The sequence below is a fragment of the Schistocerca americana genome, chromosome 1 (assembly GCF_021461395.2).
Source record: "Schistocerca americana isolate TAMUIC-IGC-003095 chromosome 1, iqSchAmer2.1, whole genome shotgun sequence".
In the NCBI taxonomy this organism is placed as follows: domain Eukaryota; kingdom Metazoa; phylum Arthropoda; class Insecta; order Orthoptera; family Acrididae; genus Schistocerca; species Schistocerca americana.
In genome coordinates, this window is record NC_060119.1 from 908379829 (window position 1) to 908524007 (window position 144179).

The following is a 144179-nucleotide window of genomic DNA, read 5'->3' on the forward strand; positions in this document are numbered from 1 at the left end:
GCACTATAAAGTGTTTAATACATGGCTTTGCAATTCAGTGAAATGTAGAGTGATGAACCAAAATACGAGGGCTATCCAGAAAATAAGTTCCGATCGGCCGTGAAATGGGCACTATTGTAAAAATCACAAAATTTTTTATTTTCAACAGCCATCCACAACTCCCAGATAATTATCTAAATAATCGCCGCTCCGACTGAGGCATTTGTCGTGGTGTTGTGCCAGTTTTCAATACCCTTGTCATAGAAGCCAGCCGACAGTGCTTTCCGCTAATTCTCTACTCAGGTCCACAGCTCGTTGTCTGTGCCAAAATGTTGTCTTCATAGTCAGCGGTTCGTGTCAGCAGAGATGAAACTCAGGGTGTCAATTGCGGTCTGTATTGTGGGTGATCAAACACTACTCACTGAAAACGCTGTAGGAGTATCTTCATTGCCCCTGCAGAGTGCAGCTGAGAATTGTCACGGAAAAGGAACGGAGTGACAGTTGTGTTACGTGGGCTGCCTAGCTTCAGGTGAAACTTCTCGCCAGGCCCTCGTACTTGGCGGCAGGCATCATTTCCTAGGTACATTTACGTGCTCACCGGGCTCTCAGAGCTGAAAAGAGCGATGTGACGCGATCGACGGGCGTTCTACAGACACTGCCCAACACATCTGTGCAGAGCTTCATCGGATTTTTACAATGGTTTCCATTTCGCGACCGATTGGAACTTACTTTCTGGATAGCCCTCGTATGATGACCACTGTCGCCGCGAGATTGAATACCTCATTGTGGTGTCGCGAGGCCGTGACGCAGTAAGGAAAGAATGTAAGCGGAAGAGGGACGAATGGGGAGTCATTACAACGAAGATACGGGCCGCAAATGCGGGAATCCACTGATATAACGGTTCTGGGAAAGGGTGCATTGTCGTGGCGCTGCGGTTGGAAACGAGAATATCTGAAACGGTCAGGCTGGTCGCCTGCTGGCATGCTACTGTCGTGAGCACCTATGGAAAGTGATTGAAGGACGCTGAAACAACAAGTAGACCGTATGGTATTTGACGACCACGTCTCGTCACAAAACGTAGAGGTCGGAGGATCCCTCACCGTGTAATCCAGGATAGGCAGCCATCTGTGACAGGTCTGACGACAGAGTACAACGCTGTTGCAGGCACAAGTGTTTCGGAGCACACCGTTCAAAGGCCACTTAGTAATCATATACAACCGCTCACTTGACGAAAGGTCTGTTCCTAAAGACTGGAAAGTAGACAGGTCACACCAATATTCAAGAAACGAAATAGGAGTAACCCACTGAATTACAGACCCATATCACTGACCTCAATTTACAGTAGGATTTTTGAGCGTATACTGTACTCGAACATTATGAATCACCTTGAAGAAAATGACTTACTGATACATAACCAGCGAGGATTCAGAAAATATCGTTCTTGTGCAACACAGCTAGCTCTTTGTACCTATGAAGTAAAGAGTGCTGTCGACAAGGGATCTCAGATAGATCCCATGTTCCTAGATTTCCAGAAGGCTTTTGATACCGTTCCTCACAAGCGATTATTAATCAAATTGTTTGCATAAGGAGTATCGTCTCAGTTGTGTGACTGGATTCGTGATTTCCTCTCAGAGAGGTCACAGTTCGTAGTGATAGGCGGTAAATCATCGAGTAGAACAGAAGTGATATCTGGCGTTCCGCAAGGTAGTGTCACAGGTCCTCTGCTGTTCCTGATTTACATAAATGATCTAAGTGATAATCTGAGCAGCCCCCTTAGAGTATTTGCAGATGACGCTGTAATTTACCGTCTAGTAAAATCATCGGACAATCAATTCCAATTACAAAATGATCGAGAGAGAATTTCTGTATGGTGCGAAAAACACTAAACAAAGAAAAGTGCAAGGTCATCCACATGGGTACTAAAAGAAATCCGATAAATTTTGGGTATACGATAAATCGCATACATCTAATGCCTGTCAGTTCGACTAAATACCTAGGAATTACAATTACGAGCAACTTAAATTGGAAAGATCTCATAGATAATACTGTGGGGGAGGCGAAACAAAGACTGCGCTTTGTTGGCAGAACACTTAGAAGACGCGGAAAACCCAATAAAGAGACAGCCTACATTCTACTTGTCCGTCCTCTGCTGGAATACTGTTGCGCGGTGTAGGATGCTCACCAGGTAGGACTGAAAGAGGACATCAAAAAAGTGCAAAGAAGGGCAGCCCGTTTCGTGTTATAGCGCAGTAGGGGTGAGAGTGTCACTGATATGATACGCGTGTTGGGGTGGCAGTCAGTGAAACAAAGGTGGTTTTCTCTGCGGCGGGATCTATTTACGAAATTTCAATCACCAACTTTCTCTTCCGAATGCGAAAATATTTTGTTGACACCCACCTACGTAGGGAGAAATGATCTTCATAATAAAATAAGAGAAGTCAGAGCTCGAACGGAAAGATTTAGGTGTTCCTTTTTCCCACGCAGCATTCGAGAGTGGAATGATAGATAAGTAGTATGAAAATGGTTCGATGAACCCTCTGCCAGGCGCTTAAGTGTGAATTGCAGAGTAACCATGTAGATGTAGATGCTGAGGATGGAGCACCACATCCTACGTGTTCCTCTGTTGACGCAACGACATCGCCAGATGTGATTGCAGTGGGCACAGCGTCACTGTGTTTTCACCGTTGCTCAATAGAATTGTGTCGCCTGTCGATTGAATCGCATTTCTCGTTATATCAGGTCGATGCTTGGGGCCTTTCGCGCCGTCGTCCAGGCGAAACATGCACTGCAACATAGATGCAGGGCGGTGAGGGCAGAATTATGATATGGGGTACAGTGAGATGGGGTTCCACGAGATCTGTGGTGGTAACCGAAGGCGTCACGACTGCAGTGAGCTACGTGAACATTATTGCGGACCACCTGCATCGCTTCATGCTTGAAGTCTCCCCCTACGACGATAACATCTTCCAGCAGCATAACTGCCAGTGTTGCAAGGTCAGAATCGTGCGACAGTGGTGTGAGTGGCATTGTACTGAACTCACATTGATGTCTTGGCCAACAAATGTGCCTGATCTGTACCCGTTGGAACACATATCGGTCACCAGATGCGTGCTCGTGAACCACCATCCAGTAATTTGGGAGAACTGCTTAAACAGTGCGTAGACATCTGGTGCATCATACTTCCGGAATCCTGTCAAGAACTTGTAGAATCCATACCAAGCAGAATCTCCGTTGTGCTGTGCTTGAAAAGTGGAATAACACGCTATTAAAAACGTGACCATAATGTTTTCACACATCGGTGAAAGCATGCGTGCGAAAATTTGAGAAGCATGTGTCATATAATTAATTTAAGAACTATGGTAGTAATAAACTCACAAATTTGGGAACGTCATACTTCACACAGTATAAAGAGGAAGTGTGCACTGACTATTAGCAGATTATGGCTATGCGTGGCAGGAATACCACGATGGAAACTTCACGAAGTAAGTTTCACATTAGTATGGTAGGCCAAGTAACTTTTAGAGACTGTTACATTACACAGATGCGTGACACTGTTCTCTAACAGAGTCAGAAAGTCTCCATAAACAATGGTTGAAATTCCTCGCCGTAGAAACTGGCTCCTTGGTCACGGAATCATTCTGAAACCGCTGTGCCAACATCGTCATCTTTCAGTTTACTCAAAAGATGGAAATCGCATGGTGCGTGATCTGGACTTCCTGATACCATCACCCACGTCTGTGTGGTCTTGGTCAAAACATTGGTAACATTTCACTACGGATGGATGCTGCACTCCATTTGTTCCATATCCCGCCAGAATTTCTCTGTCAATCTGTGTACGGTTTAGACGTTTTCCTCACTAGAATCATACGGTCCTGCGTACTTCAACTTTGGAGTACTTTCCCAATTGCCGCACCATTTCAGTCGCACACTACACAACCGTCTCTGCAGGAGACCTGGATCACGTGTTCTCCAACCTTTGTTATTCAATAGTCTTAGAGTGGAACGTGATGTGTTACTTACTTTCTAAAATCCCCACGTATTTCTCTCTTTAATATCTGCCTGAGTTCGAGAAGCCAGTCTTGCTATTTTTATAGTAGTGAAGGGTCTTTATAATTTTGTTTTCCCTTACTCACTTTTCTGTGTTTTGGCTGTTCTACCTGTGGACTCACGAATCGTGTCGGATATATTATTGATGGTCTATTTGGCTATCCTACGAATGTGTGCATTTACGTGGTTGGAATTTTACTAGCCCATCCACGTGGGCGTGCCTATACGCAAACAACTGAAAAATGATAATTGTGATATTTGGTCTGCGGGGCGTTCACCTGCTGGTTATCAGCGCCGCACAAATTCCCTATTTTTCACTGTCCAGTCTCGCCACTTCACCGAATGATGATGAAATGAGGAGGATGACACAAATACCCGATCCCGGGAGGAGAAAATCCCCGACACGGCCGGGAATCGAAACCAGGACCCTGTGATCCAGAGGTAGCTGCACTATCCACTAGACCACGACTCAAAAAACTGAGAGCCTCCGCACTAAATGTAGATTGAAAGTTCCTTGCCATCCTCGAGACTCTTAGCTTTCGTGCTACTTTACTTTCTGATATGAGGGCATGCCGAAATGCAATGCCTGCGAATTTTTTATGTGAAAACTCTTAAAACTTCTTAAATAAAACAAACGTTACTAACATTCTATATCTTTACTGTTCATATCTACATATTTGCAGCCATCCGCTGCTAGAGGACTCCGCATTGTAGGGTGTAATACGACGGTGTATAATGTAACTATGTCAGTATGTGGGAAACAGTGTGCTGTAATCGAGTTTATAACTCTATGAGTTCATCCATACATGGAGCACCCTCTCCTTCAGTATGAAAATGCCAGACGACACAACCACTGCAACATACGTAGCAATCCGACACTTTGGACTCACTGTCATCTATCATTCTCCATAGAGTCGCTGCTTGACACCATCTGATTTTCATCTGTTTCCAGAACTTAAAGAACATCTTCGAGGACTTCACTCTGATAGTGATGATGCTGAGGTGAGGTTGTCAACGAAGTCAAACGCTTTACAGCGACAGTACCAACAAACTGATCTTACGTTTGGAGAAATGTGTTTGTCGCCAGGGTAATTACGTTGAAGTATGTAGACTTGAAGAATAAAGGTTAATAAAGTTTTTTTATTTAAAACGCTTGAATCATTTTCACCTTAAAAATTCGGAAGCATTGCTTTTCAGCATGTCCTCGTAATAGTTTGTGAAATTAACAAACTGATTCATGTAAGTATGTGAACATTTCTACTAAAATTACTTTTTAGGTGGGTTGTGACTCACAAGATTCCTCATTCCGTTGTGTCCTCACCTAAGTTTTGGAGAAATAGGGGCACGGGCCAAGAACGAGAATTTTCCATTGTTTTCCTGGGTCGGGTATTCCTGGAAAAGGAGCGACAGCAGTTTTCCTTTTTCTGGTCTGACTGAGTATTTTGAGACCTGAGATTGGCAGTTACGGAAAGACATGATTAATTCCGGAGGTACGCATAAAATATCATCCGAAATAGTGCTAAACGCAATGTCTAAAAATTATTTCGAGCAGTTAGTTCATGAGCCCACGCGAATAGTAAACGGTTGTGAAAACACACGTGACCTCTTAGCAACAAATAATCAAGAGTTAATAACGAGTATCAAAACCTATTCAGGGTTAAGTGAACACAGGGTTGTCCTAACGAGATTGAATATTGTAATCCCCAAATCCTCGAAAAACAAGCAGATAAAAATTCACTTGATGCCTTCCTAAAAGACAATCTCCACTCATTCCAAATTAATAATATAAGAGTAGACCAGATGTGGCTTCAATTCAAAGAAATAGTATCGGCAGCAATTGAGAGATTTATACCAAATAAATTAACAAACGACGGAGCTGATCCATCTTGGTACACAAAACAGGTTAGAACACTGTTGCAGAAACAACGAAACAAACATGTCAAATTTAAACAGACGCAAAACCCCAAGATTGACGATCTTTTACATAAGCTCGAAATTTAGCGCGGACTTCAATGCGAGATGCCTATAACAGTTTCCACAACGAAACTTTGTCTCGAAACCTGGCAGAAAATCCAAAGAGATTCTGGACTATGTGAAGTATGTTAGCGGCAAGAAACAATCAATGCCTTCTCTGCGCGATAACAATGGAGATACTATAGAAGACAGCGCTGCCAAAGCAGAGTTACGAAACGCAGCCTTCCGAAACGCCTTCACAACAGAAAACGAAGAAAATATTCCAGAATTCGAATCGAGAACAGCTGCCAACATGAGTAACGTAGAAGTAAATATCCTCGGAGTAGTGAAGCAACTTAAATCACTTAATAAAAGCAAGTCTTCTGGTCCAGACTGTATACCAGTTAAGTTCCTTTCGTAGTATTCTGATGTATTAGCTCTATGCTTAACAAAAATATACGACCGTTCCCTCGACGAAAGAACCGTACCCAAAGACTGGAAAATTCCACAGGTCACACCAATATTCAAGAAAGGTAGTAGAAGTAATCCACTACATTACAGGCCCATATCGTTAACGTCGATATGCAGCAGGATTTGGGAACATATATTGTGCTCGAACATTATGAATGGCTTCGAAGAAAACGGTCTATTGACACACAGCCAACATGGATTTAGAAAACATTGTTCCTGTGAAACACAACTAGCTCATTATTCACATGAAGTGTTGAGTGCTATTGACAAGGGATATCAGATCGATTCCGTATTTCTGGATTTCCGGAAGGCTTTTGACACTGTACCACACAAGCGGCTCGTAGTGAAATTGCGTGCTTATGGAATATCGTCTCAGTTGGGTTTGTGATTTCCTGTCAGAGAGGTCACAGTTCATAGTAATTGACGGAAAGTCATGCAGTAAAACAGAGGTGATTTCTAGCGTTCCCCAAGGTAGTGTTATAGGTCCTTTGCTGTTCCTTATCCGTATAAACGATTTTGGAGACAATCTGAACAGTCGTCTTAGGTTGTTTACAGATGACGCTGTCGTTTACCGACTAATAAATTCATCAGAAGATCAAAACAAATTGCAAAACGATTTAGAAAAGATACCTGAATTGTGCGAAAATTGGTAGTTGACCCTAAATATCGAAAAGTGTGAGGTCATTCTCATGAGTGTTAAAATGAATTCGTTAAACTTCAATTACACGATAAATCAGTGTAATCTAAAATCCGTAAATCCAATTAAATACCTAGGTATTACCATTACGAACAACTTAAACTGGAAGGAACACAAAGAAAATATTGTGGGGAAGGCTAACCAAAGACTGCGTTTTATTGGCAGGACATTTAGAAAATGTAACAGACCTACTAAGGAGACTGCCTACACTACGCTTGTCCGTCCTCTTTTAGAATACTGCTGCGCAGTGTGGGATCCTTACCAGATAGGACTGACGGAGTACATCGAAAAAGTTCAAAGAAAGGCAGCACGTTTTGTATCATCGCGAAATATGGGAGAGAGTCTCACAGAAATGATACAGGATTTGGGCTGAAAATCATTAAAAGAAAGGAGTTTTTCGTTGCCACGGAATCTTCTGATAAAATTCCAATCACCAAATTTCTCCTCCGAATGCGAAAATATTTTGTTGACACCGACCTACATAGGGAGGAACGATCACTACGATAAAAGAAGGGAAATCAGAGCTCGTACGGAAAGATATAGGTGTTCATTCTTTCCTAGCGCTATACGAGACTGGAATATTAAGAATTATGAAGGTGGTTTGTTGAACCCTCTGCCAGGCTCTTGAATGTGATTTGCTGAGTAGCCATGTAGATGTAGATGTAGATGTAACATTCGAGAATAAATTTAATAGTATTGTCAGCAATATAATGGAGCAGTTGGCTAGCTGGCTTTAGATGTCAGTAAGGAAAATCACATTCGTGAGACATCAACATAAACAAATTAATTAAAAAAACATTGAAAATTAAGAGATGATCATTTTTTATCATCAGCTTTTCTGCAAGTATCTTACAGATGTAGCTAGTTACGTATACAAATTTGTAGTTAACAACTCAGACACTGATAACGTACCATAGGTCCTAATCCGACTGACATGCTACACTGCATTAATTTTTAATATCTTTTTTATTTCATACAAGTGGCCAAAAGCTTGTCTTGAGCTGAGATATTCCGTTTTTCTGTCCGACGAACTTGAGTAATTGTGAAGACCAAAGTGTAGGTACGAGTAAACATGAAGAACATTATACGTTTCTTCATTCAAGGATGTCAATAAAAACAAATGTTCCCTCGGATCATTTAACGGAACTGATATTTAAACCTATATCTAGGTGTTTTTATAAAAGAAAGGCATGCACTCTATCTTAAGAAACTGGTAACTGCGAGTTTTTAGTAACGTAACGCGAAATCAAATTGTGGCTGGTCGTTGCTGTGTACCACTAATATTCTGCATCACATAACTGCCACGATTCTCTAGTAACGTAGTTATTTGACAATACAACGCTGATCTCTTTCCAAATGGATCAAGATGCCTGACCGAAAGCAGGACGTAAAATTAAGTCAGATCAGGGGACCGGTATACAAACATCTCCAGGATCGGCCGAACTGTGGGCAGACTTCAAAGTGTCACTCGGTTTTCGCTGTCTTAGACAGCGTTAGGTATGTGATGCAGAATCTGCACATGTGCTGCATAGACCGAAGCCTATGCAAGGTAATTTGATGCAGACTAGTTAAATGTTTCAGGAAAAAATTAATGGTTCATATTTTTTTTATTATAAATAAGTTCTTAAAAATTGCGTATAGAGTGAGGAGCAGATATACTTTGGCGACACGCGGAGTGCGGTGGGGATTCGGTCACAAACTATGGAGGAGTGCAGTTGAATCTCGCTCTGTCAACGGAGGAAGAGATTTGGTTTTGGACCTGATCCCTGGGCGCGAATATGGGTCCGAAGGAGACGAAGAGACTGAGGTCCACCGCCCGACCTCACGCCGAGGTGCACTGGGCACTACATCTAGAATTTTCTACATGTGTATAATGAGAATTTTGCAGCGCCGGCTCTAGAAATACTTAGAGTGAATTCCTCTTATTGTATTGTGTGCACACAGTAGCAGCAGTTGCCGGAATTAAGAGAACTGTGACAGTTTGTGTCAGGGTTCTGTTTGCAATCACTGTCATTCGTATTAATCACAGTCAAATTCACAATTAAAACCAAGTCACCATCCATGGTTCAGCTTGATAAACTGCCTATCAGAACATTTCACTTTACGAATAGGAGGCAAATATAATCATTGGGTTACGTTGACCTATGTTCCATTTAACTCATGTTTTTATGAATAAATCTCTTGCGATATTGAATTCAATCTATTATTCAAGGTAGATAAGGTTCCTCTTGCTTACTTATGCAGGATATACTAGGAGTAACCCTGGAGAAAAAGAATACAATGTGCCGTCTTCAGTTTCACAACACAGAGCCACATTTTATAGTCATCACGTTTGTATTCATTGTGTATAATTTTCAAAGTAGTATCACTGAAGCGGTGGTTCTGTGTGTTAGAGATTTGGGAGCCAGAAGGCAGACTTTCATTAGAGGTACCCACATGCCTGCCCGCCAGAGAGACTCGTTGTGAGTTCTACGTCTTATCGAAATGAACTCAACACTAAACCAGCAGAATGCATGTGCCTCAAATCTATCCATGCTGCCCTCAGTGTTGTGTATACACAGAACTTCACTCGGTAGTAACTGGTGTAAGAACTAGTTAACGTTCTAGCAACAAACGTTAAAATTTGCTGATGGCCTTGACAAAATGCTTTGTGTTGAGGTGCTTGCTGCTGTAGCGTTCCACGTATTGTGTAATTTAAATCCTTCGCATGTATTTACAAGGTAATTATTAATCGGGAAATTGATTCCAGGTTTTTCAAAAAATGGTTCAAATGGCTCTGAGCACTATGGGACTTAACATCTATGGTCATCAGTCCCCTAGAACTTAGAACTACTCAAACCTAACTATCACACAACATCCAGTCATCACGAGGCAGAGAAAATCCCTGACCCCGCCGGGAATCGAACCCGGGAACCCGGGCGCGGGAAGCGAGAACGCTGCCGCACGACCACGAGCTGCGGACCAGTTTTTTCTTAAGAGCATTGTTGCAATAATGGGACGCGGCTGCAACTGTTTGTGCCTCTCATACTAGATACCGCAACTAATGGTCAAGCTTTTCTCTTACTGTTGCTGCCTAGCATGGCTGCGATGTCCCACATACCTACCTGCATAGTAAGAACCAGTTTTCCCATACTGACACACTGCTTTGTATAAAGCTAGATTCCGCCGTTCCAGATCTTCTTTAAGAGATATACAGACACTATAAGCTTAGTCGGTGGAAAAACACACAGTCGATGCTACAATTCCTTAAAATTCTTCCAGTAATACACGATACTACTTCTAATACATTACTGATAAATGACACATCATTATTAAGAAGTATCATCTAATGGCGAAGAGTCATGTCTTTGAAATATTAAATGCGTGTCAAGAAGACCTAGTTATGCACCTGAAGCGAAAACGTAAGGAGTTGAACCGCAGTACAGTAAGTTCTTGTCATCCGTCGCCTCTTGGTTGGAGATACATACGACCCACTTGATTCAGAAACTCTGAATGATTGCAACTTTTAACTAGAAAACTTATTTCGGTAGCTGGTGGGTGAAAGGACAGAGTGTACCACTTCAGAAGACACTGACCGTTAGAAATTCCTGATGCCATAAGAATCTTAACGTTGCTGTTTTCGTTGGGTGTTCGCGTTGAACGTGATCGCAGTGTGGGCTGATAGTTTTCGTCGGTGATTAAACCGCTTGCTGTGACGGGCACGACACGGCAGTACGGACCACCACCCACACCGTATAAACGTGTACGACGACACGAGCCGTGTGATGGTCCAGCGAACGTAAATGTTCGCTGCTGTGGCCGCCGAAATTGAACGTAAACACTGGCTTGGCAGCCGCCTGTCCTCGGCCTTGCTTCACCCCTTCCAACCCCCCACCCCGCCGTCCACCTCCTCACCCCTCCTACGGAATTCGACTTTATGAGAGAGAGAGAGAGAGAGAGAGAGAGAGAGAGAGAGAGAGATGACGGCCGAGTGTGTGTGTATGTGTGTGTGTGTTTGTGTGTGTCAGCGCACGAACATTTGAAATCTCTCAAGTGACTGGTCAGCGTATGTCAACCACACTCAATGAAACGTTTACTTATTGAACTGATGTACGACGCTGAAAACAACACTGATGTTCAATGTTTCATCTGTGTGTGGCCATAGTTTCCAGAGTTGCACAATTATTGAAGGTACGCTGGACTGAAACTTACGTAATTCTTATTTCAGTTTCGATGTTCACCATTGCTGGTCCCTGCATCTTTTCCTGAAACTTGGAGAAAGTCGGTACACGGTAGCTATATAAATAGCGGTATCCCTTGTGCGTTTCTGTCTTTTGCAAGGTCATCTACTGCTTCGGTGTGTCGAATATCTCAACACTCTTTGAACACATTACTTTAACGGTATAGTATCTTCCTTGCCTAGCATTATTAATCATTTTAGTGTATATTTATGGATACAGCTGCACCGGTTTTTCACTTTCGACCATCTAAATGCTCCAAAGCGATTCTAAGAGGCCGCGAGAATTAATATTTCGCACAGTTTTTGGTTATGAAACTTAAGGGGAGTTGGAATGCCGGAAAATGGAAAAAATTCACATTTTCAGTTTTTAACCTTATAACTTAATTTGAAATTTTCTGCTTAAAATGGTGCAAAATTTGTTAAGAAATTCCAATTGGAAGTATTTTTATTTAATTTTTCAAAATTACATGTGCGCCCAGCAAAGTTACCCATCTTGTGATTTGTACACATTTAAATCTTCGCATTTCCGAAAACATTACATATAGAAGGCTGTGGATTTCACTCTTCAGTTGTAGAATCTTTGATCCTTCCATAGGTACCATTGTTTTTACGACTAGCTGTGTTTATTGTTCAGTTTTTGATCTGTGAGTGTTTGTTTTGAGCCTCGAGTTTAGTTTGTCGCTCATTTGGAGTTTGTTATCTGTCTTGTTTTGACTTTCAGTGGTGAGTGCGTAGTTTCTACGATGCCTAGGAGTGCATCATTATTTAAAAAGCGAAAGTTTCGCGGTAATAGATTTACAAATAACGTTTGTTCAAGTGATTCTGCTTCAGCACCTGTTGATGCTGGTGAAAGTTCTGACGTTTGTACAGCTGAGATGTGTGAAGGAGACACGCCCACCAGTGCATCAAAAAAGAAGTTATCAAACTGTGCAAGTGAAATTACAGATGAAGCTTCTAATGAACAATATGTTTTAGTCGACTTTCCTGTTTTTACTGAGTTTATGAAGAAATGTTTGTGTTGTAATCTTTGTGGAGGTTCTTTTGATATGAACATAACAAAATCTATAGGACTTTCCTGCAAAATTGCTATAGTTTGTGCCAGTTGTGAAAATGAGACCTGTTTTTGGAGCTCTAAAACATGCAGTAGCAATTTGTTTGAGAGTAATATCAGGCTAATGTATGCAATGAGAGCAATTGGTAAAGGACATACTGCTGCTCAAACATTTTGTGCCGTAATGAATCTTCCACCTCCACCTGCTAAAATTGACAATTACACTGAAGTGATAGGAGATGCTGTTCAGTCTGTAGCAGATTTATCAATGAAAGCTGCTGCCAGTGAAGCAAAATATATAAATGAAGGAAACCCAGATATCCCTGTTGCTTTTGATGGAACCTGGCAGAAAAGGGGTCACACATCCAAAAATGCTGTTGCTACTGTTACTAGTGTGGACAGCGGTAAAGTTTTGGACTATGAAGTGCTCACTAAACATTGTTACCATTGTGCATCTGGTAAGATAGAAGCAGCTCACATATGTAGCAAGAATTATGAAGGTACGAGTGGAGGCATGGAGGCTGCCGCTGCTGTGAAAATGTTTAGCAGATCAGAAAAAGAACGGGGAGTATTTTACACAAAATTCCTTGGAGATGGGGACTCCAAGGCATACAAAAGTGTTACAGAATCCATGCCATATGTCAATAAGACAATAACTAAACTAGAATGTGTCGGTCATGTTCAGAAACGAATGGGCACTCGTCTAAGGAAACTGAAACAGAATCTGAAGGACAAAATTTTGTCAGATGGTAAAACCATTAGAGGTCGCCTGTCAGATAAAATTATAAATGAATTACAACAATACTATGGTATGGCAATAAGAAATAATGCAAATAATTTGCAGGAAATGAGACAAGCTGTATGGGCCACATATTTACATCGATCATCAACTGATGATAATCCTCAACATTTTGCTTGTCCAGATGGTCCTCAGTCATGGTGCAATTATAGAAAATCTCAAGCTACTGGGGATCCTTATCACCATAAAAATTATATTCCATTGGCTGTTATGGAAGTAATTAAACCAATATATAGAGACTTGGGGCATCCTGATCTTCTGCGAAAATGTCTTCATGGTTGTACCCAGAATCAAAACGAGTCGTTCAACAACCTCATTTGGACTCGTGTACCTAAGAATGTATTTGTTGGGATAAAAACATTGAAATGGGGAGTCAGTGATGCTGTTATTTCATTCAATGATGGTCATATGGGTAGGCTAAAGGTCATGGCAAGGCTCGGCATTGCTCCTGGTATCAACACCATCAGAGGTCTTCAGCTTCTGGACAGCGTGCGAGTAAGGAAGGCTCAGTATGCAGCTGAATTTAATACAAAAAAAGCAAGGGCAGCAAGGAGAAGAAAGCTTCTAGGTGAAGAAGAAGAACTAGAAGATGACCCTGATTACTCTGCTGGACACTTTTGATAATAGAATAAAAGGTATTTGTGAATTTTCATAATAAATTACTTTAATCGCATTTTCTGGCATTTGACATTTTTAGTGTTACATGTACCTTTATCTCATAAACCACTCAACCAACAACATTCAAATTTTCAGAAATGCTGCAAAACAGTTCAAAGAGGCCACTGAACTAGAATCATGACAAGAACTGGCTTATTCTCTGAACTAGGGAAGTTTATGTTATACTTTTTCCAATAAAAAATGGCTTAATGGTAAAAAATTCATAAATACTATACCAACAAAAAGAAAACATTGGTTCTAGTTCAGTGGGCTCACAATATATGCTGAAAACCTCTGCCAGAATTTCAAAGTTCTGAAGATAATAGTTCCAAAGAAAAAGGTACACAAAGTTAGCAAATTTAACATTGGCGAGATAGGGCATTCCAACTCCCCTTAATCGCTTTCTTAACTGCAGTTACTGTGTAGTATAAACAATACTTGATTGTAGAAACACAAATTTTTTTCTCTGTGTGCAACGTAGTGTAATAGTATGTGCGTGCAACTCTCTAATGTGTTATGAAACTGTTGGTATGTATATGTATACGCAACCAATACAGAGCGACCGAACTACTCATTCAGATATCGATGTTACTTTCTTGTAGCAGTACAGCTGTGAATGTGTATCTGTAAACGTGTTAGTGTGTTTTCTAAATGAACGTGTCAGGTGACGGCAATAAACACGAAGTTCCTTACAAGCAACTTCAATTAAATCGCGTGCCTATGGAGTATGGTGTTAGTTGTGCGACTGAGTTCGTGATTTCTTGTCAAAAAGATCACAGTATTTAGTAACCGACAGGAAGTCATCGAGTAAAACAGAAATGATATCTGGCGTTTGAAACGAAGTGTTGTAGGCCTTCGGCTGTTCCTAATCTAACAAACGATTTAGGAGACAATCTAAGCAACCCTCTTAGACTATTTGCAGATGATGCTGTGACTTACCGTCTTATAAAGTCATCAGATGATTAAAACAAATTACAAAACGATTTAGACGAGATATCTGTCTGGTGAGAAAAAATGTTAATTGATTCTAAATAACGGAAAGTTGCTGTCATCCGTATGAGTACCAAAAGGCATCCGCTAAATTTCTGTTTACAGGATGAAGCACACAAATCTAAAGGCTGTAAATTAAACTAAACACGTAGGCATTACAATTACGAATAACTAGAATTGCAACGGCCACTGGGTAACATTATGTGGAAACCAAACCAAAGACTGCGATTTATTGGTAGAAACTCAAAAAATGCGACAGGTCTACTACAGAGACTACTTACACCACGCTTTCTGCCCTCTTCTGGAGTATTGCCGTCCAGTGTGGGATCCACAGCAGATAGGACTGATCGAGAAAGTTCAAAGAAGGGCAGTTCGCCTTGTATTATCGTGAAATGGTGTGAGACTACCACGTATATGATACGTGAATTGGGGTGGCTATCATAAAACCAAAGGCATTTTTCGTTGTGACGGGATCTTCTCATGAAATTTCAGTCGCCAGCTTTCTTCTCCTAGTGTGAGAATAATTTGTTGGCGCCCACCTACATAGGGAGGAACGATTATCATTATAAAATAAGAGAAATTAGAGCTGGCCCGGAAAGATTAAAGTGTTCATGTTTCCTGCACACTGTTCAAGAGTGAAACGGCAGAGAAATAGCTTGGAGCTGTCTCGATGGACCCTCTGCCAGGCAGTTAATTGTGAATTGCAGAGCAATCATGAAGACGTAGCTGAAGATGTAGATGCTTCACAAGCGATACTTCTATTTTTGATATTCTGAAGACCCAAGAACGAACTACAAAGCAGGTGTTGGCAAGAGAACTGTTCAGAGAATAGTAAACAAAAGTGTCGTAGCTGTAGAAGCCTCAGGGAAATTTGTTTTCGTGTCACCTGGAAAGCATCGGAATCGAAAGATACATGTAACACAAATAGATGGTTTTTCACAATGATATTTTAAAGCGCTCTGTGTTTGAAATGTATACAAGAAGGGAATACCCACCATCACAGACGATTGTTGCAATTACGCCTGAGCAAATCAGCTTCAAAGGTAGCCCTTCTCAAATGCAAAGAATTTTAAAACACATTGGTTTCAAAAATGTTAAGAAGAGAGTTTTCAATTGAAAGAAGTGACATAGAAGCAGCACAAACCACGTCCTTTATAAAGGTGGAAAATACAAGACGAGGAGGTTGTTGTACAGTGTATTACCTTGATGAAACACGGATGTATCTGAATCATTCCATAAATACCTGGCGGTTTTAAAGTTAGGGAAAGGTTCTCGGATATTTATTCTGCATGCTGGCTCCTCTTCTTATTTAGTTCGTGAGAGTAAACTTCTGTTTAGGTGTAAGAAAAACAGTAGTGACTACCATTCGGAAATGGAATGTCTCTTTCAAGAAGTGTATCACTGAACAACTGTTGCCATACGTTGCTTCGAAGTCGGTCATTGTTAGTACCGTGCCAGGTGTCATTCATCTATTACAGAGAAAAAAATCAAGTGCGAGCACCAGAAAAGGGGATAATGTGCTCTGGCTGAAAAATAAAAATATTCCGGAAATATAAGCCAGTCCCGTGCTGAACTCCTGCAGCTCGCTAATTTACAAAAGTCACGCGACAGAATGTACAAATTTAACTTTCTTTCACTTGCATTTACCCACGTATCACTGTCAGTATAATCCGCTAGAATTAATTTCCGCACAGGTTACAAGCTATGTGAAAAAAAAAACCAATGAAGATAATAGACACTGAAACGCTTGTGCATGAGGCAATAGACAGCCCCCCCCCCCCCCCCCCCCGCCGCCACTCACCCCTTCAGCGTGGCCACACAGTGTGCGGCACGCTGAAAAGTGAAAAGTTTCAGAAAGAAGACTTTGACACGGAGGTGAAGAAGGATAAAGGTTTGAACCTATCATCCTAAATTTACATTCAGATGGTTCGGACACAGACTCGGATTTTTTTTAATTTTATTACAAGGCTAGTTCCGTGGACCGAATTCAGGAGCAAGTCTCCAAGATCATGGAACATGTCAGTACGTCAAATTACAATATAAAAGCAAAGCAGATAAAATAAAGTGTTAACCCAAAAAAAAAGAGAAGCTGTAAGTTTATCTAAACGCAATCAACAATATAACATAGGAATGAGCTAATTTTTTTAGGAATTACTCGAGAGAGTAGAAGAAGTGACCCATGAGGAAACTCTTCAGTGCGCGTGGATTACTGCTAAGATCTTTGAATTCTTGTAGTAGCTGTTTGAAAATGAATGCAGCAGTGTACTGCACACCTCTTTGCACAGGAGTCAATGAGGTACGATCCAAATGCAGATTGGATTTCTGCCTAGTATTGACTGAATGAAAGCTGCTAATTCTTGGTAATAAGCTGATACTGCTAACAAGAAACGACAGTAAAGAATATATATATTGAGTCGGCAATGTCAGAACATCCAGACTAATGAACTGGTCGAGAAGAGGTTCGCGAACTTACATCACTTATTGCCCGAACTGCCCTTTTCTGAGCCAAAACGATCCTTTGAGAATGGGAAGAGTTTGTTGTTGTGGTCTTCAGTCCTGAGACTGGTTTGATGCAGCTCTCGATGCTACTCTATCCCGTGCAAGCTTCTTCATCTCCCAGTACCTACTGCAACCTACATCCTTCTGAATCTGCTTAGTGTATTCATCTCTTGGTCTCCCTCTACGATTTTTACCCTCCACGCTGCCCTCCAATGCTAAATTTGTGATCCCTTGATGCCTCAAAACATGTCCTACCAACCGATCCCTTCTTCTATCAAGTTGTGCCACAAACTTCTCTTCTCCCCAATCCTATTCAATACCTCCTCATTAGTTACGTGATCTGCCCACCTTATCTTCAGCATTCTTCTGTAGCACCACATTTCGAAAGCTTCTATTCTCTTCTTGTCCAAACTAGTTATCGTCCATGTTTCACTTCCATACATGGCTACACTCCATACAAATACTTCGAGAAACGACTTCCTGACACTTAAATCTATACTCGACGTTAACAAATTTCTCTTCTTCAGAAACGATTTCCTTGCCATTGCCAGTCTACATTTTATATCCTCTCTACTTCGACCATCATCAGTTATTTTACTCCCTAAATAGCAAAACTCCTTTACTACTTTAAGTGTCTCATTTCCTAATCTAATTCCCTCAGCATCACCCGATTTAATTTGACTACATTCCATTATCCTCGTTTTGCTTTTGTTGATGTTCCTCTTATATCCTCCTTTCAAGACACTGTCCATTCCGTTCAACTGCTCTTCCAAGTCCTGTGCTGTCTCTGACAGAATTACAATGTCATCGGCGAACCTCAAAGTTTTTACTTCTTCTCCATGAATTTTAATACCTACTCCGAATTTTTCTTTTGTTTCCTTTACTGCTTGCTCAATATACAGATTGAATAACATCGGGGAGAGGCTACAACCCTGTCTCACTCCTTTCCCAACCAGTTTCCCTTTCATGCCCCTCGACTCTTATAACTGCCATCTGGTTTCTGTACAAATTGTAAATAGCCTTTCGCTCCCTGTATTTTACCCCTGCCACCTTCAGAATTTGAAAGAGTGTATTCCAGTTAACATTGTCAAAAGCTTTCTCTAAGTCTACACATGCTAGAAACGTAGGTTTGCCTTTTCTTAATCTTTCTTCTAGGATAAGTCGTAAGGTTAGTATTGCCTCACGTGTTCCAACCTTTCTACGGAATCCAAACTGATCTTCCCCGAGGTCCGCTTCTACCAGTTTTTCCATTCGTCTGTGAAGAATTCGCGTTAGTATTTTGCAGCTGTGACTTATTAAACTGATAGTTCGGTAATTTTCACATCTGTCAACACCTGCTTTCTTTGGGATTGGAATTGTTATATTCTTCTTGAAGTCTGAGGGTATTACGCCTGTCTCATACATCTTGCTCACCAGATGGTAGAGTTTTGTCATGACTGGCTCTCCCAAGGCCATCAGTAGATCTAATGGAATGTTGTCTACTCCAGGGGCCTTGTTTCGACTCAGGTCTTTCAGTGCTCTGTCAAACTCTTCACGCAGTATCTTATCTCCCATTTCGTCTTGATCTACATCCTCTTCCATTTCCATAATATTCTCCTCAAGCACATCGCCCTTGTATAAACCCTCTATATACTCCTTCCACCTTTCTGCCTTCCCTTCTTTGCTTAGAACTGGGTTGCCATCTGAGTTCTTGATATTCATACAAGTGGTTCTCTTCTCTCCAAAGGTCTCTTTAATTTTCCTGTAGGCAGTATCTATCTTACCCCTAGTGAGACAAGCCTCTACATCCTTACGTTTGTCCTCTAGCCACCCCTGCTTAGCCATTTTGCACTTCCTGTCTATCTCATTTTTGAGACGTTTGTATTCCTTTTTGCCTGCTTCATTTACTGCATTTTTGTATTTTTTCCTTTCATCAATTAAATTCAATATTTCTTCTGTTACCCAAGGATTTCTATTAGCCCCCGTCTTTTTACCTACTTGATCGTCTGCTGCCTTCACTACTTCATCCCTCAGAGCTACCCATTCTTCTTCTACTGTATTTCTTTCGCCCATTCCTGTCAATTGTTCCCTTATGCTCTCCCTGAAACTCTGTACAATCTTTGGTTCTTTCAATTTATCCAGGTCCCATCTCCTTAAATTCCCACCTTTTTGCAGTTTCTTCAGTTTCAATCTGCAGTTCATAACCAATAGATTGATGTCAGAATCCACATGTGCCCCTGGAAATGTCTTACAATTTAAAACCTGGTTCCTAAATCTCTGTCTTACCATTATATAATCTATCTGATACCTCTTAGTATCTCCAGGATTCTTCCAGGTATACAACCTTCTTTTATGATTCTTGAACCAAGTGTTAGCTATGATTAAGTCGTACTCTGTGCAAAATTCTACAAGGCGGTCTTTCATTTCTTCCCCCCAATCCATATTCACCTACTACGTTTCCTTCTCTCCCTTTTCCTACTGACGATTTCCAGTCACCCATGACTGTTAAATTTTCGTCTCCCTTCACTACCTGAATAATTTCTTTTATCTCGTCATACATTTCATCTATTTCTTCATCATCTGCAGAGCTAGTTGGCATATAAACTTGTACTACTGTAGTAGGCATGGGCTTTGTGTCTATCTTGGCCACAATAATGCGTTCACAATGCTGTTTGTAGTAGCTAACGCGCACTCCTATTTTCTTATTCATTATTAAACCTACTCCTGCATTACCCCTATTTGATTTTGTGTTTATAACCCTGTAATCCCCTGACCAAAAGTCTTGTTCCTCCTGCCACCGAACTTCACTAATTCCCACTATATATAACTTTAACCTATCCATTTCCCTTTTTAAATTTTCTAACCTACCTGCCCGATTAAGGGATCTGACATTCCACGTTCCGATCCGTAGAACACCAGTTTTCTTTCTCCTGATAACGACGTCGTCTTGAGTAGTCCCCGCCCGGAGATCCGAATGGGGGACTATTTTACCTCCGGAATATTTTACCCAAGAGGACGCCATTATCATTTAATCATACAGTAAAGCTGCGTTTCCTCGGGAAAAATTACGGCTGTAGTTTCCCCTTGCTTTCAGCCTTTCGCAGTACCAGCACAGCAAGGCCGTTTTGGTTAATGTTATAAGGCCAGATCAGTCAAACATCCAGACTGTTGCCCCTGCAACTACTGAAAAGGCTGCTGCCCCTCTTCAGGAACCACATGTTTGTCTGGCCTCTCAACAGATACCCCTCCGTTGTGGTTGCACCTACGGTACGGCCATCTGTATCGCTGAGGCACGCAAGCCTCCCACCAACGGCAAGGTCCATGGTTCTAGGGGGGGGGGGGGGGGGGGAAGAGTTACGCCAAAATATAATACCATACGACATAAGGGAATGAAAATGAGCAAAGTAGACTAATTTTCGTGTCGAACTGTCACATACTTCAGATACCGTTCGAATAGTAAAAATGGCAGCATTAAGTCTTTGAACAAGATCCTGAACGTGAGCTTCCCACGACAGTTTACTATCTATCTGAACACCTAGAAATTTGAACTGTTTAGTTTCTCACTGATCATATGGCCATTATGTGAAATTAAAACGTCGGATTTTGTTGATTTGTGTGTTAGAAACTGTAAAAACTGAGTGTTAACTGTGATTTAGCATTAGTTTATTTTCGACAAGCCATGAACTTATGTCCTGAACTGCACTATTTGAAAAAGAGCCAGTGTGGCAGACAACATCCTTTACTACCAACCTAGTGCCTTCAACAAATAGAAATATTTTAGAATTACCTGGAATACTACAGGGCATATCATTTATTTAAACAACGAACAAGAGTGGCAACATCCCTGGGGCATCTCCCATTTGACCATGCCCCAGTCAACCCTACATCACAATCATTCTCAACACTGTGAATAATTACCTTTCGCTGTCTGTTGTTACAGTAAGAGGTGAACCAATTGTGAACTACTCCCAGTATTCCATAATGATCCAATTTCTGGACCAATAATTTGTGATCAACACAATGAAACGCCTTACTTAAATGAAAAAAAGGTGCCTGGCATTCGAAACCTTTTTTTAAATTCATCCAGTACCTCACAGAGAAATGAGAATATAGCATTTTCAGTTGTTAAACCACTTCTAAAGCCGAACTGTACATTTGATAGCAAATTATATGAAATAAAATGATCAATTATCATAACATACATAGCCTTTACAATAACTTTAGCAAACACAGCTTTCACAATAACTTTAGCAAAAACCGTTGGTATAGAAATAGGTCTAAAATTGCTTCCATTATCCCTTCCTCCCTTTTTATAAAGAGGCGTTGCTACTGAGTACTTTAATCGTTCAGGAAACCTATAATTCTTAAAGGAAACATTACAAGTACAGGACTAACCTGTGCACCACATTACTTTAACATTCTGCTAGGCACACCGTCACATCCATGAGAGTCCTAAGTCTTAACTAATTTAATTACTGACTCAATCTCCGCCTTGTCAATATCACAGAGGAGTATTTCAGACATAAATCTCGGAAAGGGATTTTCCAAGAGAATTATATGATTCCCTGTAGAAACCTTGTTTTCATTTAATTCATCAGCAATGCTCAGACGATGATTGTTAAATAGTGTACATTCAGTGTACACCTGCCCAATATCGTGTAGGGCCCCCTCGAGCATGCAGAAGTGTCGCAACACGACGTCCCATGGATTCGACTAATGTCTAAAGTAACGTTGGAGGGAACTGACACCATGAATCCTGAAGGGCTGTACATAAATCCATAGGAGTACGAGGGGCTAGAGATCTCTTCTGAATAGCCCGTTGCATGGCTTCCCAGATATGCCCAATAATGTTCATGTCTGGGAATTTGGTGGCCAGCAGAAGCGTTTAAACTCAAAAGAGTGTTCCTGGAACCACTCTGCAGCAATTCTGGACGTGTTGGGTCTCGCATTGTCCTACTGCAATTGGCCAAGTCCGTCGGAATGCTCAATGGACATGAATGGATGCAGATGATCAGACAAGACGCTTACGTTGAAAGCATGAAAGCAATGAAAATGGAAGTCTTTCATACTGTAAAAGTTAACAATCTGGCTGCAAGAATTTTGAACAGTATAAACTGCCTGAATAATTAACTTGAACATGAAACCTAGAGTAATTGGCTTTGCAAAATTTGATCACAAAACTGTCTCTGAATAACTAAGTTGGCCCTGATTGAATAAATAAAAAAAAAATAATAAGCTTTTCTCCTTACGTCTATTCTGCGTAAATCTGGATAACACGTTGCTATGCTAAGGCTGTAAATTACTGTATCTACACAGAGACACGCGGCAGGTGCAATGAGTTTTCTATTAATTGCAAATCGAACTGTTGATTGAACATAGTTGATTGGATGATCCATTAAAAAAACTGTAAGAGAGAGTTTGGTAAGAAAATTAAATATGTGCAAAAATGACAACACTATGTTTTTTTTGTATATTGAGAAAAAGTACTGAAAGCAGAGTTTAAATTTAATGTATTCTCAACATCCAAGCAATGGAATGTCATATCTATCAAATCTAACAACTTTCAGTACCAATACAAAGTTAGTTCGATGGCGCAGCAATAGTGAAAAAAAAGTTATTATTGCATTTACCTGACATTCCATTAGGTTTATTCCATCATAAATCAGTTTCATAATCATGTTGATTGAGCAAAATGATAAACTGAGACATTAAATTTGAATTATAATATTGCCATAACATCCTCACTAAGAGTGGTTAACATTATTAGGCTAACTGTAACACAACTGAACTCCAACTCTGTTTCTACCAAAACTAAAAATTGTCTGCTCCACTGTGCCCTCGCGTAACTCAAAGATACTAAGTTAACTTCTGCCGTACACCTTACAACATTGCTGCTCGCTCACAATCGATTCAGATACCAAAAATTCAGATACCAAAATTATGCATGACACCTATCAACGTACGTGTCACCTGTCGTATCTAGACGTATCTCCGACTGCACACACCCCACACCATGACAGAGCTTCCACCAGCTTGAACAGTCCTTTGCTGACATGCCAGGTCCATGAATTCATGAGGTTGTCCCCATTCCCGCACACGTCCATCCGCTCGATACAATTTGAAACGAGACGTGTCCGACGCAGTCGTCAACAGTCCAATGTCGATGTTAACGGGCCCAGACGAGGCGTAAAGCTTTTTGTCGTGCAGTCATCAAGGTTACATGAGTGGGCCTTCGGATCCGAAAGCCTATATCGATGATGTTTCGTTGAAAGATTCGCAAGCTAACACTTGTTGATGGCTCGAGATTGAAATCTGCAGCAATTTGTGGAAGGGTTGCACTTCTGTCACGTTGGACGATTCTCTTGAGTCGTCGTTGGTTCCATTCTTGCAGGATATTTTCTCGGGCGCAGCGATGTCGGAGATTTGATGTTTTGCCGGATTCCTGCCAGTCACGGTACACTCGCGAGATGGTCGTACTGGAAAATGCCCACTTCATCGCTGCCCCGGAGATGCTGTGTCCCATTGCTCGTGCGACGACTATAACACCACGTTCAAACTCACTTAAATTTTGGTAACCTGTCATTGTAGCAGCAGTAACCGATCTAACAACTGCGACAGACGCTTACTGTCTTCTATAGGCTTTGCCGACCGCAGCGTCTTCTGCCTGTTTACATAGATCTGTATTTAAATACTCATGCCTGTACCAGTTTCTTTGGCGCTTCATTGCATATCTGACTTATCAGTTACAGAAATAATATCAAAGAGAATCATCCGATTAAAAAATTCATAACTGATATGTTATTTGAGATATGTGCGTGAACAACGTGCTGTTTGAATGATCAAACTCTAAAATCTTACATGGTTCCCGCTAGGTAGCAGCAGGGTGCGGCACTTCAGTTCTAGTATAACTGGCATCGGAACAACAGAAAGCCTTTTGTGTTCTACGTTTTGCGCAGTGTGAGTCGGTAATAACTGTTCAGCGTGACTATCGTACTAGGTACGGTGTGGATCCTCCTAAGTACAGAGCATTAGATGATGGCATGAACAATTCCCAGGAATAGGTTGTTTGTTAAAAGGCAACGCTGCGTCGAACGCATCCGCCATAGTTACACAAGGAGTCTGCAGAAATCGGTTCGCCGTGCACCTCGACAGCCCAACATGCCCCGATGTCCGTCTGTGATGTGTTGCGTAGACGTTTACACACGAAACTATACAAAATTCAGCTACTGCAAGCTCTTCTTGAAGATGGCAAACAACATCGTGTGGAGTTCCGTAATTTCGTTCTTGGCAAGATGGAGGATGACATTTTTTTTCCACACTTGGTGTTTAGTGAGGAGGCAACATTCCATTTAAATGGAAAGGTGAACCGTCAGAATGTAAAAATTTGGGGTACGGGGAAATCACATGAAGTTATACAACATGAGAGGAACTCTTCAAAATTTAATGAGTTTTATGCAGTTTCACTGGAGAAGGTGTATGGTCAATTTTTCTTTGCCCAGAACATAGTAACAATGCACATACTCGATATGCTTGAGAACTATCTTTTCTGACAGTTGGAGACTGGTTCGAACGACTTAATTTACCAACAGGGTGGAGTATGCCACACCGGCATCTGGAAGCGCGGAAATTTTGAAATCAAAGGATTACTGAACGATGATTCGGTCGTATTCTACCAGATGATCAGCCTTTGATTATTGGCCTACAAGGAAACCAGACCTGACTATATGTGATTATTTATTCTGTTTATGTGCTCTGTTACGAAAAAACAATGAATGAATTGAGGCATCACATATCAGCAGCTGTAGAAGCTGTAACTCAAGACATCCTCGTTGCCTTGTGGGAATAATTTGAAGCCGCGCGGGGTAGCCGTGCTGTCTAGGGCGCCTTGCCATGACTCACGCGGCTCCCCCCGTCGGAGGTTCGAGTCCTCCCTCTGCTATGGGTGTGTGTGGTATCGTTAGCGTAAGTTAGTTTAAGTTCAAATTCAAATGGTTCAAATGGCTCTGAGCACTATGGGACTTAACATCTATGGTCATCAGTCCCCTAGAACTTAGAACTAATTAAACCTAACTAACCTAAGGACATCACACAACACCCAGCCATCACGAGGCAGAGAAAATCCCTGACCCCGCCGGGAATCGAACCCGGGAACCCGGGCGTGGGAAGCGAGAACGCTACCGCACGACCACGAGATGCGGGCTTAGTTTAAGTCAGATTACATAGTGTGTAAGCCTAGGGACCGATGACCTTAGCAGTTTGGTCCCATAGGAACTTACCACAAATTTCCAAAATTTCCAACAATTTGAATACCACATTGACATGTGCCCAGCATCTCAAGGGGAGCATATTTAACACCTATCAAAATATATATAAGAAAAACTCTTCCCCCTTCCTGTTCACCAAAAACAAAATTAATTGTATACGTATATTAGTTTCAGAAATATAGACGTGCCAAATCGGATGATTCTTTTTGATACATCCTACATTTTTACTAGGAATTGATGTTATATCGTCGTCCTTGTGTTGCTGACCAGACACTTCCTTCACAACTGACCAAATGGTTTTAACTTAATATTGTGAATTAGCTATTCTATTTGCGTAGCACATTCTCTTTGCGTTTCAAATAACATTTTAAGGACCTTACAATACTGTTTGTAATGGGTATTGTAGCTTGATTATGACTACTTCTAACATTTTAATATAATTCCCACTCGCTATCCTATCCTACATGATATACATATCCCACTATCCAGCCAACCAGGCTGCCTTTTACTGCTAGCACTCTGCTTAGAACTTTCTAACGTAAAGAAACTTTCAAAGAAGATGAGAAATGTTTTAAGGAAAGCGCTATATTTGTTGTCATTTTATCGTAACTACAAACATCCTGCCACTCTTGTTCCTTAGCGAGGTTTCAGAAACTATGTATTGGAATTGGATTAGTTTTCCTACGTAGTTTGTAATTTTATATAACATTTGTTTGAGTACAAAAACCTTTTAGTGTTAAAATTTGTGCATCATGGCCTGAAAGGTCATTCACTCTTTTGCTAGCAGAATGCCCATCTAGTAATGAAGATTGAATAGAAATACTGTCTATGGCTCTGCTGCTGTCCCCTTGTACCCTGGTTGGAATAAACACAGTCTGCATCATATCGTATGAATTTCGGAGAGCTTCCAATATCCTTTTCCTTGCACAGTTACATACAAAACTAATATTAATGTCACCACATATAACTAATTTTTGGTACTTCCTATAAAGTGAACCAAGAACCCTCTCTAGATTGAGCATAAATGTTCTGAAGTCAGAGTTAGGGGACCTATAAACAACAACAGTTAGAAGTTTAGTTTCACGGCATTGCGACGTAGACTTAGAAGCAAAGTAAAGTAATAATCTTTCTTCGTTTTAAAGACTCGTGGTTTCAAAAATTTTTGTCAACATATCAATAACATACATAGTACATGAGGACTTTCTAGCTTTTATTGACTAGGAATATGTAACCTAAGAATCATTCAGAGTATAACGTTCAACACATTGCTCAAGAAGAAGTTAAGCTTTCCCCAGCTTGTTGTATGCTCTAACTACTCGCGAGAATTCGGCCAGATAAGTTCGTCTAAAATTCCAATATTTCGACAAGTAAACCCTTATCATTTTCAGTGCAAGAATTGGAAAACGCCTTAAAATGAAAGGAAGGGTTACCTGTCGAGATACCAGTGGTTTTCGATGTTATCGGTCAGCTTTCCGTCGAGTTATTCACAGACGATGGTTAATTGTTTGCTTGTTCGATGGATCATAAATACGTTCTCCCACTGTAATGTCGAAAAAATTTGTTTAAACTCATAATTCCTGTTGACACAGAAAAATATGATAACATACTGACAATTTTTACGTTAGTCTTTTGCACTAGACTTTGCTACCAGTAATTCTTTTTTATGCATAGTGGTTTACATTGCACTGCAGTGAAAAATACCCACATAAGTGCATTATACACATTTTAAAAAACCTGTATGGTGTAAAAGCAGCTGACAAACAAATATAATGATTTCTGTTTGAGTTTGAAGTTTATTTTGTTGCGTATTACATTTTTAAGTATAATGTAGTCCAAATCGCCATAAATGGCAGTTATTGCAAATATTTTCGATTATCTTGTAGTTAGACAATCGTAATTTTGAGAAAAATTGTACTTCACATCTTCACATAGCTGCGTCAGCTGTTCTCTCCACCACTGTGACATACACCACGAGACTTTCAAAGGTTGTCCCTTTTTATTAACAACATGATTAGAGCGTTCGGGTGGGGATAATACGCTGTTCAGAGGAAGACCATCCACGGCAAGCAACCCTGGGCCTACATTTCAGCAAGATAATGCTACCCACACACGCCAGGAGTTTCTACTGCCTGCCTTCGTGCTTGTCGAGCTCAATCTTGGCCAGCACGGTCGCCGCATTTCTCTCCAACTGAGAACGTTTGGACAGTCATCAGCAGGGCCCTCCAACCATACCGGAATTTTGAAGGTCTAATACGCCATTTGAACAGAATTTGGCACGATATCTCAAACGTGTACATCCAAAAACTCTATCAATCAATGCCAAGCCGAAAAACTGCTTGCATAAGGGCCAGTGGGTTATTGAAGTGCTCAGTTTGTGAAGGCCTTTCTCTTGAAAAAATCATCTACTTTTCCGTGATTGACTTGCTCTATTTGTGAAGCCCTTTCCTAAATTACCCGATTTTTATCTTGGCGGTGGTGGGTGGTGGTAGTAAGTCGCTATGGGTCCAAACTGCTGAGGTCCTCGGTGTCTAGGATTATACACGACTTGATCTAACTTAAACTGACTTACGTTAAGGACAACGCACATATCCATGCCCGAGGGAGGTCTTGAACCTCCGCTGGGGAGGGGGGCGCGAACCGTGACAAGGTGCCTCAGAGCACGGGGCTACTCCACGCGGCTTTTTATCTTGAAAAAATTATCCGATTTTTCAGAAGCTGTAATCATTTCTTTGTCTGTACTGATTTCCATCCGATTCGGAATCCCTCCTCGTGCGAGCTTTTTTTTGTTTTAAGAGTTTATAGAAGCATATGAGAGATTAATTGGAATTTACCATAAAGTTTTAGTGAAAGGGGGTGCACTTCAATAGCGGTAAAAAAGGAAAGAGCATAATATTAGTTCTATTTTCCCTGACTTAATAATAGTTCTGATTTCTTTTATTTTAATTAAGCCAGAATTGTTGATATTTACCGCCAAAATATAAAAGTTTAGTATAGACTATTTTACAGTCTCTGATTTTAAATTGTGTGATTGTCCTCTATATTATGTACAGTTTCCGTTCCAACAGGGGTGCTACTCGGACAATCCCTGTGGCAGAACCTGTGATAGTAGTATTCGGAAATAGTACGTGGGTACACAACATTTCGAGCTATGTCTGGAGCGTGCTTAGATGGCCTAGTAATAACACGACTACTCGCAACAAGCTGGAATTCCGGGTCCGAGTTCCATACTAGTTAAAATTTCAGTTCTCACTATTCATTCATATTGGGATACGTTTTAATGCACAGTGTGTACTTTTTAACACCTTTGGAATAATATATTCTGTAAAATAACCTCAGTTTCAATTGCTATCTCAATTTTAATAACACACGTACGAGACATATATCAAGTTTTAACCACTGTGCTATGGCACTTGGCGTCATTTTATGAAGGAGGGTAACATCTATGAAAACAGAAGGTGGGTAAAAATCATGCAGAACACGTCTCAGGTGTACCTCTTAGTACACCTGCTCCGCATAACTACAATCCGCGGGTCGTACAAGAGCTTGAAACTAATGTCCAAAGACAACAGCGGTAGTGATCTTGCTCCGATATTAAGTTTACAACGACACCCTATAGATGTAGAGGTTGTCACATTCCCAGCAAGATTTCTGGTGTTTTTTTTTTCTTTATTGTTATTTTAAAACCTGTACAACAGGCAGGCTGTCAGCAGCATTCTACGCTGCTCTTCAGCCATAGAATAGACAATGAGAAAAAACAGAAAGAATACACATAAGTTACAGAACGGTGGTCAATATAACAGTAGACACATAAAGACAAACACGGAGCCGTTCACACTCGACAATAATCAACAGTGCAAACTGTTGACACGATACACAAACACTGAAGATGGCGATGGCACAGGTGAAAGATGGAGTGTGACGGTGAACACGGCACACTGAACACGACGGCACACACGAGACACTGATGGCGATGATCTCTGGCGTGCAAATGTCCACTTAGTGTGTGCGAGTCCGGGGACCTGCCAAGAGGGGAAGAAGGGTGAGGTGGGGGAGAGGGGAGAACAAGGATGCAAATGGCTGAGAAGATTGGGGGAGGAGGGGAGGGACAGGGGAGGGGAAGCCCGGGGGAGGAGTGGGGAGAAACGGAGGAGGGAGGGAAAAGGGAGAGAAGGGTGGGAGGGTGCCCAAAGGAGCAGACACAGGAAGAGGGAGGGAGGATCAAAGTTGGTAGGAGGGGTAGATGGAGGGGAGGAGGGCATCATCAGGGAGAGGGAGCTAGCGGAAGCCACCTTGGGAGAGGGTAAGGAGGGTGGAGAGATGGAGACCGGGTGGGAAGTGGGAATACAGGCGCGGCAGCGGGCGGGGGCGGGAGAGGACGGGCGAGACAAGCGGGTGAGCAGGATCAAGTTTGCGAGAGGTGTACAGGATCCGTATCCTTTCAAGGAAAAGGAGGAGGTGGGGGAACGGAACGAGATCATACAGGATCCGCGTGGGGGAGGGGAGATGGATGCGATAGGCGAGGCGGACAGCATGGCGTTCAAGGATTTGAAGGGATTTATGAAAGGTAGGGGGGGATGGAGATCCAGGTCGGATGGGCGTAACAGAGGATAGGGCGGATGAGGGATTTTTAGTTGTGGAGTATGGTGGAGGGGTCCAGACTCCATGTACGGCTGGAAAGGAGCTTGAGGAGATGCAGTCGGGAGCGGGCCTTGGCTTGGATTGTCCGGAGATGGGGGGTCCAGGAGAGTCGATGGTCGAGGGTGACGCCAAGGTACTTAAGGGTGGGGGTGAGGGCGATAGGACGGCCATAGATGGTGAGATAGAAATCAAGGAGGCGGAAGGAAGGGGTGGTTTTGCCTACAATGATCGCCTGGGTTTTGGAGGGATTGACCTTGAGCAACCACTGGTTGCACCAAGCGGTGAACCGGTCAAGATGGGATTGGAGAAGATGTTGGGAGCGCTGCAGGGTGGGGGCAAGGGCAAGGAAGGCGGTGTCATCGGCAAACTGGAGTAGGTGGACGGGGGGGGGGGGGGTGACGGCGGGGGCAGGTCCGCAGTATATAAAAGGTACAGAAGGGGAGAGACGGAGCTGGGGCACACAGGTGGAGGGAAAAAATTTGTAGGAATCCGTGTTATGGATGGTGACGTAGGAAGGACGGTGGGAGAGAAAGGAGCCGATCAGACGGACATAGTTAATGGGAAGTGCGAAGGTTTGGAGATTGAAGAGCAGATTTCTGGTGAACTTCCTTGCTATATCTTTAATTACCACTCCAAAGAGCATTTAGAGTGATTACGCTTACTCCCGGAAAAGTTATTAGTATTCTGTCTATTTTAAAAAAACGAGGTGTGCCAGAATGTGTTATTTGCTGCTGTATACAAGTTGGTCCATTGATCGTGACCGGGCCAAATATCTCACGAAAAAAGCGTCAAACGAAAAAACTACAAAGAACGAAACTTGTCTATCTTGAAGGGGGAAACCAGATGGCGCTATAGTTGGCCCGCTAGATGGCGCTGCCATAGGTCAAACGGATATCAACTGGTTTTTTTTTTTTTAAATAGGAACCCCCATTTTTTATTACATATTCGTGTAGTACGTAAAGAAATATGAATGTTTTAGTTGGACCACTTTTTTCGCTTTGTGACAGATGGCGCTGTAATAGTCATACACATATGGTTCACAATTTTAGACGAACAGTTGGTAACAGGTAGGTTTTTTGAAATTAAAATACACAACGTAGGTACGTTTGAACATTTTATTTCGGTTGTTTCAATTTGATACATGTACCTTTGTGAACTTACCATTTCTGAGAACGCATGCAGTTATAGCGTGATTACCTGTAAATACCAAATTAATACAATAAATGCTCAAAATGATGTCCGTCAACCTCAATGGATTTGACAATACGTGTAACGACATTCCTCTCAACAGCGAGTAGTTCGCCTTCCGTAATGTTCGCACATGCATTGACAATGCGCTGACGCATGTTGTCAGGCGTTTTCGGTGGATCACGATAGCAAATATCCTTCAACTTTTCCCACAGAAAGAAATCCGGGGACGTCAGATCCGGTGAACGTGCTGGCCATGGTATGGTGCTCCGACGACCAACCCACCTGTCATGAAATATGCTATTCAATACTGCAACCGCACGCGAGCTATGTGCCGGACATCCATCATGTTGGAAGTACATCGCCATTCTGTCACGCAGTGAAACATCTTGTAGTAACATCGGTAGAACATTACGTAGGAAATCAGCATACATTGCACCATTTAGATTGCCATCGATAAAATGGGGACCAATTATCCTTCCATAATGCCGCATCATACATTAACCCGCCAAGGTCGCTGATGTTCCACTTGTCGCAGCCATCGTGGATTTTCCGTTGTCCAATTATGCCGGTTTACGTTACCGCTGTTGGTGAATGACGCTTCGCTGCTAAATAGAACGTGTGCAAAAAATCTGTCATCGTCCCGTAATTTCTCTTGTGCTCAGTGGCAGAACTGCACACGACGTTCAAAGTCGTCGCCGTGCAATTCCTAGTGCATAGAAATATGGTACGGTTGCAATCGATGTAGATGTAGCGTTCTCAACACCGACGTTTTGGAGTTTCCTGATTATCGCGCAGTTTGTCTGCTACTGATGTGCGGATTAGTCGCGACAGCAGCTAAAACACCTACTTGGGCATCATCATTTGTTACAGGTCGTGATATCACATTCTGAAAGGATTATGGAAGGGTCCTCTTTCTCCACCTGCTGTACGGAGCATGATGAAGGTCGAATCAACTGGAGAACTGGGCGACGCTCCGGGAAGAGGCCGACGACCGGTTGCATCACAGGTGTTTGAGGAAATCGCTGTTGCTACGGCAGACAACGCTGCGACAATTTCCGACCGTCAGGCAGTGCGCGTGCTGTGTCACGACAGTTGAGCATCCCATCGTCCACTGCACGGAAGAAGCTTTGAACCATTCTCAAATGGTATCCGTACGAGAGCCATATCGTACAGCAGCTTGCACCACAAGAAGCACAGCGGCGTGTTGACTTGGCTCTCCACTGAAGGATTAAAGCTGAAGAGGGCTGGCCCTGGACCATCCGATGGACAGACGATGCTCATTTTTCTCTAACGGTTGAACACACAGAAGTGAACCTCCAGTCACTGTGCAAGAATCTCTTCTGTATCGATAACGTGTTACCGTTTGGTGTGACTTCACGGCTACGTCCATAATTGGCACCTTCTGTTTTGAACAGTTTGGCGCTCAAGGACCAAAGAAGCGCAGTATGACTGGCCAGCGTTACTGTGATATGCTTCGTCAGCATGTCGTACCCGCCCTACAAGAGAGAGACGCATTGAACTCAACAGTCTTTATGCAAGATGAGGCCCCACCGCACATCACTCGTGAAGTTCACCTACTCCTCCGAAACACATTTGGAAATGATCGAATTATCAGCCGATAGTTTCTAAATACTTTGCCGGCTCGATAACCGGATGTCACTCCCTGTGATTGGTTGTGGGGCTACTTGAAGGACAGGGTTCACCAGGGAAACATTCACACATGTGCTGATCTCAAGAGCAGCTTATCAAGAGAGGTAGCCAGCATATCTGCGTACATGCTTCGTCCTGCTGTTCAGGATGCAATCCTGCGCTTTCAGTCTCTTCTCGACACTGATGGGAGCCATATTGGCCCCTTGTTGTAGCGGAAATAGTACCGGTATGTAATGGTATGATGTACCGTAGCAGCAAAGTAAAAGTGTTTCAACTGAACTGATTCTGCGTTATTTCTCTTCCCCATGTCCCTAACATTAATGGTACCAAGTTTGGTCCTCGTACCGTAATTGGTTTCCGTATTATAACGTGTTATATAGGAAAAGTTTAATTACAACCATCCGGTAGAACTGCACGTTACAGCGCTGTAACGTACAGTTCTTTTTGAAACCTGCCAATATATTTTAATATGTTGACGACTTCCGAGGACTGTGTGTCTTCTAATTGTTTGTTTCCGCCACGGATTTTGACGACGATTGTCATGTGCTGTCCGGGCTCGTCTCTTGACAGTGTTTTAGAGATGTTTTACTGATCATGCACGGTTAAGAAATAAAGAGAAATTCACCTATTTAAGCCGACCGGGGTGGCCGAGCGGTTCTAGGGGCTACAGTCTGGAACCGCGCGACCGCTACGGTCGCTGGTTCGAATCCTGCCTCGGACATGGATCTGTGTGATGTCCGTAGGTTAGTTAGGTTTAAGTAGTTCTAAGTTCTAGGGGACTGATGACCTCAGCAGCTAAGTCCCATAGCGCTCAGAGCCATTTGAACCATCACCCATTTAAGTCGTACAGCTGCGAATGACTTGTCAGCCATCAATAATGTAGAGCAGCTACGAAAGTGTCATATGTTTAGCAGGGGGATGTTGGTTGAGAAGTGTAAAGGAAACAAACATTTTTAAACAACCGCCCTGGCAACAAACGGCAAAATGTATGGAGAAGGCTACTTTTCGCTACAGACAATGTTTGTTAATTCTCGAATATAGCGTGCTAATAACGTATATTTGAATGATACTATCGAACCGCAAAATAAATTATGTTACCGATCATGCAGGAAGTGGAATTTAGTGGGATGCGTGTGAGTCGCCTTCCCCTAATTGTGCGTTTACTATCCACCTATGAATAGTATAAAATTTATATATGTATTATCGCGTTTTAACTATTGGTTAATTCCGTTTGTAAGGAGCTATTGGGATTGTGGCATGACGTTCGCCAAGATGGAATTAGGAAATCGGTCTCTAACAACACTTATGTTAACCTCGCTTCAGATAACATATCATTAACTCGAGTCTGTTCCACTCAGATATCTTGTAGGCTGGTACTCGTCCTGTTACACTGTTTAAAAGAGTCGGCTTGACATTTAGACACGGTGCTGTAATTGGTATAGTTGTATTATTATTATTACTAGGCTGTGGTGACTATCTTTGTCTTTTGACAATTTAATCATGACACTACAATTTTGTGCAGACACACACATACACAAGCTCATTAATACGAGACTTTAGGTAATAGACGTAGGAGCACGACTGAAGACAGGAAAGAAAATGTTTCGGTGGATAATAGCGTTCGAGTACCACTGGAAGGAAATCACTAGTTCGATCTGTAGGTCAGTGACAATGTTGAACAACGAACAGTCCAGAGCACAAAATGATAAATAACCTAACAAGTAAATATTTATTTTTATATTTGTAACTGAAGGGAAATTTGTATGACTTAGCTCCTACGGGGATTGAAATAATTCAACAGTTGCATTTGAAAATTTCAGATTGGACCAATACTGGAGGCTGGATTCTCCACTTCTCGTGAATGCTGGCAGTCGCCTAGCCCGCCTTCTTCTTCCCTTCTTCATTTTGTTCGTTCTTGTTTTCATCATTTGGTCTGGGCGGTCGTCACATAACACCCCTTCAAATTCGTTGCTATACTTAGTTGACAAAGGCGGCCAGCCCTCTGACCGAACACGCTGAGATACTGTGCCAGTGACCGCCTCGGGCATCCGGACACGCTCCCCCCCCCCCCCCCCCCCTCCGCTATTCAAATTATTTTCAAGTGCTGCTCACCAATGATGATGTTACCCTATTCATTTTTACGTTGCCCGCAGACTCACAGCATTTCCGCAAGGGGGAACACAGTGCTCCTGCATTGAAATACACCATACATGTAATTGTACAGATGCAATACGCAATACAACTATTTCAATGTGGATGCATGTCATCGTTCATCCCCTTGGTGGAATACAATGAGGCTGAAAAATAATGGAGAAAATGAACGGAGTCACACCATAAGCGGTGAGCAGCAACTGGGAGTTTGAGTTGGATGAGAATCGTGTCCGGATGTCCAAGGCGGTCAAGGCCACTCACTATTTGAGAGAAGCTGAGAATCTGGGTTCAAGTCGTGATATAGAAAGAAATTTTCAAGTACAGCTGTTGAATTATTTCAGCTGCCATGGTGGCTAAGTCATATGAATTTCCCATTAGTTATGAATATAAAAAGACGAAAACTGCTTAAGTTGATCATTGGTTTTTGTTCGTTCGAGATGTTATTTGCAAGTCTCTTTCAGAGTGGGAAAGAGGGTGTTAGGCAAGAGTGAGAATAGTAGGTAACAGAAAATTCCAGTGCGGAGATGATAAATCCGAGCTGCGGAGTCAAACGGAAGACCACTTGAAAGGTGGCTTTTTAGAACGTCAGTAGGGGGAGAGGACAGGTTTCTTCAGCGCTGCACCTGAGGTGAGACACCTCAACTATTGCAGATATGATGCTCAAGACTTTGGTTCCAACTATAAAGCACTGCCTGTAGACACGTGGCTCAGTCCAACACAGCTACTGCAACGCCTTCAGATGCGTCTTGCAAAGACTGCTGTTCTCTGAAGCGCAAAGTGACACCACGTAATGATCAACGCCATCGACAGATGGATCGCTGCTGCAGCAGTCCTCTCAAACCTCACTTGCCATGCACATTTGTCTCACAGTATTCACTAAAACGCAGGAAAATGACTCTCACATTAGATAAGTTTTTGGGAAATAAAAGCAATTTTAATGTATTTTAATTAAATTTTTCGATCTGGTACACCTAATTTTATGCGGTACAGACTGCAAATGTTACACTCAGTTATTGATCAAAACATGCAATAATCATACCGCCTTTGATGACTCGTTCTCGACAGCACGTTAAACATTAATCTTGCTTCCTTGTAACAAGCATACATCAGCCTCTCAAGCTGACTGTTTTAAAGTGTACATCACTTAGCAGCTGACAAGTTGCCCACTACAAGATCCTTTCACGACTGAATTCAAATGCTGTGCATCCGACTGTAACTTGTCATAGTAAAACGGTCATTCTCTGTCAGAACGAAATCGGCATTGGTACTAGTCATCTCCAGAAAACATCAATGCATGCTGCACGTACGAACCAAATGAAACCCCACGCAGACAATCCTGCGACCATTTGGCCACCTTCATAGCGAACATGGGTCATTACACCTGAAATATATATTGCAGAGGTCGGTAAAAAGAAATCTGTAACATTCAGTTGCGTCTAGAGAATGCAGTGTTATTGAAAACATTGTGATTATAATTGCCAAAACCAGAGAATGATGGTAAAGACACTGTTGCAAACCTCTTTTACACCAGCTGGATACTAGTACTACAACTTGAGCTACTGACCATTGCAAATACACTCCTGGAAATTGAAATAAGAACACCGTGAATTCATTGTCCCAGGAAGGGGAAACTTTATTGACACATTCCTGGGGTCAGATACATCACATGATCACACTGACAGAACCACAGGCACATAGACACAGGCAACAGAGCATGCACAATGTCGGCACTAGTACAGTGTATATCCACCTTTCGCAGCAATGCAGGCTGCTATTCTCCCATGGAGACGATCGTAGAGATGCTGGATGTAGTCCTGTGGAACGTCTTGCCATGCCATTTCCACCTGGCGCCTCAGTTGGACCAGCGTTCGTGCTGGACGTGCAGACCGCGTGAGACGACGCTTCATCCAGTCCCAAACATGCTCAATGGGTGACAGATCCAGAGCTCTTGCTGGCCAGGGTAGTTGACTTATACCTTCTAGAGCACGTTGGGTGGCACGGGATACATGCGGACGTGCATTGTCCTGTTGAAACAGCAAGTTCCCTTGCCGGTCTAGGAATGGTAGAACGATGGGTTCGATGACGGTTTGGATGTACCGTGCACTATTCAGTGTTCCCTCGACGATCACCAGTGGTGTACGGCCAGTGTAGGAGATCGCTCCCCACACCATGATGCCGGGTGTTGGCCCTGTGTGCCTCGGTCGTATGCAGTCCTGATTGTGGCGCTCACCTGCACGGCGCCAAACACGCATACGACCATCATTGGCACCAAGGCAGAAGCGACTCTCATCGCTGAAGACGACACGTCTCCATTCGTCCCTCCATTCACGCCTGTCGCGACACCACTGGAGGCGGGCTGCACGATGTTGGGGCGTGAGCGGAAGACGGCCTAACGGTGTGCGGGACCGTAGCCCAGCTTCATGGAGACGGTTGCGAATGGTCCTCGCCGATACCCCAGGAGCAACAGTGTCCCTAATTTGCTGGGAAGTGGCGGTGCGGTCCCCTACGGCACTGCGTAGGATCCTACGGTCTTGGCGTGCATCCGTGCGTCGCTGCGGTCCGGTCCCAGGTCGACGGGCACGTGCACCTTCCGCCGACCACTGGCGACAACATCGATGTACTGTGGAGACCTCACGCCCCACGTGTTGAGCAATTCGGCGGTACGTCCACCCGGCCTCCCGCATGCCCACTATACGCCCTCGCTCAAAGTCCGTCAACTGCACATACGGTTCACGTCCACGCTGTCGCGGCACGCTACCAGTGTTAAAGACTGCGATGGAGCTCCGTATGCCACGGCAAACTGGCTGACACTGACGGCGGCGGTGCACAAATGCTGCGCAGCTAGCGCCATTCGACGGCCAACACCGCGGTTCCTGGTGTGTCCGCTGTGCCGTGCGTGTGATCATTGCTTGTACAGCCCTCTCGCAGTGTCCGGAGCAAGTATGGTGGGTCTGACACACCGGTGTCAATGTGTTCTTTTTTCCATTTCCAGGAGTGTGTATTGCGTGTGACGGAGCCAATTTTTAGACTGTTCTATAGTATGTGAGGAGCTCCAGAGAAAACATAGAACATTGGTCGTTGTTATTTAACTGTGAAGCTTGTTTGAAGTTCTACAAAGGTTTTGGTGGTAATATCGTAGTTCAGTGCGTCCTATTTTTATACTGGGAACAGGGTTGACCGGTAAGGCCTCTGAAACGATTTTCGGTGACTATGTTTATTGAACGAAGTAGGATATGCCAGCAAAGGACTGTGTCTTTCGAAACGGCAGTGTCTCTTTGACGTAAGTAGAAAGTGTCCAAAAATGATTTCATAAGCATGAGAATAAAATACGACGTCTTCCTTATCAGAATCCTGAGATAACAAAACTGCCGATGAATTGTACTTTTTGTTGAATTAATAAAAAATGGTTCAAATGGCTCTGAGCACTATGGGACTTAACATCTATGGTCATCAGTCCCCTAGAACTTAGAACTACTTAAACCTAACTAACCTAAGGACAGCACACAACACCCAGCCATCACGAGGCATAGAAAATCCCTGACCCCGCCGGGAATCGAACCCGGGAACCCGGGCGTGGGAAGCGCGAACGCTACCGCACGACCACGAGATGCGGGCTTGAATTAATAACCATAAATAGATGATGACACGTAACACTGCTATAGCACAGTTATAGTACTTTCGCAAGAAATGATAAGAAATCCCCTTGATCAAAACTGTGGATTTATTCATTTATTCATCAAAATACGAGGGTCACTCCAAAAGAAATGCACACTATTTTTGTAAAAATACAGTTTTCATTCTGCATGTGTGAAAGTTTTACAGTGTGTAGATACATCCTTCCCGCTTGTTTGCAAACTTAGTTCAACCCGTTCCCGTGAGTGGCGCCGTCATAGCATGTCTTCAAGATGGCTGTTACACTTGACGTTCGTCAGAAGCAACGTGCTGTCATAGAATTCCTGTGCTGTGAAAACGAGACAGTGGGAAACATGCACAAGAGGTGGAAAAAGGTGTATGGAGAGGCTGCTGTCGATCGCAGTACAGTTAGTCGGTGGGCAAGCAGGTTACTTGATGAAAGCGGGCACGGCAATATTGAGGATTGTCCTCGCAGCGGGAGACCTTGTACTACACACACTCCAGACAATGTGCTGAGAGTTAACGAATTGGTGACTGCTGACAGACGCATCACAGTGAACGAATTGTCACACTACGTTGGGATAGGGGAAGGAAGTATTTGCAGAATACTGAAAGTGTTGACGTTAAAAAGAATTTGTGACAGGTGGGTTCCCAGGATGTTGACAGTGGCTCACAAAGAAACAAGAAATACGGTGTGCAGCGAACTTTTGGAACAGTACGAGAATGGTGGAGATGAATTTCTTGGAAGAATTGTGACACGTGATGAAACATGGATCTATCATTTTTCACCAGAGACGAAGAGGCGATCAATGGAGTGGCATCATGCAAAATCACCCAAGAAAAAAAAAAAAAATCAAAACCACACCTTTTGCTGGAAAAGTTATGGCTACGGTGTTTTTCGATTCCGAAGGACTCTTGCTTGTGGACATCATGCCAAGTGGAACCACCATAAATTCTGATGCATATGTGACGTCACTGAAGAAACTTCAAGCTCGACTGAGTCGTGTTCGACCACATCGGCAAAAGCAGGATGTTTTGCTGTTGCAGGACAATGCACGGCCACATGCCAGTCAAAAAACCACTGAAGCTATCACAAAACGCCGATGGACAACATTGAAACATCCGCCTTACAATCCTGACCTGGCTCCATGTGACTATCATCTCTTTGGGAAACTGAAAGACTCTCTCCATGGAACAAGGTTTGAAGATGATGACTCCCTTGTGAACACTGCCAAGCAGTGGCTCCAACAGGTTGGTCCAGAATTTTACCGTGCGGGTATACAGGCGCCGGTTCCAAGATGACGTAAGGCATTTGAGAGGGATGGAAATTACGTGGAGAAATGAAAATATTCTTCCTAAAGGATGTATCTACACACTGTAAAACTTTCAAAGATGTAGAATAAAAGATGGATTTTTTTAAAAAAATAGTGTGCATTTCTTTCGGAGTGACCCTTGTATGTGATCTGGGTTCCGCCTGATTGTGCAAGCGACAAAACTTTGTTGTTGTCCAGTCATTTTTCGGCACGTTTGTGACGTCCTCAACGAATCATATGTTATAAAGGTCTTTGTCTGTCGCAGTTTGTGTCACAGTCCTTCTCATCATCTGCATGTTCATCTTTTCTGTACACAGAGAATACTGACCCTACGACTTATCTTAGAAGCTAGATTAAGGAAAGGCAAACTTACGTTTCTAGCATTTGTGGACTTAGAGAAAGCTTTAGACAGTGTTGACTGGAATACTCTCTTTCAAATTCTGAGGGTGGCAGGGGTAAAATATAGGGAGCGAAAGGCTATTTACAATTTGTATAGAAACCAAATGGCAGCTATAAGAGTTGAGGGGCATGAAAGGGAAGCAGTGGTTGGGAAGATAGTGAGACAGGGTTGTAGCCTCTCCCCGACGTTATTCAATCTGTATATTGAGCAAGCAGTGAAGGAAACAAAAGAAAAATTCGGGGTAGGTATTAAAATCCATGGAGAAGAAATAAAAAATTTGAGGTTCGCCGATGACATTGTAATTCTGTCAGAGACAGCAAAGTACTTGGAAGAGCAGTTGAACGGAATGGATAGTGTCTTGAAAGGAGGATATAAGATGAACATCAACATAAGCAAAACGAGGATAATGGAATGTAGTCGAATTAAGTCAGGTGATGCTGAGGGTATTAGATTAGGAAATGAGACATTTAAAGTAGTAAAGGAGTTTTGATATTTGGGGAGCAAAATAACTGATGATGGTCGAAGTAGAGAGGATATAAAATGTATACTGGCAATGGGAAGGAAAGCGTTTCTGAAGAAGAGAAATTTGTTAACATCGAGTATAGATATAAGTGTCAGGATGTCGTTTCTGAAAGTGTAGCCATGTATGGAAGTGAAACATGGACGATAAATAGTTTAGGCAAGAAGAGAATATATGCTTTCAAAATGTGGTGCTACAGAAGAATGCTGAAGATTAGATGGGTAGATCACATAACTAATGAGGAGGTACTGAATTTAATTGGGTAGAAGAGGAGTTTGTGGCACAACTTGACAAGAAGAAGGGATCGGTTGGTAGGACATGTTCTGAGGCATCGAGGGATCACCAATTTAGTATTGGAGGGCAGCATGGAGGGTAAAAATCATAGAGGGAGACCAAGAGATGAATACACTAAACAGATACAGAAGGATGTAGGTTGCAGTAGGTACTGGGAGATGAAGAAGCTTGCACAGGATAGAGTAGCATGGAGAGATGCATCAGTCTCAGGACTGAAGACCACAACAACAACAGAGAATAATAATAATAATAATAATAATAAAAACGCAGTACGTGTTATTGTAGGGAACAGCACTCGCGCATTAAACCACTGAGCCTCAAAATAACGATCTTTATATTTGTATATTTACATGAAAAATGCAAGTTGTGGAAGTGTTTCCGGAGCACACATGACTGGCTACACGCCCTGCGTTGTTGGTGTCGGTGGGTTGGTCGGGTATGTAGAGTGGAGACGCGGTTCGCAGTGTTGCCGCCGTGGTGCTGCGCAGCGTGCGGGTCGCGTGTTGCGGTACTCTTCTGGCTGTCCCGGCTGGGCAGCCGCGCCGCGCGGCCACAGCAGCGGCGCGGGACCGCCGGCGGCCGACCGCAGACAGCGCTCCAATTAGGGGCCGCCACGTCATCACGCGCCCCCGGCAACTGTCACCAGACACGGACGGCACGGCGGGACGCGGGCGCCACGCTCGTACGCCGAGCGAGCCGTGGAACAGCGTGTCACGTCCTGCAACTTAGGAAACTTTCATTCATGCATTTTTTAATGTTCCTCTTCAAGGTCGTTTCCAGTGATGATGTTATTGTTACTACGGCTTATAAGTGTCTGTCACGTTTCAATTTCCGATGCAGCTATGTACACTACTGGCCATTAATATTGCTACACCACTAAGATGACGTACTACAGACACGAAATTTAACCGACAGGAAGAAGATGCTGTGATATGCAACTGATTAGCTTTTCAGGGCATTCACACAAGGTTGGCGCCGGTAGCGACATCTACAACGTGCTGACACGAGGAAAGTTTGCAATCGATTTCTCATACACAAGTAGCAGTTGACCGTCGATGCCCGGTGAAACGTTGTTGCGACGCCTCGTTCAAGGAGGAGAAATGCGTACCATCACGTTTCCGACTTTGATAAAGGTCGGATTGTAGCCTATCGCGATTGCGGTTTATCGTATCGCGACATTGCTGCTCGCGTTGGTCGAGATCCAATGACTGTTAGCAGAATTTGGAATCGGTGGGTTCAAGAGCGTAATACGGAACGCAGTGCTGGATCCCAACGGCCTCGTATCACTAACAGTCGAGATGACACGCATCTTATCCCCATGGCTGTAACGGATCGTGCAGCCACGTCACGATCCCTGAGTCAACAGATGGGGACGTTAGCAAGACAACAACCATTTGCACGAACAGTTCGACGACGTTTGCAGCAGCATGGACTATCAGCTCGGAGACCATGGCTGCGGCTACCCTTGACGCTGCATCACAGACAGGAGCGCCTGCGATGGTGTATTCAACGACGAATCTGGGTGCACGAATGGCAAAACATTTTTTCGGATGAATCCAGGTTCTGTTTACAGCATCATGATGGTCGCATCCGTGTTTGGCGACATCGCAGTGAACGCACATTGGAAGCGTGTATTCGTCATCGCCATACTGGCGTATCACCTGGCGTGATGGTATGGGGTGCCATTGGTTACACGTCTCGGTCACCACTTGTTCGCATTGACGACACTTTGAACAGTGGACGTTACATTTCAGATGTGTTACGACCCGTGGCTCTACCCTTCATTCGATCCCTGCGAAACCCTACATTTCAACAGGATAATGCACGACCGCATGTTGCAGGTCCTGTACGGGCCTTTCTGGATACAGAAAATGTTCGACTGCTGTCCTGGCCAACATATTCTCCAGATCTCTTACCGATTGAAAACGTCTGGTCAATGGTGGCCGAGCAACTGGCTCGTCACAATACGCCAGTCACTACTCTTGATGTACTGTGGTATCGTGTTGAAGCTGCATGGGCAGCTGTATCTGTACACGCCATCCGAGCTCTGTGTGACTCAACGCCCAGGCGTATCAAAGCCGTTATTACGGCTTGAGGTGGTTGTTCTGGGTACTGATTTCTCAGGATCTATGCACCCAAATTGCGTGAAAATGTAATCACATGTCAGTTATAGTATAATATATTTGTCCAATGAATACCCGTTTATCATGTGCATTTCTTCTTGGTGTAGCAATTTTAATGGCCAGTAGTGCATATCCTGTATGAAACGATACCAAACTTAGACCCGTAATATCGTATGATAACGCTGTACATTACTGAGTACATTATGATATGAGGACAGATTAAGCTTCTTCTTCTTCGGTAGCGCTACAGCCCTTGGTGAACCTTGGCTTCTTCAACGATATTCCTCCACATTTCTCGGTTGTTTGCTGTTCTTTTCCACACGCTGTCTGCCATAGTGGTGAGATCCACTATTACGTCGTCAATCCATCTTCTTCAAGTTCTTTTTCGTCTACTGAACAGATCACACTTTCATCATTTTCTTTGGAATTCTATCCTCTGCCGTTCTCTCCACGTATCCTAGCCATCGTATTCGCTGCAATTTCACAAATTTTACTATGATCCTACATTGTATTAACACCTGCAATTCGGCGTTGTAGCTTATTCTCCGATTCCCTCCTCCCTTATTGGAACATAGATTTCGCGTAGTATTTTCCGATCAAAGGTTCTTAGTGCATTTTTGTCATGTTCTGTCAACATCCAAACCTTTGATCCGTAAGTGATAACTGGGGGGACTAGGGAGTTATATATTAACAGTTTTGTTTTTCCTGTAACAAGGCTATTTCCTAAAAGTTGCCTATTTGCAACGTAATCTCTGTTTCCTGCTTGTATTCTTTCCCTCATAGCCTTTCCAATACTGTTATCATTTGTTATTAGGGCGCCCAAGTGGTTAACAGAGGACACTCCTTTGAAACATTTCCCATTGATGTTTCGGTCTCTAGGGGTTTTTCTGGCTTCAAATTGCGACATTACCATGTAGTTTGTTTTGTTTTCATTTACTATGAGGCCAATTATTAAGGCTTCTGTTTCCACTGCCCGATATGTTTCTTGGAGTGTACTGGTATTTCTTCCTACCACAGTAGCGTCATCAGGGCATGCACTTATCTGGCTACTTTTCATAAATACGGTGCCTCTTCTGTTGATTTTATTTACTACACTATTCTGAGCTATATTGAATAGGACAGTGGAGAGACAATATCCTTGCTTCATTCCTTTATTATAGTTAAAGCTTGCGCTTGTTCCGCTAAAGACCTTTACTTTTCCTCTTGTCTCTGTCATTGTCATTCCGATTGGTCTTATTAGTCTAGCACATATACCAACTTCTTCCAGTACTGTGTGTAGTTCTTGCGTGTTTATGCTGTCAAAGACTTGTCTGAAGTCGAGGGTCACAATAGGAAATGCAGATATATATCATATTCATAGATTAACCTTTCTTTGAACAACATTGTAATGATGGGCATCAGATAGAAACTTGACTGAAATCCATTGACGTATTAAGTACTGATGAGTTCATGTCCTAATATTAGCAATGTGTAATTGATTCATCTTAAAGCTAAATCACATGTTATTAGCGCATTTGACCTAGACTGTTAGCCTAGCCTTCCTAAAAACACAAGTGATTATATTACACATAACGTAATGAGATCCCAGCCTCTTCTGGAACGCCAACAGGTGGTTTACCTTCTATTCTCTAAAATCATGCAAAGAGGGTGAACGATGCATATAGCTAACCGCAGTCATTTGAAATAGTTACATAAGCTCACTGGACAAACAATTATTCACCCATGTGCGCACACGAATATTAGTGATTATGTCCTTATAAATGGGTCAGCAGTCGAGTCACGCGCTCAACTGCGTGCACATTGCCTCTACGAGAAAGGCAGTAGCAATTAGCGAGATATTTATGTTTCAGGTGGACATGGTACGGAAACATGGGTAAATGTGGGGACGTGAAAGAGTGGCAGTCAGGGAGATCATGTTTGGCCGATTCCATGGCCATAGTCTGTATGTGCTGGGTTTGTTGACATTCCACAGCAGTCCGTTCAACGAGTCAACTAGCAGAGATGTAGCTCACGTGACCACGAAACACGAAGTCAGAATTGCAGTCGGAAAGAAATTCTGATTGAGAGGGTCCACAGACATGTTTCACGGCTTGTCAATCAAATTCGATTCCAAGCCCAACAGAAATTAGTGCAGGCAGTGAATCAAGGTCTATCCCAAGTCGTTAGGGAAAGAACATTGCGACAGGAACTGCATGCATTGAACATTGGTGTCGGTTACTTAGCAAGAGGTCATTGCTCGCACAGGCACATAGAGACGACAACAGTAAACTTCATCGGGCTGGAAAAGTATGTGACTGGTTTTCTGAACGCTCCCCCCAACGTATTACATTTTAGTGGCCTGCAAAGTCACCTGACTTGAATCCCATAGAATGTCTAGAGGACATGACAGAGCAGCGAATAAAACGCCGACGTCGCCATCCCTTCTATTTGGTGGAATTGCGCCATCAAATCCTCAGTGAGTGGCTCAACGTGGATGTGATCTACCTGCAAAACCTTCTGTTCTCACTTCATAACGTTCCTTATCGAGTTCAGAGGTGGAATTACACGCTATTAAATGAGGCTTATAGTGATTTCTCTAGCCCTTACTAATTTTTTGTATGTTGAGCTTATTTGTCGCAACAATTGTGCAAGAATGTTGCTATCTCCATTGAAGGCAGAATGAGCATCACACTGAATTAGCCCCATGCCAGTTGCAAACAGCAGCTCGGCTCTAAAGTGTCAAAGTGTTAAGTTAGTGACAAGGAATCACGAATGAAGATGAAAATCTTTCAGTAAGAAAATTTTTAATTGTATTTAAAGCATGAATAAAGCTGTCACTGAGAACACAACAGTAGTAGGGAAACAGGGGTGCAGTGCATTTTGTTAGTTCAGGGTGTCCACTTCAAGGACAGGTATGCACTCAGGAGCAAACATATTGTTCTCTTTAGATTGATAGGTCATTAATCTATTGTTCTGGTAAGATCCTTCCTTTTGATTGACAGGTCCTTAACCTATTTTACCCCACCCCTCCTCCTCCTCCTTCCAACCCCCCAGGAAGACTCCAACCCATGCTCTCCCCCTTGCTGATACAGGTACACTTTCGGCTCTGACTTATTCAAATAGTCCCCTCTCACTCTTATCAGTTTGATTGACTACTTAATTAAATTGATCAATTAATTAATGCATCCCCCTCTGGTAAATCCCCATCGCTCCCTCTCTCCTCCCCCCACTCCTCCTCTATCTGGAAACTGGCAGCTCTGCTGTGGAGAGGAAGGATCTCATAACAGGAAATTCAAGGGTATATTGTTTATTTACAAGAAATTCAGTTTGCGGGGGTTGGATTTCTCTTGCTCATTATTCTATGCAGTTTGGGAAGATGTAGGACACATAAGAAGTAGTTACATTGATCACTTTTCTTTTTTTATTCCGATCGCATAAGGCATGGCAAGGAGCCATGATGCACCGGAGGCTCCCGCCAAGTGATGACAAGGCCATCCACTGTCAAGCCATGCGCAGGTGTCTGTTTGGATCCTGCAAGCATGAGATGATGGCATCCCTTTCACGCTTGACATCTGAGAAATTCCTATCGAAACAAATGTTTACCTAGCCACTGTGGTTGACACATAACCATTGCACCTGTGGTCCAGCAAGATGTATGCATAGTGGCTCACCCGCGTGGGTGCAGCTAAAAGGTTGTCAGAGTTATACTGACATCACATGTCTATGTAAATAACAGCCAAGTCTCCCTCTGGATGTGCTATAGAAATCTGTTGCACTGCTTTCACAAACTGTTTACAAAAACATCCCAGAATAACACAGGATGCATTTTTCCTAGCGATCCTAATGGGACAGCCCGTCTGTCACATTTAATGTCCTACTTTCGACATACATCTCAGAAATGGTAATCGTTCGCCCTTGTTCTCACCGCTAAAAGCCTTCATCAGTCTGTGCATGCTTGCAAAAACACTGTTAATCATAAAAGCATTCTTGTTGTTTTGAAAGAGAGCAGTGATTAAGCACAGTTGGGAAAATCAGAACAATTACACAAACAGAATTCAATACGCAGTCCTACAGAAGAGAAAAATGGCTGGAATTTTCGGTGTCCTACAGTTGCCAGGCTGGAGCTGTCCTAATGCCACAAAGATGGATGAGGGACAGCATCACGCCAGAGATGGGCAGTCTGCTTCAAATTCGAACATGTGAACAAAGAAATCATGTTACTCTCAAAACTTTCTGTAGACACCTTGCCCCAATCTTGTTCAAACCAGTCTGTAGAGGCTCCTATGTCCCAGCACAAAGGATGTCTTGTGAATGAATGGAGAATTCTGATTCGCTCTTACTGAATTTACCTGCCAAACTCCCTCCGTTGCTGCCAGTGTGGGAGTACTGTCAGCCATTTCTTCCTGCAAATGAGACTTTCAGTGGCAAAACTATTTTGTACAGATCACCATATTGCACTGACAGTTTAATCCCGCAAAAGTGGTCTACAGTTCATTAAATACATCCCACATACTCACTATGCTCACTATGCCGCAACGCAGTGCTGACGGAGGAACTGCCGCTCTAATGATGACTGGGTGTTGTGTGCTGCCCTTAGGTTAGTTAGGTTTAAGTAGTTCTAAGTTCTAGGGGACTCATGACCATAGATGTTAAGTCCCATAGTGCTCAGAGCCATTTGAACCATTTTTGCCGCTCTAAACGTGGCCTATGACCACAGCCGCAGAAGCACGTGTCTGCCAGAGAGAGGCCAGCGAGCCGTGAATGCCCTCTCACCCCAGAAGTAAGTGAGTGGTAGGAGTTCAGACGCTATCAGTACCCCTGGCGCAAATACCAGTCATACTGAGTCTTCTCAAATTTCTACAGAGTATACACTCGACACATGTGGCCCTGAAGCTGACTCAATGGAAACTGGGTATTAGTTCACCATTCACCAATCTACAGCGAGCCACAAGCCAAATCGTCATAAGCTAGAAGCTTTCTTGGACTCTCTGAACTGGTGAACAAAGGATGGGCAAGCCCTAGGCCAGAACAAAGGCATTACCTGATATGCTGTTTCCGGTCCCGGCCTGCCTGGTTGCTGCTACGCTTTCTATGGACATCTCCAGATGCGCGATAATATTGGGAATCAGGCACATATTTATCAGTGTCACCAAAATTAAATAGGATTGCTGCTACAATCTGACACCGAGCAATGTGCTGGAAATATCTCCTCTTGACAGCCCTGGTTCTCGAACTAATTTAAATATATATAGCGTGCATAATTTTACGAATAAAAAAATCTTTCATTCAGCTTATAACAATCGCAGTTTTCCACTTCAAATTCATACTTCCCTCACCATAGGACACACAGTAATTTTCTCTGGACGTGGTGGAACACAAACCACAGTAGCCTTACACTGCATCATATACACATTTCAGACAATCAGTGCAGTTTGGTTCCCCTCAGCACAAAAGCGTTACTGTTTCTGGTCACAAACTGCTTGCTTCCTTGCTTTCTGCACCTCCAGACTCTGCAATTACCAGAACATACGTGTTTTCACATGGTTTGCCAGGATATCATACCATTTACACAATACTTCGCGATACCAAGCACATAGTATGCTACTGATCGCTTGCATAGTATAATTTCAAAGATATAAACCGGAAATTATCTCTCTAGGAACCCGAAAATTTAGAGAGGTGCAGCGTGCTGTAACTAGAAGAACTAGAAGCTTATCGCGTCTGTGAAGATCTATACGTGAAAACTTGAAAAAAAAAATAGGAAACTGATATATCCTCTCGCGATTACCGATGTCGGAGATATAAAGAATTCCAAATCGTTCTTACAGTTTACAAAGTCAACTAAGGTGCTTCTCATATCTAGAGAACCAGCAAACATGTCTTTCACCAGCTAGATGTACACAACACACAGCACAATCGATGTTTTTTCAACCAAATAAACATGGGAAACGTGCAGAAGCTGTCAACCGGACAATTTTCATGGGAGAGAATAATGGTCCAGTGCGAACACACACGTCCACATTGAACATTCTCAAATTTCCATGGAGAACACATGTGATCACGGAGGCTGTCCAACACATACTGAGTATTAGTTCACTATTCAGCTATCTAGAGGGCGACATGGTTAAGTCAGCTACATTCCTGTATCCCAGCCGGCCTTTCCATTCGGATGGCTCCTTCCGTTAGCTGGAAGTCTCAATCATTCCCGCCACAGGCCGCCGTCGCCACACGCCACGCTCTCCCAGACACAATCGTCCCATTTTATCACTGTACTGACAATTAAATATTACGATCACAGTCTCAATTGGACGACAATCGAAAATAAGTGAAGTATAGGAAATACCCCCTGCTGACGGCTACAGCTTTGGAAATAGAAATATCTGTACCATTCTTGTGACTTGACATACTTTTCCAAGTAAAAAACAATCTCTCATTCCCTTTGTGGCTATCACAGTATTCCACGTCAAATCCATACCTTCCTTATGACTGGATATCGTCATATTCTTTGCACTTGTTGGAACACACACACACACACACACACACACACACACACACACACACACACAAACACACACACGTTATAAGCCTGATACTCAATTTGAACGTATCACACATCCCCTACTACTAAATATAATACACTACTGGCCATTAAAATTGCTACACCAAGAAGAAATGCAGATGATAAACGGGTATTCCTTGGACAAATACATTATACTAGAACTGACATGTGATTACATTTTCACGCAATTTGGGTGCATTGATCCTGAGAAATCAGTACCCAGAACAACCCCCTATGGCCGTAATAACGGCCTTGATACGCCTGGGCATTGAGTCAGATCTTGGATGGCGTCTACAGGTACAGCTGACCATGCAGCTACAACACGATAACACAGTTCATCAAGAGTAGTAACTGGCGTATTGTGACGAGCCAGTTGCTCGGCCACCATTGACCAGACGTTTTCAATTGGTGAGATATCTGGAGAATGTGCTGGCCAGGGCACCAGTCGAACATTTTCTGTATCCAGAAAGGCCCGTACAGGAGCCGCAACATGCGGTCGTGCATTATCCTGCTGAAATGTAGGGTTTCGCAGGGATCGAATGATGGGTAGAGCCACAGGTCGTGTCACATCTGCAATGTAACGCCCACTGTTCAAAGTGCCGTCAATGTGAACAAGAGGTGACCGAGATTAGTAACCATTGGCACCCCATACCATCACGCCGGGTGATACGCCAGTATGGCGATGACGGATACACGCTTACAATGTGCGTCCACCGCGATGTTGCCAAGCACGGATGCGTCCATCTTGATGCTGTAAACAGAACCTGGATTCATACGAAAAAATGACGTTTTGCCATTCGTGCAACAGATTCGTCGTTGAGTACACCATCGCAGTCGCTCATGCCTGTGATGCAGCGTCAAGGGTAACCGCTGCCATGGTCTCCGAGGTGATATTCCATGCTGCTGCAAACGTCGTCGAACTGTTCGTGCAGATGGCTGTTGTCTTGCAAACGTCCCCATCTGTTGACTCAGACATAGAGACGTGGCTGCACGATCCGTTACAGCCATGCGGATAAGATACCTGTCATCTCGACTGGTAGTGATACGAAGCCGTTGGGATCTAGCACGGCGTTCCGTATTACACTCCTGAACCCACCGATTCCATATTCTGCTAACAGTCATTGGATCTCGACCAACGCGAGCAGAAATGTCCCGATACGATAAACCGCAATCGCGATAGGCTACAATCCGACCTTTATCAAAGTCGGAAACGGGATGGTACGCATTTCTTCTCCTTACTCGAGGCATCACAACAACGTTTCACCTGGCAACGCCGGTCAACTGCTGTTTTTGTATGAGAAATCGGTTGGAAACTTTCCTCGTGTCAGCACGTTGTAGGCGACGCCACCGGCGCCAACCTTGTGTGAATGCTCTGAAAAGCTAATCATTTGCATATCACAGAATCTTCTTCCTGTCGGTTAAATTTCGCGTCTGTAGCACGTCATCTTCGTGTTGTAGCAATTTTAATAGCCAGTAGTGTACTTCACCAATAACTGATTGCTGGTGATTCGAAGCAATACCGAGTGAAAAACACTGATACGTGGACACGTCTCATAAGTTTTTCCTACAAGTGATACCTCTGTGTGTTAGAAAGAGAGGTGTAATCGCCTTACAAGCCGCCAGATGTTGAAAACACGACCGCCACGACCATGTTATTATCACAGACGGTATTGGTTCTACAGGAGTTCACAAGTATCGCTAACAATATCCATATTAGAAACTATTTAAGCCTTATAAATCGAGATATAGCATTACCTCCGAATGAAGTGGTTTTTCCAGAGAAATACCACAACACTGAACATAGACGGCAATCGCCAGAGTGTATATTATCAGACCAACAGTGCGGTTACACGTCGCTTACGGTGCAAGCCCGTGATAAAATCACCGAATTTGAAAGTGGTTCGGCTAAGGAACACGGCATGAAGGCGGTATTTGCAACTACCTCATGCTGCCGCTAGATATTTCTCCAATATTTGTAATGCATTCTGTCTCGATGCCACATCAGAAGTTTTGCGATATATTCACTGGTTCAAATGGATCTGAGGTCATCAGTCCCCGAGAACTTAGAACTACTTAAACCTAACTAACCTAATGACATCACACACATATATGCCAGAGGCAGGATTCGAACCTGCGACCGTAGCGGTCGCGCGGTTCTAGACTGTAGCGTCTAGAACCGCTCGGCCACTCCGGCCGGCTATATTCACTGGTTTATGGACGATGATTGATTAAGAATGATCACAAACAGTAGATGGTGTCCTGATTGAGGTTGTAAGAAATGTACACAGGCATCTCAGATCTCTAGTGCTATGCTTTCCATCCGAAGTGTTGTCTGCAATTTGGAATCAAGTCTTTCCATTCAACCACATAACCTGCGCTGCATCCTGTGGAGAAGTCTTTTAATGATTACAGCCATTAGTGATCATATTTCTGGCACTCTCATATCTCGAAAGTAGTCACCTTTTTACGAACCTATCTGCTACGGTAAAATTCCAATGTTGTTTTAGATAGTCCCTATGCATCTTGCAGCTGCAGCTGCCATCCCTTTAGCTTTGCACGTGTGATCATTCCAATTTAAGCCGGAACTGAGCAGAAGTCGGTAAAGACTAATTAAGCTTGGAATGGTATTACTGGGAACACTGCACGTTTGTAATGCATTTTGGGTACGTACGCCATTTGCTGAGACGGAGTGAGATGTAACTTGCAGTGGCTGCGGAGGTCCTTTACAAAAACAGTGACTGGGTAGGCTACTGCTAGATGGGAATACCTTCATTATTTCAACCTTAGACAGAATGATCCTATATCTATGGCACATGCAATCAGGTTATGGGTGAAAAACTTTGAAGCAAGAGGAAGTGCACCTATTTGCTAGTAAGGCCCACAAATTGCCTCCCACAGGAACAAAACGAGGAGGTGCGGAATTTTGTAGCCAACAGTCCAAAGCATTCTGTGAGACAAATTGTGGAAGCGCAGAATTTTATGGAATGATTTAAAGTTGGAAACATACAAGATACGGGTTATGAAACAGTTAAATGAAAAGGATTATGTAAAGTGAATGACTGCCTGTAGCATTCACGACTAAAATTAGTGATAATGAAGGCTGCTTAATTCTTCTATGGATGAGTGCTGAGAAACATTTTCATCTCACAGGTTATGTCAACAAACAAAACTGTGATCCTATTAAATATACAGGTATTGATCCATTAGAGCAGGCGGCCAGCGATCGAAGTCGCTTGCATAGACTAGTGAAAAGTGTCAACGCCTGTACTGTAGGAGGAGGATGACAGTATCCCACTGGCTACACTGCCAGCCCTGTGTCATTCTCTGAAACATTGTTTTCTTTTCTGCTGTAACACGCTTCGTACACTGCCATACATTTTGTTTTTTCCACCACGACTTTGAGGTCTGTGTCAGGTTCTAAACTGACATCAACAATTCTGATCCTCTGCCTCTCATAGAAAACTAGATGTCGCTAGATGTCGCATGGGGGAAATCATGTTGGTGGTGGTGCTACCACAACACACACACACACACACACACAAACAAACACACACACACACACACACACACACACACACACACACACACACAACGATTTTAAATAAAATATAATCACAACAGTTCTGTAATACGTGTTGATCGAACCTACCAGTAACAAATATAGGAACCCAGTTCTGAATTGTCGCGATGTATTCCTTTAGTATGACTAGATAGGGATCCCGAACACTAGACTAGTACTCAAGAATAGATCACACAAATGTTCTATATGCCTACTTTACAGATGAACCGCATTTTCCCAAAATTCTCCCAATAACCCTAAGTCGACCGTTCGTCTTCCCTAGTACCATCCTTATGTGCTCTTTCCATTTCATATCACTCTGCAATGTTACGCCGACGTACTTAATCGGCGCAGCTACGAGGAGCAGTACACTACTAATGCTGTACGCGAGAGTTGCGGGATTGTTTTTGCTACTTATCTGCGTTAACTTACATTTTCCTACATTGAGATCAAGCTACCATTGAACACAACAGCTAAAAATTTTACCTAAGTCATCTTCTGTCATCTTACTGTCACCTATCTTTGACAACTTTCTGTACACCACAGCATTATCAGCAATCAGTCGCAGGTTGCTCCTCAGCCTGTCTGTAAAATCATTTATGTGTGACATAAAAGGCAATGTCCTGACTGATTGATTGACTGACTTATCATCGCCCAGCCCGAACCGCTAAGGGTAGAAAATTGAAATTTGAAGAAGGCATTATTTAAGGTGGGATTCTTCGAAATTCGAACCCTAAGGGATGAACTAGGGGATAAAGGTTTCTTTTCTTTTTTTTTGTGATTTCGCTATTAAGGTAAGTTTGAAGCTAGAACTTCGAAAATTCGTATTTGGTTTCTCGGTCTGAAATAAATAAATACATGTTTCAGCATTTTTGGAAATTTAACCCTATGAGGGTGAAATAGTGGTGGTGGTGGTGGGTAGTGTTTAACGTCCCGTCGACAACGAGGTCATTAGAGACGGAGCGCAAGCTCGGGTTAGGGAAGGATTGGGAAGGAAATCGGCCGTGCCCTTTCAAAGGAACCATCCCGGCATTTGCCTGAAACGATTAGGGAAATCGCGGAAAACCTAAATCAGGATGGCCGGAGACGGGATTGAACCGTCGTCCTCCCGAATGCGAGTCTAGTGTGCTAACCACTGCGCCACCTCGCTCGGTCGTGAAATAGAGGGTGAAAACTTTTTTTCCGAAAGTAGACTATTATTATACAACTACTAAAGTAGTTTTAAAGCTACATCTATGAACACTAGTAATTGAATTCTCTGTTAAAAATAAGAAAGTATGTGTTTCAATGTATTTGGATATTGAACCCCTAAGAGGTTGAAATAGGGGATGAGATATCTTTTGAAAATATTTTTTTATGAAAGCATTTTTAAAGCTAAATCTATGAAAATTTAAATTTGGCTTCTCAGTTAGAATTAAAAATATGTTTTTCATTGTTTTTGGGAATTCAACCTCTGCTGGGGTGAAGTAGTCACATTGAGTTATTGACTCATCATCGCCCAGCCGAAGCCACTGAGGTTAGAAACTTGAAGTTTGGAGAGGACTTGGATCTTATTGTGTAGAAATCCATCAAGGAAGGATTTTCGAAATTCCATTGCTAAGAGTGTGAAATAGGGGGTCAAAGGCTTTTTGAAAGTATGTCGCTATTAAGGGAATTCTAAAGCTAGAACGACGAAAACTAATATTTGATTTCTCAGTCAGAAAATAAAAAAAATACGTGTTTCAGCATTTTTGGAAATTCAACGACTAAGGGGGTAAAATAGCGGGAAATTTTTTTTGAAAACAAATAATTACTAAGGCACTACTAAAGCATTTTTAAGGCAACGTTTATGAAAATCTCGGTTGCAAATAAAAAAATACTTGTTCCACTCTTTCTGGAAATTCAATCCCTAAGGGAGTGCAATAGGGAATGAATATTTTTAAGAAAATATTTCGTTACATTAAACAAAATTTAAAGCTAAATTTATGAAAATTGGTATTTCACTTCTCGTTTAGGCATAAAGAAATATTTGTTAAGGTGTGGAATGTCTCCAAAAGACCGCAAAAGGCATGATTAGCAAAAACTTTGGACTCCAGCTACCAGAATCCCCTTTTGGTCAGAAGTACAGTAGGAAAAGATCATGCTTACATGCCTTTAATTATTAGAGTGAAAAACTTAGAAGGTGTTGCAATTTTTTAACATAAAAATTCTATTAAATAAAAACCAAAAAATCTACTGCAGGCTATACAGTCCACTCAAGTGAAGCAGAAGGTGCTAATCTAGTTTATAATAGGGAGAGTAACAACTTTCATATCATACCTTCCTGAGGCACTCCTGATGATACTCTCGTCTAGGACCAACACTTGCCGTCGAGAACAACATACTGGATTCTTACTTAAGAAGTCATAGAGCGACTCACATAACTCGGAACCTATTCCGTGTGTTCGTACCTTCGTTAACAGTCTGCCGTGGGACACCGTGTCAAATGATCTCCGGTAATCTAGGAATATGGAAGCTGCCTATTTCCCTTCATCCATGGTTTGTAGGACATCATGTGAAAAAAGGGCAAGTTCAGTTTCGCACGAGCGATGCTTTCTAAACCCGTGCTGATTTGTTAACAAAAGCTTTTCCGTCTGAAGGAAATTTATTATAGCCGAACTCAGAATGTGTTCAACAATTCTGCACCAAAGTGATGTTAAGGATATTAGTCTGTAATTATGCGGTTCCGTTCTTTTGTCCTAGTTATATAAGGCGACACCTCCGCTTTTTTCCAGTCGCTTGAGACTTTTCCCATGGGCGAGGCAAGCTACATAAGGGGCCAGAACCATAGAGTAATGAAACTTCCTGGCAGATTAAAACTGTGTGTCCGACCGAGACTCGAACTCGGGACCTTTGCCTTTCGCGGGCAAGTGCTCTACCAACTGAGCTACCCAAGCACGACTCAGGCCCGGTACTCACAGCTTTACTTCTGCCAGTACCTCGTCTCCTACCTTCCAAACTTTACAGAAGCTCTCCTGCGAACCTTGCAGAACTAGCACTCCTGAAAGAAAGGATATTGCGGAGACATGGCATATCAGCGCACACTCCGCTGCAGAGTGAAAATCTCATTCTGGAAACATCCCCCAGGCTGTGGCTAAGCCATGTCTCCGCAATATCCTTTCTTTCAGGAGTGCTAGTTCTGCAAGGTTCGCAGGAGAGCTTCTGTAAAGTTTGGAAGGTAGGAGACGAGGTACTGGCAGAAGTAAAGCTGTGAGTACCAGGCGTGAGTCGTGCTTCGGTAGCTCAGTTGGTAGAGCACTTGCCCGCGAAGGCAAAGGTCCCGAGTTCGAGTCTCGGTCGGGCACACAGTTTTAATCTGCCAGGAAGTTTCATATCAGCGCACACTCCGCTGCAGAGTGAAAATCTCATTCTGGCATAGAGTAATATTTGTTCAAATGGTTCAAATGGCTCTGAGCGCTAAGGGACTTAACTTCTGAGGTCATCAGTCCCCTAGAACTTAGAACTACTTAAACCTAACTAACCTAAGGACATCACACACAACCACGCCCGAGGCAGGATTCGAACCTGCGACCGTAGAGGTCGCGCGGTTCCAGACTGTAGCGCCTAGAACCGCTCGGCCACCCCGGCCGGCAGTAATATTTGTGAAACCGAATTGGGAATCCATCTGGAGCTGGCGACTAATTTGTTTTCAACTCTTTCAGTTGCTTCTCTGCGACGGTCAAACGACGGTATGCTTGTACGTTCCTTCTGCATGAATTATTTCTTAAACGGGACATTTAAAATATTGGCTTTCATTTTGCTGTCTTCTGTTGCAACATCAGACAGATTAACGAGTGACTGGGTAGAAGTCTTCCAGCCGCCTAGCGATCAGAATTTGCTCCGGATCTCGGCAAGAGCTTTTGTGTAACGTACTACTCAACCACGATATCATTGCACTTGGCCGTTATCTAAAACACTCGGTGTCGTTACAGTAAGCAAATAAAGTGGTGACTAAGGAAAAGCATCGCACTATCAATGTTTTCTGATCAGTTGTGCGTGTACTGTCAAACCCGGTCACCTGCTGACTCACGACAAGCCGACCGAAGCGTTCCCACTAGTAGTTGCGTCAATATTGAGGTCGACTAATATGATAGTGGCAGTTGTTGTATGTTTTGCGCATAATGTTTTTAGAGACGCACGAATTTCTACTAACATTTGCCTACCGTAATTTGAGCTCTCGTTTTTGAATCGAGAGTGCAACTGTGATGTCGTCAGTCATACGACCACACCGCCGCCTGAGAGATCGACCCGCCGGATGCGATTCTCTCGATAAACGGAACAGAAGAGCGGCTGTGTTAGCCAAAGAGCACACAGCCAGTCGCCGCGAGGTGCCGCTAGCCACTTCATGTGCAGCAGGAGAGTAGTGCAGCTGTGCCAGTCTACAGTCCGTAGCCGCGTTCAGTGGTCACCCAGCGCCCATGTTAGTCAGTCATCGTCTGCAGCTCAGTCATTGCAGCCATCAGGTCTTTGTAGCTCCGTTACAAGTTAGTCTTCAGATTCACCGGATTCGACATTCCAGATTACGAGAGATTATTTCGTCCCTGCAATATTTGTGACTTGTAAATTATGTCATTCTACAGACGCTTAGTCTAGTCACTCTATAATTGTCAACCAACTGATCATGAACTGCAGCAAAGTTAAGCAATAAACACTTTCTTATTTTGTACTTCTGCTAAATAATTGTGTTTTCCTGTTGTAGCTACCAAACAGTCTTGGCATAGTAGAACCGACGTCTCCACCTCCTTGGCTACCTCATATTTGCCACCTCATGTTGATGGACACGATTATGGTGGAAGATCGAGAGCCAACAGCAACAGTTTCTGCCTCCTCAGCGATTTCCGAATTTTGCTATTAACTTACCAACCCAGGCCAGGAAGCAAGCCAAACGTTTTGACTCCAGCGCACCGGAATCCCGGACGGCTGTATGAGGAAGGAAGAGGCTAAGGCGTACCTCCACCTTGTGAAAGGTCGAAGCAATCGTTTCGTGTCCTTGAGCTATGTCTCTGGTTCCTCCCAAATAGTATGAAAGGTAAGTTGGCACTACAGCTCGATGACACTAGTATACTCTCTGATTACCGAGCACGTTCTTCAGAACATTCGCTACTTCTCAGTTACACAACCACACTCATACAAAGGTGGGGCCGCAGGTGGAAACAAACTGCATCAAGGGTAAATACATTAACAGACAGATGCGCGTTCTTCCTTACCGGAGGCTGACAGAATAAAGTTTTCGCGAAGAAAGCAAATACTGAAAAAATGTGAGAGACAAATTGTGGCACAAGTCGTACACAACTTTATTGAAAGGGGAAATACTGACATCTTTCACACTTTAGGCCTACACCTCCGACAGTCTCCTGTAATTCTTACCAACCCATCAAATCCGCAATGCCCAGGTGGGAGAGCTGTACGCTGTACTGGTTCAAATGGCTCTGAGCACTATGCGACTTAACTACTGAGGTCATCAGTCGCCTAGAACTTAGAACTACTTAAACCTAACTAACCTAAGGACATCACACACATCCATGCTCGATGCAGGATTCGAACCTGCGACCGTAGCGGTCGCTCGGTTCCAGACTGTAGCGTCTAGAACCGCACGGCCACTCAGGCCGGCTAATGCCGCACTGACGGCTGGAAAAACGGCTCCAAACACCCATGCGTAGAGCTCATTGCACACCAGGCTGCTACATTCTGGAGTCAGAAGCAGGTCGGCAAAGATGTTACTTACATCCGCAATGCAAGTAAGAGGCAATATATAATTCCACAACGACTCTTGAGGTCCTTGTGTTAGTCGTTCCTTGGATTTGTCCTCTTTCTGCTGTTCTGTTTTACATTACGTCGGGTATAGACTCGTTTATGATACCTGGGAAGGGCCCAGGGGCTGAGCCAAAGACATCAATACATAAAATGTAACCCACTCGGTCATGTGGACTTGTGCACTGAATCGCCATCACATCGAACCCACAATGCCCAAGTGAGAGTGCCGAATGCCTTCGTGACAACTGGAAGAACGGCTCTTCCATCCCTCCGTAGCACTCATTGGTCACCAGGCCTCTACAGTTCGAACTCGCTCAGACAGATATCGAACCCTTAGACACTGTCGACTGGATACTGACGTGATTCCAAGTTTGCTCTTGGTATTGGCTCTACCTGACGGAACTAAGTGTAACACTGAACTCTCTGTCTGCACATGAGAGCCAGCTAATGGGCTTCTGTGTACTCGTCTCTCTTTCGTTTCAGCCACTTAGCAAACGAACTATAGGAGACGTGCGAGTTAATTTGAGTTTTTTAAGGCCAAATACTTAAGTAAAAAAATATAAATGTCGTATGGAATTGTTGGCTGGGGTATCCCACGAGGTGTATTCAGCTGCCTGTCGATAAAGGGGGCTTGCAAGTGTTCAAATCGTACTATGAGTCTAGATGTTGCACTTCCGTAAATGGCAGTGTGTTTTTGTCATCTATATGAATATTAAGCGCTAACGAGGAGAACACGGCAAGTGCCATAGTGAGATTTCCCAGAAACTTCGCTCAGTGGAAGAAGGATCAAGTTAAGTTAACACGTTTCTCGGCTTGTCCATAGATACTCGACGGTTTGTAATTTTATTAACGACGTTTCTTTCCCGAATGAAATTCATACGAAGAAATGTGACTGTGGCAAACCGGCCTTCGCACAATGCTCGTGGTATTTGCAGTATCTGTGTTTGAATGTTTCTGCGATCGGTATCATTCAAGGGAATGCACTGTGAATAGTTCTTAAGTACAAACATACGGATAAAATATAAGAATTAATATTAGAAGTGGTGTGGGAATGAATATCAGATATGAGAATTTGAAACGTTTGTAAATCCCAAAAAATGTCGTACACACATTTATTTTATAGTAAATATGTGAACAATATTGTAAAATAGAGTTGCAACTTTACGATTCTCATATCCTCTAATTTGATAAGAAACATTTGTGTGGTTACCTTCTATGGACCTGGGTAGATAAATGAAAACAATAAAAGTAAAATAATTAAAAAATCGGGTTTCGAACATGAGGTGCAAAATTAAGAAGCCGTATCGCAATCTGACGCCTGGCCACCATGTCCCGTTCCCTCTCCCAGCAACCAAGGAAAGCGCGGGGAACGTGGAGTTGAGGTACAAGGCACATCAGTGGTATTTCATTGTTTATTTTTATTATTTTTTTATTTTTATATTTTACCAAGCATACACTCGCTGTGACTATCGACACATAGTTTCTCCGAGAAGAACATTCCAGCTACCAGAGAAACCAGGACTACAAGTGTAAAAGGCGTAGGTCAACTCTTCACTGCAGTAACATCCCAACTCCGGGGTGGGTTAAGAAAGACACTACACCATCATTATGGAAGGCCCAAAAATCAAGAAGATTTTTCTCACCGTCAGCAAACAAGTAGTAAACTTTGTGTCCACAATCCATTTCACGGCGTTCGTTTGTGAGAAGTGTTCTCAGTCCGGAAAGAGGAGGAGGTGTGGAGGTACCTGAAGAGGAGACGTATGGATACCGGTAATTAAAGCCAGCATCTGTCGCAACAAGTACCACACACCTACCGCCGATCCGCACAGCAGACAATAATCGTCCGTGTCCAGAACATCACAAGCGACGTATAAAAGGGTGTCTGCTATGTGAATCCCATGAAGTTGTGACCGGCATATTTGTTTCCCATTGACCGTAAGGTACCATGCAGGCTGGACGTCAGTGGCAAGATAAGGAGCGTGCACCGATCGCCAGACGACACTTGAGTTGATGTGGTGATACTTCTTCTCAGATACATTCGGTAGCCCACTGAAGAAAGCCGCAGATCGGCTTCGTTGGTAGTATCGCAGTATGGAGACAGCTCAGTTCGTGGAAAATGGTGGATGTAAAAGAAGGGAAAGCTGGAAGGAGCTGAGAGAGAGCTTGCAGCAACAGGGAGTTTAGGATTGTGGGACGACTGAGCAAGAGCACCATTTGCGAGCTAATGGAAAGGGCCAGCGCTCTTTCGGGGACATGATAAAGGCCTAAAGGCCCCTGCACCGCGGGAGGATAAGGGTCTCGTACCGTATCGTCAACTGTAAGCCGTGCAGCATATGAACTCAATGCCGCTAGCATGCGGCGGGCTGTGGATGGTGAAATTCAGAGTGTATGTGCCACGTGGGGGACACGTGACGTCAAATGTACATTTACGTATTGTGTCCGTCGCAGAAGATCGAGGACTCATAAACGATGATCCAGGAGCTCAGCTCGGGACATTAGGTGCGGGCAGTTGAGGGCAATCATGCGCCGCACATCACTTGCAAAGTCGATTCATAAGCATCAGATAGTAGCAGCTTTACGCAGTGGAGCAGGGCTGTCCTCAGGAAGCCCTGCACCTATAGCCATAGGCATCGATTTGCGGACGTTAAGGCAGCTGCCAGAAGCTATGCTGTAGATGATAACACATACCAATGACACCCTGACCTCAGAACCAGTAGAAGAACGAGATCGTCCACATGACCAGTGCAGCTGAACACATGACCATCGAGAGACATCCCAGATAGGCATTGACGGAGGCTGCAGAGCAACGGTTCCATGACGAAAGCATACAACAGTGCAGGGAAATGGCAACCTTGATGCACCAAATAACCGATCAAGATGGGAGAAGTGAGACGGCCATTGTAGACTACACAGGACGTCGCTCCGTGATAAGACGCATCACGACGTCGACAGTAGTATCAGAGTATCCCATATTGCGGGGGCACCCGTTCTAGGTAGTCGTGATCGACCTGGTGGAACATCTGGCTGAAGTCAATTGCGGCCAATAGTCCAGGAACACGATGAGCTGGAGGAAGGCGATTATGTCTGGATAGCGGCAGAGACATTGCGGATGTTATTGGCACCTCCCAAAGGGCACCACGGCGTCGACGACAAGCTGTCCACGTGGTCTCAATGAGCTGTCGATAGTCGGATGAAGTAAGATAGTTCACACCCCACCAACAATATCATGGCAGATTAAACACGATTGAGACGACTGGAAGAATGACTAGTGAAATGCGTAAGCCCTGGTCGATTACCATAAACGTGCCACCAAGAGTCCACAAGGGCGAGGTGCTGGACAATTGTCGCTAGCACAGCGCACAGGGAGTAACGCGGCAGTTAGTTTTTGGGCGCCTGGGAGGAGTTAAAGTTGCCTTTCACGATTAAGGCATCTTTCCGACCCAAGAAGAGCCTCTCAGAGAAGAAAATAGAACCTTTCTGGCGGCGACAGAAACCAGATGACGCATAAACGTAGATATTACTGATACCACTAATCGTGAGAGCCACAACCGTGGCTTCACGCAGATCGGCAACTGTATCAGTGAGGACAGCGTCATGTAAGAGGATTGTAACCCCACTGCCAATTGGGGAAGCTTGGAGGGACATGTGCTGTAAAGCCATGGGGAACACAGGTTGCAAACGTGGACCTCCTGTAGAAAAGCAACGTCCGCGGCATACAGCGTTTCATGGAGTAATGTCAGTTTATGGCGTACTAGAATGGTTCTGACACTGACAGTGGCTATGCGATAAGTCTGAAAAGCTGCCATCACGAGGAGGGCTGGGAGGCCCCCGTGGAAGGGCAAATCAGTGTGATGGGGTGGGAGCCGACCCCACCAAGGGAGTTCCATCACTCTGTAGACCTCCAGAACGTCCATCCCCAGCACCGGCGTCATCCGCCCAGGAGACAGAGCTGGGCCGGTTCAGTGGATCACTATCAGAGGCATGGCCACAGGTAGCGTCGGACACAGAAAGGGGACAACAGCAACAGACGCAGGAGGGGGAAGGTCGGTGTCCTCAGGTGGATGCTGGCTAGAGACGCAGGCGGGAGGAGACGTCGCGTCGTCCGGTGCCAGGGCGTCGGAGGACAGCTCATCTGCTGTAGGGCGGTCGTCATGCTGTACACACATCCGACGGAGGTCGTCATTAGAAGGAGTACAGCGTTGTCTCTTCCGTTTCCTTGGCGACCGTTGCTACGTAACATGTTTTCTGTGTCGGACGTCGGATGGCTGTCATCTAGATACGGGCAGACGGCAGAAAAGTGCAGGTCGGTATAGCAACATGATCAACACCATGGGATCGACACGGCTTGATGTGCATTTTCAACTTCTTGCGGAGTAATTAAAAGTCCATTAAATTTCGGGAGTGCAGCCGCGCAAATAAAATTTCCTCCACTGACATTTCGGCCGCGTATCTGTCCGGCCATCCTCAGAGTGAGTCACAAGACTGACGACAAGATGCCAAGTGCGGCCTTATATGCTCCACTGCGGCGGTACTGCGCATGCTGGTCACAGATGCTGGTCGGCGGCAGAGACATACGCTTACACATGCGCCGCCTGTGGCGAAGGCGTACAGACATTCGATTCGCTTATCGATGAACGATCGGCCGCGGTGACACCATGACGAATTCTCTGCAGTTTAACTACCCCAAGAGCCCGATTCCATGCTTTATCAAAATTAAAACCATTATCTCTGTTTATTAAATTATTAGCTAATCTCAGAGGTACTCGGGGAGGAGATGGTTCCATGGGTCCATAGTTTGGACAAATTACGACACCAGAGAGCAAGACTATTGAGGCCGTAATGTTCTTATCAAAATGTTGGCCGTTAAGAGATAAAGAGTCCTTTAGAGGTACCTTGGTGTATAATGATACCACGTCAAAACTAACAAGCACATCCGTACTATTTAGCCTGACATTGCTAAGTCTCTGAATAAAAACCATAGAATTACGAATGTGGTGACCACATTTTCCTACCAATGGATTTAATAAGAAAGCTAAATATTTGGCAGAAAAATACGTTGGTGAGCCAATAGTGCTCGATATAGGTCTCATAGACAAGTGCTATAGACGCTCATCCTTACCCATCTTGTGAACTTTAGGAAGACCATAAAATCTCGGTGGTACTGCACCTCGTACTTTTAAACTTCTTATGACTTCCTTCGGTAGTGATGAAGCGTTCAGCAAGGCAGCAGTCTTTATTTTCACCTTGTTAGTAGGGTCTTTGTTAATCTTCCGGTACGCTCCAGAACTAAGTAGACCACATATCTTTTCCTTGTAGACTTCCTGAGGCAAATACGGTAGCATTACCTTTATCAGCACGCAGGACGACTGTATCAGTATCCTCAAGCAGCTTTCGTATCGCACGTCTTTCTTCCTTGGAAACATTGCTTCTTTGTGGACGATGATTCATAATTGCTAGACAGGTTTCTTGTCTGATTTCTTCAGCAGAATCCTCTGATAGTGGTCGGACAGCTTCTTCAATGGCACTGATGAAAGATGATATCGGCAAAGTCTTTGGAGTAGGGCCAAAATTAGCCCTTTACTTAAGACAGACAACGTAGCTTTGTCCAGATGCTTACCCGTCAAATTTATGACAAGGCGTCGAATAACAGAGTCCACCTGAGAAGGCTGGTCCAATCGGCTGTACTTGGTAATCTGTCTTTTTGTGGCCACTTCGCGAACCCAGCAAGACTCAGCCCATGTCGTGCCATCAATCCAGTCCCATTAGTCAGGAGATAAAACAGCTGCTACCTTCAAATGCAGATGATACAGGTGTTCAGAGACAATATCCGACATCCGACGAGTAAAACGAATTCTTCCTCTGACAATAGCAGAAGCAGCCCTATGTAAAATTCTATTTACTGCAGCGTTCTTAACAAAGTGGACCAACCTTGCAAATTTCTGGACAATTCCATGGTCGCGGCAGTAAGAAACTCAAGAAGCTCAATACTCTTGCTCTCTGGTGTCGTAATTTGTCCAAACTATGGACCCGTGAAACCATCTCCTCCCCGAGTACCTCTGAGATTAGCTAATAATTTAATAAATAGAGATAATGGTTTTAATTTGGATAAAGCATGGAATCGGGCTCTTGGGGTAGTTAAACTACAAAGAAGTCGTCATGGTGTCACCGCGGCCGATCGTTCATCGATAAGCGAATCGAATGTCTGTACACCTTCGCCACAGGCGGCTCATGTGTAAGCGTCTGTCTCTGCCGCCGACCAGCATCTGTGACCCGTATGCGCAATACTGCCGCGGTGGAGCATATAAGGACGCGCTTGGCATCTTGTCGTCAGTTTTGTGACTCACTCTGAGGATGGCCGGACGATACGCGGCCGAAATATCAGTGGAGGAAATTTTATTGGCGCGGCTGCATGCCCGAAATTTAATGGACCACAGACAGCTTACTTCTGTTGAAGGCCATCGTCTGTTGGTATTGTCTCCGGCAGTAGTGTAGGAGCGACAGCAAAACGTCCATCGCGTCGTCGAGAGGAGTCGATGGCGGTGCCGACTCATTCAGAGTGGGCGTAGCAGACAGCCTCTCTGCATACATGTAAGATAGCGGTAGTGCAGTGGGCGTCGCAGGGAGAGCGACGTCACCGATCGGCGTCTGAACGAACCTGCGATGGAGACATTCAGAACAGACATGGCCTTCCTAGTCACAATCTGAGTAAGTGCGCTGATGGCCAGTTATTTTTCATTTGACGGACACCATCGAGGAGATGATAGGTTTCAAATGTCTTTCATGTTTCAGCAAAGCGACTGACGGCGTTGCCATGAAGTTTAAAGATAGCTTCTACAACGTCCAGCGGCACCTCAAAAGGGAGTTAGAAAACCCTCAACGTTCGGAGAAAAAAACCCACATGATCAACCTCGACAGCCGCTATTTGGCCGTTAGAGTATCGGAAGTTGAGTTCGGTAGGACGGCACCGTACAACGTCGGTGCCAGCTTTGTTTGCACAGTGGTACTAAGGACAGAAAAATGAAGCGGGAGGCGCTTTGTTCCATATAAACCGTTCTACTTCATACGCTTTTGGTCATTCATGATCCGTAAATTAATTGTGGCTTGGCGATAGGAAAACTTCGGTCAGTGAATTCGGACACGGAGCCAATAAGTAAATATACGCTCGCTTGCGCGGAAACAGCACAAAAGGCGATACACAAGCAAGGCGCGCTCGCCTCACCACTGCACAAGGCAGACTGAACCACTGAGCCATCATTTCGCCTGAGGACAGAGCGTGGTGAAAGGCACGTAAAGTGCCTGGAAAACTTTGAATTTCGATTTGTCAGAAACGGTCGAGTATCTACGGATGAGATGATGCACGTGTTCGCTTACTTTGACTCCTCTTCCACTGAATGAAGTTCTGGGAAATCGAGTTATGCACTTGCCGTGTTCTCCTCGTAAGGCGGTCTTCGTCGACACGCTGGTGCCGTGGACATGCATCAGATTTTTCGGTAAAAGCTTCTTGTCTTTCGTGAGTGAATGAAATTCCTGGTTTTGCAGGCTAGGAACTAAAGGCACAGCCCCCCCTCCCCCCTTTATTTTGGAGTCTGTAAGAAAACAGACGCCGAGGCGACTGCCCCCATTAGGCGACGGGAGGCGCTAATGAATCCTTTCTGCTTGCACTGGGTGGGGCAGATTGTGTTATTGTCTGGCGCGCCGAGACTTGCACCGAGGCTCAATTAGGCGGCCGCGGTCCTGCGCTGTAATTGGCGCCCAGACTCAAGTGCTGGCTGGACTCTTCCAGACGCTGTCGCTGCGCCGGGGACAGCAGCCACAGCGGCACGCTGGTGGCGCTAGGGCGTGTGTACTGCCAACAAGTTAACGCTGCAGGAGGAAAATTTCAAGAGTCTCTAATGCCACCGACGAAAATTTCGTATCTCACGGGAGAACTTTCTTTTTAATTCAGACTGTCAGCAACTTTGTTCTTTCGTTCGTTTATTGTGGCACTGCTGTTGCAAATCACTTCTGACCATGAGCGCTGGTAAGCCAAGAGACTGTAGCACTTACGGTTAGTCTGTAATTTCGATTACTTTGGTTGAACTGTATAAACTGGCTAAATCCTACTGGTGGAATATTAAAGATATTTGTCTGACTTTGGATAATTCCCTGAAGCTGTTCTCACACAAGATGAGGCAGCTAATGTTGGTGTGGATGCAGAGGGGAAATCTATTCTCATGACACACAATGCCTGTGTTATGTGAGACGTGTTAATTAACGCGATATGCAACTTCAGCGCTACAGAAGCTGCTGTCGACTGTATATGGCTAGCGAACCAGACAATTTAATTTGCATACCACAGTGTCGATTCCAGAAGAGTTGCTAAACTGAGAATGTTATATATACATTCAATCATCAAATAGTATAACCCTTAAATAATAATATGTTGTCAGTAGGTATTGATTATGTAGATCATGTTAAACTCTTAGACAAACTCAAGTTTTATGGAACTGATGGCTTTATTCACAGCTGGTTTGAATCATACTTGACAGTGTGCAAAAGGTTGTGCTGAATAATTCAATGTCAGAAATTTGAAAAAAAAAAAAAATCACAAAAGGAGTTCCACAGGGTTCAATTTTGGGCCTACTCCTGTTCCTTATATATGTGAATGACCTTGAGATACTGCAGGGCACTCTCACTTTTGGTACAGAATCATGCTCCTTAATGTTATTAGGCAAGATGATATTAATTACTTGGTTGCTATATTTGATACGATCTGACTTAATTCATATGATGAAATGGTTGGTAGTAGTTAATGCTCTTGCTTGTGTTCTCTAGTGAAGGCATAGCGGTAGGCTTTACCTGCGTTTGAAGGAAGAGGGTGCTGAGTTTGACTGCAGTAAAAGTGTATGGCTCCTGAGAGCTGCGGTGAGCTTTTTTCTGCGGAATCTGGTTAAAACGTTTGCCGATGCCAAGTCCCTCCGTGTCATTGGGTAGCGCCAGTTGGTCGGCGGACACGTTCGGGTATGCTGACTAGTGCCGAGGAGTTGCTGCAGCTAAGAGTGGCGCTTTGAACGAACTGATAGGCGGCAATAAAGCAGAGTATGGGCCCCTGTTAGGTAGAAAGCGAATGAGACGACTGTGAGTTTCTGTGAATTTCTGTGGGCCAGGGCAGTGGCACTCAGACCTCCAGACTCTACTACAAAACATATATGTGAAGGCACGAGGCTTTTAGCGAGCTTATGGCCGTTCTTTGGAAAGTTCGAAATGGACACAACAGGGGAGATAACGATCTTTTTGTGGAGGGCTTTGGTTCCATTCAAGTTATACTTTTACCAAAGACACGGCATAAATGCATAAATGCGTTGGAAAGAGGGCAAGAAGCTAAATTTTTTTCCTTGTTTCCCAATTAATTTTTAAAGACGTTGGTTGGTCAAATCTGTGTATGCAGAGCAGGGGGGGAGGCGGTCTCCCAGCTTCGAATGCCGAGCTCCAGCTCATGATTGGCTTGTGCTGAATTGGGTGTAGTCTAAGCATGTAAATGTGTTATGCTACCGAGCTGCGGAGAAAATCTGTAGAGAAAGAGAAGCACACTCTTATACTGGCACTTTGCTAGTAAAGAACGGCAGGTCTTTACCCTGACAGTGAGACTTGTGTCCTTTGCTAGTGTGCCACTTTGAGCCTGTGCATCACCATCTGAACCATCAGAGGTAATGCTTCTTGCGTCACACACGAGCTATGTGTGGATGTACTTATTTGTTTTGAGTCGGCCATCTAAACGTTTGACATATTCCGTCATGCATATTCATGTTACGGACTCAAACTGGTTTGGAAAACCAGCAAACAGGTCTACCTGCATACTGGAATCCACTGGGGTTTCTGCATTCCGAATTAGTCGAACGCGAGGCCGCGTACTTACGTATTTCCGGCCGCGCGCCGTTAGTAACAGATTGTCGCTGTCTGTGACTGCAGTCAGTGAGGTGTCGTGCTGCGCTGACCTGCAGAAGGGTAAACAGCACCTTGTTCTTTGGATCCATATTTTTCTTTGTGGAAAGTAGAGTATAGATGATTGATAGTAGTGTAGCCTTGGGCCATACCACGGATGCACATTTATGAAGTCAGATAAAGCGATTAGTTCTGGTTAGCGGGAATCAGTAAACGGGGTAGAATGCTCCAAATTTTTGGTTATACATATCGACGGAAACTTGAAATGGAAGAAGCATATTACTGAGCTGCACAAACAATTAAGTTCAGCTACTTTTGCTCTTCGTATTATTGCTAATCTCGGAAACAATCGTATCAACCTCCTGACATATTTTGCATACTTTCACCCAATAATGTCCTACAGAATAACTTACAAAGAGAGTATAGACTACACAAAGACGAGCAGTAAGATTACTATGTGGTGTTCACCCATGGACCTCATGTAGCTACCGTTTCACGGAGCAAGGCTTTTCACAGCGCCGTCACAGTACGCGTATTTACTAATGAAATACGTCATAATGATCCATTACAATTTGAGAAGAACAGCGATGTACATACCTATAACACTAGACAGATAAATGGCCTTTACCAGCTATTGTTAAGGCTGTCAGAGGCTCAGAGGGGAGTTCAATAAAGAGCAACAAAATTTTTTGATCATTTTTCCAATAACATAAAATGTCTGACAGGTATCGAAGCAAGTTTTAAACATAATTTAAAATCATTTCTCCTTGACAGCTCCTTGTATTCCATTGGGGAATTTCTACTTAAAAACTGGTAAACAGTAAAAAAAAAAAAATAGAAAAAAGTGTAGTTGCGTAAGTAGGACTAAAAATAATAATGTGTTCATTATGCTGGACCACGGGCTTGTGTTTAAAAACAGCTGTTATTCATGGAGTGTGATTTACAATATAAAATCCACAGAACATGTGCTTCACCTGGAAACGACAAATACAATACGGTACCTCGCAATTTCTATTTGTGAGGCAGAGGGAGTTTTAGCCTCTTATTGGTTCAATCTTTAGAAGCAAGTTGACGAAATGACGCAGTATGTGATTCATGTTTCACGAGATGGCAGTGCTCCTTGACGTGAAACAAGTGACATAAAAAAAACTCGTACAGCTCCACGTTAAAGTCAGGCAGCTCGTCTCGTGTGAGCAAATTGTAACTGTCGCTTTGTTTCCTGTTGCCAGATAAGAATTTTTTAAGAGAAATTTTCCTGCCACGCTGACCCTAGCGGCGTCGGGCTTTTCGTCACACTGCAGTTGTTCTGCCGAAATTTCTGTTTGATTGTAATTGGGAAAGATGGGACAGCACCAGAAAAGAAACAGTGAATTTTAACGTATTTCAGCTATGTTCTTCAACACATATGAAATCTGGAGTGCGGGTTCATTATTAAAGCTACTCCTGCATTATCCCTATTTGATTTTGTATTTATAACCCTGTATTCACCTGACCAAAAGTCTTATTCCTCCTGCCACCGAACTTCACTAATTCCCACTATATCTAATTTTAACCTATCCATTTCCCTTTTTAAATTTTCTAACCTACCTGCCCGATTAAGGAATCTGACATTCCACGCTCCGATCCGCAGAACGCCAGTTTTCTTTCTCCTGATAACGACGTCGTCTTGAGTAGTCCCCGCCCGGAGATCCGAATGGGGGACTATTTTACCTCCGGAATATTTTACCCAAGAGGACGCCATCATCATTTAATCATACAGTATAGCTGCATGCCCTCGGGAAAAATGACGGCTGTAGTTTCCCCTTGCTTTCAGCCGTTCGCAGTACCACAACAGCATGGCAGTTTTGGTTAGTGTTACAAGAACAGATCAGTCAATCATCTAGATTGTTGCCCCTGCAACTACTGAAAGGGCTGCTGCCCCTCTTTAGGAACCACACGTTTGTCTGGCCTCTCAATAGATACCCCTCCCTTGTGGTTGCACCTACGGCTATCTGTATCGTTGAGGCACGCAAGCCTCCCCACCAACGGCAAGGTCCATGGTTCATGGGGGGGAAATAAATGAATAAATTAAACATTTTTTGAATAAAAACTTAAACTGCCTCTAGAACGAAAAAGTTTTATTTAAATGAACCACCACAGAACGTCAGTACAACAGATATAAATAATAAGATATTCTAATTTCAAAATGCAACTTATTTCTAGTCATTTTGCGTCCCTTTCATACATTGAAAGGCAAATTTACCGAACACATCTATTTTACATCCAGGATCCTGTTTACATCACGTATCCGATTTAACGACACGTTCATATATATAGATTAAGTTTTTTTTCAGGAGATATGTAAATATTCGTTTGATAAATTCAAACACAGTTTCCCTGCTTCAATTTTGTATTTATTTACGTTTCAGACACGGTTCGCCTGTTGTACTGAGGCGTCTTCGGTGGTTTTAAAAGTTACTCATTTGTTATGTGTGGCATCACCTGGAAGCCAATGTAATGTATGACGCGATTCATTCAACCGATATGAAGGTAATGCAAAACAAGAAAGTAATATCTGTAATATTTTAAGTTATTTTGCCGAGTCTGATAATATTTTGTGACAAATATTCTAAGTATTTTCCATTAATACCAGAGAAAGAATACTATATTTCAATACGTTCCATGAAAGCACGGAACTTCCAGTGTAATATATATACACAAGAGCCATGTTGCTCGCCCCTGTTTCTTCTCTGTTTTGAGCCTGTTCGTTCTTTCTCGCCTGTAGGTCCTTGTATGTGGCCCTATAACTCGCTGTTTGTACCTTACCATTACAATATATTGTTAATGGAAAGTATATTATGTTTCGTTTCGAAAATACCTCTGTTTCCACATGAAAATATATTTGCTTAACAAGAGTGATAGGGCACAAATCGCAGAATATCTGAGTGACCACCATCAAACGTTCATTTCTGAGGAAGAGGATGTGGAACAAAAATGGAAAAAATTCAGAAACATCGTCCAGTACGCCTTAGATAAGTTCGTACCGACTAAGGTCCAAAGCGAGGGGAAAGATCCACCGTGGTATAACAATCATGTACGAAAGGTACTACGGAAACAAAGAAAGCTTCATCATAGGTTTAAGAGTAGTCGAATCATAGCTGATAAGGAAAAGCTGAACGAAGCGAAAAAGAGCGTAAAGAGAGCAATGAGAGAAGCATTCAACGAATTCGAACATAAAACATTGGCAAACAATCTAAACAAGAACCCTAAAAAGTTTTGGTCATATGTAAAATCGGTAAGCGGATCTAAATCCCCTATTCAGTCACTCGTTGACCACGATGGCACCGAAACAGAGGACGACCGAAGAAAGGCAGAAATACTGAATTCAGTGTTCCGAAACTGTTTCACTGCGGAAAATCGTAACACGGTCCCTGACTTCAGCCGTCGCACGGACGCCAAAATGGAAAATATTGAAATAAACGATATCGGAATTGAAAAACAACTGCTATCACTTAGTAGCGGAAAAGCATCCGGACCAGACGAGATACCCTTAAGATTCTACAGTGATTATGCTAAAGAACTTGCCCCCTTTCTATCAGCAATTTATCGTAGATCGCTGGAAGAACGTAAAGTACCTAGCGACTGGAAGAAAGCGCAGGTCGTTCCCATTTTCAAGAAGGGTCATAAATCAGATGCGAATAATTATATGCCTATTTCGCTTACGTCAATCTGTTGTAGAATAATGGAACATGTTTTGTGTTCTCGTATTATGACCTTCTTAGATAATACAAATCTCCTTCATCATAACCAACATGGATTCCGCAAACAGAGATCATGTGAAACTCAGCTCGCCCTATTTGCCCAAGAAATTCACAGTGCCGTAGACACTGGCGAGCAGGTTGATGCCGTATTCCTGGACTTCAAGAAGGCATTTGATACGGTTCCGCACTTACGTTTAGTGAAAAAAATACGAGCTTACGGAATATCGGACCAGGTTTGTGATTGGATTCAGGATTTCCTAGAAGAAAGAACACAACATGTCATTCTTAACGGTTCAAAATCTGCAGATGTAGAGGTAATTTCGGGAGTACCGCAGGGAAGCGTGATAGGACCTTTATTGTTTACAATATACATAAATGACTTAGTTGACAACATCGGTAGCTCCGTGAGGCTATTTGCAGATGACACGGTTGTCTACAAGAAAGTAGCAACATCAGAAGACTCGTACGTACTCCAGGAGGACCTGCAGAGGATTAATGCATGGTGCGACAGCTGGCAGCTTTCCCTAAACGTAGATAAATGTAATATAATGCGCATACATAGGGGCAGAAATCCATTCCAGTACGATTATGCCATAGGTGGTAAATCATTGGAAGCGGTAACGACCGTAAAATACTTAGGAGTTACTATCCGGAGCGATCTGAAGTGGAATGATCACATAAAACAAATAGTGGGAAAAACAGGCGCCAGGTTGAGATTCATAGGAAGAATTCTAAGAAAATGTGACTCATCGACGAAAGAAGTAGCTTACAAAACGCTTGTTCGTCCGATTCTTGAGTATTGCTCATCAGTATGGGACCCTTACCAGGTTGGATTAATAGAAGAGATAGACATGATCCAGCGAAAAGCAGCGCGATTCGTCATGGGGACATTTAGTCAGCGCGAGAGCGTTACGGAGATGCTGAACAAGCTCCAGTGGCGGACACTTCAAGAAAGGCGTTACGCAATACGGAGAGGTTTATTATCGAAATTACGAGAGAGCACATTCCGGGAAGAGATGGGCAACATATTACTACCGCCCACATATATCTCGCGTAATGATCGCAACGAAAAGATCCGAGAAATTAGAGCAAATACGGAGACTTACAAGCAGTCGTTCTTCCCACGCACAATTCGTGAATGGAACAGGGAAGGGGGGATCAGATAGTGGTACAATAAGTACCCTCCGCCACACACCGTAAGGTGGCTCGCGGAGTATAGATGTAGAAATTTATTTACAGATGATAATAGTATTGCTGTCGGCTGCCCATCTGGCATCGACTGTTTCGGTGGCGCTGAGTCCGCCATCACATATCCTAAAGAATTTTCCAGTGTTTGCGAGTTTCGCTCGCAAAGGAAAATAATTCTAAGTGCTTTTATGAATTCTGAAAGTCAATTTTCAATGTTAAAGTTAATTAATATTTTGATTACGGAACTTATTCACAGATTTAACACCGCAACGCTTAGATGAGGCTTCAGCTCTGGTTTAAAATGTTTTCAGCTAATACAAATGATTAAAAATTAACTCAATACTTAAAGAGATAATTGCAAATAAATTCTTTGCAATTATTTTAAAATACGCAGGTGTTTGTACTATTCTTCCTTTCTGCTTGAAATTAGATTAATTTGCTGGTAAATCGTTTCATTCTATAGATTATCGCTGGGTTAGTTGGAGGTTACGTTATGTTGTCATTCATTGCTTATTGAGATTAAGTCACGCTACGTATGTATAAGACACATTCACTCGCTCTCAAAATATACGTGGGATTTCCAAATAACAATATGCAGAAATTGAAGTGCTACATTGCATTATCATCGCTGTAGGTTGCAGCTGACGTATGAGCGCGTATTTCAAACCGCACGTAGCAATCCGCACTGACTTATACTTCATGACTAAATTAATTCAACACCACAACAATTACTCAGAAAGGAGGTTATGGTACACACTAAAAAAAAAAAAAAAAAATACAGTAGTCGAAATCAGTTTGAAGTCAGGGTTCGCAAGAAAGTAAAAGTACAGAGTCAGTAGCATACTTTATCGAATTTATTACTAAAGAGGTAGATGCATGTAACACATAGACAATCAGGGCGGAATGATTAATGTCCATGACATTTGTTTTTCAGCAAACTCCAACCTAGCCTGATTATGTTTGTGTGTTAGAGCAAGTTTCTGTAGTATTTTCTTGAATGCAAATTGTTTGTCATTTGATGAATTTGTCATACACTTCTGGCAGTCACAGACGAATGAAAATCAGCAACAAGTTGAGAATAATGACGATTTGTGGTCCTTGCTCTGCGCGAAAGAAAGCGCTTCGATGCTTTGAATAATTTTCTACTTTACCCATGTTTTCCGTTCGTCCATATTGCGCGCTCAATCTAACGAAATATCAGTGATTCTATTTGAACGGTCCAAGTTCTTGGCGATTTGACGATTAGAGCGTTCCATTTCCTTGTATGCAGCGATTTTTGCTTTTTCACTTCATGAAAACTGTTTTCTCATGGCATGGTCATAATAATGGTTTATGTACACAACACGCATTGTCACTGGTGGTGTACGATTTCCATCTGCAGTAAAGGCACATACGCACACACTAATACCGTACAAAGTCGACTCCCTTTATACCGAGATCCACTCCCTGCCACCTGAACCGTTAATGCCTTGTTATGTACTGTATTACCGACAACCTGCCAGGTTAGCCGAGAGCGCTAACGCGCTGCTTCCTGGACTCGGGTAGGCGCGCCGGCCCCGGATCGAATCCGCCTGGCGAATTAACGACGACGGCCGGGGTGCCGGGCAGCCTGGATGTGGTTTTTAGGCGGTTTTCCCCATCTCCTTAGGTGAATACCGGGCTGGTCCCCACGTCACGCCTCAGTTCCACGGCTGGCAGACATCTGAACACTTTCGCACTATTCCATGGATTACACTAGTCGCAGGCAGTACACTGATCCATCCCAGGGGGTACGGGGTGGCGGCAGGAAGGGCATCCGGCCACCGCTTACACTGGCATTGCCACATCCGATTAACCATGCCGACCCTGCGTATCTGTAGGAAAAAAGGCACAAGCAAAAGAAAGAAAAGAAAAAGATGTACTGTACAACCAACATCAAATATGATACCACTTGACTGCATTTGTCAGTATACTGGATCTAATACTACAGCCTATATACTGTGCACGAATATTGCAACCGACAATGTTAATTTTTCCACAGATATCCATGTCTTTATGCTGATTTCCACTACTGTAGTTCGAGAAGAACAAAAAAATGTATTAGACTGCAAGAAAAGGACGTCTGAATTTGTGAAAGGGGGAGAAATATATCGATACGTATCAGAAATTTTTTCCATCCTTTCACCCAGACGCGGGTTTCGCTTCCTCGGGCTGTGACAGGGCCGGCAGGCTGCGTCGCTGTCTGCGTTAAAGCGCCGCCGCTCGTGTGCGCCGGGGCCTTCCTGGGAACGTCGGCTTGAAAGCCGGCCGCCGGGACGGGACGGGTGCCCCTCTTACCGGTGTTTAAGTTATGTAAATGGCGGCGCCGGAGGCGGTTATCGCGCCATTTAAATGCATTGACTGCGGAATGGTATCGGGCAGTGGTCAGGTAACGGCGCGCCCAACCCGGCCGCGCCCCCTGTCTTCGCGACTGTGGGCATCCGGGGCGTTCCTCTGCTGGCCGAGATTCAGGGCTGGCGCCGCTACTGAACGGGCACGCGACGGCTGTTCCCAGCTTACAGTCGCGGGGGGAAGGGGCGCCGTAAGAGGACTTCGGCTCGTCTACAGAATTCACTTCAGACCTATCGTTGAGATCTAACTGGCTACCTTCGCCCGGTACTTTCTTATAGCGCGTCTTCGGCGGGATTTGCAGTGACCAGTTGTCGGTCATTGGCAAATCAGTTAGTCATACGTTCTGTAGATCGCTTACTCAATTTCCATCGAACAAGAGGACCTGAGTGAAACTTCCTCAGTCTTGCCGTTTTAAATAATGACGGTATTTGGAATAAGTGTGCTCGTGGAGTAAGAGTAGTTGTGGGATGGCAGAGAAGACATCTTTAAAAATGAACAGAGCGACGTGAAATAATAATCAGGAAATTATGATACATCAATCATACACAGCATGCCAATTATTGAACTGTATGAATAAAATGTAAATTACACTACAGGCCATTACAATTCCTACGCCAAGAAGAAATGCAGATGATAAACGGGTATTTATGGGATAAATATATTACACTAGAACTGACATGTGATTACATTTTCACGCAGTTTGGGTGCATAGATCCTGAGAAATCAGTACCCAGAACAACCACCTCTGGCCGTAATAACGGCCTTGATACGCCTGGGCACTGAGTCAAACAGAGCTTGGATGGCGCGTACTGGTACAGCTGCCAATACAGCTTCAACACGATACCACAGTTCATCAAGAGTAGTGACTGGCGTATTGTGACGAGTCAGTTGCTCGGCCACCATTGACCAGACGTTTTCAGTTGGTGAGAGATCTGGAGAATGTGCTGGCCAGGACAGCAGTCGAACATTTTCTGTATCCAGAAAGGCCCGTACAAGACCTGCAACATGCGGTCGTGCATTATCCTGCTGAAATGTAGGGTTTCGCAGGGATCGAATGAAGGGTAGAGCCACGGGTCGTAACGCAACTGAAATGTAACGTCCACTGTTCAGAGTGCCGTCAATGCGAACAAGAGTTGAGCGAGACGTGTAACCAATGGCACCCCATACCACCACGCCGGGTGATACGCCAGTATGGCGATGACGAATACACGCGTCCAATGTGCACTCACCGCGATGTCGCCAAACACGGATGCGACCATCATGATGTTGTAAACAGAACCTGGATTCATCCGAAAAAATGACGTTTTGCCATTCGTGCACCCAGGATCGTCGTTGAGTACACCATCGCAGGCGCTTCTGTCTGTGATGCAGCGTCAAGGGTAACCGCAGCCATGGTCTCAGAGCTGATAGTCCATGCTGCTGCAAAACGTCGTCGAACTGTTCGTGCAGATGATTGTTGTCTTGCAAACGTCCCCATCTGTTGACTCAGGGATCGAGACGTGGCTGCACGATCCGTTACAGTCATGCCGGTAAGATGCCTGTCATCTCGACTGCTAGTGATACGAGGCCGTTGGGATCCAGCAAGGCGTTCGGTATTACCCTCCTGAACCCACAGATTCCATATTCTGCTAACAGTCATTGGATCTCGACCAACGCGAGCAGCAATGTCGCGATACGATAAACCGTAATTGCGATAGGCTGCAGTCAGACCTTTAACAAAGTCGGAAACGTGATGGTACGTATTTCTCTTCCTTACACGAGGCATCACAACAACGTTTCACCAGGCAATGCCGGTCAACTGCTGTTTGTGTATGAGAAACCGGTTGGAAACTTTCCTCCTGTCAGCCCGTTGTAGGTGTCGCCACCGGCGCCAACCTTGTGTGAATGCTCCGAAAAGCTAATCATTTGGATATCACAGCATCTTCTTCCTATCGGTTAAATTTCGCGTCTGTAGCACGTCATCTTCGTGGTGTAGCAATTTTAATGGCCAATAGTGTAGTTACAAACTACGGCGTGCACACTCCTTTTTCAACACGTAAACGCCACTACAGATATTCTGAATTAGGTTGTGACATGTTCGATACGCCTGCCGTCATTGGCGCAGACGAATAGCGTAATTTTGCATGAGCCGCTGAAGTGTCGGGACATTGATGCTATCGATGACCTCCTGACTGGCGGTTTCTGCTCATCACTGGGAACACTGCAGAAATTATTATCACCTATAGCAAGCTTGAATACAGGGGCTGTTAACTGTTCTCTCATAGTGCCCTTGTGTACATTTGCGTATGTAAAACAGTTTATCAAACTCGTCTGGAATTGAGATGTGTCATTGGATTACAAATCTAAACAAATGTTAGTACAAATTTGAATAAGGTGAGTCAGAAATCACAGTTGGCCATCCCTGTCAACAGCTGCTAGTGGCACTCGGAGTGCCTTAACCTTTCACTTAGCAAAGCTTAAATACAAGTACCTCTATATAGAGTTTGTAGCCTCACAGAGTTTCATTTCTCATTTTATGTGAACAGTTGTTTTAATATCGCCCCCACGGTTAGTAATTTCTAATGATAAAGAGTATGCTCAAAAATATTGACACTGCATTTACTTGTTTTGTAGGAGACAAGAGCTTTAATTTTCAGCGATTTACAAATTTATATGAGTGTGATATTTCGACCTGAGCTTTACTGGCGTGCACACCACCACAAACGAACTGCATTTGCTGAAGGCATAGGAATTATCGTTTATTTTGAAAAGTGTAAGTCTCTGTATGTACCACATCTGCACCAAAATATGGGAAACAGTCTTCATTTAACACAAAGGGAAAATCAGTCATAAGCTCAAGAATGACTGAAACAAGCATTAGCTTTAGTTTTCCAGTAGATTCTTTGAAGTTCATATAGTCTAACATTACTTCGAGTAAGTCTATGAACATCCACAAGTATCAACTTCGAAATTGTTCTTACCTACAGTCCTGAATTATCACACATAGATACATATATACAAGCATGAAGAATCTTGAAGTGAGTAGTTACTATACATTACCCTTGTACATTCCTTTTGCCTCAGTTATGTCCATCACAACAGTAGAACTATTCGTTTCTCCGTGTGCCAATAGTTACACATGGAGCACAACTACTATGCCATGTACACTATTTGCGATTAGTCTCTTGTCTTCACTGAACTGACTTCCATGTAAGTGTCAGTCACCATCTTATTGAAAAATATATCTGATTCTTAAAACTACATGAAAGTTTACAAAGTAAAGCATACTGTTCTTTAGCATAGTACTCAATTGTCCTCTTTTTCGGTGAAAACATATAGATATCGTTAATCTATGTATTCCACTGACTATATCTTCAAAAGTTGCTAATATCAATAGTTCAATAAACTAGCGATTATTATCGACAGAGATAGAGTTGCCAATAGCACTGTATGTGGTTTTAAATTGCACAGTACCCTTCCTGCCTGAAATATTTTTAAAAGAATTTGAAGCTCTTTTTATTCTTCATGCCTACTAAGTGTTATATTCATATACACACAGCAGACAAAGACAAGATTAGTGAGTCAGCAACTTACACTGTTCCACAGCATAACTATATGTGGATGTAACAGTCATGTAATTGATGGAAGATAATTCCTGTTTTTGGATATTGCTTGAACTATATGCTAAATAACTGTAGAATAGAGACACACACACACACACACACACACACACACACACACATATATATATATATATATATATATATATATATATATATATATATACTTTCCTTAGGTGAGCGTTTTCCGTTAATGTAATCAGTGTGAATTATTTTCTCTTCCCAGGAGCTTTCCTTCCTTGAGGTACAGGGAAGTGGGTCTATCCATTCGTTCCTTTATAATTCAGTAAGCACTAATCGAGCTGTTGTGTACTGAGTAGAGGTGTATGATAGGTTGCTGACTAATTTTTCAGAAGACCCAAAGGTACTCAATGTAACATGTTGCTGATTGGCGCTTTAATAACAGATGAATCGATTAATTCTCTAAGAATTATTCTATTCCCATAGGTGAATTACATGTCCAAGAAATCCTTAACAATTTCCGATTTTTGAAGATTTGTAGTACATGCTGCTTCCACAAACATGTGTAACACTCTTTCTATTAAATTAATATGCTCCTCCCCGGTTCTGTTGTGACGAGTAACTCATCGACGTAAAAGATTACTCTATCTCATGATTCGGATATCAGTAGTGTCTAGGGCAGTCAAAAAATTACCTGAAGTAATAATTAAGCCAATGGACAGACCGCAAAATTGGTAACGTGTAGAAAATATAAATGCATTGCACTTGCAATATTCCTCTGTTGAGAGAACTTGCCAATGAGGTGCTCTCAGATCAATAGTCATCAAACATTTTACATCATGAAGTTTTTGTATTTGTTCACTGTAGTGCTCAGACATAGTACATAGAGGAAGAATAATTTGATTAATTGCTCTAACATAAAGATCAAGGCCAACACTGCCACCTGTTTAGGCTTGGCTAATAGTGGACTACAGTGTAGTGATAATGAATGCCCAATGATTTTCCATGACAACGTTTTATGTATTCCTTTAGTAACAGTCTCTCACTTTCACTATGGGATGGAGAATGTGGTATGACAATAGGTTTTATGAGGAATAACCTCCATACAATATTTATAACCACAGATGATGTCTGGTATCTCTGTAAATGCATCTATATACTTTAATAATAAATTGGTTAGTTCAGCATGTTGTTTCGAAGTAAGATGTGTGGATTCCGACACTGTATCACTAATTTGACCCTCATTAAATTCCATATCCATGAAACGAGACTTCTGACTGCAGATATGCAATACTTCCTTTTTATTAAATTATTTAAATCGTAATAAATGTGACCTTTGCACCTTGAGAGTACATGCCATGTCTGCCTTTTACTTTGAACAAATCTATAGTAGTATTCTTTTCATGAAAACACAAGTGGTATTTACCATTAGAGATATCTAATTTGACATCCCTCTCTCAAAGAAATTCAATGCCAACGATACAATTTATAATAAATCCTCCTACAATTAGGAATGCGCATCTAACGGCTCCATTTTCTAGGACTACATCAGGTAGTACTTACACATTGACAATGCATAATGTGCTACTGAGCGCATCGAGAATTTTACAGTTCTATATTGGCAAGATAAGTGGTTTATTAATATCACTAATTCTATTAAATAAATTTGTGGATATTACATTGGCAGTAGCTGCAGTATCCAGTACAATCACAGTCAGTATGTTTTCCACAACACTGTTAACAGGAACCTGAATTAGGTTTTTGTGATTCACATTACACATGTTAAGATCAGTACACAACTCATCTCTAGTATCTGTTTCTTCAGTGTATAACAACAGGTTAATAGCACTGGCATCATTACCCTCGCGCCATCCTGCGACCAATATTCGAAGATGTAATGGTGTTGCATTTAATTTGTTGACTTTAATATATTGGTGTGGCCACTTATACCACATCAACCACATTTACTGTTGGATTCCGACTGTGCCCACTCATTTTGCCAGTGTGGTTTTGCACTTGATTATTGCCTGATGAGTATTATTTTCGTTTGATGACCTTAATTTCCTAACTTTAGATTTCACCGATAATGATGGTTATTATGCCACTGATTTACCTTGTTAATGACGTATGTGGGATTATGTCCTTCGCCCTTGACATTATTTATTATTGAATGCTCATGTATCAAGTCAGTCGAGCCCACTAGAGATATAAAATCCTCTAAGTTGGTTTCAGAAACATGTACTTATTTTTCTCTGATACCTAGTGCTAGTGGAGCTTTAAGAATCTGCAACACATCTCAGAGTAAATCGGTTCATCTCAGTATCATGCTTTGTTCAAATATTTTTCGAAGTAATTATGTAAACTAGCTTATCGGCTGTGGAAGGGCTGTTCCTATATGACTGCCAACACTCAGCACCTTTTATTGCCCATACTGCAGCTTCACGCTGTGTATATCCTGTGGTAAATAGAATTTTTTGAAAATCAGACCTCGTCCTAGGTAAAACTTCTTTATATGATTTTATGAAAGTGACAGGGTGTGAAGACTTGGAAATGCCTATGCTTTAGCAGACCACCCTATGAATGATTAGATGACCAAGTAGGGAGTACATGATGCTTGGTTAAATGACAGGCTATTATGATTACATTCTCTCTATGTACTCCATCAAATCGACTCAGAATGTTATAAGCATCACCTGCGTTAGTAATTGATGGCTACAAAACTCAGGGATGTCCCTACTCAGTGTAGTTTTAATTTGACCACAACTCAGATTTAGTTGGTTCCCTGAAACATCTCATTCCATTGATCCTCCGGTACGTGACTGTTGTACTGCAACTTTTAGCTCAAAATCCATCTTTTCATTAATCTGTGTGTCTCAAATATCCATTTCGCAAATTCACTAGAAAAATTCCGTATCTGTGCATCATACTGTTCTTTCAGTTTTATCTCTTGTTCAGCAGCTAAGATTCTACTCCCTTGGTTAGCTACCGAACTGTTTCTTTAGGTTGGAGTGTTACAATCTCACTGAACCCATTTTCGCTGCTAATCTTTTATAGCATCAGAAAAGCCTTTAGGGCATCCTGAGCGGACTGAAAGGTGTCCTGTTTCGTTAATAAGTAATAGAAATTTGTTTTCACTATTGTGGCTTTGTATATAGTTCCACGAATGGCTCTACAATGTGATTAATTTGTATATTGAACTCCTCACTTTCAGATTGTGGTTCTGTCTCGCCAGTTGAATATCCTACATTAACAATTGCCAGTTCATCAAGTCTGTTGCCATCAGCATGAGATTCATTATCACTGTTTTCTTTAAATTCCATACCTATAATTTTACCTTTTTTACCTTTCCACAGATGGCTGAAATTGTTTTTGTAAATTTCGTATTTCTAGTTTAAACAGCAATTTCAAAGTAATACTGACTCAAAGCGTGAATTGTCTACAAAAAGTTATCTGAAGAAACAACGTATTGAAACTATTCCATATGGCCTGTGGTGAGCACAAAGTCAGTCATCTTGTTGACATTATATCATGAATATGGTACTTAATTAACAAATTTGAGCAACTAGATAAGAGGTAGATTACAGATGATGAGATAACCACCTGACAGACAAAATTTTTATAATATGTGTAGGCATAGGGATAAACAACGATATCCTTACCTTGTCTATGGTGGTGCATTGCACACTGTAGGCATAGAGATATAGAGATATAGAGAATCAGAAAAAAATTTATTTAGATTATTTTACGAATTTCTAACTTTCATATAATTTTCATATTTATTGCTTATTTACTTCCTTTTTCCCGTCAGATCGTCTCCTTTACCACATACCCATACATAAGACATGAAAATGAATAGTACAAATTGTAATTTTATGAAGACAGATTCGTATATACAGAAACTCTTGTCGCAGTCGCCACTTCGAGTGACTCCTTTCATACAAACTGATTAATTTTCCAGGTTACAAGGTATCAGAGCCTCAAACAAAAGGATCCACTCCGAAGGTGATAAAAAGGGGAGTGCAACTATTCTTACTGGTAACTAAAATTATTGTAAATGCTGATCATTTTTACTTCAGTTGAAATTATACTCATTGATTTTAACTGACTGAATGAAAATTAGGTTCAGGAAAAAAGGTTATTGTCGAACTTGGTGACGAATGACCTCGTGAGTAGTTAATAGTCTTACAAAAGAAGTTATTTTGTGAAAAATTAATCAGACTGCGAATTAAACTGCAGGCTCGAATTTTTAATGATAAAATAACAAACACTATGTCGCTGTGTCATCAAAGAAGACGCTTTCAACTTAATTCAAACAGCTGGAAATTAAGTACATGTTTTAATTAAAACAGGAGAACTGAGAGGTTTTTTGTTTTGCAGAATAAAAGCAAGTCTGAAATGCAGTACATTATTATTGTCAAAAACTACATCTAGTGCACCTTGCATTCGCATCGTGTCGATGTCAGAACAAGAAGAAAAAGACAATCTACTGTCGCATATTTCATAGAGAGAACAGTTTTCAGAGAACAAAGATTGGTACAACATCAAAAAGATATTGGTTTTTCCAAGACTTTGCTAGACATAACTAAAGCTAAATGAAATAGTTACTTTTTCCTGTTCATTCAACAGAATCGAACTAAACTCAGCAAACATTTAGCTGAATTAATAGTAATTACTATTATGTCGCTTCAGTATTAATTAATTTATCAAAAGACATATTACAGCCTCCTTGCCAAAAACAAGTGCAGATTTCAGCATGAAGATTTGTAGTACCCTCGCATCGGTAACTACACATAAGACTGAGAACGTATGGCGGAAATGGATAATCGTTCAGATGTTATTCACGTGACTAACTTGAATCGCCCATATGCTATGTAATTTTTTTGAACTTTCTTTTAAATTTTCTGTAATTATTATTGATGTATTGATCTGCATGAATTAGTTATAGAGGTTTGTAATCGTTATATTCGTTTTGAACTGCCCTTTGTTTGCCAAAACAAAACCGTGAATGGCTTTGTCTCCGATGATCACCTCTTCCTACACAATGTTTTGAATACTGCAGTATAAAAGTAATTTGAAAGGGAGAACGATACTTGAAAGTTGTTCTCGAGTCTCTTATCGTGGTGATTCAGTGGCTCCCCATAATACTCCAGTCACTGAGGAGCAAAAAAGATAGATCAAGCAAAAAATTTGTATAATAGCAATTTTTTCTATAGTGGTAGGAAGGAACGTCACAAACACTATAATAAAAATCTTGAACCGTTGGGTGTGTGTGCCTTGTGGGGGATTTAAACGTCAATTTTTAATATTTTTCTGCAATAACCTACCCAGCATCTACTGTCCACTGCTCTTATGTGGATAGACAAAGTAACTTCACTGAGCCCATGTTAATATAATAGAGTTATTTTCACTTTATTAAGTGAGTACTTATTTGCAGTTGTTAAGTAAGTAAGTTCGAGCAAAAACGCTCCACAGCTGGAGCTGTCAACTGTGTATCACGCTGAAAAGCCTGCCCCAAGTGTAAAATGCTGTCAAAATGCATTCGACAAAGTCGATTTCATTGTCTGCTCTGTCACTCGATGGAATAATTTTCACAGCGTGAGGGGTATCAAATGCATCATCCCCGCGCCAACTATCCCAACATCTGAAGAGGGTAAATGTTTACAGTGTCTCCCTCGGCAACAGAAGTAGGCTACCTAGGAGTTCTAGTACTCAGATATTTCAACAAAACTCAAGCAATACATTACAGCAGATTACTGTTCTGGACCTGAACGTGATCTGTTCCATTCCGTCAGACATATTGACATTCACCTTCCAAGATATACCGTGGATGTGTTTTTAAGTGACTTCTCTCTGTGCAACATACTCTGTAAGTGTCAATAGTTCCTGAATAGAAGAGATTTATTCCATCAGTAACACAATTAATGATGAGGGGAGCGCAATAACTTTCTGGTCATTAATTAATTCAAATGACACAACACAATAACACGGCACTGAAATATGCTGTCAACGATAGACTGCAGCAAGGTACCATAGTTATAATTCTAATCCTTTCCTCACTAACATTACATAGGTGACTGGCATTATCACACTTCCTAATTAAACGCTCCCAGTCATTGTGTACACGCACTCATTTTACGTAGAAGTTCAGTTAACAAGTACAAGTAAGTATTATTTCAATAAACGGAAAGTGAAGTCTGGGGGGGGGGGGGGGGGTAGGGGCGCGGGGGGAGGGGGGGGGGGGGAGTTATAGAATTTCTGTAAACTGAAAAGCGAACAGCTCCCGTGTTGAGAGGAAGGCGTCTTTCCTAGAAGCTATAGTTGCTGTAGAGGACGACTAAGAATCAATTTCTCGTCCATTAATGTGGAACAACGTGCAGAGCTTTACTTGGATTCTGTCCATAAGCGTTCCTAGCACTAGTATTATTAGTAACTCATATTTGCGCTTCTTGCAGTGTTAACGCACTTTCGAAAATAAACAACCACTGGATTTATCTGCTCACTGATTGGATAGTGACTCATAAGGCACACTGAAGAGGGTCGTTATAGCTTTGCGAAACGTCCTGTAGTTGCTTCTTGTGACGTAGTGGAGTAGGTAGAGTATGGAATCATCTGTTCACTCTCCAGTTTGCAAACTTATGAAGGAGGAAAATGCATGATCACAAACCTCTGACTACCTTCCCTCGCTCTTGTACCCTCCAAGCCCATCCACCGTATTATACCCCTAGAACACAATTTATCCATTAATATTCTTAATATTTGTTCTTAACGAACTTCGTTTGAAAATAAACTGTAATTATATACAATAAAACTTGTTGAAAACGGAATCGCATGAGACTAAAGTAATTTTCCAAATTGGACAAATTTTCGGATTCCACAAATCTCTCTGGACTGTAATAAATTTGTCAGGTATCATGAAAAAAGTATAAATTTGTAATTATGCTCGTATTTACGTACCTTCAGTTCTACACAGTAGATGTTTATTTGCTGTATGTTGTAAAACAGAAAACTAGACTAATAAAGTAACTGATAAATAGTATGGAATTTCTGTATTGTTCCTTTAAATTCATTTATTGTTGTTCAAATGGTTCAAATGGCTCTGAGCACTATGCGGCTTAACTTCTGAGGTCATCAGTCACCTAGAACTTAGAACTAAATAAACCTAACTAACCTAAGGACATCACACACATCCATGCGCGAGGCAGGATTCGAACCTGCGACCGTAGCGGTCGCTCGGTTCCAGGCTGTAGCGCCTAGAACCGCACGGCCACTCCGGCCGGCATATTTATTGTTGTATGTGCGTACATTTTATTCCCGTGTTTATTTGTTTCATATTTCACTTTTTGCTACATATGAAGGAGGAAAACCTGTTTGAATTTCCTATTCAAATTTGTTTCTTCTACTCAATTTTTTGCCCTGTACAGTGGCTCAGAGAGCTTGGAGGAATTTGTATGTGCTGCAAATTGCGTAACATCGTTTATGCATGCAGTAGCTTCTTTAGTCGTATTAATTCTTCTGGGAACATAATTTTTCTCCTCTTCTTTTTCCATTGTTTCTTCCAAATCATCTTATGTCTGGCGGATTTTTATTAAATCTATTGCTGAGGTAAAAGTGGAGTGATCTGAAAACAAGTCATCACTTCGAATGCAGTCATCTGCACTACACGAAATGTTTCGCGTTTTAATTAATCCACAGCTGGGTTGTACAGTATTGTCTTCCATTCTGTTTCTACACTTTCCAGCAAATTCTTAGCTTCTCCGCACACTTCATTCCACACGGTATACTACCTAGCTTCGAAACACTAGAGCCATCCTGTGGTTGTCTTAAACTCAGTATTTCTAGGCTCTGTAACGAAATTTCGAGCACCAATCTGGAACATGGATCCAGACAAAGGAAAGTTTTTACCCCTCGCACTTACAAACCATTCCCTCATTGTCTCTTTAATTTCTTTATTTCCCATCTTCTTCCTTTTCATTTGCCCGTTTCCTATCATCCATTCATCCTATATTTATGCTTGTTTCTTAAAGTATCATAAATCTGTGTTTTACCGCCGTTGAAACGCAACATCATTTCGTGCACCGGGTTTCTTTCTCACCCGCTTCGATTACCTTAGTCTTTTTGTTAAGAATTGCCAACACATACTTTTTGTTCGACGTCATGCTACCGGTATCACTAAAGGGCTATTAGTGAACAGAAATTGGTAGAAAGTAGTGCTTGACTTTGATGTGCAAAATCATTGTTTAAAGAAACAGCATCCATCTCTTTTACTGCGCAGATTGCAGACGCGTGTTCGTAGGAGCGCAATAGTCTTCCAATTTGCACCCACACGTGTCAATAATAATGGAAAGGAGAAACGCCGACAAACAGGGCTCTCACGAACGAACTATTTCCTTTGATATACCGACACCGTTTGTGACTCGTTCGTTGTTCCATAGAGAGCCGCGATTTGATGTCCACATCCGCAGCGCAGTGCTGCGCCGACCCTCTTTCTCTTGTTTTTGCGCCGCTTAACAGCATTGTTAGGGCTGTACGGTCTTCGTGTTAAAAGTAGCATCCTTGTTGGGTCTTGGATAGGTAATGTATACTGTAATATAGTAGTATTATAGAAGCTCTTTTTCGCATTATACAACGAATTATAAATTAAGTCTTAAAATTTATATTCCATTTCCGCCCTCCACTTTATATAAATTGTTAACATACAAAATTGTATTGAAATCGTCAGGAATGAATTACTTCGGTGATTTCTGAATTATACACGTTCTACTTTGATCAACTTTTGCTGTATCATTAGACCACTATTTTTAATAATCTGCTATATTTCCATCCCATGCTACGCGATAACTGTTATTCCTAGAGGAAAAAAAGAACAGGAACTTTTTTGTAGGAAATTTAATGTAGTTTAATTTTGTATTGACCAAAATTTTTGTTAGAAGCTCTGATTTTCGTGTTATTCGAGACAATCATTAAAACGTGACCTTTAAATGCCCCGTCGGCCTAATGTTCACAGCCCACCCAACAGCATATTTTGTATGTTGTTCTACCATTGTACAAGGAACGTTCAATAAGTAAGCAACGCGTTTTTTTTCAGGAAGCAGATTGGTTTTCTTCAGGATTCCAGTAAACCATTTTATTCTCCACCTTACTGGGAGGGCCTGTATTACCCATGGTACCACTCTACTGGTGACGTCAAATCCAACATTTTGCTACATCAATTATCTCCCCTTCATTCACGTACTGCTTCACGCGGATTGTTCCCTTCATTGGGCCAAATAGGTGGAAGTGGACGGCGTGAGTCGGACGGTGTGAGATCCGGACTGGAGAGTGGATGAGGAAGAAAAGTCAAGTGAAGGTTTGTGAGCTCCTCTCAGGTGTGCAGACTTATGTGAAACCTTGCATTGTCTTGGAGAAGTCTGTTTGCGTTCTTGTGAAGCTGAAGTCTTTTCTTCAGTTTTCTGAGAATAGCATAATACACTTCAGATTTAATCGTTGGGCAGTGAGGGAGGACATCAAGGAGAATAGGCTTTTCAGAATCCCAGTAGACCGTCGTCGTGACTTTACCGGCTGAGGATGCGGCTTTGAACGTTTTCTTCTGAGGTGAGGTGATGAAGTGCCACTCTATGGATTGCCATTTGGTTTCCAGTTCAAAGTGATGAACCCAGGTTTCATCGCCAGTGACGATGCTCGCCAAAAATTGTCTCTCTCAGCCTTATGACACGGCAGTAACTCCGCGCGGATGGTCCTTCGTTGCTCCTAATTGTCTTTTGTTAGGCGGTGAGGAACTCAGCAGGCACACACCTTTGAGGACTCCAACCTGTGCAGCGAGGTGTTTGTGATCCGTGGATTACCTCGAATGAGAGTTCAAATGTTCAGATGTGTGTGAATTCCTAAGGGACCAAACTGCTGAGGACAAGGTCCCTAGAGTTACACACTACTTAAGCTAAGTTATGGTAAGAACAACGCAGTTACCCATGCCCGAGGGAGGACTCGAACCTTCGACGGGAGGGTCCACGCAGTCCATGACATGGAGCCTCTAAACGCGTGGCCATTCCACGCGGCTCGAATGAGAGTGTCCGCACGTTCCGATATTGCAGAAATCATATATGTATGTGGCCGGCAGGCACACTGGGGATCGGACAGGTTTTGTGCGACCTTGTTGCGGTAATGAGCCAGCCGCTGTGGCCGATCGGTTCTAGGCGTTTCAGTCCGGAACCGCACTGCTGCTACGGTTGCAGGTCCGAATCCTGCCTCGCGCATGGATGTGTGTGATGTCCTTAGGTATAAGTAGTTGTAAGTGTAGGGGACTGATGACCTCAGATGTTAAGTCCTATAGTGCTCAGAGCCATTTGAACCATTTGCGATGATGACAGACGCATCGCTCAACTACTGACAACGCATTTTTCATTGTCAGATCTCCGCAGACACTGTGCAAGTGCGCATGAATATCTGCGATGCTCTGGCTTTTTGCGAAAAGTAACTCAGCGAGAGCTTTCTGCTTGGAATGCACCTCCGCTACAGGTGCCATTTTGACAGCTACTTATAGGGCCACCACCTATCGGTGCTTGATCTACATCTACATCTATATGATTACTCTGCAATTCACATTTAAGTGCTTGGCAGAGGGTTCATCGAACTACAATGATACTATCTACCATTCCACTCCCGAACAGCGCGTTGGAAAAACGAACACCTAAACCTTTCCGTTCGAGCTCTGATTTCTCTTATTTTATTTTGATGATCATTCCTACCTATGTAGGTTGGGCTCAACAAAATAATTTCTCATTCGGAAGAGAAAGTTGGTGACTGAAATTTCGTAAATAGACCTCGCCGCGACGAAAAACGTGTTTGCTTTAATGACTTCCATCCCAACTCGCGTATCATATCTGCCACACTCTCTCCCCTGTTACGTGATAATACAAAACGAGCTGCCCTTTTTTGCACAATTTCGAAGTCCTCCGTGAATCCCATCTGGTAAGGATCCCACACCGCGCAGCAATATTCTAACAGAGGACGAACGAGTGTAGTGTAAGCTGTCTCTTTAGTGGACTTGTTGCATCTCCTAAGTGTCCTGCCAATGAAACGCAACCTTTGGCTCGCCTTCCCCACAATATTATCTATGTGTCTTTCCAACTGAAGCTGGTCGTAATTTTAACACCCAGGTACTTAGTTGAATTGACAGCCTTGAGAATTGTACTATTTATCGAGTAATCGAATTTCAACGGATTTCTTTTGGAACTCATGTGAATCACCTCACACTTTTCGTTATTTAGCGTCAACTACCACCTGCCACACCATACAGCAATCTTTTCTAAATCGCTTTGCAACTGATACTGGTCTTCGGATTACCTTACTAGACGGTAAATTACGGCGTCATCTGCGAACAACCTAAGAGAACTGCTCAGATTCTCACCCAGGTCATTTATATAGATCGGGAACAGCAGAGGTCCCAGGACGCTTCCCTGGGGAACACCTGATACCACTTCAATTTTACTCGATGATTTGCCGTCTATTACTACGAACTGCGATGATGGAACTAAGGGGATGAACAAGGAATATTCCACGATGTCCCACAACAACCGCGGATTTTTTCAACTGAATTTGGTCGAGAAATTTAAAATGTGTCGCATTACTTATTGAACGCCCTTCGTATGTTCATGGCGCTCCCCCCTCCTCCCCCCCCCCCCCCTACTGCACAAAATTTGCGATTATGCGATTTTCTTCTAGTTATCCTTCGTTGACTGGATTACAGCAGGAGCCTGGGTATTCACCCAAACTGTAGGTATACACAGAACTCTGACTGTGTGTGGCTGTATTCTGCCAGGGCTGGACAGGGAGGTGGGGATGGCACGGGCAGGCTGCTGTCGGGATAGACGGATTGCTGAGATGGCTGAGGGTCATGCGGGTTAGTGAAGGCCGCCGGGGGGGATGCTGTGCAGTAGGACGACGCGACGGCCGTAAATTGGGCGCGCGTCACGCTGGTATTGAATTATGGCGCCGCCTGATAACTCAGCGCGGCCGCGCGCCGTTAATTTCCTAATTGGCCTCATTAACCACGGCGCTGCGGTCTGCGCAGCTGTCTCCTGATGAACTGCAGCGAGCCACGCCGTGGTGGGACGTCGCCGCAGGCCGGCGCCGGCTCGTCGCGACGCGCGGACCCACATCGCTCCTGCCGCATGTAGCATGCTGGGGCTCTCCCGGCGTACTGCAGCTGCTTGCGGATACCAAAGCTTCAACCTTAAAGATTAGTCCGTGGTTTTGTAAAGCGAAATACCTTTCTTCAGTTGTGAATGCAGGGACTCCCGGTGTATACTGCTGATGAAGTCTTCTCGGGTCTCCATCCGGGTAGCTGAGTCGAAAACCCGCGACATTTCCATGAGTGTCATTCTCACTCGGTCCCAGAAGATGATGAGAATGACACTCATCGAAATGTCGCGGATTTCCGACTCAGCTACCCGGCTGGAGACCCTAGAAGATTTCATTACCTTTCTGCAGTGATACCAATTGTAACGTAAAGTCTATGTAAACGGGTTATTTGGCCACCTAGAACTCGTACGAGGTGAGGTCAGTTTGATTGAAGCTGAACACCAGCAGACAGCTCCACGGCTGTGAGCCGGCGTGGCCCTGCAGCCAGTCCAGCAGAAGCGACCAGTAAGGCACGGCCCCAAGCGTAGAGGTGGTGTAAATCTAAATGTCGTGCGACTAGGGCCTCCCGTCTCGTAGACCGTTCACCGGGTGAAAGTCTTTCGATTTGACGCCACTTCGGTGACTTGCGCGTCGATGAGGATGAACTGATGATGATTATGACAACACAACACCCAGTCCCTGAGCGGAGAAAATCTCCGATCCAGCCGGGAATCGAACCCGGGCCCTTAGGATTGATATTGTGTCGCACTGACCACTCAGCTACCAGAGGTGGACAGAGATGGAGTGAGGAACAGGAAATGGGTAAAACAAGGAGCGTGAAATTTGGACAACGGTCGGTCGCTTAGGAGAATAGGGAAAGCACCAGCAATGGCGGACTTTTAGACAATCAGAAAGATGGCTAAGTCAAAGCTCTCACAAATTAGGCAAAAAATCTCATTTATATGGTATAGGAACTCTGAATACATCCACATTCTCAGACAAATGTGCTGCATCGAATGAAACAACAATATCACCAATACTTTTAAAGGTACAGAAGTTAGCATTTTACAGTGACCAAACATTTTCACAATGAACCTCTGAATTATCAACTATTAAATGCTTCAAGCGATTTCAGTAGACGATATCTCTGATGATAGCCCTGCAACTATAGCTATCAACCCTGAAAGCTGTGTATCTGTGGCTATTTTATTTCGTGATTTATTCCGTTTTATATATCGTTTGATTATGCATATGTTCGTTAGAACATGATATTCTCCACAGATTCACAAGCTGCGACATCGTCGCGAAAAAACAGTGACCCGTATATGTAATAAGCTTCCTTTAATTTACGTCTATGGTCTCAATCTTTTCTGCTTAACAGATTACCGGTTTCGGTCTTTAATGACCATCATCAGATCTGTCTCATAAAAACGAAGTCCTAATGCACTGCAGCCACAGTGGCATAGTCAACTGTTAAATGCGGAATCAGCACCAGCATCGTCAAATACATATAAATCACATCACATGCACGAGTCATGTTGTCAGTTTTACTGTATTTGACGGTGCTGGTGCTGATTCCACATTTAACAGTTGACTATGCCACTATGGCTGCAGTGCATTAGGATTTTGTTTTTATGAGACAGATCTGATGATGGTCATTAAAGACCGAAACCGGTAATCTGTTAAACAGAAAGGATTGTGACCATAGACGTAAATTAAAGGAAACTTATTCTCCACAGTAACACAGAAAATGAATGGGTTATGAATATCTCTTATCTTGTCATACTTGTGTAGTTTTTTAATGAATGTTTTACTATTTTTGCTAAATATTTATTGAACTATTCACTATAATTGTTAATAAAAAGTCATAGTAATTTAAGAAGTGGTCAGTTACTTGTGTCAGATTATACCACTATTGTAAAAAGTGTCAAAATGCACTTCTGTCAAGCAGGTCTAAATGTTTAAACAATTTTTAACAACAATCTGTTGTCATATAACATGAGAGCACTTGCGTGAGAATAGGCCTACTGTTTATTTATTTATGAACGGACTCTTATTTATATTTATTCTGCATGGTCTGTGTATGACTGAATGTTTATAAACTTATGAGTATTTACAACTGTCTCTGAACAGTGACGTATCCATTGACACGGACAAAATAGATACATGTCTCTCCTTCAGAGTACATTTAACAGTCACTTACACTCGGCGTCCTGACTAAGGCACTGATTACACAGCTAGCGTACTAGAAGACGATGCTGTCGTTTCAGTCCATGATCGCGGAATGGGTGAGCGGACCTGTGCTCGGCCGTAAGTAGAAGAGCCGATGCGACGGTATCACTCGTTCGTCGATGCGGGTTGCAGCTACCACACACATCAAAAAAAGTTTTGCATCACCCAGGTTACCAGAACTCCTGAATGTAGACGTTGACTGTCCATATTGTATCACAGACTCAGTCCCTTTGACTGTTCAGAGATATCACTAAACCCGCCCAAATATGTAAACAACCATGCATGAGCAGCGCCTATTAGACGGAGAGGGTCCGACAGCCGATTAGTTCCAGTCATTCCACCAGGAAGGAGGTACACGGCTCGGGATGTCTGTAGTTCAACCATGCCTAGACGGTCAATACCGCTGTTCGATCGGGTCCGCATTGTTACTTTGTGCCAGGAAGGGCTCTCAACAAGCGAAGTGTCCAGGCTTCTCGGAGTGAACGAAAGCGATGTTGATGGGACATGTAGGAGATGCAAACAGACAAGTACTGTCGATGACATGCCTCGCTTGGGCCGCCCAAGCGATGACCGCTACCTACGAGTTATGGCTCAGAGCAACCCTGACAGCAACGCCACCATGTTGAATAATGCTTATCGTGCAGCCACAGGACGTGGTGTTACGACTCAAACTGTGCGCAAGAGGCTGCATGATGCGTAACTTCACACCCGACGTCCATGGCGACATCCATGTTTGCCCAAAACATGCCGAGTGGACCGCTAAGGATTGGCGTCACGTTCTCTTCACCGATGAGTGTCGCATATGCCTTCAACAAGACAATCGTCGGAGACGTGTTTGGTGGCAACCCGGTCAGGCTGAACGCCTTGAACACACTGTCCAGCGAGTGCAGCAAGGTGGAGGTTCCTTGCTGTTTTGGGATGGCATTGTGTGGGGCCGATGTATGCCGCTGGCGGTCATTGAAGGCGCCTGTAACGGCTTTACGATACGTGAACGCCATCTTCTGATCGACAGTGCAACCATATCGGCAGCATATTGGCGAGGCATTCATCTTCATGGACGACAATTCGCGCCCCCATCGTGCACATTTTGTGAATGACTTCCTTCAGGATAACGACATCGCTCGACTAAAGTGGCCAGCACGTTCTCCAGACATGAACCCTATCGAACATGCCTGGGATACATTGAAGAGGATTGTTTATGGACGACGTGACCCACCAACCACTCTGAGGGATCCACGCCGAATTGCTGGCCATTGAACTCGTTGATGTCTTCATTTCTTATGTTTTAACTTTTCTTCTTACTGCCATCGGATTAAGCTCTGTTTCATTGGTTTCATCTTACCTAATCCTCCTAATATGAGAGGCAACATTCCTTATGCAGCATAAAAACTTGTCTCTTTGACTACGCTATTGTAGCCTATGGGAATGTCTGACATGAGCGTTGATGGAAAGATTTTCTTTTTTGAAGAAATCTTAAGGCGATTGATAAGCCACTTTCAGGTTCTGACTTGGCTGCAGGGTTTTATAATGTGTATCACCTTTTCTTCTAAGGAATGTGGATTGGTGGTCATCCTGTCTACAGCTTAGGCAAATGGAATTATAGGTAGAAACGTCACCTTGTTTTAACGTTTGTTTTATAAGAAGTGGTTCAAATTAGAAAATATCCGCACCAGATTCGCACTGGTAACATTGAGCATCTACAGCCGGACGACTTGCTTGGATTAGCAGAAATAAATTATATACATAATCTTTTCTCGCTATTAAGTCTGTCTGTAAGTGAATTAAAAATCCTATAGTCGTTCCTGAGAGAAGCCTTGACATAGACAGAAAAACGGGGCGGTAACCTTACGTTACGTGAATTTATAGATTATTTACTTAAGGTTGACAAAGATGAGATCTTCGATTTCATTGAGGCCTAGCAACACATATTTTTAATTGTACATTATAAAACAAAAAAAATGAGAGCATTACGAAAGCATATTCGTATTTAAGGACAAAAAATTGAAAAATGGGAAATTCATAAGCAATATAAGATTTAAGGTATATTTGTAGTCAATGTTGTATTAAGAAACGACTACGATGACTTTCAAATTCTGATTGGCATCATATTTATTATATGAAGTGGAAACAGTCAGTCTTTAAAATGAATTTAGTGCCAATAGTTGTAATGCAGCAACTAATACAAGACTTTCTGTAAACTCTTGCAAAATTTACTTAAAGTTTCACAGTTCAACCACAGGTTTGATAATTAATTACACTTAAATTGACTTCACTCTATCCTACGGTCAGTTTTAGACACCTTTGCTGAAAGAGCATTCTTATAAAAATTATTCTTGTTACCTGATTGTCTGTAACGAAGTCGTTCATTATAATTCACTCTGTGACAATATATGATGGTCATTTCAAAAATACTGCACACTTTTCATGCGCAACCGTTACGGTGGCATGATCAAATTGAAATTCATATCAGTTGTGAGCGAGACTACAAGCGTGACGGTTGTATATGTGTTTGCTAGTTCGCGTGGCCGTGTCGTCAGTAATTCAGTTTTAAAATGAAAGCTGAAACAGAAACAGGTCGGATTATATGTAGTGACTAGCGTTCCTACATGAAAATCGAATAACTACGTGGTAAGAACCCAACGGAAATTTACAACGCCTCGAGAGGGGTGTATAGGAGTAGTACAGTGGATCGTAGCACAGTATGACAGTGGTTTGCTCATTTCCGTGAAGGTTGGGGAAGCACTGAGGACTCCCCAAGGAGTGGAAGGCCATCAACTGCTACAGTCTACACCTCTCAGGTTATTGTTAATGATATTTCGAGAGAGGGGTGACGAAAAATCTGTAAGTAAATTGTATATGAGGCCAGAATGTCTCTCATTTCAGTTTACAGACTCCGAACTGAAAAGTTAAAGATGAAAAAAGTAGCTGCTAGACGGGTTGTTCGACATCTGAGTGAAGAGCAGAAGACAGGTCACAAAAGAATCGCAGTTGAATTGCTTCAGTGTTATCGAGCGGAAGGAGAACAGTTTCTGAAAAAATTTATTGCTCTTGGATACGAGATTCTGAGCCAGAACTGAAGTGTCAGTGGTCACAATGGACGGGTTCCGACTCTCTGCTCCAGAAAAAATTCTGCCTCCAGTACCAAAGGTGAAACTGATGGTGATTTTTGCGCATGACATAAAATGAGTCATAGCCACAAACAGTGGTCCAGGGGACGTCTTTAACAGGCGTAACAGTGCGTACTGCAAGGTGTTTCTGCAAAATGTTTTGCGCACGAAAATTCGTCAGAAAAGGCCTGACTTGCTTGCAGGTGGTGTCCTCATTTTTCACAATAATGCGAAACTGCATATTGCCCTACTAGTGACAAAACGCTGAGGAAAAATAGATGGGATATACTTCCCCACCCACCAAAAAGTTGTGATAGGAGCCCAACAGACTTTGACTTGAAACTCCCTGGCAGATTAAAACTGTGTGCCGGACCGAGACTCGAACTCGGGACCTTTGCCTTTCGCGGGCAAATGCTCTACCATATGAGCTACCCAAGCATGACTCACGCCCCGTCCTCACAGCTTTACTTCTGCCAGCACACAATCCGCTGCAGAGTGAAAATCTCATTCTGGAGACTTGTTTTCGAAATGGAAGGAACAACTCAGTGGAAAACTTTTTGATAGAGTAGATGAATCTTCCAGTGAGGTGGTCGTAGTAATCAGGCAGCTCAATAATCAATGTGCCCTATCCGGAATACAGAAGTTGCCAAAACGTTGGGAAGCTATCAGAAGCAAGAATGGGAATTATATTAAAGATCTGTAGAGGTATTTTGTTAAATAAATTATTTTCTTCAGTTGTCTTGCAGTGTGTAGAACTTTTGTAATGACCCTCATATTTCCTATCTTTGGTATACATCGCACATTTTCTCTTTTCCTGCAAAGTTGTAAATGAGGACAGGAGAAGTCAACCACTAGCATTCGAGCAGTTCAGTGCATTGCCGGTGTCCATGCAAACTTAATGCAGCTGGCACACCGACAGATAACTCTCTCGCTACCAGGGCCGGTCCAAGAACGTATTTCCAAGAATCCACGTATCGTTTGACATCCTCCCCCACCTTTCTCTGCCTCGTTACATACATTAAGTTGCAGTTGCTTTCTAAGACCTTTAAAAATAAACCTACGTGCAATGAGTATGGAAGTGGGTTGTTCTTGCTACTAATTAGATAGATGAGCCAAAACATTATGATTACCTGCTTAATAGTTTGTTTGTCCGTTTCTGGAACGAAATACATCACTGACACTGTGTATCATGTATTCGACAGTTTGTTGTTAGGGTTGTGGAGGTATGTGGCATTAGACGTCTACACACAGGTCATCTAATTCGCGTAAATAACGGGCCGCTGACTTACATACGCGGTGATGGCACCCGACACCGACCCAGATGGGTTCCATAGGATTTACATTAGGTGAATTTGGTGGCCGAGACATCGACGTGAGTTCGTAGTAATGCTCCTCGAACCACTGTAGCACAATTCTGGCTCCGATCGACGAACAGTTAAACTCCTGATTTTGACATCGCCTTTGGGGAGCCATGGGGTCTAGGGCGCCTTGACACGGTCCACGAAGCTTCCCCTGTCGGAGGTTCGAGTCCTCCATCGGGCATGAGTGTGTGTGTTGTCCTTAATGTAAGTTACTTTAAATTGGATTAAGTAGTGCGTAAGCGTAGGGACCAATGACCTCAGCAGTCCCATAAGACCTTACAACGAATTTCCAATTTTGGCTTTGAGGAAGACATGAAGAATGCAGGAATACAATGGTTCAAAGCTGTAATCGTGCTTTGATTACTACCTTAGGTCCCAAGCAAGTTCAGGAGGCTGTCTCCCATAGCATACTACTGCTCCCAGCAGCCCGCGTCTGTGGCGCGCTTCACGTTTAGCCGCCGTTCCCCTCGATGACGGCCTTTGTGGAGACGACCTTCGACCTAGTGTAGGAAAATTGTGATTCACCCGAAGAGTTGACACGTTTCCATTGATCGACGGTAGAATCCCGATGGTCCCGTGCCCAGTGCAATCATAATTGACAGTCGGATTCTGTGGCCGAGCAGTTCTAGGCGCTTCAGCTCGGAACCACGGTGCTGCTACGGTCGCAGATTCGAATCCTGCCTCGGACATGGCTGTGTGTGGTGTCCTTAGGTTAGTTAGATTTAATTCGTTCTAAATCTAGAGAACTGATGACCTCATATGTTAGAGCCATTTGAATCATAATTGACAATGTCTTTGGGTCAGTTTGTGAATAGGTAGGGGCGGTATGCTGCGGAGTTCCATGTTCAATAACGTACGATGGATGATGTGTTCCGTAACTCTTGCACGTACACCAGCATTGTGCTGTTTTGGCAGAGATACCACAGATTACCATCGATCCTACTTTACAGAGCACACAAACATCCGATGCCCACGTTCTGTGAAGAGTCGTGAACCTCTAACCATTTAGCGCCTAGTGGTAATTTCACTGTTTTACTTCTTTCCGCAGATGCTCACGATGGTAGGATGAGAACACTCAATCAACATCGCCGTTTTCGAGATACTCGTTCACAGGCTCTGCGTAGTAATAATCTGCCCCTTTTCAAAGTCGCTTACCAATGGATTTCGACAAATTCAGCCCATATCTTCGCTAGCATGATCCCCTATCCGTGTCTGTTCCGCTAACATACTTTTGTTACTACGTCACGTGCCCGCAACGCATCCAACGTCGCGGTGGGGAGTGGTCATACGGTTTGGCTGACCAGTGTTAGTGCACTCTGTGTACCAATTTTTCACCAATTCGGCACCCCAAGTGGATCTTTGTGTAGCTTGCCCATTAAACCGGCCCTGCTCGCACCATGATCAACGATTAGATGATTATTGGCAATCCATGTAATAAGTGGTTTTCTTAATAAAAGCAATATCTACAATCGTCTACCGCAGTTCACAAACTGTGACGTAAATGCTTACAGCCGGCCACTGGCTGACAATAGACATCCTGTATCATTGCAATGCACCAAAACAATCTCTCTGATCTACATAGTGCGACTGTCTCCCTCCCAAATGTTAACAAAACTGTCGTAAATGAATATCTCTTTTTCACTACACAGTCTACTATTTTCACATTATTTTACTCGTTAATAAAGTAATTAGTGATATACCTATGAACAGTTACAAAAAATGTAAGTTTGTGCACAAAATACAAAATAAAAGTACAAAATAATAAAATGGCCAGCCACATAATGCGACCATTTGTGAAAAGCCTGAATAACCACCTTTGGCAGCGCAGACCGCTGGGAGTCCTACAGGAAGAGAGGCAGTTAAGTTCTGGAAGGCACCGACAGGGTTGGGTAACCGAGCCAACTCCAGTGCCGTGGTCAGCTGCTCTACATTTCTCGGGTGAGGGTCCAGGGCGCGAACAGTCCGATCGAGATGGTCCACAAATTCTCGATTGGGTTTCAATCCTGGAAGTTCATAGGTCAGGGGAGTCCAGTAAGCACGTCCTCATACTCTTCGAATAACGCACGTACACTGCGAGCTGCATGACACGTTGTCCTGCTGGTAGATGCTATTCTGCCAAGGAAAAATAAACTGCATGTAGGCGTGCACATGGTCCCAGGGATACACGTATTTGTCCTGGATCATTGTGCCTTCCAAATTGACAACATCACTTAGGGAATGCCACGAAAACATTCCCCAGACCATAACGCTCCCTCCTCTGGCCTCCACCCTCCCGACGATTATTGCAGGGTATATGCTTTCAGACGTTTCAAGCAGGACACGCCAAGGGCCATCTGTCCGTTGGATCATATGATTCATCTGAAAAGTCCTCCTGCCCCCATTCAGTGGACGTCCAGTTGCGATAGTGTGAATAGCAGACAGCGTGTGTGCATGAACCTGGCACCTTTCGCGGAGGCCCGAGCGCAGCAACGGTCGATGGGTGGTCGTTGAGGTGACACTGTTGGTAGCTTCTTGGTTCATCAGGGCGATCAGTTGCTCAACAGTTGTACATCTGAAACTTCCCGGCAGATTATAGCTGTGTGCCCGACCGAGACTCGAACTCGGGACCTTTCCCTTTCGCGGGCAAGTGCTCTACCATCTGAGCTACCGAAGCAGGACTCACGCCCGGTCCTCACAGCTTTACTCCTGCCAGTATCTCGCCTCCTACCTTCCAAACTTTACAGAAGCTCTCCTGCGAACCTTGCAGAACTAGCACTCCTGAAAGAAAGGATACTGCGGAGACATGGCTTAGCCAATGCCTGGGGGATGTTTCCAGAATGAGATTTTCACTCTGCGGCGGAGTGTGCGCTGATATGAAACTTCCTGGCAGGAGAGCTTCTGTAAAGTTTGGAAGGTAGGAGACGAGATACTGGCAGGAGTAAAGCTGTGAGGACCGGGCGTGAGTCGTACTTCGGTAGCTCAGATGCTAGAGCATTTGCCCGCGAAAGACAAGGGTCCCGAGTTCGAGTCTCGGTCGGGCACACAGTTTTAATCTGCCAGGAAGTTTCATATCAGCGCACACTCCGCTGCAGAGTGAAAATCTCATTCCAGTTGCACATCTATTCGCCCATACAAATCTCTGCAACCCTTGTTCGCCGCTGTCAGGCATGGCCAGGGGTGCACCACAGGTGACTCGGTGCCCATTTAGGATAGCGCCATTTTTGCCATGTATGGAATACATAAACGACGGGAGCAAGTGGGCAGTCTACATATTGAAATATGTGACTGGAAACAGTAGTTTCACACGCCACTAAGCTGAGGTGCTGGTTGTTACATCCATAAAACATTGGTACAAATGCTAAAATGTTTAACAGTAAATGACTTAGTAAATTGAGAAAAGGAAGAAAAATTAAATTGCGAATTTTGGCTTGAATATACTGTACATTATGAAGTTCACTATCTTATCTTTGTTGGCCTCTTTGAGGAATCCCTTGATTGCTACTATTTAATCAAAAGATCTTCCACATCTTCCAGCCATCTCACACGTGGTCGTCCTCTCCTTCTTCTACCACCAAGATGTCCCATCATCAGCTTCTTCGGCAGGCTTTCTTCTGTCATCCGCTGTACATGTCCTAACCACCTTAGCCTTCCTATTTTGACTGAGGTTACCAGATCAGGTTCTTTGTACAGACACCTTATTTTTTCATTAGTCCTAATTCTCCATACCTCTCCTACGTTTACAGGACTAAAAATCTTCCTTTCTCAGACATTTAGCTTCTTCTCCAAAGCCTCCGTCAGTACCTGTGCCTCACGGCCACACATAAGAACTGGTTTGATCATTGTTTTGCTAAGTGTCAGCTTTAGTTTCCTACTTAGGTTATTACTTCTGAGCATGGAGTATAGTGCTCTATATGATCTGTTGGCAGCCTTAATTCGGTTTTCTATATCTGCCTCCACTTTTTTTCTGATGTTATTACTGAACCAAGATATATAAAACTGTATACTCTTTCGAAGCTGTATGCTTCTAACTGAAAATCATCTATGTTTCTTCTAACTCTCTCAGTTACCATGTACTCAGATTATGGGTCACTAATTTCTAAACCAAGGTTCTTGGCAGCGGCTTCAAACTCTTTGAAAGCTGATGTAAGCGCCTCTGTACCTCTAGCAATTATTACCACATCATCTGCTTAGCCCAAAATTTGAATAGGTCTGTTGTAAATATTGCCTCCTGGGTTTGTGGTTATTGATCTTATTCCATTCTCTAATACCAGGTTGAATAGTACTGGGGACAATGGGTCTCCATTTAGGCCTTCTTCCATTGGAAACGATCTCCACAGACATCCCCGAACTTTAACCTGGCTCCTGCTGTTTTCCAGGGTCATCTTAGTTAATTCTAATAACTTCTTCGGAAATTTGAATGTCTACATTGTTTCCCACAGTGCTGATCTTTTAACTCTCTCACAGGGCTGTTTAAAATATATAAAGAAATGTTCTAATCGTACATTATATTCGTAGGTCTTCTCCAGGATCATACCTACTGTAAAGATAGGGCCAGCTGTAGACCTCCCAGATCTGAAGCCTGCCAGGTACTCACCTAGAATGCTTTCTGCTCCTCTACTTACTCTCTGTGTTACAGCAGTACAAAGGATTTTGTAGACGATGCTCAGCAGAGATATTCCTCGTTAGTTCTTACAATGCATGCGTGATCCTTTCTTATGTATAGGGCAGACGGTTGGTAACTTCCAGTCCTCTGGCATTTTCTCTATTTCCCAGGCCATAGTAATTATTTTACGTATCCTCCTTACTAATATTAAAAAAATGGCTCTGAGCACTATGGGACTTAACATCTGAGGTCATCAGTCCCCTAGAACTTAGAACTACTTAAACCTAACTAACTTAAGGATAATATTTCACCTTCGTGTTTTACTATTTCCACCGTTATGAGCTCGTATCCAGGAGCCCCGTTATTCCTAATTTGCTTTACAATTTCTCTTAACTCTTCTGTAGAGAGTGGTTCTGTGTCTAATACATCATCATCTCCATCCACATCTTGTTCTTCAGTTTCTTTTGTAGCCCCTCCATTTCTCTCTTCACTTACGATGTGCCTGTTTAACAGTCACCCTTCAAAACGTTGTGCCCATGTTTCTATTATTTTCTCAACTATCAAGCTGTCTGTCTCATCTTTCAGCATGTCAGTCCTTGGCTGATATCCTCTCCTTGTTTGTCCCACACCATAAAAGAATTTCCTCCCCTGCTTATTTTCAAAGTTCTTCTTTATTTCATCTATCCTTTCCCTTCCCTATACTCTCTTTTTATTCTGCGCTAATTTCTTAGCTATCCTTCTCTTCTCTTTAAATATAGCCACATTATTTCGTGTGGGTTTCTGTAACATTCTTTGTCGAGTTTGATTTCTATCATCCAGCGCCTTTGACATCTCCTCATCCAACCATCCGTTTCTTTCCTCTTTCTCTGAGTAGCTCTTGAGCTGTTGTATTTAACGCTAACTTAGTTTTCTCCCACAGTACGTGGATATCCTTTCCCTCCATTGCGCTGATCTTTTGCAACTCATCTTGCACTTTGTTCCTGTACTCTTACCCTTTCTTCGGTCTTTGACCTTCTCCACCTTCTGGACCTTACTTTTCTACAACCCAGCCCTTTTACTGCAATCCTTTCTAAGATTTTGATTCTTACCAAAACATGATCTGAGTCAATATCGGCTCCTCGGCGGCTGATCACATCCAAATTATCTGAGGCATGCCGTCCATATATCAGTACATGATCTATTTGATTTCTTGTCAGCCCATCTGGTGATATCCTAGTTTCTTTCTGAATGTCTTTGTGTGAGGAGCACGTACTTTTAATCACCAGTCCTTTGCTAAAAGCAAAGTCAATCAGTTTCCAGCCATTGTTATTTGATTCCAGGTGTTTACTATGAAGTCCTGCCACCGGCTGGTTCTCTTTCTCTTTACCTACTTTAGCATTATAATCCTCCAGGATAATTTTGACGTCGTACTTTTGCAGCTTATCGTATACTTGCTCCAATTGCTCATAAAATTCTTCTTTCTCTTTTCCAGCTGCATCCTCCGTTGGTGCACGCACATTAATCAGCGACAAGTTGGAAAATTTTCTCTTCAGCCTCAGTCGACATAATCTGGGGTTTATTGTTTCATATTCCACCACGACGTGACTGATGGACTTCTTTGCCATAAAACTTGTTCCTGTTCTTGTTCCCGCTATTGATCAAGGTATAATGCTAAAGATCGACCACCTCTGTTTGTTTCCAACTTATCTCTTGCAATGTTACCACGGCAATTCGGTACCTCAGTAAGTCCTCGTCGAACTTCCTGCTGGCTCCCGGCTAGAAGATACTTCTTACATTCCATGTTCCGATATACCAAAATCGTTGCCGTTTGACGTGCCTTGGTTGTCGTAAGTTTGAGACAGTCCTGTTCTCTCTGTGAATTGGTTGCTGAACAATCTGCTGTTTTGCGGTGTCAGGTTGTTAGCGCCACGCACCAACCCCCAACCTGGAGGACCAGGAGTCTTGCCGGCCGTTGTGGCCGAGCAGTTCTAGGCGCTTCAGTCTGGAACCGCGCGACCGCCACCTCAGATGTTAAGTCCCATAGTGCTAAGAGCCATTTGAACCATTTGAACCAGGAGTCTTGATTTTTGGGTACTTGGCCCATAGGAGGGTTGCCTTCACCGCGGCTGAGCGAGTATCTCCTGCCTGTGCTAGTTTTGGTCTACCCCAAGTATTTTATTTCCCCGGTGCCCTCTATACCTGGAAAGCCTTCCCCCATCCGCCACCTGGGAATGCGCCCGATGGAGGACTAGCAAACCCCACACCGGTAATCCATAGCACGTCCTCAATTTCCACTATGACCTCTGGGTGTAGTTTCTGTTTTCAGAGTGTTTCTCCCTCGTAATTACTATGTCGAGAAAGTAGAGCGCCTACGGCTTTCACGACTAGATGTTTGGATTATCGTATCGTGACAGAAGTGTCACTACCGTTGGATAAAGAATAAGTTCTTACACTATGTCCAATTAGAATGCACCAAATTTGGCATTAAAGGCAAAATAGATTGAAAAGGGAAATCGGTGTTTTGTTGATAACTATTCTGTTTTTAACAACGGATACAAGAGTGTTGGGATGTGTCGAAGAAGTCTTAAATGAACACAACTGTCCAGTTAGACATACACTTTATTTCATTCTCACCTTAAGTTACGTCTGCAGACCCCGTGTTGTCGGCTTTTCGGTGTCTGTCTGCCCCTGGGAGCCAGCAGGGGGTAGCAAAGGGCACCTTCCAGCGCGACACGTTCAACTCGTACGTAACATTCGTTTGGTCCTTTGTTATAAAGCAGGAATACTCTCGTAGTTGACACTAAAAGATTTTAATTTCGCGGCGACTTAAAAAGGAAAAAAAGGGAGACGAGAGAAAGGATACGCAAAAACGCATGCTCGGCGGGATATTTTTTAAAGCTAGCGTTGTGAATCCAAAGCGGCGGCGTGGCCGGGGGAAGTAAGCCGTGGCGAATTAACACAGTTATGTTCTCTCACAAAGCAGACGGAAGTATTAAGCCCGCGAACGAAAAAAGCCTCGCAAAGGAATCTAATATTAAAACTCGTCCAGTTTACATCTTTCCCGTAATTGAGCCCGGCACAATGTTGCGCACACTTTTGTTCGTACCGCAAACGGGACAGAAATTAACTCTAATACGCAGGTACATATTAGTAGCGGTTTGCATTTAGACACGGGGCGAGGCGTACGTCGGTGCCACAATGCGGTTTAAGCGCTGCAGTTAGGCGCGCCGCTGCCCGCATTCTGGCGGCATGCCTTGTCGTGTCGCAGCGAGGCGCTTTTGCCGCGGGGCTCTTCATAAACTAGGTGAGAGCTGCTCGCGAGTGTAAATGAACTTAGCTGAGTTCTGCTAGCTTCGTTTGCTCATTTATTAAGTAACGTACGACTGTGAGTTTGCAAAGTTAACGGAGTTGTCGGAAAAAGTCTCGTAATCATTGTTAACTAGCATTTCGTGTTGCATTAATGATTTCACGTTAAAAAAATGAAAGGAAACTACAAGAAACAGAAACTAAGGAACTTATCCTCTGACATATGCTTATGTCATCATAGTATCTGATTGTATCGCATAACGAGCTGGTCTGTTTATATTTCTATTAGAAAGTAAAATGAATGAAATATAATAATGTAAAAATAAATAATTTTATTTATGTTCTAGCTGGGTACCTGGCATTTCCGGGGTTAACATTAATTTCAGTTCTATTAGTCCACCTCCTCCTTCTTCTTCTCCCTGCCCATCTCCTCCACCTTCCTCGGTGTCCATCACCTTCTCCTCCCTCTGTCTGACCACCTTCCCTGACCCACAGCTCTCTGTCTATCTCCTTCTCGACCTCTCTCTGTCCATCACCTCTTCGCTTTCTCTGTCCATTTGATCTGTCCGCTTGCTCGACGCTGTCTCCCTGTCCATCTCCTTCTTCTTCATTCTCTAAATCCATCTCCTCCTCTCCCCTCTCTCTGTCCATCTCTTTTTCCCCATATCTGTCTCCACGACCTTCTTTCCCCTCTCTGTCTACATCCTACTGCTACCATCTCGCTCCACACTGTCACCCCCATCTCGATACGAGATTGCTGGTTCCTACGTCCACAGTATTTCTTTCCAGATAGTAAGAAAGCTGAAACGTCAAATAAATAGGTATAGGCATGCATATTCAAATACAGAGATATGTTAACATGTAGAATACGGCCCTGCGGGTGCCAGCACCTATATAAGACGACTAGTGTCTGGCACAGTTGTTAGATCGGTTGAAAGGGTCCTGTAGCCACCTTTCATTAGTCCTGTAGCCCATTTTCACTAGTATTTCTCTTTCTTTCCATTGTTTCTCTTTTCTCATAATTATCATAGTGGTGTGATTGAATGAATGTGGCCGGCCGCGGTGGTCGTGCGGTTCTAGCGCTGCAGTCCGGAACCGCGGGACTGCTACGATCGCAGGTTCGAATCCTGCCTCGGGCATGGATGTGTGTGATGTCATTAGGATAGTTAGGTTTAAGTAGTTCTAAGTTCTAGGGGACTGATGACCTAAAATGTTAAGTCCCATAGTGCTCAGAGCCATTTGAACCATTTGAATGAATGTGGTTGTGTGTCACGTTGCTAGACGGTGGCGTAGTCTGCTGCAGAAAGTCTGCGATAGTCGTACAGATTCAGCAGCAGTTGTACAGAATAGCCAACTCTCGTAGTGGTCAAGTAGGCAAAGAGGTTTGCGCTACTGGTGAGAAATCCACCTGCGTTAGGTTGGTGGCGGAAATGGCGTCTTTGGGTTTACCGGGCCACGCGGAGCGTGGAAGAGGCTGGAGAAGAAGCGGGAGGCAGTCTGCCGTCGGTACGGGAAGCGTCCACAGCTGTGCTCCAGTCGAAGAAGGGTGAGTTACACTGACCGCGTGGCGCGTTGTTACGTGGCGAGGGGAGAGCTGTTAGCTTTTGGTCTCGCTTTTCAACTCTGAAAGATTGCGTTGCCTTGTCGCAGCGAGGAATGCAAAACTTTGGCAGATTTTTCTTTTAGTAAATTTCTATAGGAGACTTGGATCCACCGGAAGACCGCCACACAAAGGTGTCGATAAGAAGTGAGCACTCGCTTCTGTATGAATGTCTGTTTGCCTTCAGCTGTGCCTGTATAAGCTTTCATTTTTCTAAATATAAATATCTTTGCCTTCTCGTTAATTTTCCTTGCTTTATGTATCTTTCATCCATGGAGAGCCGACCACGTGGTTGAACGTTAAAGTTTTGTTGGGCTACCGTCATCACTAACTGTCCGGTCTCATGTTTGTTTTAAATAACGTTAACTGTTCATGACTGTGTGATGTGATAGTTGCAATTAGGGCACGAAACCTAGAAATTGTGTCTCCACAACCCACGTGGGCACGCGGGTGTACTGCGAAACGTGTACCGTTTCACGAGTAATTACGATCAGTTATCAGGCAACAGCAGTTGTATGAATGATTCACACCAATGATTTTAGGTGTAGATTATAGCGGTGAACGTATCGACGCTTTTCTTCAATGTTATCAGGAATTGTGTACATGCCTCACATCCATGTCTTACAAATAAATGTTATCCGCAATTTTCTCTTGTATTCCGAGGTTACGTTTTTGCACCTAAGCCACTCGCCTCGTAGCTTTCCTGTTAGCACCTCCAACGCGTTTCCTTACGCACAGGTCCAGTGATTAGACTCCCCTTGTATTTTATAACAAATGCTTTAGATTAAGTCTTATTTTCAGGTGTGTTGCTGGGAGCTGATCTTATGCAGTGTTCATGCATTTTCTATTTTATTTTAAATGTTTGATTGTCGTGAACAGCGCACGGGAAATACTGTTAATTGCATCGTATCCGCTATGAGCGACATCACAACGTATGCATTTTTGTGAGTTTTTGGTCTGTGATCAAATTAATTTATTTTCCGCCTCGACCAAACCTTCGATTAGTTGTGTGGTTAGAGTCGGTGGCGACCCTAATCTTCTCACGTTAATTTCACAAGCAATAAGTAATTATATTCCCAATAATAACGTAATAACCCGTAGTAACAGGTTAGTTACACGGTTACTTCTGCTACAATGGCAGGTTATCAAGATTTAAGTGAGTTTGAACGTGGTGATATAGTCGGTAGCGGCGAAGTGGAGATTTCTCCCGTACGACCATTTCACGGTTGTAACGTAAACATCAGGAATCCGGTAAAACATCAAATCTCCGACATCACTGCGGCTTGGAAAATATCCTGCAACAACGGGACCAACGACGACTGAAGAGAATCGTCCAACGTGGCAGAAGTGCAAACCTTCAGCAACTTGCTGCAGATTTCAGTACTGGGCCATCAACATGTGTCAGCGAACGAACCATTCAAAATGTTATAGGGCTTTCGGAGCCGTAGGCCCACTCGTGTATCATTCATGACTGCACGCCTCGCCTGGGTCCATCAACACCGATATTGGATTGATGATGACTGGAAGCATATTTCCTGGTCGGACGAGTCTGGTTTTAAATTGTATAGAGCCGGCCGCTGTGGCCAAGCGGTTCTAGGCGCTTCAGTCCGGAACCGCTCTCCTGTTACGGTCGCAGGTTTGAATCCTGCCTTGGTCATGGATGTGTGTGATGTCCTTAGGTTAGTTAGGTTTAAGTAGTTCTAACTCTAGGAGATTGATGACCTCAGATGTTAAGTCCCATAGTGCTTAGAGCCATTTGAACCATTTTTGAAATTGTATAGAGCGGATGGACGTGTACGGGTACGGAGACATCATGAAACCATGGACCCTTCACGTCAGCAGTAGATTGCTCAAGCTGGTGGAGCCTCTGTAAAGTTGTGGGGCGTGTGCAGATGGGGTGTTATGGGATCCCTGATACTGTCAGGTGAACGTACGTAAGCATCCTTTCTGATCACCTGTATCCATTCATGTCCATTGTGCATTCTGACGGATTTGGGCGATTCCAGCAGAATAACGCGACACCCCACACGTCTAGAATTGCTAAAGAGTGGCTCCAGGAACACTCTTTTGAATTTAAACACTTCCGCTGGCCATGAGACACCCTAGACGTAAACATTATTGAGCATATCTGGGATACCCAGACATGAACATTATTGACCATATCTGGAATGCCTTGCAATGTGATGTCGAGAAGAAATCTCCACCTCCTCGTACTCTGATGGATTTGTGGACAACCCTGCAGGATTCATGGTGTCATTTCCCTCAAGCACTACTTCCGACATTAGTCGAGTCCATGCCACGTCGTGTTGCGGCACTTCTGCCTGGTCGTGAGGGACCTACACTATATTAGGCAGGTGTACCGGTTTCATTGGCTCTTAGTGTAACATCTGTACCAAGTTTTGTTGAAATCGGTCCAGGGACCTAGTGTACGAAAATGTCACATACAACCACATGCATTTGACATATTTCACACATATTTTTCTGTATCTGTAGCGAATTTTGCTCTGCAGTTTTGTTTTCACGTAGCTCAATGTTTATGACGTCATATCTTCTGAACCGAGGCGCAAGAGAAAGACATGCCGTGGCACTTACGTCACAACACGTTATATTGTTATTTTTATTGTATTTTATTGTTTTACAGACAAGATTAGCACGTATTGTTGGTTTTCATGTGACGTACTGAAATGTCCATTCAAACTAAACTCGCTTTGTGTGTACGTTTTATCGTGCGGTAATTCGTTTATAAAGAGGTGTGGCAGATTTCTTCTTGCATACTCCGTTGAAAGTCGCCGTGTTTATTTGCAGGTTCCTTCACCAGTCTCCCCAACGTCTCTCCAACTCTACGTCAACCTGGTGTAGTTGAGACTTTCTATGGTAATTACAATAACTAGACAGTGTAATATTTACAGTCGTGTCTCACCTATTTATCAGAGATGAGCAATGGTTTATTTCTTCCTTGAATACTCTTACTATCGAGTTGTAATACATAATATTCACAATTATAAGTTCCCTTCGTCTTTATCAGAGTAAGAACAATATAGGGGCCATTACCATTCCATTCCATAACACAGATAATAAAAATCAGAGATGATGCAATGATAAGCTCGATTTTCTTATGGAAGAAGTAACGTCTTTGTTTCCTACAAACAGCACAGCATCTGACATATTTATTTCCGGAATAAAATGTGATATTACTACGTGACACTGTAGATCTTACCAGTGCTCGAAGCCGTCTCTGGCGGGCAGTGAGTAGCTGTTTTACACGAATTTACTGTCTCCTGACTGCACTTTTAGAAGCATTTAAGCTCTCGATAGCACATGACAAAGTTAACGCCTTTACTAGGCACCTTTTTAATTACACGTTGGTGTCCCATGGCCCCTAGGGAGCTGAGCGTTTACGAAGTTTTGCGGACGACTAGCGTGACGTCACAAGTTCCTTGCGAGGCCCGTATTTTTCATGGGTCCCCTTCCTGAACTATGTGTTGTAAAACGATTTAATTTCGTAGGTGCATTCAGTGGCATATCTGGATACTGTCTGCGAAATGTGTTGTGAATAAGGTAAGCAGCAAAGAAGTTATAAATTTAAACGTCATCATGCTGCAGGAATTTTACTGCATGAGTAGCGAAAATGTAGTAACCGATAAACATTTTTCCTTTCATAACTTTGTAGGTTCTATCAGCAAGAAAAAGTTTTGTTAAGGTTTGAAATTATGTGTAAAGTTCGCTACAAATCGATAAGTTGTCTCATTCTGAAATACAGGATGAAGAAAGTCAGTGGGTTAGTACACTACTCTTTAACCCTCCCCCCACCCCACACACACCTCATTGATAGGTAGTGTTGTGGGTTGGGGTGAAAAAGGAATGTAGACCAGAACGGGTTCTAGTTAGATGGTTCTTATCCCCACAGCGATTCTCTCCAGACAGTAAGTGATATAGTGATATGTGTGCAAAGATTGGTTGAAATTGGTTCAATGGTTTAGGAGGAGATGTGTGACATACATATATACAAACATACAATTTTATAATATGTATGGTTTTTTTTGACATTATGGACAATATACGAATTAGAAAGAAAAGTCTTTTATTTTGTACTAATTACCTGTATTTCGATTAATAAATTGTAATCTCTTAAAGCTGAATGGCTAGTCGCCGGTCGTTGTGGCCGAGCGGTTCTAGGCGCTTCCGCCCGGAACCGTGCTGCTGCTGCGGTCGCAGGTTCGAGTCCTGCCTCGGACATGGATGTGTGTGATGTCCTTGGGTTAGTTGGTTTTAAGTAGTTCTAAGTCTAGGGGACTGATGACCACAGATGTTAAGTCCCATAGGGCTCAGAGCCATTTTGAACCAATGGCTAGTCACTTTGACTAGTATGTAAGACCTGTTTTGCCTTCTTTTCCTTGTTTAGAAAGACGCTTCAATAGCATTGGCGTACTCGCTTCGGCGGTACATATACTAATTACATCGGCAAATGTCGTCTTTGGAAATATCCCCACTGATCTGTAGGGATGACATGAAATTAGGGCTGTTACCAACCAGTCTAGCGGCCCATAAAACTTTCGACACTAATAACCATTTTCGATTATTTTTGCATGTTACTCACTTTGAATAGACACGTCCGTAGTAAACGGTGATAAGGGTACTGTATCCGCATAATACGTTTTGCAGGCTGTAAGTCGTATGTGCCCCACGTTTTCTTGAACTTATACCGGAGTTTTTTGTGTTCCTACTCCAATCCCCGGATCCACCCCCACCCCACCGTACATGCTACCAATTGCATCTGAAATGGCTCCTGGTATTCTAGAGTAATTATGGAGCCCTCTCTGTCTGTCTGTCCGTCTGCCTCTCTCTCTCTCTCTCTCTCTCTCTCTCTCTCCCTCTCACGCACACACACACACACACACACACACACACACACACGCACACACTCACTGAAAGACAGACATTATTTCGTTTATACTCACAGGTGTTTTGTAGTATCCATGCTTCCATATTAGGACACTAAAAGAGATACGTTGATTTGCATAAATTAGAAAAAGTATAAAAATAGCAGTCACTTTGTAAAAAGACACCACGCATTCATATAACTTATGCGCCTGGCTGGGCAGTGGATCCACTTTCTTCAGTATGGCTGCACAAATACTCGCACGCCTGACCTGTGGCAATAACAGAGTAGCGAACATGCAGGAGATGGACAGGGACTGCGGATAGGTGGTTCTCGGTAGGTTTGTGGCTCAGCCTTGGAGGCGTGCAGAGATATTCGGAGCAGTTTCGATAACGCTGTCTCCAGGATGGCGCAGTGGTTAACGCACCTGCCACGTAAGCAGGAGATCCCAAGTTCGACTCCCAGTCTGGTATACATTTTCTCTCGTCGCCGCTGATTCCGCGTAGTGTCCCGCTGCAGTTTACAGCAGTGATCGCTTCAATTTACATGTCACGTGAAAAGGCTTTCGACGTCATTATGACCGCTCGACGACATTTAACAGACTTTATACGTGGAGCTGGAGGTAGAAGATGGGAAACTTCATTTCGGAACCCGTTAGGAAATTCAGTATTCCGAGATCCACAGTTTCAAGAATGTGCAGAGGATACCAAATTTCAGCCATCACATCTCACCATCGATAACGCACTGGCTGAAGGCCTTCACTTGAGGACCAAGAGCAATGGTGTTTGTGTAGGGTTATCAGTGCTAACAGACAAGCAGCACTGTGTAAAATAACCGTAGGAACTAATGTGGGACGTACGAAGGAACGTATCCGTTATGGCAGTGCGGCGAAATTTGGCGTTAATGGGCTATGGCAGCAGACGTCCGACGAAAGTACCTTTGGTGACTGCACGACAGTTCCTACAGTGACCTTAGACGACTGGATAAGCGTGGCCTGGTCAGATAAGCCCCGATATCAGTTGGTAAGAGCTGATAGTAGGGTTAGTGTGTGGTGCAGTCGCCCTGCAGCCATGGACCCAAGCTGCCAACTAGGCACTGTGCAAGCTAGTGGTGTCTCCATAATGAGCCGCGTGGTTTGAGGGGCCATGCCACGCAATGCACGACTCCTCCTGCCGGAGGTTCGAGTCCTCTCTCGGGCATGGGTGTGTGTGTTCAGCATGGTTCGAATGGCTCTGAGCACTATGGGACTTAACATCTGAGGTCATCAGTCCCCTAGACTTAGAACTACTTAAACCTAACCAACCTAAGGACATCAGACACATCCATATCCAAGGCAGGATTCGAACCTGCGACCGTAGCAGCAGCGCAGTTCCAGACTGAAGCGCCTAGAACCGCTCTGGCACAGTGGCCGGCATGTGTGTTGTTCTTGGCATAAGTTAGTTTAAGTAGTGCGTAAGTCTAGGGACCGATGACCTCAAGAGTTTGGTGCCTTAGAAATTCACACACAGTTGAACATTTTTCCTCCATAATGACGAAGGCTCTTTACATGGAATACACTGTGCCCTCTGGTACAATTGAACCGATCATTGACTATAAATGATTGTTCTGCTACTTGTTACCAAATAACGGTGAAATTTTTATGAATGACAATGCGGCACGCCACTGGGCCACAACTATTCGCGATTCTGGAAAATGAATATTTATGGGACATAATCGAGAGGTCAGTTCGTGCACAAAATTGTGCACCTTTAACACTTTCGCAGTTATGGACGGCTATAGAGGCAGTATAATTCAGTACTTCTGCTGGGGTCTTCCAAAGATTAGTTGAGTCCATGCCACGACGTGTTGCTGCACTACGTCGGACAAAGGGAGATACCACATGATATTAGGAGGTATCCCAACACCCTTGTCACCTCAGTATAATGAATTCTAGAGATTTGGCGCTAATTAAAATTTGAAATCAGTATAGCTTCTCTGTTAAAGAAAGCAGAATGAACTGTTTCCAAAATATAATTCGCAGTCAAATAATTTACCTCTTTCAAGAAAAATTAGTTTCATGTAATGAAATTTAAAAGAAAAAACCGATGCTCACTAGCGTAACAGAGAAGTTACTTCGTATCACTGCGCAGCCGTTATTGCTACCCGATAGTTTCATTTATGGATGGAGAGCAGAACATAGTTGACAATTTGTATGTTTTTATTGATTATAAAAGCATGTAGGTGATCTCGTTCCCTTCTAGAGCACATGGCACGTCGTATCTGTGACAAAAATAATAGTCGTAATGAATGAGAAACAAAGGAATGCGCTTTAGATTTAGAAAGAATGTTTGAGAAAGTTGCGTGGAATACGATCATTCAAATTCTGAAGCCATCAGGCATAAAACACAGGGAGTGACATGTTATCTAAAGTTTATATAGAAAGTAAATTTAGTTTAAAAGTCAAAGGATATGAAAGGTTACAGTAACTGAGAATGAACTGAGGGTTGCAACCTAACCCCAAAGTTATTCAGTCTGTTAATTGGGGAAATTAAGTTGAACAGATTTCATTGTCACTCACTACTGCATGCATTTTATAAACTGTTCGTTTCACATGAGTCATCTTCAGATGTGTGTAAATAGGTTACGAATATAGGCCATCCACTTCATCATCAAACTTATACGCTCCGACACAAGACGCTACCGATAGATTTAGATCTGAAGATGGTGAACGTGGAACCGAAAGCAGTCGCAATTTTAGAAGTGCATGCAATCAAGGTGGGGAATAAAATAAGCTGTACAGCAACTGATAGGAGACTTTCTCCAAAAAACAGATGTAAATTTTTGTGGACAAAAGTTGAGGGAGAACACACAAAAAAATATAAGGTTTTCCAATAAAACGTAATTTTGTCAGAGAGGCAAGAATTTGGTAGATTATTTAAGCATAATGGATAGTATTCTCATAAGCGATTATCAGATATACATTGAAAAAAGTAAAACAAGAGTAATCGTGTGGTGTTGTTGTGGTGTTCTTTATGAAGACTGGTTTGATGCATCCCTCCACGCTTGCGTACTCTGCATAAGCCCTTTTATCTCTACACAACCGTTGCTACCGAAATTCATTTAAAACTGCTTGCACTATCACCAAACCGTTATTTTAGTTAAGAAGTCGATTTAAATGATATGGTGCTGAGGCAGGTTAACCTCACAATCAGCTGGTACCGTATGCTCGGGCTATTTCTGTGCTGCCGAATACAGGATATTTTTGAATGACTCCACGACCGAAGCATTTGTTGGTTGGTAGAACAGTCGTTTATTAACTGAAGTCCGACGAACGCAGTTTCTTTTCTTCATACTACCTGTCAGATTTCTATCGGACCATTCTAGATCTAATGTTTCTGTTTGTCGCCATAAACATACCTCCTCCTGAAGGATCTGACCTGTCTTTCCGATGAACGTTCCACATGAAGTGAAAAATTTCCCTACTCTCTACTTTGGGTTCCAACGCTCAGTAATGACTAGTATGACATCACAGTGACCTCTTTCTATGAGAAACGTGAGCTCTGGGATTTTGCTGCGAATACAGTTAATAATTACACTCAGCAAATAACAATTTGAGGCTCACTCCCCGGCTTTTTACGCGCCCGGGTTCGATTCTCGGCGGGGTCAGGGATTTTCTCTGCCTCGTGATGACTGGGTGTTACGTGATGTCCTTAGGTTAGTTAGGTTTAAGTAGTTCTAAGTTCTAGGGGACTGATGACCATAGATGTTAAGTCCCATAGTGCTCAGAGCCATTTCAACCAACCCGGCTTTCTAAACTAGCCTGCTGGAACAATTTTTTTTCTGACACTGGCTATTCTATTGTTCATGTACTCGGAACGTCACCTAATCTAATAAATAAATAAATGACCAACAAGGTGTGCCACTTGCTTGACCGTTTCTAATATGCAGTCGACACGTGACCCAGTCGTAGTGATTTTATAACTATCCACTGTATAAAGTTGTTTGTTATCTGCAGTAGGTCACATAACTGACGGAACCTCTGGCTTAATCCTCTACTCCGTTCCAGACCAGAGGGCACCGATCAGCTACAAATAGACAGCTATGGAGAGACCTCGCGAGGCTGATAAGCTGGTAGTAAACTGTCTTCACCACATTCACCATTCGCTGGAAAGAACTGAGAACTGTCTCAGAGACCAGGCGACAGACATCGCTGGTACCGGTGTGGGCGACGTTCTGTAGTCTGATTGCAACCTGTGTTTTCAGTTGCTTACGGGATGGTCCCTTCTCCCTTTCCTCTTGGGATTCGTAACTAGCGTACATTTGGTTCGTTTACTTCCCGTGACACCTCTAAGAGGTGTCAAGATGCGCCTGACAGTGGAAATGTATCTTGTTCCCCCACCGTCAGTGTCCGTGTCAGCAGCTTGTGGTCTTCTGGTTAGTATTGCTGATTCTCGATCACAGGGACAGATGCTTGGCCAGGATGGGGATTATCTACCCTGGGGACGGTGTGTGTGTATGTGTGTGCTGTCCAATCAATAGTTCATCACCATCGACACTCAAGCTATTGAGATGGCGTGAAGACGTGCACCAGATGGAGGGACTCCCCAGAAGGGGACTCGTGGCCAAAGATTCCATACGCACACTTCATTTTTGTGAGTGTCCTGACAGCTACAGAGAAGAGACCGATGCACAAACAGGAGAGACAAGGTCCATTCGCCCTGTATCATTATAGGCAACAGGTAATGCCTAAAAACTAGCAGTTAGAGGTACAAGGTAACCTTTCAGCCATGAGCCACATACCATGTTCCCTGCGAAACTATCGAGCGGGATGGCACAGTGATGAGCACACTGGACTCGCATTCTGGAGGACGACAGTTCAAATCCGCGTCTGGCCACCCTAATTTAGATTTTCCATGATTTCCCTGAATCGCTTCAGGCAAAAGCCGGGATGGTTCCTTTGACAGGGCACGGTCAACTTCTTTCCCCGTCCTTCCGTAAACTGCTGGGACCGATGACCTTGCGTTTTGGTCCCTTCCACCAAATCAATGGACCAACCTTCGAAACAGATCCAGACATGTCCGCTTTCCATCATCCACCATCTGGTGACCACTTAGTACTAGACCGGCTTACTCTGCTATCCCATGTGAAACAATTTTATGAATTCAATCAACTTTCATGCATGGAGTCCCCCAAATGTCCACAGCATAATGAGATCAAAATCTATTAGGCTGGTATATAAGTTCGTAGCGTTTTTGTTCTGCATTTCAGTATTCCGGTTTCTGGTGGTTTATTTGTAGCCCATTGTTGTGATTTGAGTTTATATGTTGTCATTTTGTTACACGGAGCTAGTGAGTGGAGCTGTGGACGCTAGGAAATGGTCGCAAGTGCATTAGCCGAACATTTCCGCCGACATATTCTTCTGCTTGAGATCAACTGACCGGCGTCAGCAGCGCAAGTAGCCAGGAACATTTGCACCGTGTAAAGGCATAATGCCTTTGGAAGGAGTAACGCAGAAAATGGTTTCCTGTTTGCTTGTTTAGAGTCACCAATCTTCAGACTTGCTTGATGTAACCCGCTACGAATTTTTCTTCTGTGCCAATGCGCCATTCTCTTCATCTCAGAATAGCACTTGCAACCTACGTCCTCAATTATTTGCTGGTTGTATTGTAATCTCTATCTTCCTCTACAGTTTTTGCCTCTACAGCTCCCTCTAGAGACATGGAAGGCATTCCATGATGTCTTAACAGATGTCCTACCATCCTGTCCCTTCTCTTTATCAATGTTTTCCACACATTCCTTTCCTCTCCGATTCTGCGTAGAACCTCCTCATTCCATAACTTGTCAATCCACCATATTTCCATTATGCACCTGTAGCACCACATCTCAAACGCTTCAATTCTCTTCTCTTCCGGTTTTCTCACAGTCAATGTATCACTACCATAAAATCCTTGCTCCAAACATACATACTTAGAAATATCTTCCCCAAGTTAAGGCCTCTGTTTGAAACGAGAAGACTTCTCTGGGCGAGGAATGCCCTTTTTGCCAGTGCTAGTCTGCTTTTGATGTCCTCCATGCTCCGTCCGTCATAGCATATTTCGCTGCCTAGGTACTAGAATTAATTGTTATCTCTCCGTGACCATCAGGCCTGATTTGAGTTTGTCGCAGTTATCATTTCCGTTACTTCCTACTACTTTCGTCTTTCTTCGATTTACTCTCAATCCATATTCTTTGCTTATTAGACTGTTCATTTCATTCAGCGGATAGCAATGTCATCAGCGAATCGTATCACTAATATTCTTTCACCTTGAATTTTAATTCCACTCCTGAACTTTTATTTCCACCATTACTTCTTCAATATACAGGTTGAGCAGTAGGCGTGAAAGACTAAATACCTATCTTACACCCTTTTTAAGCTCATCTCTTCGTTATTGGTCGTCCACTCTTATTATTCCCTCTTGGCTCTTGTACATATTATATATCACCCGTCTCTCCCTATAGCTTTACCTATTTTTCTCCGAATTTAGAAAATCTTGCGTAATTTTACATTGCCGAACTCTTTTTCTGGGTCGACAAATCCTAAGAACGTATCTTGATTTTTCTGTAGTCTTGCTTCACTTATCAACCGCAAAGTCAGAACTGCCTGTCTGCTGCCTTTAACTTTCCTAAAGCCAGACTGGTCGTCTTCTAACACATGCTCAATTTTCTTTTCTATTTTTCTGGATATTATTCTTGTCAGCAGCTTGTATGCATAAGTTGTTAAACTGATTGCTTCGCAATTGTGTGGATGATATTTTTGCGAAAGTCAAATGGTATGTCTCCAGACTCATACGTTCTAGACACCAACATGAACAGTCATTTTGTTGCTACTTTCCCTAATGGTTTTGGAAATTATGATGGAATGTTATAAATTCCCTCTGACTTAATTGATCTTAAGTCCTCCAAAGCTTTCTTATATCCGGACTCTAATATTGGATCCCCTATGTCTTCTAAATCGACTCCTGTTTCTTCTTTTATCACATCAGACAAATCTTCCCCCTCATTGGGGCCTTCAGTGTGTTCTTTCCACCTATCCACTCTCTCCTCTGCATTTAAAAGTGGAATTCCCGTTGCACTCTCAATGTTAGCACCCTTGCTGTTAACGTCACCGAAATTTGTTTTGAGTTTCGTGTATGCAGAGTCTGTCCTTCTGACAATCATTTCTTTTTCGATGTCTTCACATTTTTCCTGCAGCCATTTCGTCTTAGCTTCCCTGCACTTTCTGTGTATTTATTTCTCAGCGACTTGCATTTCTGTATTCGTGAATTTACCTGAACATTTTTGTAATTCCTTCTTTCATCGAGCAACTGAAGTGTTTCTTCGTAGTTATCTTCTTTGCACTTACGTTTTTCTTTCCAACATCTGTGTTGGCCCTGTTTGAGATGTCCATTCCTCTTCAAGTGTAGTGCCTACTGAGCTATTCCCTATTGCTGTATCTAAGGCCTTATGGAACTTGAAGCGTATTTCGTCATTCCTTAGTATCACAGTTCTTTGCATATTGATTCTTCGTGACTAATCTCTTAAGCTTCAGCCTACTCTTCATCGCTACTGCATGTGTCCTGAGTCCATATCTGCCCCCGGGTATGCTTTACAATCCAGTATTTGATTTTGGAATCTCTGTCTGATCGTGATGTAATCTAACTGAAATCTTATTGTATCAACCGGCCTTTTCCAAGTATACCTCCTCCTCTTGTGATTTTTGACCAGAGTATTCGCTATTACTATCTGAAATTTATTACAGAACTCAGTTAGTCTTTCTCCTCTCTCATTCCTTGTCCCAATCCCATATTCTCCTATGATCTTCTCCTCTACTCATTCCCCTACAACTGCATTCCAATCCCCCATGACTATTCATTCCCCTACAACTGCATTCCAATCCCCCATGACTATTTGATTTTCATCTCCCTTTATGTACTGTATCATCCTTTCAATACCCTCATATACTTTCCCTATTTCCTCACATTCAGCTTGCGACGTCGGCATGCATTCCTGAACTATCGTTATCAGTGTTGGTTTGCTGTCAATTCCGATAAGAACAACCTTATCACTGAACTCTTCACAGCAACACACTCTCTGCCCTACCTTCCTATACGTAACGAATCCTATTCCCGTTATACCATTTACTGCTGCTGTTGGTATCACCTATACTCATCTGACCAGAAATCCTGCTCTTCTTTCCATTTCACTTCAATGACTCCTTCTGTACCTAGACTGAGGCTTTTGCATTTTCCTTTTCAGATTTTCTAGTTTTCTTACCACGTTCAAGCTTCTGACATTCCACGCCCCGACTCGTAGAACGTTACACTTTCGTTGGTTATTCGATCTTTTTCTCATAGTCATCTCCCCTTTGGGAGCTTTCTCGTTTCACGGGGGATCATTTTGACAATGATGACGCTCCACGTTCACTCTGATCATTGAGGTTTGAAGTAGACCGTTTTAAAGCTTTAATCTACAATAATTCATGTCAGTGTACTCGAGAGCTGGCAAACGTGATGAACTGCGATCATTCCACCATCTTGCAACATTTTCATGTTGTGCAGAAGGTTCAAGAATAGGGTGTATAAGTAGCGCATGCTTTAAGCCAATATCACAAAAATCAGCAGGTGGCCAATGTGCATTTCTGGTTGCTGATTATCAATTGGCTCGTGAACAACACTGACAATTCCCATCCTGTATCTCTCCTGTGACTAATAATGCGGCTTTTTGCTAATACAAGGAAAAGTAAGGACTGGCTGAGCGCGAACAAACCAGCAACCCCCCTGTACAAAGACCTGCGCGCGTCCACAGAAGATAACGCTGCGCATCAGCTGGAATAGCGGGGGTCTGGTGTACAATGCATTGCGTCCTCGAGGTATAACCACCACTGCTGACATTCATTAGTGACAACTGAGACGCCTTGGAGACGCAATCCAAGAACAACCACTAAGAAGACTCCGTGAGTTGATGCTACTCCGTGATAACACCCGCCCGCATTCTGCTTAACTGACGAAAAACACTATACAGGAGCTGGGTCGGCTTTGCACACCCAGCACACCCAGCACACCCAGCTTATTCACCTGATCTTGCGCCCTCAGAGTTTCACCTTCTCCGCTCTCTATCTAACAAACTTCAAGGAACTTCCTTCCTGGTGAAAATGCGCACCGAACGTGGCAAGACGAGTTCTTCGCCTCAGATCCACTTAATTTCTATAGTCGCGGAATCGAAAAGTTAGTTCAGCGTTGGCAGACTACTGCAAATAGTGAGCAGAATTTATTATTGGTGACTAGAGTTTCTGTTATGGGTATCTGTTGAATTTATTAAACTTATGGAAAAAGTCTATGAACTTATTCAGCAACCTAATACGAATGTACTACAGGATACAGAAATGTCTGTCCGATTAGAGAAAAATATAGTTGTGTCAGATAATTTGAAATATCTGCTTGCACAGTTCAACGTGTAGCTCTCTAGTTTGCGAGTCTTTGAGGTGGGTGAGATCATAGTCGAAGGCGCCGGACGGATTTATGGCTGTGGTCTAGTACACCGGACAGACTTAATGTGGTTTTTAGGCGGCTTTGCCCACCTATGTAGGCAAATGGTGGGCTAGTGCCCGAATTCCGGCTCAAAAAATAGGACTCACAGACAATTAAAGTATGTTGACACAAGGAACAGGGTTTATACGATTCAGACAGAAGACGCACACGACTTCCATCCCTCAGGTTATCTTTACGACTGAGGCGTCAGGAAAGTCATCCAGCCAAAACTTTAAATACCAAAATAATATTTGCCAAATCTCGTACTAGACCGGATAGACGCTATTGGAAAGCAAAAGAAAATAGCTTCAGATATCTGTAGAACAATCTGGAGATGCAAATATCGATTAGTAGTCTGGACGATACCAGAGAAACCATCAAAACTCTGGTTATTACGACTATTCTACTGCCTCGTCAACTGAGTAAATCCAGCACTCGGTGAATTGCAATGCAGATTATACAGGGTGCAACGAAAAGATATGGCCAAACTTTCAGAGAACATTCCTCTCCCGTAGAGAAGTAATATGAGTTTTATGGATGCGTGTCTGGAAGCACTTTAGTGGACGTCGTTCTCTCTCTTCAAAATCAAATTATCAGGGGAAACACACAAAAACAGAATAAACCAGCACTACATGAAATGTTTCTTTTTCTTTTTTTACATGAAATGTTTAAAATACCTTCGCGGTTACGTTTAGTTAGAATGTACAGTAAGTTCCTGATGTCTGTCTGAGTGATGCAATACTATTATCTTTACAGAAAGGAAAGTATTATCTTCTCAGTAACCTTCAAATCGTGAACTACAGCCTTAATTTTTACATATGAAATTTTCATAGCTCTTATTCATAGCACTTTTGTTGCGAATACGATTGAACCTTAAATTGCTGGTGTACCCATGTACCGCAACAATAAAATAAAAACAGTGAATAGTTGAGAGAGTATCAATGAGAACAAGTTTTATTAATTCTTTCATAAAGACAACAAGCTGATAAATATTATAAAAAAATTACAAACAAAAATCACAAAAGGGATGGTGTTTGATCGGCAAACATTTATTGCTGTGAAAGTTACACAAATTCTCCCATGCAGTAATCCCTTTTACTAAGCAATATGACTTTTCCAGAATGAGATTTTCACTCTGCAGCGGAGTGTGCGCTAATATGAAACTTCCTGGCATATTAAAACTGTGTGCCGGACCGAGGTTCGCAGGAGAGCTTCTGTAAAGTTTGGAAGGTAGGAGACGAGGTACTGGCAGAAGTAAAGCTGTGAGGGCGGGGCGTGAGGCGAGCTTGGGTAGCTCAGATGGTAGAGCACTTGCCCGCGAAAGGCAAAGGTCCCGAGTTCGAGTCTCGGTCCGGCACAGAATTTTAATCTTCCAGGAAGTTTCATATCAGCGCACACTCCGCTGCAGAGTGAAAAATCTCATTCTGAAAACATCCCCCAGGCTGTGGCAAAGCCATGTCTCCACAATATTCTTTCTTTCAGGAGTGCGAGTTCTCCAAGGTTTGCAGGAGAGCTTCTGTAAAGTTTGGAAGGTAGGAGACGAGGTACTGGCAGAAGTAAAGCTGTGAGGACGCGGCGTGAGTCATGCTTGGGTAGCTCAGTTGGTAGAGCACTTGCCCGCGAAAGGCAAAGGTCCCGAGTTCGAGTCTCGGTCCGGCACACAGTTTTAATCTGCAAGGAAATTCAAATGACTTTGTTTACACCAATCTGCTGTGAGGCTCCACTCTTTTCAAATGTAATCATCTCCGACCAAGTATACCACAAACTACGTTTCAGCTGAGAACAGGGAGCTGGGAATATCATTTACCAATCGTACGCCGGTGCAGCAGTATTTTACTCCTTCACCTTGATTCAGGCGGCTCCGGAAATCGGGGCGCTGTATGCGAAAAGCGGCGCTCTGCGGCAGCGTGATGTTCTGACGCGTCCACGAAAATTGTAATTGTGAAACTCCAGACGACCGACCCAGGACGAATAAGTTCACCCTCGTGACACACGATATATCCTAGATGATATGCAGTTCCACTGTCGGTACAGTCGGAAACTGCCACTGGCTCTTAGTCCACCACAAGATACAGACGACAAGTCTCACCGACCAGGGAAAAACCTGAAGTTCTTCACCATAGTGGTAAGTTCCTATGGGACTAAACTACTGAGATCATCGGATCCTAGGCTTACACACTACTTGATTCTAACTTTAACTAACTTACGCGAAGGACAACACACACACCTATGCCTAAGGAAGAACCTCCGACGGGGGGAGCTGCGCGAACCGTACAAGGCGCCTCAGCCGTGCAGCTCTTCAACATGGGAGGACTAGAAGATGAAGAAGGACGAAACAGTCCCCACACTGCACGAACCAATCGAACTATCCTCTACTCATTGAATCTCCACTCTTGACTGTTCTGTTGACCTGGCAGCCAATTCAGACATAACGCTGGGGTTCCCAGGCCGAGGGAGCAAGCCTCCACTTTGCGTACCCTGAGAGGAGCCAATCAGCGACTCCAGATCTCCCTTGTCCGAAGAAAGGAGATATTACACTAGGGACGCTATGTTCTCACAGTATGCATGGCCACATTCTGGGAAAAAAAGTTACCTAGGTGGGACCACAGTCCCTCGTTTACAGAGAGATCTAATCTTTCCAAGTGGACCATTTCCAATTTCTGAAGAAAGGCTTCCCAGATAGTCGTGCCTGTAAAATACCAGGTGATCAAAAAGTCAGTATAAATTTGAAAACTAAATAAACCACGGAATAATGTAGATAGAGAGGTAAAAATTGAGACACATGCTTGGAATGATATGGGGTTTTATTAGAACCAAGAAAAAAACATCCCATATTGCTAGACGCGTGAAACACCTCTTGCGCGCGTCGTTTGATGATGATCGTGTGCTCTGCCGCCACTTTCGCCATGCTTGGCCTCCCAGGTCCCCAGACCTCAGTCCGTGCGATTTTTGGCTTTGGGCTTACCTTAAGGCGCAAGTGTATCGTGATCGACCGACATCTCTAGGGATGCTGAAAGACAACATCCGACGCCAATGCCTCACCATAACTCCGGACATGCTTTACAGTGCTGTTCACAACATTATTACTCGACTACAGCTATTATTGAGGAATGATGGTGGACATATTGAGCATTTCCTGTAAAGAACATCACCTTTGCTTTGTCTTACTTTGTTATGCTAATTATTGCTATTCTGATCAGAAGAAGTGCCATCTGTCGGACATTGTATGAACGTTTGTAATTTTTTTTGTTCTAATAAAGCCACATGTCATACCAAGCATGTGTGTCAATTTTTACCTCTCTATCTACATTATCCAGTGATTTATTCAGTTTTCAAATTTATACTGACTTTTTGATCACCCAATATATGTGTTTTCTGCCTCTTGCTAAAAGAATCCGGCGATTTTTTCTCGTCAGGGGAGTTACAATGTTGCCTCCACTGAAGATGTGACCAGCTGCTCTGTCTGTATTGTCCCAGCATGTAATATGAGAACGCACAAAATTTTATGGTCTTCCCATCATTTGCATAAAGGCTCAGCTTACAGCCGTCTCTCTTAAATGACTTCCTCCACTCACTTTCCGACAACTGGCCGCCTTCACGATGCAGTGCAGCCTGGCCGAGGTAAAGTGTTTTGCGAACTGGTGCCCACCTGTCCGACCCTAAACAGAAGGAGGAGAGTGCTATTGACAGAAGTCCTTCTGCAAGTACGATCCACTGACTGCTGCTTCCCAGAATCACTCACATAGCCTGATAAATGCAGTCAGAATTTATGACCTCCAATCCATCTCACACTCCCTGTTCTCTATTGCCTCCACTACAGCCTCTCGGGTTCAAGTTCTCCACAGGTTACACAGGAAGTTATAAGAACACTTTCCCCACAATTTCCTCATGTAAAAAAGTCGTAAACCGGATATACGAAATGCAGTACTGGCCTAAAATATGAATATTAATCTGAGTGACAATGTTGTTAAAAAAGAGAGTGGCATGTCCCTTTCACTACCTCTCCGTTATCGAATAATTTCAGCATGGGGAGTGTCACATTCCAGTAAAGAGATTAGTGTGATACAGAGCAGAAGAAACTGTGACACTCTAACTGGACCTTTGATAATGACGTGCCGGACCATAACTGCTTTGCCAACCAAAAACTAAATAATACCACGCCCTGTCTTGACCTCAATCAACCAGGGGTCGTACACACACTCACTGATGCATGCCAGCAAAACTTTTGTTATTTGATGGGTGTCAGAATTGTTACTGTGGACCCTCAGGTCTTCGACATGCACCCTGACCATAAATACAATGACTGAACAGTTAAAGAGTCATGCAGCTGATGTCAGACATAATTGTTTTCCCCTATCGTTAAGTATTCAGCATTCTCTGCCTCAGATATTCGCTTACCCCTTCCCAAGCATTCACAGTGATTCAATCTTCCATAGAGATAATAGCATGACAAATTCTGTCCAAGAATTAAGCAAAATTTTTCTTTTAGTACAAAGAAGTAAAACGTGTTAGCACAAAATAAACAACATTTAGATAACATGTGAAACCTGTTGAGACTTTACACGAATGACAAGGACGAAATAAAAACATGAGTCCTTTTCCAAAAGTGGATTGAAAATTAGTGTATTTATTGTGTGTGATCTTTTGTCAATCTTAGATTTTAGATGAGAGGACTTAGTACCCCAATGCACCTAAATATGGTGTTGACCCTCATTACAAACATAGTAAGAAAGAAAAGTAAAAAAATTACATTTAACCTGTCCTTGTTGTCGTCTTCAGTCCTGAGACTGGTTTGATGCAGCTCTCCATGCTACTCCATACTGTGCAAGCTTCTTCATCTCCCAGTACCTACTGCAACCTACGTCCTTCTGAATCTGCTTGGTGTATTCATCTCTTGGTCTCCCTCTACGATTTTTACCCTCCACGCTGCCCTCCAATACTATATTGGTGATCCCTTGATGCCTCAGAACATGTCCTACCAACCGATCCCTTCATCTAGTCAAGTTGTGCCACAAACTTCTCTTCTCCCCAATCCTATTCAACACCTCCTCATTAGTTATGTGATCTACCCATCTAATCTTCAGCATTCTTCTGTAGCACCACATTTCGAAAGCTTCTATTCTCTTCTTGTCCAAACTATTTATCGTCCGTGTTTCACTTCCATACATGGCTACACTCCATACAAATACTTTCAGAAACGACTTCCTGACAGTTAAATCTACACTCCTGGAAATTGAAATAAGAACACCGTGAATTCATTGTCCCAGGAAGGGGAAACTTTATTGACACATTCCTGGGGTCAGATACATCACATGATCACACTGACAGAACCACAGGCACATAGACACAGGCAACAGAGCATGCACAATGTCGGCACTAGTACAGTGTATATCCACCTTTCGCAGCAATGCAGGCTGCTATTCTCCCATGGAGACGATCGTAGAGATGCTGGATGTAGTCCTGTGGAACGGCTTGCCATGCCATTTCCACCTGGCGCCTCAGTTGGACCAGCGTTCGTGCTGGACGTGCAGACCGCGTGAGACGACGCTTCATCCAGTCCCAAACATGCTCAATGGGGGACAGATCCGGAGATCTTGCTGGCCAGGGTAGTTGACTTACACCTTCTAGAGCACGTTGGGTGGCACGGGATACATGCGGACGTGCATTGTCCTGTTGGAACAGCAAGTTCCCTTGTCGGTCTAGGAATGGTAGAACGATGGGTTCGATGACGGTTTGGATGTACCGTGCACTATTCAGTGTCCCCTCGACGATCACCAGTGGTGTACGGCCAGTGTAGGAGATCGCTCCCCACACCATGATGCCGGGTGTTGGCCCTGTGTGCCTCGGTCGTATGCAGTCCTGATTGTGGCGCTCACCTGCACGGCGCCAAACACGCATACGACCATCATTGGCACCAAGGCAGAAGCGACTCTCATCGCTGAAGACGACACGTCTCCATTCGTCCCTCCATTCACGCCTGTCGCGACACCACTGGAGGCGGGCTGCACGATGTTGGGGCGTGAGCGGAAGACGGCCTAACGGTGTGCGGGACCGTAGCCCAGCTTCATGGAGACGGTTGCGAATGGTCCTCGCCGATACCCCAGGAGCAACAGTGTCCCTAATTTGCTGGGAAGTGGCGGTGCGGTCCCATACGGCACTGCGTAGGATCCTACGGTCTTGGCGTGCACCCGTGCGTCGCTGCGGTCCGGTCCCAGGTCGACGGGCACGTGCACCTTCCGCCGACCACTGGCGACAACATCGATGTACTGTGGAGACCTCACGCCCCACGTGTTGAGCAATTCGGCGGTACGTCCACCCGGCCTCCCGCATGCCCACTATACGCCCTCGCTCAAAGTCCGTCAACTGCACATACGGTTCACGTCCACGCTGTCGCGGCATGCTACCAGTGTTAAAGACTGCGATGGAGCTCCGTATGCCACGGCAAACTGGCTGACACTGACGGCGGCGGTGCACAAATGCTGCGCAGCTAGCGCCATTCGACGGCCAACACCGCGGTTCCTGGTGTGTCCGCTGTGCCGTGCGTGTGATCATTGCTTGTACAGCCCTCTCGCAGTGTCCGGAGCAAGTATGGTGGGTCTGACACACCGGTGTCAATGAGTTCTTTTTTCCATTTCCAGGAGTGTATATTCGATGTTAACAAATTTCTCTTCTTCAGAAATGCTTTCCTTCCCATTGCCAGTCTACATTTTATATCCTCTCTACTTCGACCATCATCAGTTATTTTGCTCCCCAAATAGCAAAACTCCTTTACTACTTTAAGTGTCTCATTTCCTAATCTAATACCCTCAGCATCACCTGACTTAATTCCACTACATTCCATTATCCTCGTTTTGCTTTTGTTGATGTTCATGTTATACCCTCCTTTCAAGACACTATCCATTCCATTGAACTGCCCTTCCAAGTCCTTTGCTGTCTCTGACAGAATTACAATGTCATCGTCGAACCTCAATGTTTTTATTGCTTCTCCATGGATTTTAATACCTACCCCGAATTTTTAATTTTGTTTCCTTCACTGCTTGCTCAGTATACAGATTGAATAACATTGGGGAGAGGCTACAACCCTGTCTCACTCCCTTCCCAACCACTGCTTCCCTTTCATGCCCCTCAACTCTTATAGCTGCCATTTGGTTTCTATACAAATTGTAAATAGCCTTTCGCTCCTTATATTTTACCCCTGCCACCTTCAGAATTTGAAAGAGAGTATTCCAGTCAACATTTTCAAAAGCTTTCTCTAAGTGTATATTTAACCTAATAAAATAAATACTTCAAGGCACACAAAAATAAGAATTAAAAACAGAAACGTATTTTAAGTCTCCTATTGGTCGCTTCTCAAGGATCTTTAGGGGACCAGAAATTAACTTTTAACATTAGTCACACAAATAAACACAACACGACACTCAAGAGGTGTGCAACAGGTTGGAGATGGCAGGTGTAGGGGCTGAGTTGGTGCTAAGACAAGGGTTACCCCTTTACTTAATATCATCAGTGGTGGCAATGGTGTTTTTGGCCTGGCCTGTCTCTAGTTTAAGGCACCAACAGGGTGGCATCTGGACTACTGACAGACCAAAGATGGGACAGCAGTTGACAAACTGTCGCTCTTGTTGAAGAAAGTCCTCCAGCAGCAGTTGTCAGTACTGTAGCAGGTGTCCAGAGACATCAATCGCTTGGCCCGGCGCTGTCTATACCCTGCCTTCTGGTCAGAAGCGGAGTTACATTCAGGTCCGGTTCCTCAAGAGTCTTCTGTCAAACGACGATTGTCCCAGGTGGTTGCGTGACGTCAGGGACGAGCCTCCGTTAGCTGCTGGCTGCCAGCACGTGGGACTCCTTTCAATTTCCATCAGCACGAGTCTGTTGCCCTTGTGCTGCCCCAGTGTCATCACATCAGCCGGCTGCCTGCTGTGTCGTTTTGGAATGATGGGTCGGCGGGGGTGAGGGGGAGGGGGGGGGGAGGCCGCCTGTCTCTGACAGCTGTCGAAGTGGCCACGCTGTAACGTCATGTCAGATGATCTCTCGGCTGGGATGGCCGCCCTGCTGTGACATCACACTGGCAGCTGATCCCGAGGTGGCCCCGCGCCACGACACCAGGTAACCTCGCCAGCTGCGCTGCATGTGGGTGCCTGACCTGCACCGAGCCATGTCCAGCCACGATCTGCTTCTCGCTCGCTGTTTGGATTACCGTAGTCCTCTGCTTATTTTAGTGCCGTGTTTTTACCAGGATTATTTACGAGAACATATTACATAGAAAATCGTTACGAAACTATGAAACGTTTTAGTTGAAACTTTACAATATGATTAATGCAAAAAATGTGCCTTACGGCTTCCTTTCAGTTAAACAATGTTAGTATTGAGGACGTTTTATAACGAAAATCGTACTATCATCGCTAATTACTCTCTTATCTAAAAGACATAAACTAATCATTATCTAGATGTTAAGCCGTGTTGCTGTTGTGTATGGCAAACACCCCAGTGGGGTAAGCTGGCACAGTCTGCACATTCGTACATCGAGCACTCTCACACGATGCAACACCTATTTCTAATTATTCTATCCATCACGAAGTCTATCTACCTATAACCCTTTCTACTTTACGCTAATCTGGACTTTCATACTTGTCTTGATTCCAACTTATTGGATGGTGACTCTGATGCGGATATCTTACGTAGAATCTGAGTCGAACACTGCTCACCGCCTTCTATACACTCCTTACTGTGCTGGCAGGATAGATAATACATTGACACGAATTCACCTTTCCTTTGAAACTTACCCGTATCTCTAAAAAATCGACGTACAGATATCATCAGTTAACAGCTGTTATATAGACATGAAATACCAGTTTTTTACTGTTAATAGTGTATAAGGAGTAGTAATTACCTTCCGCCCTTTTTTGCCTGGTCCCATTCACCACTTCCTTCCTATTCACCTGAAAACGCACTACCGTGACTCGCACGCCACGTGCTTACGCCATGTAATACAAGACTTAGCCGATGACGAGCCTCTGGCGCTGGCGATCTATAATCGAAATATCACAAGGCAAACATCATCGCACTACTGTAGATAATCCATAAGCGATAATCACAGACGAAAAAGTATCACCAGCGAAAAATATCGCACCATACGTGGTTATCCATAAGTGTAACCACCAACGAGAACACATCGGTCCTCTGACGATAACCCTAATCGAAACACAGCGAGAGAGAAAAACCATACTCTAACAACACACCTCTGGCGTGGAAAAACCTTTGTCCATCTCGCAAGATATCCCATCGTTATGGGTGGCATGACTCAAATCACGCCAAAATACACTATCACATCACAAATCAACGTCTTTGGCACCACTATCGCCTCATTACTCCGTATGATGGAACGGACCGTGCATACGCTCCACCGGCAATGCACACAGTAACAGCGGAAGTAACCAGACCATTACTACATTCGAAGATGAATTCTGAGAAGAATTATGTCTCCAAGACTTGTGCAATTATTTCTGAACCAAAAATACATTTTTCACGATTTTCCAATAATACCTTTGCAGTGGCGTGACAAGTTACTAATACAGCAGTGCTCAAGCGTTAAACTAGTCAGTTTTATCATAAGCCCAAGAGGTTTCTGCCGAGTAGTTGGCACATTCCAATACGCGAAATATATTTCTATCCGAGAATCATGAGAGGATACCAGAACGTCTCAAATTTTGGTGAATTACCAAAGTGCAAATGTTTGACAGAAAACAACAAACGCCGAACTCATTGATCAGATGTCAGAAGAGAAGATCTACTCCGCTAATTATAATAATAAATCATCCAAATAATCTAAGTGGAAACAAATAAAGAACAATCCACAGACTACATAAATGAGCTGAAAACAAATGATTCTTAACACTAACTTAATGATATAACGAGGCCGCAGCGGCCAACTGTCAATTCCTACGCGGACTCTGCTGCGGTTTCTGTTTGAGGGTTTAGGTGGCCTGAATTCCACTACGTCCTTCTGGCGATCATGTTGCGGCTTTGCCTACCAATCCTTCCAGAATTCCTTGTCTGCCCTGAGATCCAGACCGGCTGCATGAACTGGTTAGAATTTTGTATTCCCCTCCTGTTATTTCCGTTTTCGTGAAAGATACTGCCATACGTCCCCTGTCTGCTTCTATTATTCCACTGAGGCTCATTGCTAAATCTTTGGCCTGGGCGCTGGTTTCTTGTCGACCAGGTTCTATTTGTGTTTTGCCCGTCATTATTTCCAGCTGATGCAACTTGCAAATTTCGGTCATTATGTCTCATAGCCGGCCGAAGTGGCCGTGCGGTTAAAGGCGCTGTAGTCTGGAACCGCAAGACCGCTACGGTCGCAGGTTCGAATCCTGCCTCGGGCATGGATGTTTGTGATGTCCTTAGGTTAGTTAGGTTTAACTAGTTCTAAGTTCTAGGGAACTATTGACCTCAGCAGTTGAGTCCCATAGTGCTCAGAGCCATTTGAACCATTTTTTTGTCTCATTCTGTCCCTCGCGTTTTGTGCTTCCTTCACAAAGTCTGACTCTTGTAGAGCGCTTTTGAATAACTATTGTGTCATTACATGTGCCAATGAGTAGTTCATGCGTAGTTCCTGGTACCTCAATGTCAGTTTCATGTAGTAGTGTCGCATTATGTCGTTATCACTATATGGTTGGTCCAAGTAACAGTTCTTGTTGGTAAGCGTCTCGAAAAACTTTGCCGGACTGTGGAACGCTGTAGTCCTTTCCTATCATAGTTTCCTTGTTTAATACTTTCTTGGGTGTCCTGTGACCAGTAAGTCTTTAGGAAAGCCTCTGTGAATTCGCAGTGGCTGCGGCAGTTTGCTGCCACATTACGCATGAGCTCTGCTGTCGAATCTTCGTGGTTAGGTCACGCAGGAACCGTGGCCTAAGCGCAGTGACCAGTTTTCGACCAAAAAATTAGGCGTGTTCAATCGTTAGTTCAGAAGGGGAGGCCGACAAGAGTTTGCACCTTTCTGCCGGTCGGCGATGACACGATCGTTGCGCACTTCCTGCAATCTTTCTCAAATAATTTTACGGAAACTATTCGGTAAAATATTTCATTTTCGCTTTACTTGTAGGTTTATATGTCAGGTCCATTATGACGTGCTCTTCATTTCGTTAATGGTCGTAGTTTCGTGGAAGTAAGACACTGCACGAAATTCGAAAAAGTTTACAATGAAAGATAGGGGTGGCTATGATTTTGCTTTCGGTGCATATTACAAAATATGTAGCTGCTTATGGATTTTAGCTAACATTCTGAATTTTTCTTTAGACTTGGTTGGAGGTCTCTATCCTTCACCAGTCTCGAGAAAATTGATCTGACGTACCGCACTCATTTGCGACCGCACCGCGCCAGCGATAGAACCAGAGTGAAATATCCACAACATTCCTCATATTCCACATACGGTTTGAGATATCTAAATAAGATTTTGGCAAATGATAGCACACAAAGAGCAGAGTATTTTGCCATATGGTTAATACGTGAAACTTCGTTATCTACCGTGTTATTCCACTAACTACAGACTTTTCTGATGAAAGAATGTAATTTTTAAGGATCAGTCTTCTGACTGGTCTGACGGCGCCCGCCACGAGTTCCTTTCCTGTGCTACCGTAAACTCTTCATTTCAGAGTAGCACTTGCAACCTAAGTCCTCAATTATTTGCTGGATGTATTCCACTCTTTGTCATCCTCTGCAGTTTTTGCCCTCCACAGCTCCCTCTACTACCATGGAAGTTGTTCTCTCATATCTTAACAGATGTCCTATCATCCTGCCCCTTATTAGCGTTTTCCACATATTCCTTTCCTCTCCGATTCTGCGCAGAACTTCCTAACTCCTTAACTTAACAGTCCACCTAAGTTTCATCATTCGTATGGAGCACCACATCTAAACTGCTTCGATTCTCTTCTGTCCTGGTTTCCCCATAGTCCATGTTCCACTATCGTGCAATGCTGTGCACCAGACGTGCATTCTCAGAAAGTCCTTCCTCGAATTAAGGCCTACGTTTGTTACTAACACGTTTCTCTTGTCCAGGAATGCCCTCTTTGCCAGTGCTAGTCGGCTTTTGATGTTCTCCTTGCTTCGTCCGTCATTGTTTATTCTGCTGCCTGGGTAGCGGTTCATCTGCTTCGTGACCATCAATCCTGATGTTAAGTTTCTCGATATTATCATTTCTGTGACTTCTCATTACTTTCGTCTTTCTTCGATTTACTCTCAATACGTATTCTGTACTCCTTAGACTGTTCATTCCATTCAACAAATCATACAATTCTTCTTCACTCAGCATAGCAATACCATCAGGGAATTATACCATTGATATCTTTTCACCTTGAATTTTAATTCCACAACTGAACTTTTCGTTTATTTCTATCATTGCATCTTCGATGTACAGATTGAACACTAGGGGCGAAAGACTACGACCCTGTCTTACACTCTTTTAAATCCGAGCACTTCGTTCTTGGTCGTCCCCCCTTCTTATTCCCTCTTGGCTGTTGTACATATTGTATATTACCCGTCTCTCCCTATAGCTTATCCGTATTTTTCTCTGAACAACTCGCCCCATTTTACATTGTCGAACGCTTTTTCCATATCGACAAATCCTATGAACGTGTCTTGATTTTACTTTAGCCTTGCTTCCATTATCAACCGCAACGACAAAATTGCCTCTCTCTTGCCTTTACCTTTTCTAAAGCCGAACTGATAGTCATCTAGCCCATCCTCAATTTTCTTTTCAATTATTCTGTATATTATTCGTGTCAGCAACTTCGATGTATGAGCTGTTAAGCTGATTGTTGATAATTCTCGATCTTGTCAGCTCTTTCAGTCTTCGGAAATGTGTGGATGATATATTTGCGAAAGTCAAATGGTTCATAAAAATGGTTCAAATGGCTCTGAGCACTATGGGACTTAACATCTGTGGTCATCAGTCCCCTAGAACTTAGAACTACTTAAACCTAACTAACCTAAGGACATCACACACATCCATGCTCGAGGCGGGATTCGATCCTGCGACCGTAGCGGTCACGCGGTTCCAGACTGAAGCGCCTAGAACCGCACGGCCACACGGCCGGCTAAAGTCAAATGGAATGTCGCCAGACTCATACATTCTACATACCAACGTGAATAGTCCTTTTGTTGCCACTTCCCCTAATGATTTTAGAAATTCTGATGGAGTGTTATCCATCCCTTTCACTTATTTGACCTTAAGTCCTTCAAAGCTATCTTATATCCTGATTCTAATACTCGATCCCCTATGTATTCTAAATCGACTCCTGTTTCTTCTACTATCACATAAGACAAATCTTGCCCCCCCCCCCCCCCATTTGGGCCTTCAATGCATTCTTTCTACCGATCCGCTCTCTCCTCTGCATTTAAAAGTCGAATTCCCGTTACACTCTTAATGTTACTACCCTTGCTTTTAGTGTCACCGAAGTTTATTTTGACTTTCCTATATGGTCAGTCTTTCCTTCCGACATTAATTCTTTTTCGATTTCTCCACATTTTTCATGAAACCATTTCGACTTAGTTTCCCAGCACTTTCTATTTATTTATTTCTCAGCGACTTACATTTCTGTATTCGTGAATTTCCCTGAACATTTTTGCAATTCCCTCTTTCATCGCGTAACTAGAGTATTTCTTTTCTTACCCATGGTTTCGCAGTTACCTTCTTTGTGCCTACGTTTTTTCTTTGCAACATCTGTGATGGCCTTTTTAGAGATGTCCATTCTTCTTGAACTGTAGTGCCTACTGTGCTATTCATTATTGCAGTATCTATAGCCTTAGAGAACTTGAAGCGTATCTCGTCAGTCTTCCTGACTAATCTTTTAAACTTCAGCCTACTCTTCATCACTACCACATGTGATCTGAGTCTATATCTGCTCCTGGGTATGCCTTACAATCCAGTATCTGATTTCGGAATCTCTGTCTGACCACGATGTAATCTAACTGAAATCTTCCCGTATCAACCGGCCTTTTACTAGTATGTCTCCTCCTCCTGTGATTCTTGAACAGAGTATTCGCTATTACTAGCTGAAATTTATTACAGTACTCAATTAGTTTTTCTCCTCTCTCATTCCTTGTCCCAAGCCCACATTCTCCTGTGACATTTTCTTCTACTCTTTCCGCTACAACTGCTTTCCAGTACCCCATGACTACTAGATTTTCATCTCCCTTTATGTACTGTATCACCATTTCAATACCCTAATATACTATATCGATAGACAAATTCCAATTTGTATAGTAGTGGTCATGACTCGGGTGGTACCCTATCATACTGATCAATTCATGACTTTAATGAATTGTGGTTGTCTTCGTAAACCTGGAAAATTTTGAATTGAGAGAAAATGTTTGAAGTCGAAACATTCATAATTTTGCGCCCCTAGACTTTCTCTAAATTCTGGCCCGCCTGCGCCCAAGATATCATGGCTTAAGGGGGTACAACGCTCGTTTGAGCGCGCACAGTCAGTGACGCATAGCATTCTAAGTACCCAGCCGGGCCACAAATGCGCGCGACCCAGATGTACGGAAACATTACTGCATGACTGACGAGGGTACAACAGCATTCAGACCTGTATTGACCCATTCTGAGGGGAGTTGTCTGTTTTGAGTGCCAATGGTTACGCTACACCATATTAGGCGCGGTAATGTGCTGTATTTTTGGTATCGCCATATTTTTGTTCACCGCTGAACGTCACGCATTTGTTAGTGTTTGCAGCAGCCAGTAGTACGTTCCCCATGTGTTAAGGTGTTTCTAAATACTGCATTTACTCAGTCGACTTTGTGTCCATTGTCTTTTATTTTGACACCAAAATAATCCAGCAGAAACTATGTGGAAGATTTGCCTCTTGAAAATGGGCGTGATAGATTCTTGAAAGACATCGCAAACAGAAATACTGAATGCGTTATTTGTAATTGAAATTTCAGATGAAACTGGTATGAAATATGGAACGTTCAATATGAGATAAAGCTTAAAATGGTTATTGGTATAGCACAGTGTCCGCATCTGCTGCAAGATCGGCTTCCAGACCGCCCACGTGCCTATTACGGACACCTTGCAGCAGTTACCACTACACTAAAATGATTTGCAACGCTGTGATGAGGCTACCGATGACCGGCCGCAAGCAGCGGGCAGTACAAGGTGTTGGCAACATGCCTTGGCGTGTCGTGGATGTCGCACCTGCTCTGCTGCGAGAGCACCATCAACTCTTGTTGCCTTAGCAGGTACAAGACACGAACAGGTGGCCCGAAAGAAACGAATAACAGGCAGTTTTCAGTTAAGCAGCCTGCTCCGAACAGCTCCCTCACGAAAAGACTAAGAGGGTGCTACAGCAAAGCAGACATTTATTATGTTGTTTGAAAAGGAAAGAAATAACACGAACTTTCAGATTTTCCAGTGGTTAGACACGTGTCACTTTATCCAGAGAGTACAACAGGAATAACGGTTATGTTGCTGTCACCACAGTCGTCTTTGCAAATTGCTACAAATTCATACGTAAAATGGAGCGAAAAACGCTTAACGGGATTTTCCGGTCTCGAGGCTTCAAAATGTCTTTTCTTTTGCCTTTTTTGCATATTTTTCACTCTTTGCAGTCTTAAGAATATGCGATCAATAATCGCTCAGGTAGGCTTGAGAATTTAAAAAAGGAAATGGATAGGTTGAAGTTAGATATCGTGTTTTGTTCTTAGCAATTAGTGAAGTTCGGTGGAAGGAGGATCAGGAGTTCTGGTCAAGTGAATACTGGATTATATATACGATATGAAATAGGAGTAATGCACAAGTCGGTTTAACAATGAATAAGAAAGCCGCGCGTAGTGGCCGCGCGATTTGAGGCGCCATGTCACGGATTGCACGGCCCCTCCCGCCGGAGGTTCGAGTCCTCCCTCGGGGATGGGTGTGTGTGTGTTGTTCTTAGCATAAGTTAGTTTACGCAGTGTGTAAGTCTAGGGACCGATGACCCTAGCAGTTTGGTCCCTTAGTATTTGAACAAGAAAATAGGAATGCGGGTAAGCTAATATGAATAGCATAGTAAGCGCATTATTTTAGCCGAGATAGACACGAAGCCAACACCCACCACACGACTACTAGTTTATACGCCATCTAGATTCGCAGATGATGAAGAGACTGAAGAAATGTATGTTCAAATGTGTGTGAATTTCTAAGACTCTGAGCACTATGGGACTTAACATCTGTGGTCATCAGTCCCCTAGAACTTAGAACTACTTAAACCTAACTAACCTAAGGACATCACACACATCCCTGCCCGAGGCAGGATTCGAACCTGCGACCGTAGCGCTCACGCGGTTCCAGATTGAAGCGCCTAGAACCGCACGGCCATACCGGCCGGCCAACTTCTAAGGGACCAAACTGCTGAGGTCATCGGTCCCTAGACTTACACACTTCTTAAACTAAGTTATGCCACGAACAAAACACACACACACACACACCACACACACACACACACACACACACACACACACACACACACACACACACATGCCCGAGGGAGGACTCGAACCTTCGGCGGGAGGGGCCGCACAATCCGTGACATGGCATGGGTGAAGAAATATATGACGAGGTACAAGAGATTATTCAGATAGTTAAGGGAGGCAAAAATTTGTCATGGGAGACTGGAATTCGATAGCAGGAAGAGGGATAGATGAGAAAATTATAGGTGAAGATAGACTGGGGGGAGAGAAATGAAAGAGGATATCACCTGGTAGAATTTTGCGGGGTCCACTATTTAATCATCTCTAACATTGGGTTAAGAATCATGAAAGAAGGTTGTACTGGTGAAAGAGACCTGTAGACACCAGAAAGTTTCAGATTGATTATATAATGATAAGACACAGATTTAGGAACCATATTTTAAATCGTATTACATGTCCAGGGGCAAATATGTACTCTGGCCACAATTTATTGGTAATGAACTGTAGATTAAAACTAAAGACATTGCAGAAAGGTAGGAGATCAAAGAAATGGGCCCTGGTTATGTTGAAAGATCCAGAGATTGTAGAGTGTTTTAGAGGGAGCATTAAGCAGTGATTGATGAGAAAAGGGGAAATCAACACACTACAAGACGAATGGCTAGCTTTAAGAGATGAAATAGTGAAGGCAGCAGAGGATTAAACAGGCCAAAGGACAAGGCCAAGGAGAAATCCTTGGAGTTATTGAATTCAGTTGATGAAAGAAGAAAACACACAAACGCAGCAAATGAAGCAGGCGAAAGGAAGTAAAAATGTCTTGAAAATGAGACTAACAGGAAGTGCAAAATGGTTAAGCAGGAATGCCTGGATGACAACTGTAAGGATTTTGAAGCATACATCAGTGGGAGAAATATAGATATCACCTATAGGAAAATTAAAGAGGCCTTTGGAGAATAGAGAAGCAGCTGTAAAAAAAAAAAAAAAAAAAAAAAAAAAAAAAAAAAAAAAAAAAACTAGGCGAAGAAGGGAAAGTAGAAAGGTGAAAGGATTATATACAGGGTCTATACGTGGAAGATGAACTTCAAGGCACTATTTTATAGATGGAAAAGAACGCAGATGAAGATGAGATGTGAGATATGATACTTCATGAGGAAGTTGATAGAGAACTGAAAGACCTAAGTCGAAACAAGGCCCTGGGAGTAGACGACATTCCGTCAGCACCACTGACAGCCTAAGAAGAGCCAACCGTGACGAAACTCTTCCATCTGGTGTGCAAGATGTATGAGACAGGCGAAATATACTCACACCTCAAAAAGAATGTAATAATTCCGTAACCAAAGAAAGCAAATGCCAACAGATATGAATATTAACTGACTATAGGTTTAATAAGACATGGTTGCAAAATACTAACACGAATGACAATGTTGACTGGAATATCCTCTTTGGACTTCTGAAGATAGCAACGGTAAAATACATGGAGTGAAAGGCTATTTACAACGTGTACAAAAACCAAAGTGCAGTTAATGAGTAGAAGGGCATGAAAGGGAAGCAGTGGTTGAGAAGGGGGCGAGACAGTGTTACAGCCTATGGCCGACGTTATTAAATCTGTACACTGAGCAAACAGTGAAAGGAACCAAAGGAAAATACGAATTAGGAATTAAAGTTGATACAGAAGAAACAAAAACTTTGAAGTTTGCCGATGATGTAACGGGCCGCTGATTCGCGTGCGTGGTGATGGCGTCCGAATGCGACGCAGATGGGTTCCACAGGATTTACATTAGGCGAATTTGGTCGCCGAGACATAAACGTGAATTCACTATAATGCTCCTCAAACCACTGTAGCCGGCCGGGGTGGCCGAGCGGTTCTCGGCGCTACGGTCTGAAACCGCGCTACCGCTACGGTCGCAGGTTCGAATCCTGCCTCGGGCATGGATGTGTGTGATGTCCTTAGGTTAGTTAGGTTTAAGTAGTTCTAAGTTCTAGGCGACTGATGACCTCAGAAGTTAAGTCCCATAGTGCTCAGAGCTATTTTTGAACCAAACCACTGTAGCACAGTTTTGGCTCCGATATACGAACAATTACACTCCTCAAAGATGACATCGCCTTCGGGGAAGACATCAAGCATGAAGGAATACAGGTGGTTCACAGCTATCAGCGTGCTTTGATTACCATCACAGGTCCCATGCAAGCGCAGGGGAATGCCTTCCTTGGTATAATATTACCCCCACCAACCTGCGTCCGTGGTGCGCAGCACGTTTCCAGCCGCTGTTCACCTCCATTTGGAGACGACCATCGACCTAGTGTAGCAAAAATGCGATTCACCCGAAGAGCCGACGCGTTTTCATTGGTCGACGATCGAATCCCGATGGTCCCATGCCCAGTGCAGTAGTAATTGACGATGTCGTTGAGACAAAGTGTGAACATGTAGGGATGGTTTGCTGCGGAGCTCCATGTTCTACAATATTCTACAATATACGATGAACAGAATGCTGCGTACACCAGAATTGCGCTCTTTCGGCAGAAATGCCACAGATCACCATCTATCGTAGTTTACGGAGGACAAACCTCCGAAGTCCACGTTCTGTGAAGGATCGTAGACGTCGAACCATTTAGCCGTACTGGTAATTTCACTATCCTTCTACCTGTTTCCGTAGATGCTCACGACAGTAGCACTGAACATTCGATCAGCTTCGCCGCTTTCGAGATACTCGTTTACAAGTTCTGTGTAATGATAACGTGCCCTTTGTCAAAGTCGTATATCTCAATGGATTTCCCATTCGTAGCCCATACCTTCGCTAGGGTGATCCGCCGTTCGTGTCTGCTCCGCTTACATACTTACACCAGTCGGCATCCAACATAGCGGTGGGCAGTTGTAATAATAGATTGGCTTGTCAGTGTATAATCAACAGATTCAGCACTGGTGATCTGAATGGCCACTATACCAACTCGTCTCCTCTTCCTTTTCCTCCGTTCACTCTGCTACTTAGGAAATATCCGTGCCTGTGCCGTTTCTGCCATAATATCTGGAACGGAACTGTCAACAGCTGCTGGTATGTACATTCCCTGTAGTATCTAAAACATCATCATCTGCAGCTCCACTCTGCACTGTGCAACAATCACTGGCACATCCACTTCCCTGTGCAACTAGTGCAGGCGCTCTGGACTCAACACAGTATCCATTGGGCAGATACTACTACACTTAACTCACCCACATTGCTGTCCCCACACTTACACACTTTAGTACAGCACACATTCATTTCTGCTAGTTAGGACTGCACAATTCCACTGGATTTCTGCATTAACTTCAACAACGTCATTATCTTGTAATTCACGTAAATTCTTAGGATCTTGTATTTCGTCACCATCTGCAATAATTAAATCCTCCCAGGACCTACGAGTTCAACTACATTAACAGTAGATGGCCGTTCTGCAGGAACAGGTAAACTATCCATAAGCCTGTTCCTCTCCACTTCTGCTTCCTTCTTCTCCCTCCTCTCTGCTTCTTGTCTTTCCCCTCTTTCCATTCTCTCCTTAGTCAACACATTCATCACATTCTGAGTTCCGTCTTCCGTTATCCAGTCCTCATGCTTTCTCTACAGCTTCTCCTTATACTGGGGGGTTCAGTGATAAGCTATTTCCTTTACCTCAGCATCAGGTAATTCAAACATTTTAGATCTTTCTAGCTTCCCCGCTAGGAACTTTTTTACTTCTTCTGTTAAAATTCTCAGTACCTCCTCTGTGCATCACCCTTGCATTAGCTAAAGCCCTGCTCCCTGTGGTACGGACCATGATACTTTTACATGATGACAGAAAAATAAAGGGAGAGAAATTTAAATTGCTATTGACTTCAATGTATATTAAACTTGAAATGCTGAAGCTGCAATGAATGTTACTTGAATGTCAAGTTAAATTTCAACGTGCTTCACAAATGAGTTTTTGCCCATAATTAAGAGTGCCTTCTGTAAGTAGGCTGTTTAGGTTTTTACGTTGGTAACGCCATGTAGCGCTCTATATGAAAATCACTGACTGTGCTGTTTGCAGTCTGTGGCCGGTTTGCATTGTTGGAATTTGCTAAAGGCTGTTTCGATAATTACTGAAGTGGGACTGCCAGAGTCAAGTACTGCCGTAAATTTTGCGTCATTTACTGTAATGTGAATTACAGGATATGCAATGTTGTTATGTTTTACGTCGTGTTCCTGGAGTAAGACGTCACTAATGTCTTCCATTTTTACGTAATTACTAGCTACGGCAGCTGCGTCGTCAGCTTCATAAGTACGTTTTGTGGCTGCCAGCGGTGTGAGTCATTGCCTACTGTCTCTTTGTTGGTGCGCGTCGTTATCGGGATTTGGAGACCTAACTTCTACAAACTGACCTTGTCGAGAGGGCCCTGCCCTATTTGAATCCCGCCAGTTCTGATGAAATTCAGGTCTGTGGTTATGTCGGTAGTTTCCATAGTTTCTTATTTGTCGGTCATGTGGTGGAGAATTTTCCCCCGGAATCGTAACTGCGTGGTGGACCGTTGCAACTGAAATTGTTCTGTCTCCCTTGATAATAATTATTTTGGTTCCCATATTGCCTGTTTCTCTGATTGTCTCTGTGATAGTCATTACCGCGGAGAGGTGATCTTTCTCTGTAATTATTACTACTCTCCCAACGGTTGTCATACGAGTGGTGTCTGTTTTGGTCACGATTTGCGTTGTATAATAGCCTTGTCGCGTCCAGTTATTATTTCTTTCATCACGGAATTGTGACGGATGTGACCTGCAATTGTTGTGTCAATTTCCAATTCTTGTAAGAGTCCCTGAAAAGCTTCAATGTCGTCTTTGCAACGTCCTGCCAAAATAATATGTCGTAAATGTTCAGGCAATTTGATTAAGCAAATG